Here is a 135,811-nt window from a genome sequence, read left to right as displayed (position 1 = left end):
GTGATACTTTGAGATTAACATATAAATTTAATATTCCCACTGTTAACATACCCTCATATCTTTTCGTTCAGAAATTTAGAAAGGTATTTTATTTTCAAAAAACACTTGTTTAAGAAATCAAAACTATGAAAAGCGGTTATATCCTAATAGGTCTCGAAAAGTCTCGAGCTCCAAATTAAGTACTTTTAAGAACCGTTACTTTCATGGTAAGCGGGAGTCACGTTATACAACCGATTAGGTCCCGAAATCAATAACATCAAAAGTCGATATTTTCATGATATAATGAATGATTGCATTCTAATAGATACCGAAAATCTTCGGGATACCGAAATCAAAATCGAAATCAAAAATGGCATAGTACCTAATAAGGTCCGAGATCCCGCAATTTTTCATTTCAATGTTTCGACAAATCGATATTTCCATAGGACATACACAGTTATCATGTGCCTTATAAAAATAAAAATTATTGAATAGCTTTGAATGATAAATTTCGATTTCCAATAGGAACTGTTGAAAACCAATATTTTATACCATATACATACATAGATATTCCCTCTCTAGTGTACAATACTTTTCTGAAAGCAGTAAGAATAGATACTTTTAAAATTCATATTTAATCCCCTTTAAGTTATATTTGTACCTGGTATCGGTATGTATGAAGGCATAATTTCATTTTTCCTTAAGCCATAAATACATTAGGCGACGAGCCTAAGATAATGTTTAATTAAAAAGTTCATTCAAAAACTGTAAGTAAAAAGTGTGCGTTTCTAATAAAAATAAAGCAACAACAAGTGATGTAACCATTTTATAAATATGTCTGAAGGATACGTTTGTCTGCAGGCATTTACATAGAGCCACACCATATTCGCCGCAACATCAGCACTATATATAATATTTACACAAGCACTTTTGGGCAAGCAGGCGACCACTTTTGTTGGCGAAACCCAAAAAGTTTTGTCAAATCGTCTTTGCTTCTAACATGAATATTTACTCGACCACATCTAAATGCCTCGGCATGTGTATATACACATACAGCAGTATGTGTGTATGTGTTGGAAAGCGGATTATGAGCTTTTCGGGTTGGCTCTGCATAAAAAGGGTTCAACGGCAATATGTGGCGTGTTGCAGTTGTTGAATGTTTATTATTTTATGCGCATATAAAAACATGCACACACACACACACATATTTACATTTATGCATGTCTGTTATTTTAGTATGCAAATGTGTGTTCATACATTGTGTGAGAGCTTATGTTTGAATATGAACAGTAGAAAACACTAAAAGATTTGGTCCATACTACTGATTGTGCAAACGTTTCAATTATGAAGTGTCAAGCCCATTTATGCGGCAAAAACACATACACATTCACAACGCATACAACAATATCTGCTGTCGCTAGTGTGTTGTAGCACTTCAGTGCAGACAGTGCAAGAGTTGTCACACACACACACGCACATACATATAAAGTTAGAGTTTCATATGAAAGTGTTTATTATTTTGGCTAGTCTAGTTGATAAATGAAACCACTGCATGTGTGTAAGTATTACCGTTATAATTATACAGATATATATTATTATAAATATTAGTATGTATAGGGTTTATTTAAATATTGCATTCGTATGTCTGCCTCAAAATTAAATAAAATTGAAAATTGAATTACAGCTCTGGTAGTTGTAGTGTGAAGAGGACTGTCGTTAAATTGAAATGGGTTGACAGTGTATAAGAAAAATAATGGTATATGTAAATTTAGATACATATGTATATAAAAAATGAACTCGGTGTATGCATAAAGTCAACTTTTATATACTCTTCTCCGTTAAAGTGGCAATTTTCAGATCATTTTCGATTTGCTATTTTTGAGTGGTTTCGATTATAGCCCAAAAATCGATAATTCAACGCTAGTTTGCGGCAACGAAGACAAATTTCGAATGAACTGTCGCAGCAGGAATATAGTACATATTCTACACCCATTATATGGAATATTGTGTAATATTGATTTCACACAAAAACAAAACGTTGACTTCAGCTGCACAAAAACTAAAATACCCTTCTCAAGTGCATTTCTTATAACATAAAATGATATAAATGATTTTCTTGATTCCTGTTGGTCATCCACGTCATCACACTGCGCCACAATTCAGATAACTGCACATAAATCAAGAATAAACATTTAATTTAAATTACAAATAGTCATGCGATTTTCAACTCACACATCTCTACATTCATACATTTATATAAAAGTGTATATATGGTATTTGCCCTCATGCTAGTCATGGCGTATGAGCAACCTCGGCGAATTTCTCTATATCTGTATATTTCCAGGCTACCTTACTAACTACCCAATTTTATTGCTGACCATTGTGTTGCAACACAGAGAAGTCTGAACCATCACCGTTGGCCAAGAGCAATTGTCGAATCTGTAACACCGCATAACGATTTAAACCGGAAAAGAAAAGCGAAAATATTATATTGGCGCAAAAACGAAAAATATTCAGGTGGCACGAAAATTGACAGCGGTTTACTCCGTTTTACAAGCAAACATCCACAGAAAGATGAGTGAATGTATTTTTAAAGATTTCTCTTTTATCGTTTTCTTGTTACTTTCACCAACTTTTGTTGTGTTCTGGTATCTTTATAAGTTTACATTTTTGAAAGCACTTCTAAGTGAACTTTGCCTTAATTTTTTTAAATAAAAGAGGCACAGTCCAACGTCGCTTCTTCTCTATAATACTTCAAAACCATAATCAGTCAGTTCATATTTGCGTTAAGGACAAATATTTAATTTTAAAAAAGGCTACGAGCAACATGTTTATAAAGCATGCAAAGTGATATAGTGTCATTCGATGATATGCACGCTTCAAATTTGGAAAGGTTCGCTTTTCTATAGCCTTCATAACTTGAATTGTCTATCGTTCTGAGCCCACAATACTACACATGTATGGAATACAAAATAAATTTGTAAAAATGCTGGTACAAGATCGATGCTAAGCGAAATTAGTGAGCAGTGGCTTTGAAATATCATATTTTAAGTGAGCAAAAATAAAGTTGTCAGCAACTTTGGTTTGAGCACTGACTGAGATATTAACAGTTTTTCGCAGAAAGTTAACCCAACAATTCACTACTTAAAAGTATTGCAATTAAAACTTATTATATATGTTAGTAATAACTAGAATATAGTTAATAGTTAGTATAAAAATATATATTATATAAACATAAATATATATAATATAAAATATTAAGAATTAAACCCATGAATTAGGTAACGTATTTTTATTAAAAGAGGACGTCAACACAAGCTAATATAAAGTTTTATATGTAATCTTAGTCCTTGAAATATCCTTTCTAACTCAAATTCTATTTTAAGCTGCAGCAAATCATTTGAGTCTTGAAATCCATATATTTGTTACTGTATAACCGCTAATTGTGGGTTCCTGAAATATCTACCATCTGCTGAAATGTTTCTCAATATTCACCACTCAAATGTAAGCGTCACACGCCTACCTGCCTGTTGTTCTTAGCCATCAAAGAAAAGGTCACTTAGTACGCTAACGATTTTTACTCAGCGTCGCTCTTTTACCTGAGATGACATTACTAAATTTCTCTACAATAATTTTTTGTAAGGACTAGGTTAGATAGTCTATCTTCTATTGTTTTCGATCTCCATTATTTTTGCGTTACTAAACTTTAGAACAAAAGCCTTTTTGACATTATTATATATCGGTTATGTCAGTTATTATACTTTTCCCGACCTTGATTTTGTAACCGCACTTTTGACATTAGTTTAATTTAGTGAAAGTTATAACAACAGAAAAATACCTTTGGGTATAAATACGAGAAACTTTAAAGCAAAAGTCATCAGTCATCTTTTGGCTTCCAAATAGAATATCACTAGAGAATTTAATTTACCTCGCAACCACTCAGCTCTTTAAAAATTTATACACAATGGCCCAACACTTGGAATCCAACTTCTCAATTCGTAGTTTGTTAGCGACCAATGACGGTACCAACACAGCGCTGACACCACCACCATCTGACGACGATTCGATGTCGTCTAACGAAGACAACTGTGTAAGTCGACCTAACTACACTTACAGTGCGTTGGTGACCATGGCGATACGTAGCAGTCCTGAGGGCAAACTGACGTTGAGTTCTATACAAAACTGGATCAGTGAAAACTTCCCTTACTACAGGAAAAATGAGCAGGGTTGGCAGAATCAGATACGGCAGACGCTGAGCACGAACTCCTGCTTCTGTAAAATTCCACGACCTATGAGCGATCCTGGGCGTGGAAATTATTGGGCCATTAGTCCAGAGGTAGGAGCACTTCATGCTCAGCAAAAGATTGTTGGCAGTGGGACCGGGGTCGGGGTGTTGCTGAATGGTGTGCCACATCCGCAGGCACCAAATGCTGTGTATTTCCCCACGCCGCACGAGATACAGGGTGTCCAACAGTCTATGTTGGCTCAGGCAATGCAGGAACAACATGGCTGGTACCAATACCACCTGCAACAATCGCAACTTCTACAGCAACAACTCACAGTACTGCAACAACAGCAGTATCAGGAAGTCTATCAAAGATATGTTTTCCACCAACAACAAATCGCTTTTCTAAGCACTCAGCAAATATCAGCCTAAGTAAAATGTCGGAACAGTGTTTTTGTATTACAAGCGGTTATATTACAATAGCAACTGCAGCAGCAACATGCTCAACAGTGGTACGCAGAAGTATATCAGAAAGAAAGTGCTATTTGACTTATACACTCTAATAGTTTGTGATATTAGTTTAAGAATTATAGTAGATATAATAATATTATAAGTTAATAAAATGTGAAATAAAAGACAAAAGATATAATAATTTTATTTTTCTTATTAAAATTAGCCGTGTTGGTAGAAGTCAGGTAATATTTTGAATTCCTTAAGTTTGCCTTTTCTATTATTGTATATTCTGTAATGATTGTTTGAGATGAGAAGGAATTAAATTTATTGACAACTTCATGACTCTCTTCGCATGTGATGTGATTTTTACTCTCTCATATTTAGTTATACGGCATTTGTTGAACTTGCTGCTTTAAATCTTTGCCGTGGTAAAGTCTAAAATTCTTGAGAAGATTTTTAGATAGTCGTTTGACTTTCAAAAATCTGCGTTGCTTTGACAGCTATAAATATTTGTTGGAAGTAGAACCTTCGAGAAAAGTCCGTCATTTTTGAAGTGATGGATGGCTTTATTCAATAACTACTGACCACATATAAAAAATAGGTCACGCAAAAATTTAGTAAGTCTGTTAAACTTCGCATTATTATTCCATTCCAAGCTTTTCAGGCCTGTGAGTTTTAATCTAGTATTGACTGCTTGTTCTCCGTTACTCCTCTACCCTGTCCAATATTTCATCAGTGGTCATACTATGAAGACATCTCGAATATTTAACAACAGTTATGCTCAAAAAATCTGCATCGACCATTAAAGTTTTGGTGATTCTTGATTTTCCAACTCCTTTGCTTCATTTATTTAATTCGCTTAACACTTTGCAACACGCTGCAATATTCAATGGCGCAAAATGTACAAAAGTCAAGCTGCTGTTCGTTCTTTATTTGACGCATCCTGCCACCAAAACGTGCATATATTTACAGATTCATCAGTAAAAAAAAACACACACACACACATATGTACAGCAAACGCGATTCGTCTTGCATTCACGTTGTGCCGCGAATGATTACTGTGATGAATGTTTGCGATATTCGCCGCTTTTGCCGCCTCCCAATTCCCACTGCTATGTTATATTGCATGGAATAATTTCTTGCTCACTGTTTTCTTGCTCTGCTATGGTTCAGTGTTTTTGCGCACATACTACTTGTGTCAGCATTCCATGGAGAATTGAATTATTCGTGCTCCAATGCCTGCGGAGCACATACAGACACGTCCAAATATACACACATGCTGTGTGGAGCTCTCACTTGATGTTGGCACACAGAAGTTACCAGCGGACGACATCACTTCCGCCACCTTATTTCGCGTAAGAAATCGTAAAAAAGGCAGGTTAAATTCAAAATGGATTGTATTGCCGGCATCCTTTCAAAAGTGCATTTGTTTGGTTGCTGGTGCGTTGGGGCAAAGCTTTAAATGTCATGGGTTTATTTCCTACCATGCAATCGTTATATAAAATATTACTAACTAAAATACATCTCTCTCAGCAACTTGATTGGCCTGTTAAAGCAAAGCTTCTCATATAAACAAGAAGGCAGTCGAAGCCGCAACACAATCTATAAGCGCTCTCAAATTGTGCGGGGAACTTGGCCTTAACACTGTTTGTGTCGTACTGTTTGCATATCATCATTATTATTAAACAAAAAAATATTTATTTTTTGTTATATTTATTTTTATTTGCTTGCTCTTGCTTGTGTCTCTGCCGCAGCACACAGTTTAAGTTACACATAACTGCTCATATGAATTCTGTATGATATTGTAAAATAAATGATGCAAATGAAAAATGAACGGAAACCGTATATAAATGTGCAACACTTGCTGCAGTGGCACAAAGCTTTGTTGCAAGAACTTAAGTCCATTAACCTTACGATTTTGTTACAAATAAATACCGTATTTAAGAAGGCCGTACTTAAAACTTGGAAAGAATATTGTTTTAATCAAAACGTTTAATAAAAGTAAGAAGCTATGTTTCCTTAGAATCATATCGATATATGATCAAAAATTACTCGGACTAGTTCATTTACACAAACTAAATCGACAAGAAAATTTAATAGATTGGTACAATTTTTTTTGTTTATGTGCGGTTAAGTAAAAGTAATTTAGATATGCTTACTCATATGTGAGACCATAGAAGTTCACTTTATGTTTATTGAATAATTTAAAACTATATCGTCTATGAGTCTTTAATTACTTTCTTTCTGTTTAATTTCTATAGACTAGTACTTTAAACTTTCCAAGCCCTTAGCATCCTGCTAGCAGAACCCTTATTACTTAATTTTTCAACATATTATATATCAATAATTGTACTATCCAGTTTCGATAGATGACGTTTCAAGACAGGTGGTGGGAATACTAATATCAGCGGCTGGCATGTTCCTAAAACCCTTTGTTGGATCTTTTTCTAAAAACAAAACAAGAACGTAACGCAAATCATGTCCAAACACCTATCCACAGTTTTTTTTTTTTATTTAACTGAGCGAATATTTTCTACCTGAGCCTGCAGTTAAAAAAAATTGTGTTTCAATTAAGCATTGAAATACGTAAGTAGGGAAATATGTATGTAACTATTCACAAACTCCTTGTTCATTAGGCTACAATAATTATACCGTTGCGGCGGATAATACTCTAACGAACAAAAGCTGCTTAACGGCGCTCCTGTCAGAGATGTTTTGACCTTGATTGCATGGTGCTTCAGTGCGGTTTTCTGGTTACTATAATTGACGGCCGCATCAGCTATAATCCTTTTTGACTTTGACTACATAACCATACTTTGACATAAGCATTCGTTACACGAGTATACAGTGATTGTTTAATGTTACTTTGGATCATAAGAAAATTTCTGAAAAGGAGCGAATTTTGGTGCAAAATATTCATATAATTTTGACAAGTGAAGTCATACAATGTATACTTGTATAAGGATTATTGGTTTGGGGTCCACCAATTGATCATTGAAAGCATCCCATGCTATTAAAAGAATAAAAAAAGTAAGCCATATGAGATACGAAAGGCACTTTCCTCATATAAGACATACAAACTGAACGATCGGAGATTGCTTTATTGCTTTAGATAATAACCCATGCTAAACTTCGTGAAGATATCTCTTCAAATGAAAAAGTTTTCCATACATGCACTTGATTTCGATTGTTCAGTTTCTATGGCAGCTATATGCTATAGCGGGCCGATATCGTTCCAACAAATGAGCAGCTTCTTATGGAGAAAAGAACATGGGTCATCGACGGTACCTTTTGGGTGTTATAAACTTCGTGTAAAACTTAATATACCCTGTTCAGTGAATACCAATTCTAAAATGATCTTCTGCACGAAAACTTCAAAAGTCACTTCTGTGTTACAAAACAATCGTTAAAGTAATGGCAACGTCATCAGGGATAAGATGCAATTATAGTAGGAGACTACGCCGGAAGATTTCACCGCCAAGGCCATGATGTGGTTGTGGCTTTACTGAAACATTAAAATAGCGAAGTGCCCTTTGTTCTGAGCTCAAAATGCTTCATAAGTATTATGTAAAGAAAAGTTCTGGAACAATTAAGTTTGACAAAGGCTCATATATTTTATAATATATTATATATATTTGCGAGGCTTGTTGCAGGTACAAAACCAATGCTAAGCGAAATTTAATCTATAGAAAAAGTAACTTGTTACTAATATATAAATAACATATGATAACAAGTACAAAATTGACAGCTGTTTAATTTATGCGTCTACGGTACGGTGGGTTTACTAGCCTTTTGTGAAAATTTAACACAAAACCTTGGGTAAAACTTTGCCGTCGATCACTGTTGTCAAATAATGCAATTACAACTTATTTCAAATAAAGTAAATAGTTGAAATTAGAAACTGAAATCACGACCCATTAATTTTTGGTACATAAGCTTAAATCAGCCCAAGGCTATATAAGATTTTAGATTTGATCTTAGTCCTTGAAATATGAATTTTTTATAACATATACTGGATAACCGCTAATTCGGTTACCTTGAACAATTACTATTTACATGCAGAAAGTCTACTGAACATCGACGACGCAAATGTAAGCGCCATTTCTCTACCTGACTTTTGTTCACGGCACTAACACAAAAGATAACTTAGCACTGTGATATCTGATTTTACCTGTGATGATATTTTAAAATATTTTATAGTAATTTTGTGTAAGGTCAATCTCAGATAATCTATCTTTTATTCTTTTTTAAGGTCCATTGTTCTTGTGTTATTAAACTTCCGAACGTAAGACTTTTAACTTCGGTTTTATAGGTTGTATCAGCTTAAATCTCTTTTCGTGACCTTGATTTTTTGACATTAGTTTTACTTAGACAAGCTCTTTGCCACACAAAACGGGGTTAGAGTATAAATACGATAATTTTTAAAGCAAAATTCATCAGTCATCTCTTGGATTTCACATAGAATACAACAGTTGAATTGAATTCACCTCTCATACACTCAGCTCTCTAAACAGTTATTCACAATGGCCCAACATTTGGAATCAAGCTTCTCAATTCGTAATTTGTTGGCGTGCAATAACGGCAGCAACCCAGCGCTGACACCGCCACCATCTGACGACGATTCGATGTCGTCTAACGAAGACAACTGTGGAAGTCGGCCCAACTATACATATAGCGCGTTGGTGGCCATGGCGATCCGTAGCAGTCCTGAAGGCAAACTGACGTTGAATTCTATACAAAATTGGATCAGTGAAAACTTTCCTTACTACCAGAAAGATGAGCAGGGCTGGCAGAACCAAATAAGGCAAACGCTGAGTACGAACTCATGTTTCATTAAAGTACAACGATCTCTGGGAGACCCTGGACGTGGGAACTATTGGACCATGAATACGGAATTAGCAGCAGGTGGTATTTTTGGTAATGGAAGTGCATTTGGGCCTTTAGCCGGTGGTATACCTCATCCAGAGTTGCCGAACGCAGTCTATTTTCCCACTCCGCAAGAAATAGAGGAAACTCAGCGGACAATGCAGGAGCAGCAGCGGTGGTTTCAGTTCCATCAACAACAAGCACATATATTGCAACAACAACTACTGCAACTGCAACAGCAACAACTTCAGCAGCTGTACGACGAAACTTACCAAAAGCTGATCTTCCACCAGCAGCAGATTGCTTTCTTTACAGTCCAGTAAATTCCTACGTAATTTAAACGTTCTATTTGTAGTCTGTAATGTAATATTAATATTTAATTTAATTTTTAAGCAGTATTTTAAGTTAATAATATGTGATAAAATTAAAAAAGCGGTTTTGAAATTGATAATGTCGTACATATTTTTATTGGTGTGTATGCCTTGGTATTGGTGAATAAATTGTCGGTTTGTAAGATTTCATAAAAAATTTTAATTTCTGAAAATGTGTTTTTTTTTTATAAAAAAAGTTACGGTTTGGATGCCCTCTTAAAGTATCTTTTGGGTTTAGTATTCCGATTACCTGGTTTTGCCTTTAACACAAGACCAATGTAAGTTGGGACTGCGATCATTGGTCTAACTGCTGAGGATGCCGGCTTATTGCGATATCTAAATTCTTCTATACTCTGTTCCAAAAGAACGTTAAGTCTACCGGAAAATTGTGAAATCGCGCAAAATATTTGCTACGGCGTTATTGGCTTGATGGTCGCCACTTTTCTTTTAAAGTCTTTAAACTTGTATTATCATACCAGTAAAGGATGGTTTAATATCTGAAATTAGCCGACTTCATCACTAGCGATACACCACTAAGACTCAGCTACTCAGCATTTGCATTTGCTCAAATTTATGCATTTCTTCAAGCATATTTTTACTAAGATAGTTTCCACTTTCATATTTTCTCAGCAAACACACTTGCCGCTCTACTTAGTCCAATAGGAGACTGCAGAATTTAGCTGGGAAGTGGTTCCACTAAGCGCCGGACTTTTTAAATTGTATATTTACCGGCACTTGTATGTGTGCACGTTTATTGCACGAGCAGTCTACTTGAAATTAATAACTTCCAGAGCAGAGTAATGCATAAAAGTATAGCAATAATGGAAAACAGAAGAAAGGGGGGTGTAAAAGGGAATTGAAAACAAACAACAAGCAACAGTTGCCGACAGCCAACTCAGCTATGCAAATTTGCGCAGTTTCTGCAAATAGCTCAGCCGTCGGACACTTGAAGGCACTGTTGAGCAACAAAGGCGAGTGGAATAGTTTATATGCAACAGACAGTAACTGCAACAACAACAATAACTATAATAACAGCAACAGTAGCGGTGAGCAGCAACAGCTGTTGTTTCAATGCGCTTACAGTGGGTATTGCATATGAAAGTTGCAAGTGCACTAACACATACATACATGTACATATAAATACACAGCATTGCCAACAATTCGCAAGCAATATCGCGTTGCACACAATTTGATCACAGTGCAAATGTCTGCAATAAAAAAATGCACTCATGTAAGTGCTGAGGGGAGTGGTGAAATGTGGTGCGCAACATTGTCGGTGTTTTATTTGAAACTTCACTCGGCTGCGCTTCGATTGAATATTGCCGCAGTTTGCTGTAGTGCAAATGTTTACACGCGTTTGTATGTGTGTGTGTGTTTATATGAGTGTATTTGGAAAATCATTGACTACTCGCAAAGTTTAGTAGTCCGCACTTTCATATGGTCATTCACCGCAAGGTATCTGCTTACAAAAAGCTCAAAATACATATGCCTTTGTTGCTTTATCGCGAACTTTTCCAATCAATGCGAGCGTAACGTGCAACAAGAACTAAAAGACTGAAAAATAATTGCGCTTTTTTGTTATTACGCCACTATTATGATTCTTACTCTATGAAATATGAATTGTTTTTATTAATTAATATACTTTGACACGTAGCAACCGCTACCGGAACTGTTTAGCTTTAAAGAAGGCAAGCGCGTTCTATATTCACTCATTCGGAGAGCGAGACTGAGATTAAAACAAATTCTCTTTTGAAATAGGTATATATACATTTTTATACTGTAAGCCTGTATTCAGGCTACTTGATTATACTTTGAACCGCCTGGTTAACATTTTTTATATGAAGGTTTCATCAGTGCATTGTTTACAAAGCAATTTTTTTTTATTAGCATACTATGCAAATCAGTGAGAGCCAGTGTTGTGTCTAGCATACTGAGGTATGATCAGATCTATAAATGCAACACAAATTTCATAACATAATTTATATTGGATTTTTTGATATGCCGCCCACTCGGTTTATGCTGGAATTAATAATGAAATTTCATAACATAGAGTTTTAGAAAAGCTTCTCTCGCATAATCCAACAAATTTAAGTACGCTTTTCCAATGATTATGCGGGACAGGGTCAATAACATATTTAAACTGGCAGCAGAAGTCAAGAAAGAATGATAAACACCAGATCGTCTTCGTCGACAGCTTCTGCTAGATTGTAAGTATTATTAAGCGGCGTTTGGACGAAGCGAAGCGAAAAATATCAAAAACTTATAATTTCATGGTATAAATATTTTTTCTTCAATATCACAGTAGGCTGACACTATATAAACAATAGAAATGTATACTCCTTAAATAAGAGCACACAACGCTGTCAGAAAGACGATCTGCAGCTGAAGGAAAACTAATTTATCTTAGATTTACTGATACTACTGGACTAGAAGAGTTGCTGCTCTTGCAGCGCCTGACCATCCCCGCTTCTTCAGGTGTCGGGAAGTAAACCGCATTCGATAACTCAGGAAGCCATGCACCCTTAATCATCACTCTGCATTAGCCTTGTCACCATTAAATGGATGTTGAGTTCCAATTACTTCAGCTTCTGAACTAAGGGTACGCTATTTTCCACGTCCGGAAACTAGAGGTGGTGGAGACCGCTCTGATTTGGAGTTGGATTCTGTAGGTTTGAATCCAAATGTTCGGCTATAGCCGATAACTGTTTAGAGAGGTTAATCTTTGCGAGGATGATATAATTCTCCAAAAGTGTTGTATTTTGTGTGAAAGCCAAACATTTACTGCTGACTTTTCCTTTGTAGTTTTTCTGTGTTGCAAAGTGTTAAGCTTAGTCGAACAAGCGTCTAAGTGTGGTCGTAAAATAAAGGGTGACATCATACTTGTAGAAGAAGTTTGAGTCTAAACCAAGGTCGCAATTTTCGGCCACATCGCAATCGAAAAGTGCCCTTTGTTCTAAACTCATAAGCCGCCACCAGTATGGATTAAAGAATATATCAGAAAACAAAAGAGTTCGAAAGCCAAAGAAAGAGTATAGGAAATATGACGCGGCTTTTAAATCAGGTATACGATCGATGCTACCTGAAATTAGTCTCATTGAAAAATATAGTATGTTACCTACGAATTAAAACTCTTTTTGTTCGCTACCACATGACAGTCAAGGTCATTAAGCGGTGATTTTAAGAAAGACAATAAAAGGAACGGTTTAATAGCTTTTTTGAAACTTAAAGCCAATAAAAGAACTAAAATTTTCCCACTCTCTGAAATACTTCTGTATATTCACTATTCAAATGTAAGCATAATTCGTCTACCTGGTTTTTATTCAAAGACATTAAAGAAAATGTTATTTAGTACTCTGATGATTTTTACTCAGCGTCGCTCTTTTACCTGAGGGGATATTTCTAAATTTTTCTATAGCTATATTTTGTAAGATTCATGCTAGAGCTTCATGCCATAATGTTTTTAAACTCTATTGTTCTGGCGATACTAGTCGTTAAAACCAAAGATTTTTGACATTATTTCATAGCGGTTAAGTCAGTTGTAATCCCTTTTATTGACCTTGATTTAATCACCGCACAGTAGACATTAGTTTGAACTAATCAAACTCTTTGCAGCACAGGTTGTTTGCCATAGATTTTTAATACGAAAATTTTTGAAGCAAAAGTCATTAGTCATCTTTTGACTGCAACGCAGAATATCACTGGAAGATATAGTTTATCTCATATACTCACAGTTTACTCAAAATTTAATCACAGTGGAACAATATTTGGAACACAGCTACTCGATTCGTAATTTATTAACGAATAATGATGGTAAATTTCCATCGCCAGCGCCCTTCACCTTGACTTATAACATTCAATTTTAAGGGACATTTAATACTAAAAGAATGTCTAGGATTTGCGATATTTTACCAACATTTTCTGCACGGTTTAAGCCATGCTGTCCTGCATCTTTATATTAAAGCTAATAACGTAGTTCCGACCACCTCGGAGCCCAACCCCTATTTATTTGACGTTCAGCGAAAGCGTGTCTATGTAAATAAGCGCGGTTGGCAGCTCATTCACTGTGGTCCTCTAAGATCTTACCCATTGGTCTAATGCTGCAGGCTTTTAATTGCGAGCAACACAGGGGCTTGGCGAGTACTTTTCACATTCAACTTTTGCAACTTAATTAAATTTTATAAAAGGTTTATTATGCACAGATTGAACATATTTGTTTTTGTTGTGTTATCAGAGCAGTTTGTAAGAGTGAACGGCAACAAATATAATTTTTTTTTATACTTTAATTAAAACTTTAAGTTGTTATTTACAAAGATTACGTAAATGTGTTGCACTTCATATAAATCTATAAGTATTTTGACGCCACTCATACACATGGTGTACCCGCGGTGAATTGCGGTTAGGGATTTACAACTTGAAGTTTCGATTTGTAAGAATGTTACAAATCATATTTTGTATCCAGTATATAGCTACAGGTATTTGTATATACCTGTATTATCTTATTTGAAGAAACTAAATCATCTTGCTACCTAAGTAATATAAATGATTTAAATTGCATAGTCGAATTATATTACAGAACGAGTGTTATATAAAATTACCAGCTAAGTACTAAATAGATTATTAAGCTGAGGCTTCTAGAGCTAGAGATAAAATAGCAGTGGTGGGAGCTGGAGAACTGTTTCAGACAATTTTTATTTGTGGCGGTGTTATGATCAAAAATTCTTGTAATACTCTGGGTTTTAGCCATACATAATCTTTAGAAGATGGCTTAGGCTATAGGCAAGTACCAATAATATCAACCTGCTTTTCGACATATATAAGGAATCCAAAATTTAGTGGTCAACACTGTACGAAATAGTTATCGTTAATTATAATATTATCGTTCAAGGGAAAAAACTCAGAAATAAATTGCGTTGATGGATATGGTTATCCGTAGAATGAATTAACCTTTTGCATACTTGTATTATTTAAGATGACAGACACAAAGATTTAATTGAATAAATTGAGCATCGTGCAATGAGCCTTGTTTAGCTTAGCAGCAAGTTTATGAAATTAAAATCCTCAAAATAAGAATAATTAAACCTAAGTATTAAATTAGGTCTAAAAAATTTTGGAAAGAAAATGCATCATAAATATCAATAATAATAGTTGTTCACTACAGGAGAGGTTATGCAGTGCAGCAAACTTGCTAAATGAAATTACCAACACCAGACTTAGGTCAATATTTTTAAGAACTATCGAACATTGTTGCAGATGATATTGGTACCAGGCATTCTTTTCCTGCCAGGCCTGAACCCACATAAACTGATGAACTCCCTGAACCTCGGACGGTGTGGGGATATACACAGCATTTGGAGGCTGAGGATGCGGTACACCATTCACTATCACTTCTCACTGCAAACAATTGACTACTAAGCACAAAGTGCTATTACTTCTGCGCTAATGGTTAGTTTCCACGCCCTGGGTCATTCATAGATCGAGGAATTTCGCAGAAGCACGAGTTCGTGCTCAGTGTCTGTCTTTATGTTTCTGCCAACCCTGTTCATCCTTCCGGTAGTAAGGGAAAATTTTAGTCAGCGGAGTGTATACGAGTAATCTAAAATTTCCCGTAAAGATGAATGATGACTTTTGCTTTATAAATTTTCGTAAATATTTAAAATCTAACGCATTTTTGTGTTGCAAAGAATTTGACTATATAAAAAAGCGGTCAGGAAATAATGGTCAGAAGCAAGGATTATAACTGACATAACCAATATAAAAGAATATCAAAACGCCTTATGTTTTATAGTCTGGAACGAAAGAACAGAAGTTTGGAAATAATAGAAAATATAAGTTGTAGGTATTACAAAAAATAACTATAGAAAGGTTTGAAAATGTCATCGCAGGTAAATGAGCCCACGCTGAGTAAACAAAGAGTACTATGTAACCTTTTCTTCAACGGCTATGAATAACAGTTAGGTAGACAAATGACGCTTGCATTTCCGTAGAGAATACTAAGTTGTATTTAAGCGTGTGGTATAGTTTCCAGGCAACTTAATTTTTGTGGTTATCTAGTTACTTATAGTTTTCAAAGTTTCAATAGTTTATAAAAGACTAATGATAAATTTTATATTTCAAGGGCTAGGCGAACATGTAGGCTTATGCTTATATATTTTATAATATTTATTAGCTTATAATTACAGAAAATTTCTTAAATCCGCAGTAAAGTCTGGCTTCGGTTTACCTGTCCACTTTATCTCTTTTAAAATAACCGCTTTATTGACCTTGGCTGTCTTTTAGTAGAGCACAAAAGGAGTTTGAAAGCATGGGCAATATAATAGATACCTCAATAGTATAGATATCAGGTTGTTACAAAAGCCGCTTCATGTGCTTTATACTCTTATTTTAGCTTTTGAACTTTTCTGTAATTATCTAGTCTTCACCCCCACTTGCGGCGATTTGTGGGCTTAGAGTCAAACACACTTCGAGGTGCTAATGCGACCGAAAAGCCACATACATACATATATAGTGTGACTTTGAAGAGCTAGTTTTTGTAAACTGTTTCTATCTTTTCTGTTGACCTTGATTATATTACAACTTTTTGCAACTACCTATTCGCAGTAAAAGCTGACTGATGAATTTGGCTTTCCAGCAGAATATCGCTGGTGAATTAAATTTGCTTTGTACATTTTCAGCTCTCTGCACAATTGTCCATAGTGGCCCAAATTTGGAAACCACCACTATCTGATAGATCTATACGAATGAATGATTCCATCACGTCTAACGAATCGCACAAATGAAGTCGTCCCAACCATACAAAAATAAAAAGAAATTTAAAGCGCCGTCGTTTTACAAGCATATATGATATTAAAAGCGTGTCCATGAAAAAATCATCACAAAAATCGAGTTTGAGAAATGTTTCGACGATTGGAAGAAGCGCTGGCATAAGTGGATAATATCGAATACGAACTATTTTAAAGGCGACAACATTTATGTAGATGAGTACATACATTTTTTTAAAGAACTTATTTTTTGAACACACCTCATATTGTAGAGGGCAGTAGCGTAGTGTTTTCATACGTTAACTTAAATTCTTTTATGGAAAATGTCTACTCCTTACTGCTTAATTAAACTTACCTCAAAGAATTATTATTAGATTATTTGCTGCTACAAATTATTTTTAATCAGAAATTTTTTTTGCATTTTATGTCAGAAAAAAATATTTAATTAATAAAATTGTATAAATACGTACGATATTTCTGCATTTTCTTTGTGAAAAAGTTTCGCAATTCCATTTCATTTATAAACTTGCGCATAACCTACAAATGATGTGAAATATATACATACTCTACTTGGAAAGATATTTTAAAACATAAATTGCGCTAATTATGAAGCATCTCTTTCATTTACTTTGCAGCTTGTTGCATTCTTAAAAAAAAAAAAAAAAACCTTCCAATTACATTACAGCATATTCCTCTCCGTAACCTACAAATGCATTTAACTCGCACAACTTATTATTCCACGAATAAGCCAACACATACACACAAGCATATATGAATGCCGTTGCCACAAAATCCTCTTCGAGTTAAGCCAACCTTCGCCTTCAACGGTTTTTCTGTTTTGCCACTCACACGCTTTTCTGCCACATTTGTTGCTGCATTTGTTTTCGCTGTGACCGCAAAACACGCATTCATTTGCATGCATGCGCGTATGTGTGTGTATGTTAATGCGAGCGAGCAGTTTTCGTTTTTTATTTCCCAGCCATATGCTTGCCGCTGTCGCCGCTCAACATTCACCGTTAACCGCTTTCTGCGCTGCCACACTCCCCAGAATGTGGAGTGCGTTGTCGTGCGCCTGAATGTATGCTTCCATGCGGAAGTCTTTCCACTTCCAAGTGTGCATGCATAAATGAATAAGTTTACTAGTGTTTGTTTGCCCGGTAATGTGCCATTTTTATATGCCCAACGCTTTACTCTCGTTCTTACCAGCCGCCATATGATCCCTTGTCGCGCTGCACTGCCCTTTTTTACCGTTTTCGCATGACAACTACCATTTTAATATGCGCGCCGCTCCATTTTTCAGCCGCCAGTTTGCTTTTCTTTTATTTTTCTGTGTATTTGTAAGGCGTACATTTGTACTTTTGTATGTGTGTGTGTGTTTGTGTTTGTGTTCATGGCATTTCCTTGACTTGGCTCAACTTACAACAAACAGTGGCACTGCTTGCCGCTTTATATTCGCCCACGCATTTATTTGCGCTCGTATGCGTTGCTGTTTGCATTTGTTTTTGTGATTGTATTACATGCCGCAAACATACATAGCGCACATGGTGACATTCCCTTTTAAGTCTATTGACACAATGTTAAATGGCTATAAATTTGTTGTAGCCGTATTCAGGTTTCCTTTAGCGCGCTCCTTTTATATTTCTTACAATTTTTTTTTTATTATTTTGATTTTTTACTGCTTTGTTTTCAATATTTAAATGCCGTTTATGTTGCAAGCGTCAGCGTGTGAAAATTTAAAAATTTGTTATGAAAAAGAGAAAAAACTTAAGTTTAAACTGGAAACTGGGTTGCTTGTGTCAAAATAAATTTTAAAATTAAGGCGTCAATCATTTCGGGCGTCACATAGCCCAACAGAAAATAGAATAGTGGTGTAAAATCGCACGATCTTAGAGTCCACGCCACAGGTCCACGATGCGAGATAATGCGTTTACCAAATATTGCCTTCAATAAATTGATTGTTTGGTTAGCTGTATGACATGTAGCGCCATCTGGTTGAAACCAAAGGCCGTCCACATCAATATATACCAATGCAGGCACGACAAAGTCAATAATCATGACTCTATAGATTCATCACTGACTGTTACATTAAGACCGGCTTATATTATATTTTGCAGAAATATAGACCAATGATTTCCTCTGCCCATAGAGCATACTAAACAGTGACTTTTTGAGAATGTAACGGCGTCTCAACAATGGCCTCTGGCTTATCTTTCCTCCAAACGCAACCATTTTATTTATTAAAATACCCATTCAACCTGAGTTTCATCGCTGAAAAAAAACTTTTTATGTGAAAGTCGTAATCGGTGGCCACCTCGTTTTGAGCCTTATCACAGAAAGTGCATAGCGCTTATTTGTCCTTCGGCTCTAATCCTTGCACGAGTGGAATTTTTTTAGACCGCAAGCTAAGATACTTCCACAAAATCTTTCATAAAGTGAACGGACACAGCTCATCCGATAGATAAAGAATTTCAAAAAAAAACGTAACTTAAATTTTTAGAGAATTCTTTGCTATTTTCCAATATAGGTCTTAAACTGCTGCCTTTTCCGTGCTTGGAAAAAACGAAATAAAAGCAAGACAAAAGTTACTTTTGGTTGCGCTGTTGCACCAAAGCTAAAATACCATTGACAAATATGGTAATGATATGATATAAAGTTTCTTATAAAAACTTGATTCCTATATATAATACCTTGCTATAGTCCTAAGTACTAAGCAACTAAATCTCGTATACAGAGACAGACAAGCGAAAATTGGCTAAATCGACTCGACATTGACTAAACTCGAAAGGTTGATTACTTAATACTCAAAATATTTGAAATACTCATTAAAAATTTTAGTATGTTATTTCTGAAATATCTTGCAACTAGTGGGCGGTGCTATTTTCTTTAAACAAATTTATTTGTGAATATTTTTTGATATATGTAAAACTTAACATAAATGAGCACACTTAAGTTCGAGTTTCTTTCTCTTTTTTTATATTTTATTTCAAATATGGCAACTCTATTTTTAAAGGTCTTTAGATTGAAATATTCCCTAATAGTTTTCGCAGGGTTTAAATAAGCATATTTGGCACTTTTAGTAGTTTTAGTAATAATATTTTAATAGAGGTGGCAACTCTTTTATAAATAAGCAATTACATCATTTTAAATTGAAGGATCACTAAATACTTTTCGTTATACTTTCTTAACGCATTAAGTTTGTTAGATGCAAATATTTTTTTCTCGATAATTGGCAAGGCTATAAGTCCAAAAACTTTCCGCTTGATACATATTTTATATCGTTTTTCTCCATTATTCTTATATAAAGAAATTTTAAAAAATCGAGTTCATCTCGAAAATATCCACATCTATGATGCGAAAAAAATTTCCTCATATTTCATTTTCTCTTAGTAAACTATAGCTTTGTATAACAAGTTGCCTGCCGCCGGTGAAAATTTCCACATCAACTCCAATCTGAGATTAACAAACGATTCACGTGCAAAATAATTTTTCCACAAGACTTGCTAAAATGCACGCTGCAGATAAGCATATCAAAATTACATTTATACAACTATATAAATACATATAGACATATCATACACATATGTGAGCGCATGTGTACGGTAAAGCGAGTCTGCGAGCATTTGAATCACTTCCTTTTTAACGCAGCGAAAGAACGTGTTCACTAAACCAACACATATGCATATATGCATACGCTTACTGCAAGACATCCATCATAAATATACACATGCATACATATGTGCATATGCGTACATATGTATATATATAACAGATATGGCTAATGCTACTTAGAATATTACTGCTGTTGGCAGCTGAAGACTGCAACGTGCTGGAGGCATTTCCTACGTGTGTGAATTGCGCGATGTTGCGCTGCCGAAAAGCTGTTTTCCGCGCTTGTATGCGTTAGAACAGGAACTTGTGCGTTAAAACAAAAGCTTTAAGAATTATGAAGGAGAGTTTTTTATAGACTGAGATTCAGTGTATCAAGGAGTTGTTCTTGAAGAACGTTTTGAAAACTTATGATAACTTTCAAAGTATTATTCTGAGAGGAATATCATGTATATACGAGTATATAGCTTTATCATATACTAAAAAATTAAAAAAAGGTAAGAGACTAAGGTATTTCATATAATTGAAGCAACTTCTCAACCGTCTTCTAGTCTATCTGTATATACGGGAACTAGTCCCTCAGTTTTTGGGATATCAATCTGAAATATTGCACACGTTCATTTATTCCGAAGAAGCTACTCTACACCAACGCATATACTAGCTGTCATACAAACTGAACGTTCAAAATCATTTTCTTATATGGAAACTTTTTTTTAGTTGACGAGATACCTTGAAAAAATTTAGCATAGATTATTCTCCAAAGCAACGCTTTAATCTCCGAACACAGTGTTCAGATCGGATCACTATAACATATAGCTACCATATACGGTGAGTGTAGAGAAAGCCTTTTATTTCCGAAGGATATTCGCTAGCACCGAAGCAAATGTTTTTTCTTGTTTAATATTTCTTTGTCCAGATTTCGTTGTTCGATTTTTTCTTATTTTTATATAGAACTGCGAATGATTTTAGCTCAAAACTATACTAATAAAATTAAAATAACTATTTTCCTTTGACTTTTATTTTTGATATAATTCTAAAAGTGATAAACGCCCCACTTCACTTTTGCTCTACCCGGTTCGTTGTAAAATCCTTCCTGTAATATTAGACAGGGTTAGATATGTATCATCGCTTTTGTTCTACACTATACTTAAATATAATACAGGGTTAGAACTACCACGCAGTTAATTCTCAGATTTCTAGGACATTTCAGAATATCATAGATAAAGATTTTTCAAATAAAAAAAATAAACTTTATTGATCTTTATTTTTTTGCTTTCAAAATTTTAAATTATTATACTTTTATCATTTTTCTTTCTAAAAATTTATATATATTTTTTCTCACCTAACTATTTCATTGCAAAATTAAAGTTGTTTAAAGACTTCTTATATTAATTAAATTTTAACCTTAACTACAACACATCTACGTTGTCTGGCCCACCGTCTCAATAACTTAATTAAAGCTTTGCGCCCTCATTTATTATTCCTGCGTTCACCCACAGCCAACTTAACTTCAGCCGTCGCATCGTTTATATTTTTTTTTATTTTATCTGACTGTGTATCTAATGTGTTTCTTTTCTTGTTGTTTATCTTCGTGCGTTTGCCAGCTCGTCGAAATGCAACTCAAGTACATCGCCGCTCTATCAAAATTACAAATACAACAGAAACAGAAACAGCAAGCAACGCACGCGTTCTGCATTAATTAATTTCGCATATCCCTTTTGGCTTCGTACTCTCACAAATTTTACTTCACTCTGCTCCCCCCCCCCTCTTCACTCTTTCGTTCATTCATTTGCGTGTTGGCGCTGTATTGCTGTTGGTGGCTGTAAGCGTCTTCGCTACAATAAACATAATTTCCGTAATAAATTAGAGATTTTTACTTACGCTCCATTTTCGTTGGAACAAATATTTGCCTCCAACCATTCCGACTATGTGCGAGCGTGTGAGTTTTGCTATATATTATACATACTCGAACTTTATAGAGGATGCCTGGCTGGCAAAGGTGGGAAAAGTTCATCCAAATGAAAATTATGGAAAGTGAGTAAATTAGTGTGTATATGGTATATGAATGTATGTATGGAAACAAAGAAATTTCTCTTCCTCTTTAGAGTAGCGGTGCTTAAGTGACTTATTAAAACACTCATATAACTTGTATGATAATATTGTGATAGGTGAAGCATACAGCATACACATGTATGATATATGTTATATACTTGTATGTATATATTTTCCATCCTGTGTGATTAATTTAGTTTTCCTCATACCCAAAACTTTAACCAAAATGTATAAAGTCGATCGATAAAAGATGTTGCGATCCTCTGCCATCTACCTGAGGCCAACACAAAAATTTTCAAACACAATTTCTTTAAGTTTTTCGATCTTATCGTCATTAACAGAGATGAATAGACGACTCGCATGAGATAAAAGTCGATTCCATAGGCAAGATTCCATTAAAAATCGGATCATTTAGTTACTGCTGTTGCTGGTTTCAGCAGTCATAACACTTTTTCACGACCCTGCTGTTAAGATCATACTTTGTTTGGCATTTGTAGAACTCTTTGCGACACAGAAGTGTCTTTTGACACGTAAATCTCTAAAGATTCATAGGACCGTGGAACTCGGCCAAACTGCGAATGGAGAAGTGGGTATTTCCCCAAGCCGCACAAAGTGCTGGCAGACCCATAAACAACAACAATGCAGGTATATAGTTATATCATTATTTATCTTGATTTTGATTGATTAATTTGTATGGCAGCTATATGCTAAGGCGGTCCGATATCGGCAGTTTTGCCAAATGAGCAACTTCTTGGGAAGAAAATAACTTGTGCAAAATTTCAGGTCGTTATCTCAAAAACTGAGGGGACTAGTTCGTGTATACACAGACGGATATACTCAGCTCATTACGATGATTCGTTGTTTCGTTGAGCGGTTCTAACTTAACACTGTATAACAACTCATTGGATTGGATACAAAAATTTAATTTCCCTTTCCTTCTTTTAAATTTGAATTGCAGGAACGGCGAAGGATATTCCAACTCAACCGGCTTAAAGCTGAATGTTCGCCAAATGAGTGCTCTAACGTTTTATTAACCTAAGCGCATGCTCTGCATTCGACCTACTCCATCTTTACTAGTTTCTGAAATCCTCAATTCGTCGTCAAAACTATTCTTACATTTAGCCCTACAAGCTTATTTATTTGCAAGCAAAAATAACTTTAATGCTCTAACTGTTATTTATAACCTTAACTTTAACTGGAAACTTCAATTAAACAATAAATTTCAGTTAGTTCTATATAAAAGTTGGCTTCAGTGCCAAAGTAAATAAAATATTATCTTCAAATCTTTTCAAAGATATATATCGTTTTAGCTTATCTTGGCCATATTCCTCTCATGGGCTATTAGTCACTTAAGCTTAAAAGCTATTTGTAAATTTCAAGCTGCGTCGGAAATCATGGAAACTCAGTTGCTACTTTAACTCTAGAAACTTCCATTATATTTATGTTTACGTATAAAGGCTAAAACAAAACCATTTTTATATTCTCCACCATGTTCTACAAGCATTACCAGGCCACAAAGTGAATACACCATTACCTTTGATTAAACATATAAAAAGCAAAAACTGTGATAATTACTTTGTGAAGTGCTACTCATTATTACTAAAGCATGGCTACTGCTGCGCTCCGGTTGTTGTTGGTGCCTGTTTGGCTTTTTTCTGCGCTGTTATGTATATTACAGTTATATTTATATATATATGCGTCTTATCTTCTGCAATATGCAAATGTTGTTTATTCTTTGTGCTTATTTGTATACCAAACATATATAATTTTGTATATGTAGATATGTATTTATATAGACATTACATAAGAAGTGTGTGCACTGGAATCCTTTTCTGTCGCTTGTTTTGTCACTTTAGCATGGCACAGCACAGCACGTTGGACGACAGCATAATTTCGTTTTGCGTCCAGCACTTATGCCATTAACACAAGAAACTTCATCTGCTGCACGTAATTGCCGCAGCAAGAGCAAATACGCAGAGATCTATATATATGAAGGTATATATGTCGGTATGTGTGTGTTTTCATATATAATTATTTGCATGGCATCGCAGTAGCGGAACAGTAGGAAAAAGAGGTTTAGTGTTGATGTTTTTTTACCAATAGTCTGAAAGAATTTTAGTAGAAGATTACATTGACTCTGAAAATACTTTTCTTTCTTAAAATTCTTTGCTGCAGTTGAGGAAGCGTCGATAAGCTTAACTTAAAAATTATTAATCCGAGCATCCACTTCAGATATTGAACTAGAGAGGAGTAAAAAAGTTCATCCGAAATTAAGATTGCATGGTCAGATAATGCTTCTCCGAGATGTGTAAGCCTTAGTTCCATTATCCACGAGCCGATTTGTTGTGTTACCCAAAACTCTCATATAATAGATGATAAGACCCTTACAAATCAACAAAGCGCTTTGTGGCTATCACAAATTTGTTGAGATGGCTAATGTCAGATTCGACTATATCTCCTGGTTGTTGAAGGTCGGACTGCCGAAATGTTTTAAACTCAGTCCTGCAAGCGCCGGACAATAGCTTTGAGCGAGCTCAGAGCTAGTATTGCCGCTTTGCTATCGAAGTGAATGCTCAACGTCAACTTTAGGTAAAATTTTGGTTCCTATACTTAACCAAAAAACTTAACTCACCATACATTTCTATCATGTTTGATCTGATCGCATTTTATACTTAAGCTTATATTTAAAATTTATCCATTCAACCAATTTCTGTTCTCAAACCAGCTTTTGGCTTGTTGAATATTATAATATATTGCGTGTACCTTAGTTTCAGATGAAACTTTAATAGAAATTATTTCTTTCTTTGTTTTGCAAAAAAAAAAATATTTTAGGGAATTGGTCCAACAATGTATATTTAAGTTTCTTAATTCTCGGTTTAGAAAGAATTCTCCTTTAATGAAGTACTAATCAAAATATATACAAAGTGTTCACAGGTCCCCTCTTTCGTTTTATGATAATGCGCCCAAATGTAGGCAATGTTTTTTGTGTGATCGCTTTAAAGTCTTACGAAAAAGCTTAAAAGCATTTTAAAATATTTAAAAAAATGTTTATATAAAGAGCGCTATTTATATCCTATAGTTTTTACCTTGTCAGTTTTAGTCTAAACGCACTGAAATGTAGACAACATTTATCATCAAAATTGCTTTCATTTTGTGCATCGAAGGTCTGCATTATTTATTTTTGTCGCTTTTTTTCGAAAATAATGCAGAAAAATCAGCAATGTGTTTTTCAACTTTTTATAGAATTTCAGAGGAGGAAAATACACGCAATTTTTAATTTTCAATTCTGCTTGAGTTATTGACTAAAAATATAGTATAGAGGTTTTCTCCCATTGTTTTCATCTGTTAGAGACTTTTAGTTTTATTTAAGGATTTTTTTCCGAAAACATTTTAAAGTGTGTTTTCATATATTCTATAATCACCTTGGGATATCTTTTAGTCCCCTGCAGCAAGCGTTTACCACCGCCCGTGTACTCATGCAAACAAAAGTGCTTGCAGAGGGATCAGACACAAACGTTGTACGAACATCCTTTGAGATCCTTTCTTTTATGTGCTTTACGCGTTGACACCTCACTTTTTCTGCACAACACTGCAAGCCAACCCGACGACCGGCAATTGTGGTTGACTATTTCATGTTGTTGCGCTTGTTGATGGGGTGTTGCTGAGTTGTTGTAGTACTGCTAAGTGTTGTTGTTGTTACACTGTTTCTTTTTTTTTGGTGCTGTGTAATTTTAGTGGTAGTCGGGGCACAACATCGGGCTTGAGACTACAAAGTTTGTTATATTCCGTAGAGCGTCACCGGTTTGCTTGCATCATTTGCATGTAAATGACACTGTTGATCCGGTGACTGTTGCAACACAACACCACAATAGCGTAATGCCAACGGTATATGTACGTATGACAGCGACTAGTAAGGGAACCTGCAACTATGGTGCGTACTTTGTAGGTTTATAGAGACCGCTGTAAGGCCAACACACACACACACATACACACTTATATATGCATGCTATTTGCCGCGCGAGTAATTGTTGTTTTCTTTGCGTGCAATGTAGTTTTTGCTTTTGTTTTTTGTTTGCACTTTTGTCATCACATTGCCAAATATTGACTTGAATGCGCCCCGAAAAAAAAATGCGAAAAATGCTAAACGAAGAGCCTGAACATCGTGCGACTTTTGTTAAAACGGTTCTCGCGTTCTGGCGACGGCACCGCTCACTGCTCTGCATTTACATAGACGAAAATTGTTTGTGTTGTTTTTGTCAACTTTCTCGGTGTGTTACGCCCCACAATTGTGGGGAATCTGTTACTTGGTTTGGGCGTTCCTCAAGTGAAGTTGCTACATTTCTTGTGGCACTTTGTGCATACCTCCGTCGTGCTTTGCACTAATTGAGTTGTAACGGCGGTCACGAAAATATTTTTATTTACATTTTTTAGTGCTTTTTTTCGTGAATCGCAGAAATGCTGAGACCAAGTAAAAGTACGAATTTTTTATAAGCCAAATAACCGGTGACTCAGGAGACTTAGTGACGCATAAAAGCTGGGCTTTAAGCAGAAATTTTAATCAAATTAACTTATTTTTTTTTATTTGTTATTTCTTGTGTGAAAATTAAGATGCAGTACAGGAATTCAAAGTAAAAAGTGTAGAAATATTGCCTAAATATCATTTTTCCAACTAAACATTATTACTGGGAACTTTCAGATTGTGTCATGTCAAAGGACATGAGAGACATAGAACTTTTATTTAAAATAAAATACAGAAAATTTATTGGTTCTTTCAATTTTATGTTTTCGTATATTTTTGGGAATTTCATACATATATGCACAGAATTTCAGGCAAGTAATAGTATTTGGAAGTAAACTTTTATGTTATAAGACAAACGTATCGGTTTAACTTCGCATCGCCGCTTCTCTCATAGTCATAAATTGTTAATGACAGTACAGAGTTTTAGTGACAGCAAATTCTTTTTTTGATTCACAGAAAGCCTTCATAATATCTTTTGGATACCCCAAATATGTGTCTCGCTGATGTGTGTCAAATTCTCCATAAGTTTTGTCAAGAATAATGACACCTTGTCAAACACGTGTATTTACATTGTCAGCTGATTTGATCAATACCCCTCTAGGAAATTTTATGTATTTAATGAAACTCTCTGTATATTTAACCTAATATAGAGATACAAGTTCTTAAATCATATTCCCCATTTTACTTAATGAAATCAAAGATAATAAATCCCTAGTTTTTCAAAATATTTGCATATAAGATTTGAGTATATATATAATGGTGGAGCGAAAAAATATATATTTTTTTTTGCTTTGCCTGAGGGTAAAATCTGTAGATTATAAAAAAAGAAAATTTTCGGACAAAAAAAAAAAATTGTTTTTAACATTTGGAGACGGCTCACTCACTTTTAAAGTAAATTTCGAGTTAAAATTTTAATTTCATCAAAACTGTTTGATAAGTATTCTAGAAGCTGGAGAGAGATCTTTTTGGCCAATTAAAAGTTATCAAATTAAAAAAAAAAATGTGGAAAACAGTTGGCCTCAAGGGCCATCCCTGCAACTTCCCTCTAATTTCATACGCTAACGTTCAAATTTCGCTTTTTTCACTGCTTTTGAGCTCTTCGAAATTTTTCGTTTTCGATATCTAGCAAGTAAATCAACCGATTTCGACCCGGTTTGCGGCAAACGATGTGTTTTTTCAAGGTTTAGAACTGATTAGTTTTTGGTGTCGATCGGTCAAGTCGTCGAAAAAAACGATTTTTCAAAATTTTTATTTTTGAGATTTCTCAAAATCTACTGGTCCGATTGGGTCCAAACTCACACGAAATTCAAGTGCAATGAAACCTTTTGGAATGCCGTTTAGTTTGTTCAAATCGGTTGAGCCGTTTAAAAGTTATAAGAGGGTCACATACATCCACACACACACACATACATCCACACATACATACAGACATACGGACATCATCGTAGAAATGTTCGGGGAAGCTTCCTCGACCCTCAAAACATCGAGATCTGTTGAGAACTCGATTTTTGCAAAATGGGGTGAAACCAATATCTTCCCGATTTTTAGAAAATTTTCAATTTTCTTAGCGGGAAGTTAAAAATGTGTGGTCATTATTGGAGTCTAAAAAAAGTCTTAAGCGACAACATGCTTTCCTTAAGCGTTAAAATAAATTTTGAATCAAAAACCGTCACATCGGTAATTTTTATATAACTGTAAAGAGTTTAAACCAAAAATACCAAACCATGTATGAAACCTAAAGGAAATTATCTGCTGGAATGTATTGCCCATGCAATGATCTACGGTCGAAAAAAAGCAAAAATTACCAAAGGGCGGCTTAAAAAAAATTATAAATTTTATTCAAGATTTTGGTAATTTTTGGCCTACCCAAATTCGATTTTTGATCAGATCAAAAAACTTGTAAGTCAATGATGGACAACTAAAATATATACAGAACACGTCGAAAATTTGTGTTTTGTGTTTGGCTAATTTGTCTTTACGTAATCACTCAAGCAAATTTTAAAAATGTAGTTCAAAAAACAAAATTCGTTGAAAACTAAACTAATTGGTTTTTTTTTAATTTCACAACATATTTCCGAAGCTTTTCGACTTCAGCGTAACCTAGGATGTTTTTTTAATGTGAGTATTTTACTTTATGTCATACTAAATATTGGATCAAAAGATGAATTCGGGAAAAACATGCTGATTTTGTTTTCGTTTTTTCTTAGATGGGATTTATATGCGGTAATACTGTAGTGACGTATTTGATCATAACTGATGATCTGGTGCTTCTCAGCTGACAAAGAATAAATTTCTGCCGAACACTGTTGCGAGATATACTGAGGTTTCCACATCATTTTATACATATCATATGTTTATTTCTTTATTATATGCATACATAAATATTTAAAATAGATTAAAAATAACTAATTGAAAACAAATAAATTTTTGCGATGCATACACAAGCCACAACTAATACATGCATATATGTATGTAGGTATGGTATATGAAGCATATAGCTCAAATTTAATATTCAACTTTGATGAGCAAACAGTTTTCACTATCATTTCATTTTTCGAACGCCTTCACTTTCGCTTGTTTAACCTAATTTTGTTTGCAGTGCTCGAACGCCAGCCAGTAATTAGTACAGAAAGGATATAAAAGTGCGCACACATACACATATATACATCCATATGTGCATACAAATTTCTGTAAAACTCTTTGAGTATGAGGCAAAGTCGGAGGGTTCAATTTCAGTTTAATATTTTCTTTTTCAAACATTAAATAAATTTTGTTACGAACTGTTGATTGGCAGAGTGAAAGTACAGGCATGGATGTGGTTGTATATGTATGTGTGTATGTGCAGCTGGAATTAAATTTACATGCATGACTTTAAACGCTGCTTTGTTTTTGTTATATGTATAGCAAAAGCTAGAACACAGCATATGCTCGTCTGCTCACACACACACACACACACAAAGAAAGCGGCATACATTCGCATGTACATACATACATGCAAACACTGATTCAAAGTCACTTGAATGACATTAACGATATGCAAGCAAGTCAAAAACACACATACTCATGTGCATACACACACACACATACAACAAAGTGTAGGCAAAATGCAGGGTTGCTATAAATATCATTGGTGTATGTGTGTGTGTGTGCTGCGTCGATTTTTCAGTAATTGCAATGTTTGTATGCCAATGGATTAAATGAATATGGTGGCTAGGGTGTTGTTGTTGTTGTTGTTTTAGATGGTGGTAGTGGCGGGTATAGTTCGTTGACGACGACTCAAATGCAGAGTAGTGAGTCAAGACCACAAGTTGAAGGCTGCCAGCGAGCTGAAGTTGCGAAAGTAGCGGTATGTATGCCTATATATCGGTATATATATATATTTATATATATGGATATATGTATATGTGTGTGTGCTTTATTGAAATGTGCAATGTTTGGCCTGAGTTTATCACATAATGGCACCACTTAACGACGCATCAGCAACATCGAGGATCGAGGAGAATGACAATGACGTTGATTATGGCAAATGCTAAAATACTCACATACCCACACGTACATATATATGGATATCTGTATGATACTTACCAGCGCACACATGCATAAGTAAATGCAATCAGTGTGCGTTGCCATATTGTGAATTTGCTAAATAAGCCAAAGCCAAAGCAATATGCGCTTCGCTGTATGCCGAGTGAGATAGTCAAAATCAAAGCATAAAATGGAATTTGCGAAACAACAATAAAAAGAAATAACAAAAATAAAACCACAACCAAAGCGAAATAATGTCTTTGATGGCAATGCAGTATAGATACCCTACCAGCAATTCATTGTGCCGATGGCTTTTTTTTTTTGAGCTCAGTCTTCGATATACAAAATATTAGTTAATTATCATAAGAGTCTTAAGCATGGATAGCCCACTAGTATTTTTGCTTTTACGAAAATTTGACCTTTGAGTGTTTTCTTTCTAGGTTACAATAAACTTATCAGGACTTAACATAAAAATTTAAATATTTTCAAAAATAAATTTCGTGTGAAACATTTTATGAAATGTAGAGGTTAGGCCACATCATACAATCCTTCAAAAATGCCCAATTTCTACAATTGATTCTAAGAGTAATACAAGAGGTATCGAATTTATCTCTTTTAGCATAAAAAGTCTTTACATTGACATTTGAAGAAAAATGCGACTACTCTTCTGAAATACCTGTCTCAAGAGAACTTCGATTAAAAACGCAACGGTAAATTTTTAACAAAAAAATTTGCAATAACAACAGTAAATCGTACACAGTTTACTAGATAATATTTTTTACTATATTGGTGCAGTTAAAATTTTAAGTTAATCCGAGCGTAATCGCAATCCGCGTTTAAAGTTTTACGTTTTGAAGCTTCCCCTCAAATTCGATGTAACTCGTAATCAAAATTTTTAATGATATACATATGTACGACTTTTTAGAAAATTTTGTGAAGAAATGTATTCATATGTATTAAAATGTTTGAAAAAAGTCAACAAAGTGTTTTTTATACCCTGTATGTTTGAAGAGGAAGGAAGCGTGGGAAATCCAATAAAATTTATACATAACTGATCGTATTATTTGCTCAGTTTTTCAGATATCGATCTGAAATTTTGCACACTTTTTAACAAGAAACTGCCTATTTGCCATACAAACTGAAGGATCAACATAAAATCCTTGTAAGGAAAACTTCTTTATTTCACGAGATATCTTCAAGAAATTTTACACGGATTATTATCCAAGGCAACGCTACAAGTTTCGAACATATTGCTAGATCGGATCACTGTAACAAATAGACAATAGAATATCATACAAACTGACCGATCAAAATCAAGTTTTTGTATGGAAAACTTTTTTAATTGTGTTTTTGCTTAATTTATTGAGCAGTCATTCTAGGAAACAGTGTTTGCTACACAACAGTAGGCCTCTAAAGTTGTTTTTGCAAATTGCGTTATCCGACGAAGTTGGTGAACATTTTCAAATATCAAGTAATCGTGCCCTCACTTGTTATCTGTGGAAGAGTTTAAGAATTCAGATATGCTGAAAAAATATTTTTTTTTTTTATTATATAACTTTAACAATATATAGGTGTTTCAAAAACCTTTACTACTTCTGATCTTCAAGATCAGTGACCAATAAAATTTACTGTTCGGTTACCCGAGGCTGCTGACTTAAACGGTTGGATTGATGAAAAAACGTCTGACTGGAATTCATCAAACCCTTAGCTTGATAGAAGATAGAACTCTTGATTTTTTAAAGAGGTGTCTACTCATTTTTTGTTGGCACGTTTTCAATATCAAAAGGGGTTTTGTAGCATTCCGAGACCATATTTTTCGAACATTATTCTTTGAACTTAAAGATACTTAGTTCCAGCTAATATATCTTAAAATCCGAATTTATGTTGGACACTTTAGTATTTAACATCTAAGTCATGGCAGCTACCCTGCATTTCTTTCCAGTGATTTGGTTACTGATGATGCAGGCACCCTGTTTCAACTTGAACGGTAATTATCTATATGATCTTGATTTTTTGGGTTTCTCTCTTAATTACTATCAGTATATTTTGAACAAGAGATCAAGAGTTAAAACAATGCCTAAAAACTATATATTATATACAAAGCAAGAGTGACTAACAACGAATTTTTATACGACCCTGTATTTTAACTTCGGCAATAAGACAAAATGTTTGAAAAGCACATCACTGATCATTTTCCTCCACGAATTTAATATGCGCCAGTAAAAACGGCATAAATGTGTCAAACTATAAAAGTAGGGTATCAAAACACATGCATGACAGTAATTACCGCTGCCAGCTACAGTGATGATGAATACAAAACGATGCGCAAAAAACACACCAACGACGATGAAAGCAAAAGTAGACAAGGATATAAAATAGTAGTATCTGAATAAATTTGCACTCGATCAAATTAAAAATAAATATTGACAAATCAAACATTAATACTGCTAAGCTGCAGCTTTTCACACACACACACATAGTACACCAACACATTGACAGGCATTTGGTTGCCAGCAAGCACCATGTCACAGCTCTGGCAAAAGCGCTGACTAAACTGACACCGTTAGCGGGCGCACAAATGCAGTCACTCTGCGGCGTGTGTGTGTGTGTGTTGGTGTGTAGAGATGATGTTGCCAGCCATTCGACGTTCGTGAGTGAATACCCGTGCGTCTGTGGCTTTGAAAAAATTACACAGCAGCCATGGCAGCGACAGCGACAGCAGATCAACAGCAGGCGGAACGCAGCTAAGCCGAGTAATGGGCTTGCGAACGTACTTGCTGTTATTGTTGTTGTGATTTTTGTTATTTGCATCATTGACACTCTCAAAGCTAGCAAGCGAGTGGAGCCTGCCAGGCAACCAGCCACACATGCACACAAACCATTACTCCACTAATGATAAGCGCACTCTGAGGCAAGTTAAGTGGTATGTGGCAGCTAGCAATTGCCTGCTGTTGCATGCAACAAAGTGAAGCGTGCTATGTCAGCAGCATGGCAAACTTGCCGAACGCGTGCGTTTATCTCTCGTATAGCAGACAGTTGGCAGAGGGATACTTCCTGTCGTACAAATGGAGTGCCACACGCACACACACACACATTTATGTATACCCACAACCGAGTTACTTGCCTTTGCGTGTGCATATTTTTGTTTGTATGCTTATATTTGTGTATCTGTGTGTGTGTGTGTGTGTATGTGTATGAGTGTTTGTGTTCACTTGCTGGCCTTGCTGCTGGCGTTGCGATTAGTAAGCTTCTTCGCGTTGCATACAAATGACAACTTAAGCAACTCATACTTGGTTAGTTGGCGAATAATGAAGTTAATGTGGCAACGTGTTGAGGTTGTCAAATGCAGTTGCACTGTTGCAGTTGCATGCATGCTGTTTGTTCGCTGTTGCAAGTTTTATTTATTCGGATTTTTTTTATTTTTATTTTCTTATGGCTTCCATCAACATAAATGACAATATGCTTGCAAGTGCTGCGGTTGATAAGTCAACTTGTCGGCGAGTATATAAATAGCTTAGTACGCTTATTCATATGTATGTATGTATGTATGTATATATGTGTGGCAGCATTTAGGTTTAAGCCAGTCAAAAATTATGGCGGGTAAGTGTTTTAGATTTTGGCATAGATTTTTTATCACTATTATTTATGACACAGAAATTTAGAAGTCGATTGGTGCTTTAAAAGTGGATTGTATTGGTTAAGGGGGTGTTCTCGTCGAGAGTAATGAATTTTAGGTAATTTTTAAAGTGCCGTAAAAACAAGGCAATCAATATTTTTATTATAGATTTTTTATGAGCTATTTATTAATGTTACAAGAGTTACTAAAAAAAAATACAAATTAAAAAATCTAGCAGCTGATGAAGTGGGGGGTCTCAAAATGGGTCTCTCATGATTTCAACCCTCTTGTTTGTAAAAAAGATTTTTTTTAGCATTTTTTTATTTTGTCATATTTTTGGAAAAATTGAAGAGTCTTTTTCATACGCGAGAAATTTCTATGTAAGAGATTCTCTGAAAATTTCAAGTAAATCGGTCCTGTAGAACTCGAGAAATCGTGAGTGTCTGAGAAAAAAGGATTTAAGTTTGCAGGCCGATCAGTAAAATGTCTTTAACTCCGAAAATAATTTAAATTTTCGAAAAGCCTCTCGTGGACATATTCTTAAATGGGTAAACTTTAAAAATATGAAAATAAAATCGATTTTTTTGAAATTCTACTCTAGAATACCCCGTTAAGAAACCAAAATAAAATTTATCCGAGAAAACCTAATAAGTAAAATCAGTGACGCTTTCTAAAAATATTACATAAAATTTTTTACGGGTCTGTTCATTTGTCTGTTTTTGAAATATCGCTCCGAAACGCACACGTCCTTTTCTCCGCAAGTAGCTGTTCATTTGTTGGAACCGCAGGTATCAGACCATCACATCATATATGTATGTAGTTGTCATACAAACTAAACAATCAAAATTAAGTTTTTGTATGGAAAACTTCCTTATTTGACAAGGCAAGGTAGGTAAGGCCACATTACCTGATTTTGTGCAGACCGGATCACTATAGCATAATGCTGCCATAAAACTTAACGATGCATAAAAATGCACCAGTGTGGGGTATGATAACTTCGTTGAAATTGACATTTTTTTTCGTTTTTCTATAGTTTTGACTCCATTTTTGCCAGTGTTGCTTAAAAAGTATTCACATAAATTCTCCACAATTAATCACTCTGAAAATCTTACAAATGCACTGAATAATAGTTTTGTAGCTGAAGCTGAACAACATAAATTCAATAACTTCGTCACAAAGTTTGTAACACCCGAAGGAAACGTCGTAGATTCTATAAAGCATACAGGTATGTATATGGTAAAGGTTCTTTTACTCTTTGCATTATATATGCAACTTTTTAAATGGAACGGGCTTAATTATGCTTTGGGTTTTAATTCTGGCTTTACTAGATTGTTTAAATATAGGATATAATTTGAGGGAAAGTGTTTGACCATGCTGTTGATCCAAACTCTGGTTTTACTCCCCAGACAGTAATACCGGACTGCAATTGCTTTAAAAATTATATATTTTTTAAATATTTTATTTATTATTATTTTTTTTATGTATATTTTATAATAAATTTACTAATATTTCCAAAAAAAAATGTGTAAACATATAAAGGAGCCTTTCCAGATCTTTTGATAAATAGTAACACCATCTTTTCCATATTAACCGGCAACTTCTTCTCGAAATTGAATATAACAATGTTATTCGAATTCGAAAATTTTTTATTTCGACTTTCCAACTATGCAATAGCCTTAAAATTTGTAAATATTATTTTCTGCAACCACGTGGAGTTCTAAAGTATGCAACATATCTATATTGACCCACTGCAGTACTACAATTACCACCATTGTAGCAAACCACACCGACCTCAGCACGTTTCAACAATAGTTATTTATATTCACCACTATGGATACATGTACCATATATAAATGCACCCACCCACATATTTGTCATTAAACCATTTACGTAACGGTTTGCAATGCAATTACCAACTACGCTTTAATGGCATTTCACATATTTGCACACACACACAGACCCACATTAATGACCAACCGCATACTTATGTGCATCCTTAAATGTATATAGAGTCATCACAGTGTCATAGTTGCATGCCTGTCTGTCGGCATGCATGCATAATACAACAACAAATAGCCAGAGAAATAGAAACCACAACGAATTGAAATGTATAATATGTTGCAAACCGCATGTGTCACACTGACTGCTGCATGCTGCACGCCAAGCAATACAACTGGCAACGCAGGCTTGCAAGCCATCTTCCAACTGGCCAATCATTCAAACAGTCAAGTGACACGCATGCGGTGACAAGCAAAAGAAAACTCAGCCATGTTTGTTTGTATGTGTGTGTTAGTGCAGACATCAGCTGCAGATATTCATATATATTTGATACTTACGGTAAAAATATCATTTTCCTTAAGCTGGCGGTGAGTGTGACAATTTATCTATTATCAGCTGGTGAAGCTTTTGATAGACAGCTGACAATTTGTAGCAGAATTTAGTTTGCAGAATTGATAAAAGTCTGCAAATGCAATTGATACTGCGTAGCATCAGTTTGAGTAGTTGTGTACTTTGCAAAAATAAAACAGAGTAACTGTAGAATGCTACTTTGCTTAACAATCAAATTATGAAATGTCACGAAAAGATTTTTATCTCGTTTTGTAGTTTATTTTTTTATGTAAATTCTCTTATTTTTGATTGAAATTTTATTTTCCATGTTTAATATCAATATATTTTTTACATTTTATAAACTGGATACTAATACCATGGTCATTCCATGTCAAATCGACAAATAGTTTTACGCGAACCCCACCGATTTGTATGAATTTTTGCAGAGAGTTTTGTCTCATCATAAAACGAAGTTCTGGCAAAGGAAATTTTAAAAAATGTTTCCTAAGAGTTATTCAAAATTGAAATTTTCACTGTTTTTCCGATTTTATAAGTTTATTTATTTAATATTTCAGAAACTAGTGTATATTATGAAAGAAACGCTGGTGCATTCATAGAGGAAACTAAGAGGTATAAGAAAAAAATTTGTTTGAAAAAAAAAAATTTTAAATTACCAAAATTCAAAATTTTTAAATTTTTCAAAATTGTAAAAAGTACGCGTAGCGGGAAAATTTTGGCCTAAAAATTTTTTATATTATACCTCAAATATATCTAATGAAATTCTGAAAATTTCAGAAGTGTGTTCTTTTTCGTTTTAAAGATATAAATTTTTTTAACAAAAATGTTGAAAAAATAGAAAAAAAATATTTCGCCAAAATTTAAAAATTTGCTGAGCCTTTTCTTTAACATCCAGAGGCAAAAAAAAATTTTTTTGGCTTAAACTCTTCACATTTATATAAAAATTACCGAATTTGACGGTTTTCGACTCAAAATTTATTTTAACGCTTAAGGAAAGCATGTTGTCGTTTAAGACATTTTTTTTTTTACTCCTAAATGACCAAAAAAATTTTTTTTAACTTGATAACTTTTAACTGGCCAGAAAGAGCACTCTTCACAGCTTCCAGAACACTTATCAAACATTTTTGATGAAATAAAAATTTTAACTCGAAATTTACCTTAAAAGTAAGCCTCTAGATGTTTAAAAATTTAATATTTTTTCTCCAAAATTTCCTTTTTTATAATCTACAAATTTTACCCTCAGGCTAAGCAAACAAAAAGATTTTTTTTGCACCACCCAAATATTTATATATTTTTTTAGGGTCTTTGACGTGTCGTTCTGTGTGTTTCAAACTTAGTGGCAAACTTAGTATATATCTTTTTATAGATTCAATTATTTCTGTTTTATATATTTACTTTTTATAATTGTCGCTTAGAAGCATTTAACCTCAATACATTATTTCGGTTTGTAAATATAAATACTTTATTTACAAACTTAATAATTAAAATGTTTATTTTTAAATCAGTCTGTTTATAGAAAATTTGTTTATTCATTATGCCGTCTGATCAAATATGACCCGGACTGACTTAAACGAACGCTCCGTAAGTTACCCGAAGCGTATTTTTAAGTTTCAAAAATAGAAAAAGTCAATGTAAGCTAAATCTGGCATGGTGGCTGATCGATGACTCTCGTTTTAAGTTTGACCAAAAATTTAGTCACAACATGCTTATATGTGCGGCGCATTATTTTGGTAAAAAATCCATCCTCAAAGCAGCCAAGTTGTATTCTTTATTGACCATTTGACCCTGTGGAGCGAATTTATTGTGAACCACACCACTATAATCAACGACAGCGATGAGCATCAACTTGATTTTTGCCCATCTTTTACGTGAGTTTTTCGGTTTCGATTAATTTTGCAGTGCCATTCGCTATATCGTCGAACAGTTTATATCCATTAACCCACGCCTTGTCACAATGTTGATGATGCGTTTAATAAATGTAGAATCTTCACCCACGTTGTTAAGCTTCTCTTCTGCGACATGTACTCGATATCGTTTTTGCAAAAGATTCAAAGTTTTCGGTACGATTCTAGCATTGACACGATTCATACCCACCACATTAGTGGGAGTAGGAGAGCAAGCTGTCCTTGTTAAAATTTCATAACGTACACCATGTCGTATGAGTAGTTTTTTGTATTAATTAATGTTTGCTTATCATAAAATAAAAATAAACAATTATTGCTTTCATATATTTCAGCTCGAATGTTTCTATTCAGCTTTGAACATTTCTAATAGAGATATAATATTGTAGTTTTCTTTTTTTTTTCATCAGCAGTACGTGAAAGTTTAAACAATTCAGAGTTTTATGGACTCTACTGATTTCATTCAGAAATATAACCTTTATATTTAAAACTTTGTATAATACGCCTTTAAGAATAATGAACTTTGTTTTTGATTCCAGAAATTACTCAGATCTTCAACATTGGGCGTCGATAGGCGTCATTATTAGAAAAACAAATTAATTGTAACAATTTGCCGTCTATAATTTCAAGCCATGCTGTTAGTTAAGCACTAAACAAATTTCAGTTTTAAGCAATAATTTTACTAAGCAAAACTATCTAGAAGAATTCAACAAAATCAAGAGTTGAATTGAATTCATTTCTACCGAAATCTTACAAAACAGTACCAATTTTCAGTTTATGTAAGTTTTCTCAAATAAATATTATTTCTGAATACTTGTTTCTTTTACTTTCATCTAGCTATTACTCAGCAGCATACCAGCAATTTAGAATTGTGATTAAAAGCTACGTATAGCATGAACGACGTCTCTGAGTGCAAAGCTATTTCTGTATATATGACTTTCTGTCGAAATAAATTGGTCGGAATGTATGGAAGAATATGCGATAACTTACAAAAGCAAAGTCACACATATACATGCATACATGTGTGTATATGCGCATATTCGTGATGTTTGAAGATGTGTATGTATGTGTTGGTGTCGAAAATATGCGCTTGTTACATGAAAATGACACGATGGAGTGCATGTCTAAAAGGATTTATGACTCTCTTCAATGCATTGTAATTGCCAATCGATATCATGTAAAATCCATTCCAAAAGCGATATACATACATATAATATATGCGATTTAGTTACATAGATACATATAAATGTGTGCTAAGTGTTATTCACACCCTGTCGGAATATTTTTTATTGTTTACAGAAACAATTCAATTTTGAGTTGCCGGTTATAAAAACTTTTATAAAATATTGTTAGAGTCACGGAAACATCAATTTATGGTTGACGTAGATCGTTAACTGAATTTAATAAAAGCAAAAACCAAGTGCAAATTAGTGAGAGAGTGGCGAGGTCCTTGTTATTAATAGCTCAACCTTCATTTAAAAAGAAAAAGAGGTTTTCTTAGGGGACATATTCAGCTGTTGATCTGCGTACATTTCCTCCCAAATACTTTTGTAGAATACATTCAAACAGACGTTACAGACTTTGGTAAAAACAATCTTTTTATAATATATAATCTCTAATAGGTTTAATGTGCATATCTCCTAAACCACTAATGCTATAATAACAAAATTCACTGGAAGAAAATGTTTTTAGCGTCTGAAATAGCTAAATGCTATTTTTAGTGATTACAGACATTCTTTAACTAACTTCGAGGACACCGTTAGTGAGCTCAACGCTAATATTGTCGCTCTGTATCTCCAGCTACTTTTTCATAGAAATAAAAAAATTATATAGTAAATATTTTTTATTCAAATAATTTACACTGTTGACAAAACTTTTTGTTTGTCACATGTAAACAATAATAAGTACTTTTTGATACTTCAGGTTTTTTTTGACATCGAAGCATTTATTTTCTTAAAAAATACAAATATCAGCTACATTTAGAGAAATTATTGCCTAATATAGAAAAAATACTTAAGATTTTCGGGAATATTTGGGATTCTGGTAGCTCTTTTTTAAATCTCCAACAATGTTCTGCTAGCATTTCTGCACTCTATTTCCCTTGAAAGCGCTTCTTCATTAAAGAAATGTCCTGATGGAACCTCTTGAATTGTTCAAAGCACCCAAATTTGTCGGAAAGAAATCCAGATAAAAGTACGGCATATATATTTTTAGACACCCCAAAGCTGTATATGAAATTATAAAATTATTTATTAAGTCTTTGTAATTTTACTGAATTTCTACCTTCCGCAGTACAAGTCTGATTTTCTGATCGATTTGAGGACCACTACTATATAAGATGGGTCTGTTGGCCGAACACAAGTTTCAGTAGCCAACTTGTAGACTGCTTGGCGTTAGTTGTAATGCCTTTGGCTTGAGCCAAACGACATATTTGTATGCTGAGTTCTAAAGAGCTCACACTTATTGCTGCATAATTCCAGCACCTTTTTAACATCTCATAGTATATACCATATATATACTATAGGCATATGTAACCTTGCTTAGTCAATTAATAACTTCCACGAATATCTTAATAATTCATACTTAAACTAATTGCCACTAAGTGCATATGTGGTTGTAATTATAAAAGTATAAAACCCTAAATATTTTCGTATAATGGACTTAATGAACTTCCATCTTGTTCGAAAATTGCCACAAATACTTTACATATGGACTAATCACTCGAGTTAAGTTAGAAAAACTATTTGTACATATATAGAATATACATTTGTAAACATGTGCGTGTATGGGCAGATTTATTTTCCCTTAAGCATGTCATTGAAATAATTATGGATAAAACTGCAATTAAGGCATAAATGCTTGCATTACCAATTTCACTAGAACTTTACTGCAAGTCGACTGCTTTCAACGTTAATGGAAAAATACATATATAGATTTATACCAACACAAGTACATATATACATACAATATACATATACAAGCACATTTTTGTCGATTTCCAATACATATTCGCATTTAATCGCCTCTGCCTGTGCTGGCAATTACATTTGCTATTAAATCCACATTTGCCAAGCACTTGCTACCAAAAACACACACATATATATATATTGTATATATACATCTGTATAAATATCATAGTTATATATATAGAATGCACAAATGAAAGCCAAAGTGCAGCTGCAACAGTAACAACGACAATAACAATTTAGGGCATTTGTTGTATTCCAGTTTGCCCAGCTTGGCTGGTCACAATAGAAAGCGCCACCAAAGCCGGTTGCACAATTTATGCATTCTTCCTTTGCAATCCATTTAATGCTGAATCATAATAATTTATGCAAGCTTTTATAGCACCAAAATATACTGTGAACCACATTTTTGGGAATTTCTCTTAGTATTTGCCGATGGAAGGCAATTTAAATGCTTAAAGGTTGGTCAGCATGATAATTTGCGAAGAAAGTTTGATAACTGCTTTAATTTGCCAAGTACCAAGTGCTAAATTGCGTTGAGGTTGACTTGTAAAGCTTCAGTTTTCTCTTAATTAGTAAGGATAATAGATACAGGCTGAAGTTTAAAGGTAAATTTACGGAAACAGCTAGCGTGAAATTAAAAATAAACGATTTTTTTCATAGTATTTCGATATGTTATACCCATAAAATACCCATAATTAATATTATTAATTTAATTTATTACGTCAAATAGTTATTGAGTTACAGCCTTTTACAGTGGGCTTATCTTTAAACGTATATTTCTCAGAACTACACTCTTTGAATTCGGAAAGATAAATGATCCGATTAGTAACGAATTTTTGCAGACCAAGAACGACCAAAATTTCTAGTAAAGTTCAACGAAACATGTATAAGTATTGAGCATATTTGTAAGCAATTTTAATTTAGTGCAATGCGCTCTCAAACTTTAAACGCGGTTTTCTCGAAACTCCGTTTTCAGAGTCAGTGTGGACAACTTATTAGAAAGGGCTGCACCGATCGCCTAGAAATTTTCACACGACCTTATAAGATCTATTTGTCTGATAATGAGGGAGGAATAGCATTTTGATAACAATTTTGATTTTTTAAGCCACTCTGAAGTGTATATTTTTGCAAAATAAAAAACGTTTTTTAGAAAACCCCCATATTGGTAAAAGTCAAAATTATAACAAGTTCTTCGATCATAACCTATATTTATCTATAGTTATAATTTTCTTTAAATTTTAAATTTAAATCTTATAAATAATGTACATTAATTATCAGCATGATGAGCTGAGTTAATTTAGCAATGTCCGTCTGCCCGTCTGTATATACGCCAACTAGTCTCTCAGTTTTTGAGATATCGATCTTAAATTTAACATATCATCGTTTCTCAAAAACAAGTTGCTTTGTTGTCGGAATGGCCGATATCCGACCACTATAGATTATAGCTGCCATACAAACTGAACAATCGGCATCAATTTCGTGCAAGGAAAACCTTTTCATTTGACGAGATAAATGAATTTAATCCCGTAAACTTATACTATCTTATAGATATAAGAAACTTTCTTCCTTTGACACATTCTTGTGATACATATTTTAATCATAATCTCTTTCTTTCCTCCCTGTCTGATCTTAGGTAATACGTATACATGCCATTATTATTTAACGGCTATTCTACATTCTAGCTGCTTTCATATCCTAAAGTAATTTTCTTTTTTCGCAACCTTCAACAGATTAGCACAATACCAATAACTTATAGAAATGAATATTCTCGATAATTAAAGTTACTGAAAGACAACTTTGCGTGATAAAATAACTTTGAATATTTCTGTAAAACCCTACATAAGGACAACTTTCTGACAACTCAAACCTTTTCAATTGGTTTGAGATAATACGAACCAATGCTGAACTGGTGTTTGTCTCCACTAAATTGTGTTATACAAAAACCTCACATTTCGAGCCAAAGTTATTATTCACTTAGTATTTCTTGCTTCTTGCTCTTACAGGACCTCGTGAAGTTAGTGTAATTATTTTTCAATTTTTGAAGAACATATAGAGTATCCTATAAGATGCTGTGGGTTATACGCATGTATATAAATTATTCCTCAAAATTAACGAGCACAATCAAAAGTATTTGCGAAGTTAAGTGAGTATTTAGTTGTGGTATTTGAATTGTTTAGCTATATGTATGTAGTAGTTAGTAACTAATAAATACACAAGTGCCGTTTCTTCTCTCCGAATTACACAAAGGAATCAATGTAAGGAATTAAGGGCATATTTACTCAGAGTAATTCCGGAATGCAGTCAGCCACATCAATATTATTTTGCTACGGCCAATAAGAATGAATGCAAAATTAACTGCAACAGTGTGTGGAATTAAACAGTCATGCCTTAAGATACACATACACACTTTTATACTTGCATACTTGTAAGGTGCTCTAAAGGAAATATTTCTGAAGAAACTATTTGCTTTGCTTGGAGTATGTATATATGTGGTGTAATTTTAATGGAAAGGAATGCATGTGCATACACAAACACACAAGTATATACAATATTACCAATAACATGTGCACCAATCAATAATAATTTATTTCCGATAATTAAAATTTGTATAAGGAATTAAATGAAATTGCAATTGACCACCACGTTTGAAGCATTTGTTGTTGGTTTGTGCAAGTAGAATTGCTCGGAATGTGTTGGAGTAGCAAACGAAGCCGAATAAGTGAAATTTAATTCAATATAATGGGTTATATTGCATTTCTTTGCACTTAGTAATGCATTTGCATATCTTTAATTGCTTGTGCAAGCAGTTCGCAATGAATTGAAGTGCTTAACACATATGCTTGTGTTGACTTTGGGCACATACACAAGACCATAGTTTGAGGTGAAGGCCTTGAAAACAATTATAAGTACTGTAAATGCATTCGATTACGTTATCATTATATAATGAATTGTATAATTGAGTGCGTAATTGGAATAAAGTATGTTTGCGTGTGTATGTGCGGCGTAAAGTCACTCAAATAATTAAGAAGGAATTTACAGATATATTAAGGATACACTTACGCAATAAAAATATAGAAAATGTGGAAGTGGCATATTTTTAAAAAAAATAAATAAAATTAAGTTGCTGTGAATTGATTGTACTTTAATATTCTGCGTTTCATTTAGAAAATTGTTTGATTCCCTTGATCCCCTAACTGATCTACAAAGAGACCACCATCTTGTGTCTGGTGGTGAGGAAAATATTTTTGCTTAAAAATAAGTGACTTTGCATAACTAAAAATCAAAGAAAATTATATTTATTATACACGAACATCGTAAATGACCGAAGTAGTTGTGAAAAATTTAGATTTTTGACAAAATGGCAGCTTCCCAAAGCAACTCCTTATTATTTGTGAAAAAAATTACACTTCAGGGTGGCTTAAAAAATCGAATTTATTAGAAAAGTCTTATTGCTTCCATCATTACCAGACAAATATCATGTATCTAAGAAGGTCGTAGGAAAATTTTGAGTCCATCGGCTTACAGTTTTGAGAATTAAAACTAAATTAAACATTTAAATAAACAATTATTATTCCCCCTCTCTTACCTTACATACAAATATGTTTATATCTCCAAAACTGTTTGACGGATCAACTTTCAACTTTCGAAGAATATTTTCAAATATATACATTTATACAAAAACAAAATTAAATAACCTCTTAAAGGAAAAACTCAGCTTGATTACTTGGTGACCACTGTTCTCCTTCATAGATTATTACTCTTACTTTCCTATAAACAACACAAATCAATAATAATATAACTGCGTCTTTAAATTTTCATAAGCTGCTTTTAGTGCACACTTTTCGCGTATACACCTCTTAATTTAGAAGCTATGCTGTTACGTCTACCCTTTGTTCCCTCTACTCACTCTTTACTCAACAATTTCACCCCAAACTGTGGTCAAATTGATATCTTGACATTTGGAGTTGATATGTGGTTAATCAATTAGTGTTGCAATCTCTCTGAAGACCATATTTATACATAGCTATATACGAGATATGCAAATATACTTGTATATCCATAAATTCATATGAATAATAAAATGTGTTTGCTTGCATTTCAGATTGGTGGCTCTGTCCGCAAATGCCTATAAGGCTGTATTGTCAAAATATATGTTATTTGAAAGCTTTAGAATAATTAGTGAGAAATTTGTTAAGATAGTTGAGGACTCTTATCTACATAAATAATTAATAAACAAAATATTCAAAGTTAAGGTTACATGTACACACAAAAAACAAGAGTGCTCTGTACTACACCGGAGATTTTCGCCCAACTTAGATCCTCTCCCTCTTAAGCAATGATCATAGCGAATCGCATTAATAGCCTTTAAGTTACGTGTAGAATGAGTTGAGAAATGTTTTTGACAAAATAATTTGTAAGTAGTGATTCAAAAACTTTAGACTATATATCAGTTGGGGAGATAGAGACAAATTTTTTATATTTCGTTTTGTGGAAATATTATAATTTATTATAAACCGTTTTAACTTTTTGATACGTGACATACGTCTTTCCGTAAACATTCATCGTTTATCTTTTATTTTTAAAAAAATAGTTTTTTTCTGCATTTTTCGAATGTACATGCTTTTGAGAATATTCTCCGAAAATTTTGATCCGAAAAAAAGTTTTAGAGATATAAACGTATTTGTAGAAATTTTTTAACTCAGTGTAATGGGCTCCCAAAACGCAACTCTTTCTCAGCAACTTTGTTTCCAAAAATATTTGACGGTGCCATCGAATTTTTTCCGGAACAAATTTATACAAATGGGCTTTTCCAAAAAAAGTTTAAATTAAATAAAAATTTGTAAATGAATCAAAAATTACAATAAAATTAAGCTCATTTTATAATGTATATGGTCAACTATTTGATTTGCTCATTTTCATCTACAACGGTCGATGGCAACTCTATTCAAAAGATATACCTATACTAAGGGCTCAATAAATAGTTTGCTCACGACTTCTTTATTTTTTGAAAATTGTGTAATATTTTCAGTGTTTTTTTTTTTGATCGGCAGTTTGCAACCCTGTTCCAAAATTAACGCGAGTTTAGGAGTAATATAATATTATATTTAAATCTGATACATATATTGCATTGCGTTTCGTTTGCTTTATTCGAATGCCTTTGACACCGATGTAAGTTCCAAAAAAAGATATAGGCGCTAAAATTAACATTTTAAGGGTATTTATTGAGTCCCTTTGAATTTTTAGATGGGTTACAAGTTTACGCAGGATTATAACTTCGGGTATTCTTTACATAAACTATTATTATTATTTTTTTTAATTCTTGCCTAAGTCTATTTGAAGCCCTCCTAATATTCCTCTTAGAAATATCAAAAACAAAAAAAAAGTGGTGCAGATTTACTCGAGTTTCGCAAGTACAAATTTCCTCTAAGCACATTTTTGCCCATAATTCAACTTATAAGTTATTATTGAACACATAGATATGTATATGTATGTGTCATATGGAAAAGTAGTCCGATTATTGTATTTTCACAAATTATATTTTGCAATGAGTTCAACTTTCAGCTAAAATTGTTTTAATGCAGCCAATTACCTTGAAATTTAAACGAACTATATATAGTGTATATTTTCCAACTGTCAATTTCCACAGAAGCTAATCTCTCATATACATGAGTATCCAAACACGTACATTTGTAAGCATATTCAGTTAGACGAGCAAAAGTCATTCGCAAAATGCTTTTAAACTATTTGCATTAGTCAGACGTTTAAAAAGAGTTGTCAGAAGGAAAGTGGATTTGCTCTTTCAAACACACACAAGCACACATAAGTCTATATCAGGTCTATATGTTTGAATGAGTATTTCATTCGGCGTGTCGATTCACTAGCAGTCACATAATAATTCATTGCATCCACTCAGTTCTTCTAGCCAAAAATTCTGGCAGTCAAGTTTGTTTACTTGTGCGTATATATATGAATATCTGTGACTGTATGCAAGTAATTTCGTTGATTGCAAAATTGCAGTGCTGATCTGATCTTATCATATTTCAGTTTACACAGCTTTGCAGCTGAGTCACTGCTCGAAGTGCTTGAATCTTAATTTAATTGGCTTTCGCAAATCAACACAATACTTTTTAGTTGGCTAAATACATATGTGTGTGTGTATTTACTTTGGTAGACTTTATTACTGCTTGCCAGTCGGATTTGTAGTTTTAAGGTCTATGTCGGTACTCAATGCAAGGGAAGATAAGCTTGAAGAGCTGCACACATAATATAACGCATATTTCTATGCGTTGCTACTGAGAAGTTACTCATACGCCATCGCTTACAAAAACTTGTCATAATAGAATTTCTCGGCAACATTCTTGACTAAATCGGTCTAGTAAGAAATAATTCACTAAAAATAATGAAAAAATTTGGTATGTTCAAACAACTGGAAATTATATTATTTTTTTGCTCGGTACTGAAACGCTTTTGCTGCCATAAAGGAACTAAGGACATCCCAGTTATGCTTTTGAAGAATGCAAAGGAAAACTAAATTTTCTTCGAATTGCCTTATGATTTTCAGTTTTGCTAAGAAGCGGTAATTTTTTAAGATAAACTAAGAACTTCTGGAAATAAAAGACATTCCCTGCCTTATCCTTAGGCATCCACAAAATCAGTGAAATCAAGCACAAGCAAGCGCGCAAACAATTTAGCAGCAGCTTTAAAAAAAAAATACTATTTATAACAATTTTGAGTAATATCCAATTAGAAACTAAGCCTCCGATTTAATCTATTTAAAATATTTTATCTCTACACCCATACTAAGTTTCTCTATATATCAAAGCTGGTTGCCATTGCTCACTTTTCTAATCCCACATAACAATAGCTTTTAATTGTTTCACTTTAAAATAAATGAATAATTCATGGCCAAAAAATGTTTGCGTGCACAATTTGAGTGAACTAAAATATTTAAGAAAAAAATCACCTAAAAAGTTGTTTCCGCAAAACAAATTCCAATGCAAACAGAAACAAATTGTAAATACATATTTTTAATACCCAAATGCTGGCCTAGCAATGACCACAAGTAAACTTCAGCAAAATTTATTTTGATTTTTATTACAAAAAGCTTGAACGCACATGCATATGTAAAAGACTCATATAAAGCAATAACAATGCATTTCATTAGTATGATTAAAGCATGTGCAATTCAATTTCTCTTTACCGCACATTTAAATTCAATCAATAAATCAATGTTTATTAAGACTTCGTGCTTATCTCAATTACTTCTTTTTTTATTAATATAATATTATATTTACTAAAATTCTATTTCGTTTTCTACCTTGTATATCGGTTAGTAATATATAAAAGCTATAACTTATTTTCAGGAAATTAAGTGGGAAGGATATTCTTAAACTTAGTGATGTGGGTTGTACCAAACGATATCTGACATCATTGCATTTGTTCAGTGATGCTTTCTATACCTATACTGCTTTGGATTAACTTTATGCTTCATATATCGTCTAAAGTGTAATATATATTTATGAAATCATATGCGCAAGTGTTTTAGAGTATATTTTGTTTTTAGTGCAATAAAAACAAATTTTTCTCAGATACGCAGATGCAATTTGAATATTCCGAGCATCTTTCAAATTTAATTAAAATGTGTTCTGCTTTTTTTTTGTTTTTTGCTAAGCAGATAATTCTATGCCATTTATGAGTTGAACAAACGGCCAGCACGTCTCCGTTTGCATATCTCCACCTGTTCACATCAATTTTCGATGACTCGGTGCAGCATCCTTATTTTCTGGCCAAAACAAAAGTGAACAAATATGTTCTAGTCACTTTTTTAAAATACACACATTTATTAATATAAGCCTGCAACCACAGAAATGAATGCGTTAAGTAGAGGATCTCTTTTGAAATTTTATTTTTCAAAAATTATATTTCTGTTTTAGTAAAGACCTATATTATAAATAAATAAGCTGAATTTTTCTTTCATGCTTTAAAAATAAATCATGAAATTCGATGCAAATAGTTTTGTTAAAAATAAATTATATATAAATACAGCAAAGTAAATTGATATTAAAAATGCATAATGTTTCTATAAACGAATAAGTCATAAATACACTAAATGAACCTATATTTTTTATCTCCAAGTGATTATGCATATACGTTTAAATATATATGTAATTGATGAAGACTTTTTAATATGATAATTTTTATTTTTTTTTTTGCCCTAGTATTTAATTACATTTTTATAACAAACATTAAAATTAATTATCGGAAATCCTTTCGAATTTTTATGCACGCAAATACTTAAAAATGCTGCTCGTAAGTACCCATTTTCCAGAGATCAAGTAGCTACTTTTTAACTAGTCTATATTCCATACAAGAAAAAAGTATTTATATACTCTCGTGAAATGTTTAAACAGAGTAACATAGCTTTGTTTACCTAACGGTTGTTTGCAATACCTGAAATTCAACGAGTTATATGTAGAGTTATATAGAGTTGAATTCGGCTAACGGTTTGTCCGTCCGTCTGATTGAACCATGTGAGCGACAGCGCCTACCCGTAGGTAAAGTCCTATATCTCCAGCACGCCTCAACCAATTTCAACAAAAAACTTCCCATAAAACACAATTTTAAATTCCATCTAATTTTTTTACTTTGCAGAATTTTTTAAAATCAAGGCCAATTGAGGCACAACTAGTGTCCTTGAACTATGCCATCTCACGTCTAAAAACTGTCGAAATCTGTTCATAATTTATTAAGCCCCTTAATACCGAATTTATGCACTTCCGTGCATATGGCTGACTTTTTGCTGAAAATATTGGATAGTCTGCAAAATAAACCAATGAAAAGAAGAAAACTTCGTTTCCTAATAATATTATATACGAGCATCTCCTGGTGACAAAAAATTTTAAAATCGGGTCTTTGGTTCCCACAGCTCGTATATACTTAAGATAAATATTTTTAAAATTTCGTTTGACTTTGTGTCATATATATCGGTCAATAAGTTGGTTATCTTAATGAAACTTAGGGAGCATCCTTTTCTGGTAATAATATGTCTTCTTGCCAAAAAGGGTAAAATCATGTCAGTACTTCCCATGGCGCCTATATCACTAATATTCAAAATTTTAAACTTCCTGCTCTGGTTTAAAACAGATCTTAGCAAGCAGTCTAGTTTTATTTACTTTATCGAGAACAATTTTAGTTTTGTTTAGATGCTCCTGGATTTTATTTAAGAATGACTAGCTCACCGAGTGACCGCCCGACCGACGTTGCTAAGCTCCCTGTCTAAGCTAGCCTTCTGAAATATTTTTTTAAGTTTGTTTCTCCACTATTTTAATTTGTATATCCTAAACAGCGTATATTAAATTTTCCACGATGTTTGTTACTACCAACAGAAAATGTCATAGAAATTTTACATGTGTCTTTTTTCAACAAGAAGCTGCTTATTTATCGAAACGGCCGATATCGGACTGCTATAACACACAGCTGCCATAGAAACTAATCGATCAAAGTTCTTGTAACGAATCTTTTGTACTCTTCTCTCATTTCTCTGCTGGGTATATGTAAGCATTGTATAAAATATTATATATAGGTATGTTCATATAAAGATATAAAAACTGAGATTTATTTACTGCACATTCTCCCGAATCGATTACCATATTTTATCGCAACAGTGTTTAAAAAAAGTCACTTGCGGAAAAAAATGCAAGCGAATAATTGCAAAATTTATTACTTAAATTTGCACACTTCCCACACCTGCAGCACCGCCATGCAGCTATAGGCAATTCATATTTACACTTGAAGCATAAATTTGAACGTTTTGTTTAAATAAAATATTTAACTGTTGATTTCAACAAATTAATTTATTAAAACGCATTTCTCATCAGCCTAATGCTTTTTCATGTTATTTATCATAAATTTTGTGTATTTTTTCAGTTTGCCGCACAGATTGCTTTGCTTGCTTAATAGCCTAACACACACACACACACAAGCACACACATATTCAATTTTCGCCGCTATAAAACATTAAAAATATAAAATTGCTGCAATGATAAAAATTGCAGAGGAAAATAGCGGTATCAGACATAGCGAATCACTTGCACTTGATTATACATCTGACTATGTACATATATATATGGGTGTGTAGTTTTAAATGCATGTGTGTGTGTGTGTGTTTTTAGTTGTGCGCTGTGGTATTTGCATATAAAACGATCGCTTAATGTGCTTAACATTTATTTATTTATTTATGCATTTTTATTTTTAGTTGCTTGTTTAATCCGCAAATATTTTGCGTTTAAACACACACAGCCACACACACTCATATTTCTGATTGTCTGCATGACAGGAGTTCAAAATTCTACTAAATTCATACAAAAATATGTGTTTTGCTGCTGATATTTGCCTGCTGTGCCCCAATTCGCTCGACAGTTGACGGCTTAGGTGGAAAATAGTTGGCAAAAAATTAATATTTTGCATTTAAAAGTTTTCTTTGTTTGTATTCATGCCGCATTGTGGTAATATTTTGCGCTTATTTTGAAAGTATGCAGCCAATGTTATTGCAGTGCACAAAAGACAATACAGTATTCAACAAAAAAAAACAAAAAAAAGAGAGTGAAAAAATTGAACTTGCCTCTCAATAATGTGCAACTTGATACGCTTTTCACTATTTAGCAGCCTGGTTTTGCGTACACATTTTTCATTACAATAGTGGGTAATTTTTTTGAGACTAGGACCATCGATTTATACTCTCACAACATTATGTGTGTAAACTGTCATAGTTAGAGCGTTAAATATATTAAACATATAATATATGTATGCAAACATTTTAACATGCCGAAATATTTCAATCTATTTCAAAAAGTACCAATCCCACGCTCGAAAATCGACGCCATTTCAAAATTTCAAAATACATAAAATGTTAAAGCTATATATACTGTAATTATTTTCAAAATTTAGCGCGATCTATCTTTATTTTTTTAAATCCTCATATACACCATAAAAAAATGTTTTTATATGGTGCTCGCATATAATTTGTAATTTTAAATTTTGACAAAATGGTGGCTTCCCAAAAAACTCGATTTTATTTATGAAAAAATTAACACTGCAGAGTAGTTCAAATTGAATTATTATCAAAAATTTTAGTTCTTTTGCCATTCACATGATAAATATACATACATAGCTAAGAAGACATTGTAAAACTTAAAGCAAATCGGTCCAGCTGAGAACCACCAGAGAAATTTTCCTCTCTCTGAAAACGGCGTTTCGAAAAAAAAGCTTTTAAAGTTTAGGGAGTCGATTACGCTAACTTAAGAGATGCTTACATATACGATTCTATCTAAAACATATTTGCTAGATCAACTTAAAAATTTCAGAAAATATTCCCGAATATACGATTATTTACATTTGATATGGGTATATGCAATAAGCAACATTAATTTTATGAGATTCGCATGTGGACATGTTAAAAAAATGTAATTGATATTAAGAATTGTCAAAATGCTGCTGAACTCGTCATAGACCATATTCACAAACAGGACAAAGAAGTACAGACTGAACAGTAATGTGACAGTCGTTAGCATTAATCCGACGATCAACAATCCTAAGATTTTAGGCGTTACATTTCACAGCAACATCTACTCACATAGGCTAGAACTTATGATCTGAACTTTATCCATGAAAGCTCTCTTTTATCAATACGATTTAATTTTGAAAAGGCAAATCTTCTTATTAGATTTCAAAGGTTATCCTCAAAGCTGAGCGACTTTATTTTCGGGAAATGCGAGCCTATACCTATAATGATGTAATTGGAGTTTCTACTTTTTGAACAACATATACCTATATTATAAATATATTTATTAGGGTGGAGCGAAAAAAATTTTTTTTTTGCATAGCCTGAGGGTAAAATTTGCATATTATAATAAAAGAAAATTTTAGGAAAAAAAAAATTTTTTTACATCTACTTATACAAGTAAAGTAAATTTCGAGCTAAAACTAAAACCAAAAAAAATTTTAAATCGAAATTTACTTTAAAAGTAAGTGGGCCGCCTCTAGATTTAAAAAAAAAATAGTATTATGTTATTAAAATTATTTTTTTTTTTACAAAAATTTTTTTTATTTTATTATACTATTTTGAATTATTTTTTTTACAAAAAAAAAAATTTTTTTTTAATCTACAAATTTTACACAAATTTTACCCTCAGGCTAAGAAAAAACAAAAAAAAAAAGTTTTTCGCTCCACCCTAATATATCTATATGTATTTATAAATATATGAAAAATTCAATATCTTTCAGGAACCTATCTAAAACCATACACCTAAAAGGTCTATACAAATTATTTTGACAAGAAAAATTACTGTACGTGAACGTATCACGTTAAAAACCGCCTCTTCACTACTTTAAACAAGCGCAAAATGAAATTTAAGTGCCAACACAAATAACAACGACTAAAAAATGTGAATAAAATAAAAAGTATGTTGCAACATTGGAGTGTTTAGGTTCATAAAATATTCAGTTCATTGCCACAGGATGCATGCGAAATGCAACAATTTATGTAAACTCGTGCCAGCGGAAGTTCACTGCAAACACACACACATATGCACACTCGTACACATATATTTGCAAACGTTCACCTGGCTGCCACATGCACATATACATATTTATAGTTGTTTGGGCGTACTGCCGACACTTGATAACTTTTTTTTCTAAGTACTCAAAATATCCAAACCTTCTCGCGCATATAATATGAATACAGCAAGCATATGTATGTACATATATACGTATGTATGCATGTATGCATATAAATATTTATACAGCATGTGGTAGAGCCTTTTAAAAGCTCTCGCCGAAGGCCGCTGTTCAAATTGATTGGTTTTAGCTTACTTCACACTGTTTTCTTTGCTTTTTTTGTTTCTTTCTTTTTTCTTTAACTTGAATGGTCATTTATTTGTTCATCTTTACACTAACTTTTGCTTACAATTGCCTTGCACTTTACGAAAATTTTGCTTTGAGTGCACTTCTTGAAGTTATTTATACTGTTGTAGAGGCTTCTGAGATGTGGACTTAAATTGCATGCAATTTATTTATAATTTTCGTAAAGATGTACCTTTTTGCACGGCTTTAGTGAATCACACTTCAAAAGACTTTTTGTGCTATTCGAACTAATATTTACATATTTTTAATTTTGAATGGCAACAATACTGGTTAATTTTTAATTTTAATATGAGTGGAAAATAAATTAAAACCTCAAGGACTAACGCTATGATTTTGGCAAATTTTATCGCATGACGCTTTCAAATTGGTAAAAGAAAAGTTACTTGAACTAAAAAACCATATATCATCAATAAACATATCCAGGGAATTTTTTAATAAAATTGTAATGGTACTTGTAGTAAAACCCAAGCAATTATACGTGAAGATTTTCCAAAATTTTTCAAAGTAAAAAAGTATTTTGATTTTTTAAGAAGTCGAGTGGATATCAAGAACGTCTAAAACTATCTTCTACTACTAAAATTTTCACCTAAAAGTATGATAAATATCTTCACCGTACCCACGAGTATATCTAATCGAAATTGACACGAAATTGACCCGTCTTACCAAAGGTTCTTAGCTCAACAGCATCATTCGAAATCATTTACGAATGTTTTTTGCCGTTACAACTTTCGCCATGCACCTTTTACTTTCCAATTTGCGCTATCAAATATCAGCCGAATAAAAACTAAAAAAGAAGTTGAATTTACATAAGGATGGAAGTTTTCTCCCCTCGGAGTATGATATTATAAGATCATTCATTAAATCATAAGATGATAACGATATCGATTATAATATCTCTATAATCTGCATTACTCAAATTTTAGTGGTTAGATCGGTTTGTGAATTTAAAAAAATCGAATTGTGCATTTGAAGTTGTTTCGGCAAACAGTTTCGGAGATATGAGCATATTTGTAAGAATTTTTTAACTTTGTTGCAGTTTCCAAATCTTTAAACGCATTTTTCTCGAAACACTGTTTACAGAGTCGGTAAGGAAAATTACTCTCATCGATTTGAAATTTTCATACGTCCCTCTTAGATATATTTGTGAGGTATAGATCGAAGGAATAAACTTTTTGATAATAATTTCTGATTTAATAATTTTTTAAGCCGCTAGGAAGTGTGAATTTATCGACTTTTTTGAAATGCACCATTTTATCAAAAATATAAATTTTGACTAGTCCTTCAATCATTACTTATATGCAACTATCGTTACTTGAAATTTTTTTTCCTTTTTTTAGTTTAGGTAATTTTTTTTCATAGTTGCAAGTATATATAATCACTCAAAGTCAAGGGTGTTCACTTATCTAAATGGGAGTATAATAAACCTTAAACTTTAATAGGAATAATGTGTATCTAATATTTTTTTCAGCCTTTGATTTTTGTATAATTTTATATCGTTTGCAAAATTTTATGTATAGTATACAATCTAGGAAACAGGATGTTTCTAAAGATTTGAAACATGGAATATTACTTATCAAAAAAGGTGAAAATTTTTAAAAAGCCAATAATTTGTTAACACGATCCGCATAATAAAATCTCTGAAAAGTTCTTAAATATCTAAAAGAATTGGTGAGCTTACAAAATACTTTGCATTTGTGGATGGGAATGTGTGCGTTCCATATTTATAGACTTACTTGTAAGTGTAATCAGAAAAATCTGGATTTTTAACCAATGAAAAAAAAAAACAAATACTTACCAGCATGCATAAAATAATGTTTTTTTTCAGTGAAAAATTAAAAATTTAGTATTTCTTTTCTTAATCATTTTTATTAGCCTTCATTTACAATAGTTTAATTTTATTGATTTACTTTCTTTGCAATTTAACATATTTAATCTAAGTTTAAATTAATTTTTATATCAATCTTATTATTCAGTTTACATATTTATAATATTTTCATTATACTCTATATGTATGCATATAAATCACTAGTTTTATTTAGTAATTTTATCCGGCTGTAGCACGCGAATATATTGTAGTTTGGTTACATATACGAGTACATATGTATATACTTAAGATTAATACTTATTATGATATACTTTGATTTTGTAACAGTTTAGTTTTCAGTTCGTTTATGATGATTTTTACAAATATTGATTTTTGCATTTGCTTTTTTATAACTCATTTGATATATATTTTTAACAGCAAAAAAAGAAAGAAGCAAAAATGCTGGCGCTCTTTAATATCCGTAATTTAACTGCCACCGATTACATTGTTGCAACATAGGAACATATGAAAATCCCGCGGTAACTCACACAACAAAATATATATAATTCCCCTCAAAAAAAATAAATTTTTTTCAATATTTAGATATATCGTTTTTTTACTGTCGACATAATATTTAAACTATTTATTTTTAATGATACATCACTTTTTTTTTATCAATACTCAGTGGTGAAGCATTATTTAAGTAATTTAATGCTGATTCACATAAAAATAGTTTCAAATTAAAATATTTTTCATAGCATCAAATATAGTTTTTTACCATTCAAACTTATTCCGTCCATAATTACATGGTTTCATAGCTTTTTATACGCATACATTAGTTTAAAATAAATTTTTGTAACTTAATATAAGTAAAATGCAGTTATTAGTAACGCATTAAATGCAAATGATCGATGTATTCCAAAAAACTAAACTCAATAGCACGTATACACAGATAACTGTGAATTTATTAATACTACAGTAAATTCTCGTATATACGAGCCTTGTTCCAAAGTAAGCAAAATGTTTACCCAAATGTAATAAAATCAAAGTGAGATTACGCGTGAGCTCTCAATCAAAAAAAAAAAATCAAACCTTATTAAAAATCAAACATTATTATTAATTCACCCTCAAGCTCTAGCAATTGTTTTCCGGTAAAGGTTTTCACCAAACACTCTGTAGTACAAATAATGCGCTCATTGGAGGCATATATCCTCGTAATATAGACTTGTCGAAGTTCGACTGTGGTGTATTCTAAACATTGGGATACTTTCTGATCCAACTAAATTTTTCAAATCACATCGAAAACCGCTGTTATATTGAATAACACGGGAAAAAAATGCTTTTGAACTGAAACGTCTCTTGCAAAGTGAAGGTTCTCAGAATTATCAAAATTGAACGTGATAAAAATAGCTGGGCAAAACTGTTTAATATTTGTAGGCACTTTTATGAGAACAAGCAGATTATATGACTATTGAAAAACGGGTCTAAATAATAAGCCATATTCATATCGATGACATGATAATGACTTTGCAAAGGATTATAGCAGTGCTCTACTATTTCGCCCTCAACTACCACACGCAAAAAGCTCCAGTTGAAGAATACTCTCAATAATTTAGTATGCATTAATTGACTACTGTGCTCATGTCAGCCAATGGAGGGTTGCATTTTATATTTCCAAATGAGAGAACAAAGACAAATATTAATCATCGAAAATTGTTTGTCAAAATAATTAAATTCTATACAATTTTGCATACGTTTAGACCAATAGCAGTCATCTTCAACGCCTTCTAAGGAGTCGAAAAATGTTAAATGGAATCAAAAAAGGCAGTTCTCGCCCAATCGACAGCAGCCTTTTTTTAAGCGATTAACAAATTATGTGGGATCCAACGTGAACATTTTTTTTTTACAATCAAACGTTCATGCAATATCGAACGTGTGCTGGTCCCACTAATTTCTATAGTTGTCTCAATCTCACGATAGGTCTTACGATAATCTCGCAATATCAGTTTGCGCACAGCTTCAGTACTTTCCAGGAACAACCACTGATTTTGGTCGACCTTCACGAAATTCGTCTTGGAGTGATATACGACCTCGACGGTATGGTGGTCGATAAACAATGATCCTTAATGGAACTTCAACGTCAAAAATTCTATTAAGCTCATCGATGCACCGTATCTGGTTTAATACACATCGAAAGTTGTTAAAAATAATCGCGCCAAAATATTCGCGATTCAATTCCATTTTTTTGGGCGAAATGAATATTTTAAGTCACTGTGAACAAAAGAAAACAAACTCGCTTTTATGTTAAAACGTTTTGAGTATTTATAACATCAAAAATGTCGAACTTTGCAAAAATCGCGAGAAAGAAACGGCAAACTACGTACTACTGTGATCAAAAAGTAAGTTAAGGATCTTAGCAACTTTTTTGCCATAAACTCAGCTCATATTGTCCCACAAGCACCGTATTCATCTGATTTAGCTCGGCGCGATTTCAGGCTATTCAATAAACTCATAAAGCCAATGCGGCGACGACGTTTTGACGAAGAATTTACAAATTAGAAGGTGTGGAAGGATATACTGGAAAAAGACTATTCCGACTATTTCAAGGACTGAAAAAAGCGTTTTATCGGACCAGAATTTCTTTGAAATGGATGAAACTGATTTTGGAAAAATAAATAATGTATTTACATTTTATAAATAAATTAAGATCAGTATAAAATTTCCTTTTGGTACGGCTGTCAAAGTTAACATATGGTTTTGAAATTTGTGTTCATTAAACTTTGAAAAATTGCTATAAAAAGTCTTTAACTGAAGCAAGTCTGGAATGTTTGAAACTTACTTTCTAATCTGATGTTCCATGTGGGAAATTTACAAGCCCGACTTAAACTGTTCAGACTTTCCAGGTTCTATTATTTACAGAAAAAATCAGTTACCTTTCTTGATGATCCCTACAAGCAAATTATTCTCAACTTTTAGTTATCTGCTTCATTATCGATAAACTCAGGGTGAACAGGGCGGTGACAAAACCTGAAGGCTCGGACAATCAGCACATTATTGGGACTTCAGACATGTAATATGACTCCATCGATATGATTTGTATTAGCGTAAATTAAACCAATATGCTACGCGAATAAACCAGCAAAGAGTTGGAAGCCAACATGCTGGAAAACGTGATGCTTTATTGAACATACAGGGTGCTCTTCGTAAGACCCGATCGCGGTGGCCATATTTTAGATCTAAACCAAACTCAATGAGATAATATTTGGTTTTGCAGACAATCTGCCGATTTCAAACATTTGTCAAAAAATTAAAAATGTATGGATATTACAAAAAAGAAACAACAAAAAAAAATTAAGCAAAATTTATAAAATTTCGTAAGCACAATTATATGTGTCTTTAAAGCTTTTGTTGTATATAATGCCGAGATATATATTTCAACGTTCAGTATATCATAACGTAAATATACACAAATAAATTCAACTTTGTCTTCGTTTTGCTTACTTTTGGTTAATCGCCTAGATGTTCGATTTTCGATAAATATTTACTAAACGAAAACAAAAAAATAATATTTAATAATGCATCAAAAATTTTTCTATGTTTTTATTATGAACTCAGCTAAAAAAAAAATAATAATAAATTACATAAACTTACTGTATGAATAATTTTTTTATCGTTAAATGCATAAAACACAATTTTATTTTTAGTTCTCTTGCGCACACACTCATGTGTATATCAACATGCATAAGTATTTAGTTAGGTTCCAATTACCAACGCTGCGTGTTGAAGCAAGTTTCTGCACAATTACACGCTGCTATTTCATTGCGCCGCTTTTTATAGTTAAACAGCTAATTTTATTACTTTTAATATATATTTTTTTTTTTTGCTTATACTTATTTATAAGTTTCACACATTTTGCCATTGTTTTTATTGTTCGTGCTTTTATCTACATTGCATATCTGATTTATCGCTTAAATAACATTTGCATATACATAACTTATTATCCTCAATTTGTTTAATTAATCTTCCGTTATTTTTGCATTTATCATTTTCTATTTTTTTTTTTTGCTTAGCATTTGCTCTTAATACGCTAATATATTAACGAAACTTTTTTACATTTTTTGCTTCCTCAAATGCAGTATTTAATTTATTGTACACCTGCTAATTGCTATAAATGCTTCATTTTATATTATTGATGATTGCAGCGTTGCGAATTTAGTTTCATTTATTTATCTTAACGATATAATTATTTACAGTAGTTATCTCTAAAAATATTTACATGTCTGTTTAAGGTGTCAAGTATGATTTTGGTAAAACTTAAAATAAATTAAAACATTATTCAAAAAACTGAGCGCCCAGAATTAATTAGCATTAAAGGGCGACAGCTGAAATGCAATCGAAAGATAACGATTTTTCCGATATCATATTCTCTGCGCTGTGAGCGCAAATAGTCGTATTAAGTGCTGTTCTTAGAGCGGCTGTATTAATGCTAATCGTGATGGTAATCAATGGCTTGTATTGACATGAAAAAAAAAAAAATTATAATAATTTAATTTAATTAATAGCAGAATAAAAGTTAAAGTACTGTGAGGCATTAAAAAAAAAACGTTTGACATTTATATAACCCTGGGTGGTGTAATTATCAGCTAACTATGAAATGAAAATTTACTGAATTTCTTCTTCTTAGAGCTTATACTGCACCTACTGCTTAGACTGATCTACTAAAGACCTTATTCACATCCAATTTTCAACTGCACCCAGTTTGTCCATTTGTTGAGTAGCTAGAGGCTCCATCCCCGTTTTTAGTTAACATCAAGAACCATCAGAGAAAAGGCTATGAAAATCTTTCAATGTTCAATGGCAATCACAAAAGCCAATAGTTGCTAGTGTTAAAATTTCGTAGTTGTGTAAAAAAATATGTAATTTGTAGAAAGTTCAATATAAGCAGATAGCTTTCCGGAGGAGAACGGCAGAGTCTTGCGCCGAAACTTTTTTCCCCATTACACATTTTTGGCAGAAGATATAAGTGATAACTTTAGTAAGAAATATGTAATGATAATTGAAGACATTTTTTATAGAGCTTTCACTTCAAAAAAAAAAGTCAAAAAATTGTCAATTTTCGGAAGCGAAAATTTTCAAATATATTTCCATTTTATGTGGTCTTTTATTAAAAATATTCTTATATACAGTGCCGGATTGCTATAATCCAAATAACATACCTCATTACACAAAGTTGTACATATTCTCAAACGGGAGTTGCTGTTCATGCGCTTAAAGAGAGGCCTATCTAGTGACCTGAATTTCCAGCATTTTCTGCCAATTGTTAAAAAAGCAATTGCTATTTTTACCATCCATTTTTATGTTAAGACTAAACCGCCCGAGTCGCCATGACTATAAAGTTGCTATACCTTTGAAAATAATTTTCGGGAAATATTATTGAGTATCTAACCATCGAAATAATTTAAATTTCTAGACTACTTAAAATTATGGTTTAGTCTCTGATAAACGCAAACAAATTAGTTCTAAAGTTGCGAAAACTTCTTTAAAGCTACAATTAAGCATTGAGCAATGTCTACCTCTTATGTGCTCAATATGGTATCGGGAAGTTGTAACAAGAGTTGATCAAAAAATTATACTTTCACAACGATTAATAAGATTATTAAAGCCTCTGTGCTCTATAAAAAATGATAAAACAAAAAATATATAATTTTTAACTTTCCTATTAAAAAATTATCAATCTATAAAGAATCCAATGAACTAAGCTCTATATTAAAACAAAAAAAGTTTAATTGTAATATATATGTACATATCTAACAATCTTACCTACATAAGTCTCGCATATAATTGCCAAAACAAAGTTTGCCTAACTTGCTGCTTGCATTATTGAGTTTTCCGTCTAAGGAAAACTGTTTCCACCATACACCTATGCATGTATGTATTTCAAATGCTTACGTAAAGTATTTGCTTATCTTTTAGTTAATTCTATATGATATAGCTTACATATTGAATTACACCCATACGTACATATCGTTGCTTTATAAATACATATATGCTATAAATTTAACAGATAAGCTTTGCTTACATACCTACATACATATATATACTATTATATTTATATGTACTTGTATATGCTTATAACATTTATGCGTTTTCAAAGTCTATATACAGAGTCTGTCATTAATTTGATGTATGTTTAAACTATTTATGAAATTAAGCAGCTTATGATTATAATTTTGCTTAACATTTTCAAATACTGAGCAAACGAGTTATTGCCACGCCTTGTGTTCACGTGGTGTGAGTGAGTTGGATAGAGCGAAATTCATCAGAGCGTATAGCTCATTTAGAGATATTAATGAAGGCTTGAATTAGTTTAGTCAGACTTTTTTTTTGGAATTTATTGAAATACATTTTTAACTGTTATGGGTTAAAGTGTAAAATCACTTCGACACTGTATATTTTATCATAGAATTTAAGGTCGCAACTGACACTATTCTTCATAAAGTTTTTTACTGAAAATCATATAAACGGCTTAATTAGTATAAAGTTTTAGAATAAGTACTTAAAGTTAAATAAAATAAATTGAATTTTTAATTCAAAAATGTTGAGTCGTTCTAATTGTTCAGGTAGTTAAGCTTTAGCTGATGAGTGAAATAATTAGCTGAAATCAACGTTAAATAGAAAAATTATTTTGAAACAAAAAACATTTTAAAACCTAATAGATTGAACGTGATATAATTTCACATTACTAAAGCCTGCCGAAAAAATATCAAATTTGAACCGGATTGGTCAATTTAAATTGTTGGTCGCAAGCCGAATCGAAAACATTTTTTATGTTTGTGTGAAGTTTGTTCTATATGTGTCAATTTGTGTGTGCTTGGTAGCGGTTTGTGAACGACATAAAAAGCTTGACTGAGGATTTTTAAAGTGGAAAAAATTTAACAACGAAATTGCAATTTTATATTTTCAATCACGGCTACGGCATCGTTGAAATTGTTGCAGAAATTTTTGGGGAGTCTACTTTATCCCGAACTGAGTTATTTGAGTGGCATAAAGCATTTTCTCATGCGAATGGTCCATCTACCTCTGTTTAAGACAATAACATCAAAAAAGTTAAAGAAACAGTGCTTGAAACTCATCAAGATGGCATCAGAGAGATATCAGAACATCTAAATACCTCGCATGGCTCGACTCAGACATTTTGGTTAATGTTTCGGGCATTAAGCGTTTCAATGCTTAGGTTTAACTATTTATCGAAAACTGCGTTCACAAAAAAATATAATTATACATATTTTATGTTTTTAATTAAATTATATCATAGCCAACTCTTTAACTTGATTTTAGTTTTTTATATCAATAGTAAATATTTAATATATCATATTTTACAATTATTTTACATCTAATTTTTTCAAATGTTTATTCGTTATATTTTGTTAATTATTTGAATACCCAAAACACCATAAATTTTATGATTGATTTCTTAACAATAAGAATATTAACGCAAATCTACACAAATAGAAGTTGCTTGGTGATTTGTGTAAGGTGCCAGCTGTAAAGTTTTAAAAGACAAATAGAAAATTCGTAAAAATTAAATATTTTTATGGAAACTATTATATTATTGTATATAAAAAAAATTTATATAGATTGATATATTTTTTTATTTAATTTATAAAGTATTCCACACTTTGTGCCTCTATCTATGAGTTACACTGAAACAAATACTCCTTCAATTAAGCAATTTTCTTTATTAACTACTCACCCGCTGATCCATCCAACTGCTTCGGTGGCTGCTCTGTGTAGTACATGCTTTTGCCGATAGCCAGCGTACCCTTTCGATCGATGGCATTTATACCGGAACCCCCCAGCGCCGACAGACTATTTCCATTTCCTCCCGAAATAGATGCAGTGGCGGAATGTGAGGAGGAAGCCGATGATGCGCCACTACCCAGCAAATCCGCTTTCATCAAGGATATATCCTTTTGTATGGCGTTTATGGAGTCATTGCGTGTGGGTATGATATTGTCTGAGAGCATTGATTAATGAAAAATAATAGAAGAAAAAAATATTATTATGTGTGATTTTTAACTAAATTGAAATATATAAGTTTTTTTTCGTTAGGTATGTTCATATTTTTCTTGTAATAAAATATTTAATTCAGTTATACTCACTTTCTCTGGTCTCAATTGTGGTGTGTGTGACTTGCTTTGAAGGCGTCGATGGTAGGGGAATTTCTGAAATAATTAATACAAAATGTATCGTTATCGTATTATGATATGTATATTCTTTAACACTGTAGCAGAATATATCATTAATGCATTCAAAGACTTAACCTAGCTGCATGTCAAATTATTAAATACTACAACGATCCGCTAGATGGCGATGTGATAGAAAATGGTGTAACGTTTTTAAAAACAAAAAACTTAGACTGAAACGAAGCTATAAATCCCTTCACAGGTGCATTTCTTAAAGCACAAAAGGGTATAAAAAATACTTGTCTTGTTTGCATCGATCAGTTTGTATGGCAGCTATATGCTATAAATTTTTGATCTAAACAATATTCACGCTGATTGGGGTACTTTTTTGGTTGACAGGTTATGCATAATCTCGTGAAGATATCTTGTCTTATAAAAAAGTTTTCCATACAAGGACTTGATTTGAATCGTTCAGTTTGTATGGCAGCTACATCACATAGTGGTACGATATCGACGGTGCCGATATATATAAGCAGCTCTTTCGAGAGATGTGTGTGACATTTCAGATTACTATTTCTTAGCTTGTTAAGAAACTATTTCGCATATATACAGACCGAACTTAAGTAGACTATCCGCTCATTCTTATTTTGCATCACTTTTTTTTTGCAACGCCAGTCTTTTATCACTTATGCAACAGGTAATTAACTCAACGTCACGTGACCGAGACTATCATTTGACCCATTTTTCGAAGAATCTCTACATGATTGACTAATACGCTCCTCGATAAATATAAGTTTTTAAATACAATACATAAATATGAAACTTCAGAAATCCCACCACGGACTGGTAACATATCAAAAAGTTACCATTCAGTACCATTTAAATAGTGTAACGGTTTATCTATCACACATACAATATTTTGTTGCTACCAACAATATCTCATAAAACTTGCAACAATGCAACTGTGTCTCTCAATACATATGATATTGTGATTGTGCACTTTCTGCTGCTGCTACTCATTTTGTATGTAAATAAATGTGCATGCATTTCATTTTACTTACCGTAAACACGTATAGATCCTTCCGTTTCACCGAGCGAGTTCTTAGATATGCACCGATAGTTGCCAAAGTCACCATATTGTAAATTTCTTATTGTCAGTTTCATGTGAGCGCTGTGATGCAGTTATTGTTATTGTTGTTCCGTATTTGTTGCATGTTGCATTAATGAATGTAAGCGTAACGGAAAACAGAATAAAGCAATAATAATAAATAGTTTAGGGTTGCTGCGTGGGAAGGATACGGCAAAGAGCATTGTTTCGAAATGAAATGTCTACAAATTCTCAATACAATAATATTTATATTTTTATAGTATTTGTAAGAGACAATCTGTTAAAAACAAGAAAAATATTTTTGTGTTTCGCAAATATATACAATACTTATAGAATTGCAGTAATTATGTAGACTTCTATTATAGCAATAGTTTTCAAAAACTAATTCATTACTCAGAGAAGAAAAAATTTCACAAAATAAATATTTAAAATAAAATAGATAATTTATACTGCCAGGTGACCGATGGTAATAATTTCTAATCATCATTTATATTTAATTTAGTATTTTAAACTATTTTTTGAAGATGCTGAACTTACCGGTAGGAATTTTCCGTGTAGTCCGTTTTATACTTTTTGCTTGGCAGCACCATGACTGAGTTGTATACCCAATAAATTATTGCTCTGTAAAGAAGTATCAAATATAAACAATATATAGCTAAAATAAAATTTTTTTCAGTGGTAAATTAAATACAACTTAAAAATTTGCTAAGACATTTTTAAAAGTATATTTATTAAGGCCACATAGTATAGTAGCCTAAAAAAAATTTTTTGGGATTTTTGATGAAACCAAACCAAGAATTCTATACTAGAAGATATTGATCATTACAATGACATAATCGCGAAAAAATTCAAAAATTGGCAAAATAACGGAGTTTTAAGAAAAATTTGAATGTTACTCAAAATGTTGGTAATTTTTGGCCGGCTAAATTTCGATTTTAATTCAGATTATTATCCTTGTATGCAGAACTATACACAGAACATGCAGAAAAATTTTGATTCGAGAAAAATGCGTTTAAAGAAAAATTTATTGCGCTGATTGAACTCAGCGGCTATTATTTAAAAGGCTTTAACTCCAAAAATATTTGTTACATTAGTTAAGAAATTTAGTGTGTTATTTTTAAATCGACTTAGTCGACATAAATAAGTTAATTTATTTTTAACTCCAAATAGATTTGTCCCTTAACGATTGCGGAAATATAAAATCAAATTGATACTGCTTTAATTAATTTCTGAGCTCAAAATACAGACAGCGAACTGTTGAATAACTATAGTAAAAAAAAGTAAAAGAAAGGAGTGGTAAAGACATGGAGAAGAAAATAAAATGGAAAATTGGATATCTCTTAAAGAAAGATATTTATAAGGTATGTCCTAGGGCACAATAGACCATAGGTCGCGGTGCATACCTCATAATTAATCTATTCTAAGGTGTCTTCTACTCAAAAAGTTTATGAAAATATTATAATGTTAATTTTACAAAATAATTTCATAACGACTGGTTTTTATTAAGCCCTAATAAATAGCAGAGTAATTAAATATTAATTTTTCTCTTGGTTATTCATTAACATTACATGAATATAGGGAAAAATCAAAAATTAATAAAGTTAAAAATAAAAATAATGATAAAACGGGGGTCTCAAAACAAAAAGGCTAGCCGTCTAAAACTATAAAAGAAAAAAAAATTATGTAGAATAATGTGCCAATGCCTGGAACTAAGAACAAGTTTGAAAAAAATGTTCAGGATATAGCGACTGCTTGAAAAAACAAACCATTTTCGTTCCACTTTTTTTGACCATTTCGAATTTTTTGAGAATAGTAAAAATCAAGGAGAGGTCTCGAGAGGTCTAGGAAAAATACTCTCTAAAAATTTCAGTTGACACGATCCATTAGAACCCAGAAATCGTGGGTATTATTTTGAAAAAGACAGTTTTGAGAAAAACGCGTTTAAACTTTCAGTTCCAGTCGAACCAGTTTGGATGCTCAGTCAGCAAAATTACCTACATAAATCTCCGAAAATAATTTGAATTTTGAAAAAGTATCTAATAAACACATTCTTGAATAGCTAAGTTTTAAAAATATAGAAAAAATGGATTATTTTATACACAATTAGCAGTGCTAAAATATATTACGATATTAAATAACAGTTTTAAAATACTCCGATTAACCCAAACTTGTCTAATATCGCTTCCCAAGTTTTGGTAGATATATAAAATACTTTTTTGAAATCTCATGAAAACCGAGGCATTTCATATTATTTATATTATATGATTTAGTAAAATATAACTTTTGTTATATAATGATGCAAGAAAATCGTTACAACTTCTATAAGATCCTTCTACTTACATAAAATATTTTCTAGATTTTTATTGCTCAGAATGAAACGGAAAATTATGATATTTATTCTTCATTTAAACTTTTTTCAACAACCTTCAGTAATAATTCAAATCCCATTTTGTCACTTATACTGAAATATTTACAAATACTTGCAAATAATTGTACACAATGTAAGCTTATTCTATTAACGAAAATATATATATTAAAACAATTATTTTGGCAGCTATTTTGAAGGCCATTAAAAATTTTATATTTTTGATTGCAAAATTTAAAAATATAATTAATAAATTATTAACTACCGAATAAATTTCCTAAAATTTATCAGATAATTTATAAATATAAATAGAGAGTATATTTAAACAACCTTTTTGACAATATTCGATTCTTCATTAGGTTCCGCCCATTACTTAAAAAATTCTTAAACTCACTTTGGATGTGCCTCCGTATGACAATCAATTGTGACATCGGTGCCAGCTGGTGCGCCAACAAGCTGATTTGGTACCCAAATCATAGGAGAAACTTTAATGAACAAATAAATGAAAATCAGAAGCACATAAAAATTGTTAGAATATATATATATCTTTATATGGATGGGCAGATATGTTGTTTAAAGTATTTTGAATAATAATTTCAATATTTAGTTATTATTATTTTTCGATAGAACCGCCATGTATGTTTAGTTACATATAGGACAAAAACAAATATTGTGGAGTAATTTAAAATATTAAATGAATTTGTAGTTACTAATCAACATTTCATCACAATAAGATATAGTTTACATATTATGCATTAAATGAAGGCACATATGTACACTCACATTCAACATCCAGTATAATCCGTTTAGACACCGAGGGCGGTACACCATTGGTGGCAATACATAGATACGCGCCCATTTCATTACGGCTAACTTTCGTCAAGGGCAAAACTTCGCCATCGTAGACCAAAACTAAGCAGCAGAGATAAAGTGAAGAAAAGTAATAATATAAAATAATAAGATATCATTTATATATATATATTTTTTTTTTTATGAAAAAATTGCTGTTTAACCTGTGTGAGACTCACCTTTCTTCTTCTTTTCGACAGCAATTTCTTCGCCATCTTCGCGACGCCAAATAATTTTCGGTGTAGGAAAGCCGTCAGCACGGCAAGTCATATTAATATTTTGATTTTCACGCACAGCCACGGATGAGGGTGTGCTTTCGATGTCTAAGATATTCGGTGGTACTGAAAATGGAAACAAATATATGTATGAATAAAATTATTACAAAATTTAAAATATGAGAAATAAATATATTATAAGACAAAATAAGAAAGCAAATTTAAGCTAGTTATTAATAAATGTTATAAGCAGAATTGTTATAAAACTTAAAATATAAGAAATGATGATTAACTAAATAAGTAAATATGAAGCAATTTTATGGTATAATAATTTTATATTGGAGCAGTAATTATTAATAATACTTAGATAAAGTTAATTGTACCCACCCACAACCTGCAGGTAGCCCACTTGGCTTATCATAGGATTCGTATTTACTTGGCACATATAATAGCCACGATCATCTTGATGCGCTTGATTCACATGCAACAACCACGTGTTGGCATTATCGTAGGTAATAGTATAGCGTGGTATGCGCGAGATGACGTGTTTGTGTATTGTAAGTATCATTTGGCGATCAATGTGGATCCAGGCGACCTAAAAATATAAATAAAAATTAGAAATTACAGAGAGGAAGTAAAAAAACACTGACAGCTGAAAAGTTGCAAACCTTATTTGAAATATTAGTTAAATATAATAATATATTTGTAGAAATTTTAAAAAATTTCAACTGACCTTGTAACCACCCAAGTGCTCAACAACACATGGCAGATTGGCGTCTCGTCCAACAGCAACTGTAACATTTGGTATCGGTTGCGCGAAGCGTGGCTCATCCATCATCACTGCAGGAAATTTCATTTTGTAATTCAAATATTTTCAATATATGCTCATATATATTATGCTTGGCAAAAAGTATATGCATCTACTGAGTAAATGAGTAGTAAGGTAAATTACTAAGACACCATGTGATATAAATAATATTATAAGTAATTTATATACTTCTGCATAATTTTTAATTTATTTGAATATATATTGTGTAATATTATTTTAAATTGTGTAGAAAAACTTCCTAGCTAGAACATATTCAAGAAAGCTTACGTGTGGTTTAGATTATTTTTATATTGTTTTTTTTTTTTATATTTTAGGGCGAGTTTGGTAATCGCTGGTCAGCTACTAGCAACAGTCGCTAGGTCGTTCTGGCTCAGGGTAAGGCGTATGAAATCTTGGGACTTATTCGTCCTCAGCAAAGGTTATCTTTCAAAAGTTGTAGGAGGACACTAAAATATCTTACACCTTTAGACTATCCATATTCTAGTAATAAACAGTTTTTATCTAATTTATTATATTTTGATTTATTTTTTTATTATTAAAATACCAAATCCGAAACCGAAAATTATTGCCGCGCATTAAATCTGTTCATTGTTAGCAGCATAAGTAAGTCAAGGAGTGCTCTATATAAAGGCCTTTATAGTCCACGCACATTTAAATATTCTTAATAGAAAACAGTTACATGTAGTTAAATATGGTGAATAAGAGCGCGACCTTTATTTGAGTTTTGTTCGCTATGAACTCTCTAGCGATCTCTGCACGATATTTTCCGTTGTTCTCAATTGATTAATACTAATGTCGGGACTACTCAAATGCAGATTTTACTAAGCACAGGTTTTTTTTTGAGCTTAAAGAAAAAGCTTTCGCAAATACTCTCACAGCAGCTTTTGAAGGACTTTTATTAATTTTTTCGGCTTCTACAAAAACCTTTCACAGAAGCTTTCACAAATTTTTTTTTTATTTTTGGCTTTCACAAAAAGCTTTCACTGGAGCTTTCCCAAGACATTTGTTTTTATTTTGGGCTTCGACAAAAAGCTTTCGCAAGACTTTCATTTTGAGCTTCTACAAAATGCTTTCAAAGGAGCTTTCGTTAGACTGTTAACTTTATTATTTGGTTTTGACAAAAGCTGTACGAAAACGCAGCAAAACCACTATTCAACATCCTTTTTAAGTACTTTGCTGAAATTTTCAGTTTTGTGATATTAATGATATTTATAAATATTATCTAAAGAAATCCGAAACCAATTCTTTTGTAATAAAAAATGGGTATTGGTTTCCTTTTTCTTTCATGGCTTCCTTTTTCCTCAATGAGTTGCAATAATAGTTTTAGTTTAAAATAATTTTTTTGGGAAATAATCTAATATAAAGAATAATAAGATATAAAATGTTTAATTAATGACATTAGCAAACATCTTTTTGATATCCCACTTTCGAAATAAAATTTAGTCACTAATTAATTAATGTTTCTAGGAGATATGAAACGGGTTAATTTCTCTAAAATATCCTCTATTAGCACTTAGCGACAATTTCGATTTCTTTCTTTTTATTCATCAAGAATTTTATTTTCCATTTGTTTTGGTTCAAAACTGATTTGAAATTTCAATGTTGCAATTACGTAAATTTTATTAATATTCCACTCAAGTTTTAAAAGAAATGTGGGAAATTTAATCACTCAAGCAATTAGCGCGTCAATATAAAACAAAGCAAAACATTTTGCGTTTGATGCAAAGTAAAATAAAAAACAAAGCGCATTTCCAAAAAAAAGATTGATTACTAATTTGACATGAAATTTCGCACTACTCACCATGTGTCACCAGATTTGTGAGATAGATGAGGAACATCACTTTCCGATTTGTCCAGCGGCTGGGAAAGAGGTTCAGCGCAATTAGCAGCAACTTAATGACCGTAATTATGAACATTTTAACAGCTGGGCGTCGTCGCGTTGCGTTGCCTCCAAATGCAATATTAGCCAACTAATTTCAGGCTAAGCTCTTATTATATCTTGTTTTTCTAATTTTGGTAAATTTTTTGTTACTTGAGCAGATTTTGTTTAGGTCGCTTGCTGCTGATAATGTCGTTTTGATATGTGTTGGAAGTGGTTGATATTACTAACGAGCATGATTTTTTTTTTTAAACTTTTTTTCATTTCATTATGTTTTGTTGCAGATAACTAATAGTGATTATTGCAATTTAGCTGGCGATTTTTCGAAATAACTCATAATGAGTGGCTTGCAATTTGATATATGCAGCTGAAAAAATTCAAATTTTTTTTAATATGGCATACAATTAATAGATATTTCTTTTCATAAATTTCACTTGAGTGCATTCCGCTTTTTATTGCGGCCTTAGCATAATCTCGTTTTAAAAAACTTCACTGCATTTTCGGTTTTTATTTTTCCTATTGTAACGTGATATATTTACGGTTTTAATTATTTCGAAATAATTTTGTACTTTATTTTACTAATTTGCATATTTCTACTCATCTCTAGCACAACACTTTTTAGCTAAAATAAAATTTTTGCTGGTTAGAGATTTTTGCTGGTTACAGCTTTTTTGCTATATTTTGTCCATTCAACATTTTGTTATTTATTATTATTTATATTTTTTGTTTCTTACCCGCTACATAGAAATTAAAAGGTTTTTCCATTAGCAAAATTTTTCCAGATTTATTTTGCAAAAAAAAGTCATGAAAAAATATATATCAGCTTTCCAAATTTCACTAAAATATTTGAATAATTTTTTTTATTGCTAAACAAACAGTTTCGGTTAGTTATTTCGGTTAGTTAAAAAACTTAAATTAAAACAATTTTAACGCAAAAACTTTTAGCTAAATCAATATATGTTTCTGTTTTGGTGCATCTTTACATATAGTCCATATGGTAAATAAATGTAATTAAATAAAAATATTTTGTTTAGAAAAATAGCTCATGCTGAAATGATGATACGGTTGTTTTTTTTTACTGTGAACAAGTTTTAGAGTTTTTCTTTCACTTTCTCAATTATGTTTAAAAGAAGTTATCACAGAACAAGTAAGGAAGTGCTTCGGGTTTTGGCAAAACTTTATATTAAAAACCTATTAACTTAACTAACTCTGTAGCAACATGTTGCGAGAGTATAAAAATGTTGCGAAAGGATTAAACATCCATTATTTAATGAAATGGGGAACAAATTACAGTCGAATTTTGTATAATCTTGACATACCATAAGCTTAGACTGCGTTTAATTGCTATATTTTAGTTCGCGTCAGCTAAAATTATATTAAAAACATTATTTATATTTAGGATCGCCGCTAGTATTTTAGATAGTAAAACAGCTGTAAGAGTAATCAAACAACAAGCATGAAAAAAATTATTACGAAACCACAATGATCGAAAAACGTTTTTCTAAAACCTTTCGAAAGTTATTACTAATTATCCTTTGGGTGCTTAATTCATAAATTGAAAAAATTTATGACAATTGTAAGCTTTTGGCCTGTCAAATTAGTACAAGTCAAGGCACAATCGTTAACTAAGCTAACTACCGCGTTCGAATCTTTATAGTTCTCTGAAATTAATATATAGCCAAAGAAGCTTTTTTTAGCATCCCAATTGTCTGTAAGTTATTTAAATGATAAATATGAGTTAGAACGTGGAGGGTCTGCTGTATATACTATGTATATGTTTCCCAACAAAAAAAAATACGCCCGATCAGATTTATATTGCCAATTAATCTATAGTTTGTCGCTTAAGAGAAGAGCTTCAAAATATTTATCTACTAGCTTTGAGCTAAAGGTCATCTAGCAAGGAGCCTTAATGTGTTCTTTCCTACTAAAATATTAATGAGCACCGTTTTAACTTCAGGTAAGGATGTGTTAGGTTGAATGAATGGAAGCATAACTCTTATGGATTGCTTACTTTAAATAAATCACACAATAACTATAAACTGTGCATAAAATGAAAATCTACATTTTAAATTGCAAAAGACCGAATAAATTTGGACATGCATTTGGTGTTTTTGTCTTTGTCTGTGCCAATAAAATATCGGTCCGTCGAAATCTCCGTGTGCATTGGAAAACAAAGTAAATAATCAAGAAGGAGAAGCACTAACTAGATATTTGTATCAATACAGCAGTATTGAAAATTCTTCACAATTTGCCAATGACAAACGATTGAAACAACAAAATCGATTTGTGACAAAGTGAACCACAAAATTGAGACAACAATGAACCGAAAATAATGTTTAATAGTAAACAAGAATTTACGAGGGTTTGCTTTGTCTGCACAGGAGAGCGCTGACCGCAAACATAAGCTCACTGTAACTGTAACTAAGCACACAAGCAAACGCACTTAATCGTTGCTGTGCTTATGTGTATGTGTCTTTGTGGCAACGAATTGTCAACCCAGCTCATGTAGGACACGTGAATTTAAAAAGGGATACAGATTATGGAATTTTAGGTCGTCGTCGGAGGAAAAAAGGTTAACAGACAATACGTGTGTATGCTCGGTTTTGAAATGTTTTGTTTTCAGGAATTCATGCAATGGTGCGCAAAGTCAAACACATGTGAATGGAGGCTGTGCAGTTAACTGTTTGTAGTCTTGTGTAAATATGTTAAGATATGCGAGGATTTTATTTCGGTTAGATGAGAGCATGTCTGCTATGCAGACAACATTATGCAAACACAGGCGAAGAATTTCAATTACCAAGTGTTGGATTTGATTCGCTCATAAGACATTAAGACACACGTATTAAGTGAATATATTGGGCTGACATTTGAAATATTTGCATAGTCGATGAGTAAAAAAGATTAGTGAAAAGAGGGGAGAGACATCTATGCAAATTGTAGAGGTAATTCAAATGCGAAGTAATGTTTTTTCGAATCATTTTACGGTGAAATATGTTTTCCGAATCTATTTCATATATGTATATAATAATAATTTATAAGGTAGATATAAAACCGCAAGCAAAACTTGTACGATATATACCAACATTGTCGAAATATAGTTATATATGTATATATATATCTCCCGATGATTGATGGTGAGCAACAAGTTCTGATTATTTTAAAATAATCATTTTCATTGCAAAAATATGCTCTAAGTTTTATCAGTGACTGGTAATTAGACACCACAGGCAGTCAAGACTCTTGTGTCCTGACTATCTAAGATACTAGGAAGCGCAGAATGTAGTGTAACTCATCTCGCTTTCAATGTAGACCCACTCAGGTACAATTTATTTGTGGGCTTTGGTGTAACCATTAATTCTTCCAGCAATGCAGTATACATAACTTCGATCTTCATATTTCACTATCGATTTATGGTTGAAAAATTTTTAGCAAGCTATAGTGGGTTGTTATGACGTCTCATGTTCAAACTAAAAAACTACATAGCAAGTACTAAGAGTAGCCTTCGAGCGCTGGGTAACCATTAGTACGTAAAAATCATTTAGCTCTACTTGCCAACATTGCCTACTTGAAAGTCGCGCCTTTGCAAGATGCGGCTTAAACACCTTGGAGCTTACACCTTCAGACATCCTGCGTGAGCTGATGGAAATAGAAATAAAAGTCTTAGGCAAATCAGCGATTGGCTCAGAAAATAATATTTTTCCAACTTTACAAAGAAGTGTTATGAAACCCTTCCTTCAATTTAATAAAAAAAATTTATTTTTTATTCTCATAAATATAAAGAATGTTTTTTTAGACATGTTAAATCGCACGATCTTGGAGTTTCTTCCAATAAATTGATTCTTTAGTTGGCTGTATGGCACTTAGCGCCGTCTTGATGGAAACATCCACATCAACATCCTCCAATTCAAGACAGAAAAAGTTATGTTGAGCAACAAGAAACATAGCTCTATAGCGTTACCCATTGATTGTCACATTATGGTCGGCTTCAGTTTTGCTCATCCCAAAGAGCACAAGAGCACACCAAACAATGATTTTTTTAAGAATGTAGCAACGTCTCAACAATAACTTGTAGATTATCATGACTCCAAATTGATCAATTTCGTTTACTAACGCATCCAATAAACCAAAAGTTAGCTTCATCGCTGGAAAAACTGCAAAATTGCCTCGCGATTACCGAACTATTGCTTTGGTGATAAATTTGCATTTGTAAACGATGTTTCCGTCAAACAGACTAACATCGAAATAAGGTATTGCCTCACTGAAAACCATACGTGAAAGAAGTGATCTGAAATATATTGACAAATTAAGGAAAAACCAGAACAAACCTATTTTGCTTTAGGCCCATCGACTTAAGAGTTTTATGAATTACTCTGAAGGGTTTCTGTAACGTTAACTTTCAGCTTTCTTTTATACATATATTTCTATATTTAAATCAGAAAACAATATAATCTTATAAGCCAATAGAATTACAGCATTCTAATAATGCTTAAATCTAAATTTGTCGACAAAACACAGTATAAACAATACATACGTGCAAAATATTTATATATTATGCTAGAAAAAAGTTCTAAAACACGAGCCACCTATTAACAGCTTAATTCTGTGACAGTGAGTAAGCGCCTCTGCCTTCGTAACAACTCTATATTACCGACAAAATTATGTGACACTTATGCTTAATTATTATGTCTACAGCAACGACGAAAAGCGCAATAATTTGCGTGTATTTAAAACAGGCTTTAAGCGCCTACAAGTATGCCACGAGCACATAAGTATAGCTAAGTATGCAAATTGCCGCAAACATATATACGCGCCTGTGTCGAATAGCACACGCATACAAATACATAGATGAAAATATATGTATATGCCAGTGTGTAAGTAGCGGTGCTCGAATTGTAAGTAAAAGCAGCAACAAGTCGGTTAAGTACCCCTGTTGACTTTGACTTTTGCGCTGCGAGCACAAGTAAGCACTCACAATCACTTCAGCTGTCATAATATGCCTAGCTCATGCAGATACATATGTATTTCCTAGGCGCAGCGTTTTTTGTGCATTTCGTTTGCACAGTGGTTTCGTCAGTTAAGTTGGATGCAAATACAGAGGGGGCGTTGGAAAAATTAGACAATACAGCCGAAACAAAAGATCGTTACCACGACAGTGGAGTCTATGCAGACTGTACGATTTGCTTTAAAAACTCCACTACTATATACAAGTACATAAATAGATAAGGTTCTTCATTCTGCTTAATATAATGCGAGTTGTAATCAAATAAGAACCAGAAAAAAGTTAAACTTCGGCCAAAGCTCTAAGACCATTCAAAAATATAAAAGATTCCTTACAAGAGCTTGATTTTGATCGTACAGTTTGTATGGCAGCTTTATGCTATAGTAACGCTAACAATATTTTGGAGGTTGCACACTGGCCTTGGATAATAAGCCGCGCCAATTGCGGTGAAGATATCTCGTTAACTGAAAAAGTTTTCCATACAAGCACTTAATCCCGATTGGTTCGTTTGTTATTTATGCAAAATCGCGTGAAGATATATAGCCAAATAAAAAAGTTGACCCTTGAAAATGACAGCTACATGCTACGGCGCTTACGACAAGTAAGCAGTTTCCAGGTGAGATAAGAACATGTAAGAAATTTCAGTTTGATATCTCAAAACTAAGGATTCTTCGAAGTAATAATTTTCGTGCTGGTTCAATTATTAAACTTCTGAAATGACTTCAGAGAGGCAACTGGTGACATAATTTCGTTTTTTCAACACTTTGTATTACTTATTTTTTTGTTCAAATATTTACCGACAACAATGCACTGTGCGAAATCCGTCAATATGCAAAAGTCAACAACATAATGTATGCAACATGCATCACCTCTTATGAGACATATTTTTCACATTTTTTTCGATTTCGCCCTTACTTCTGCTTTTCTTTACCGTCCCTTAACGCCTCAGAGTTCTTTCGCTTGTGTGTTTCTACGGCTTGTGGTTGTGGTGCTGTCAACAACATAACAGCACACAGTCAACAGCTAACGGCAATAAGAGCAACAACAACGAATTTTAAGGATGAACGGTACATTTGCCACAAAACGCTCACAGCTGTTGCACACAAAGCATGTCGTCGTCACCGCTCACTTATGTAAATATGTACGCTGGTGTGTAAATATGTTTAATTGTACGCAATATATGCATGTGTGTGTAGAAGTCGTGCACGTAGAAGTCGTTGTTGTTGTTAGCGCTTGCCACTGCTGTTATGAATTGTTGTGCATATTTGCATTTCTTTTGTGTTTCCTTCACTTCAGTCATTTTCATTGCAAACACACACACACACACACAGCGCAATCTACTCATGTGTTTGCACAGAAATATATATATACTTGTATTAGTGCACATGTTGCAAAGTTTGTTTGTATGCATTAGCGTGATTTGCATTGCATTGTGTGTGTGTGGCTGTGTGTGTGTGTTAGTGTTGTTGTCATAAATAGGCAGGTTAGCTGTGTGTTGCCCTTATTGTCCTCATTTTATTGCGCCTGCATCGTAAAATGCACTAATTGTTGTTTTTACCCGTCATTACAGTGGCTTTGTTGTTGTTGTTATTATTGTTTGTTCTGTTCTGTTGATTTTGTGGTTTCCATTTTGTTTTACTTTCGTTTTTTTTTTTTGTTTTTTTTTTTTGTTTGCTTAATTTGCTTTTTTCTTCTTCCATATTTACCTGCAATTTAGCTCTTCACCTAATGTTTATACTGTTCTGCTCATATGTGTATGTGTGCATGTGTTTGAATATGCAAATGCTTTGCAGTTATTAGCGAAAGTACAATCTAACCGGTAATTTGCGGTGAAGCTTTTAATTGTTGTAAAAGGAGCAACTTTGATTTTTTCATGTTAAAATTTATTTATTGTTTTAAACTATTTTCACTCATATATAAATCAATGTATTTTAATTTTGCATGATAAAAATATTATATAATTTATCATCACTATTTGATAAAGCACACAAATGATTTCAAGTTCGTTGTATTGTTTTCGTTGAAAATTTCCTAGAAAGCGTTAAATTCATCTGAAATTACTAGTTGAATATTTCAACCCCTGGTGTTCTAAAATTACTGTCGTTGAAACCGGACTTTGTCTGAGCTTCACTGTCCTCTTGGGTTACATTGAGAAACTAGGCCTTTTTGGAGCTTGATAAGTGCTGGGAAACTGTCAGTGCTTGTGCAGTTGCAACATCTTTCTTGCCACATATAAATCGTAAGAGAACCTGCGAAATTTTCTAACTCAGCAAGAGAGGAGCCAGTCATTACCTTATTGGTGTCCATGTAGTAAGGTAAAAAATCTTACCAGTTGACAGTTTAAGAAGTTTACTGGAAGGAGATGGGGTTGAAAAAGCGCAACACCTTTTTAAAACATCTTAGATCTCACATCTTTAGACATCCACGTGATTTGGCAAGAATAGGTTCAATATTAAAATATTCAAAACCTTTTACAAACTACTTTTTATTAATGACTATTCGTTAACACAAACAGTTTATGTTGTTTCTGACCAAAAAAACCTTTTTACATGGATATTTACATAACTTACTTTACACATCTAATGTTTAATACTTTCAAACGATAGGTAAAAGGTTTTTAAGGTCCATTATCAACAATTTCAAATATACATCTTCAAAAATTTGAGAGTATTAAGTAAAATATTAATTTAGTGAAGATCTGTTCATTTATAAAGTTTTCATTACAATAATTTGTCTTTTTATTATTACTTGAACTTTGCCAAGCTCAAGTTTAACTAGTGATATTTTCTAAAACGAAACGTTCATAAATAGTCTTTTCAAATTTATAACTATCGCTAGTTGGTGTACCCTTGACTGTGAAGTATAACTTTCAAAAAAGAAAAAAAAAAAAGATCCAAATTGCAAATCAAACTTTCCAAATTTTTCAGTTTAATACGACAACTTTTGCTATTATTTTCGTAACAATATTAATTCCAACATTAAATTTGCCTCAATTTCTTGCTTTTGAATAATGACCAATTTTATATTTGACGGCAATTTTTTTATTTTATCTAGTATAAAGAAAAAATTATCTCTTTAATGTTGCCTACATTTTGGCGGAAACACAATTTAAATATGTACGAGTACTAATTTCCTGAAAGCAGTGATAATTTTACTCATAAAATAGTACCTACTTTTCGGCACATGGCTAAAAAGAAAATTTTTACATATAGTCAAATTTAAAAAAAAATTTACCATATATTAAAGTATTTTATAAGACACAAGAACCTATATTTTAATTAATTGAAAAACTTAGATTCGATTAAAGAAAAGCGCTCATTTAAATTACTTTTGTGAAGACTGAAAGGTTTATTATAACAATATGTTTTTTTTTGCTAGAAATCATGACAACTAGACAATATCATATCTACTTTAAATGAAAGAAATGATCGGAACATAAAATATTTTTACTTGGATGACTATCGAAAATTATTGAGAAAACTTCCAAACCAGGGAAAAGTTCAATATAAAATGACATATTTACAAGCTTTTCGCGAAATATACTGTTGAAAAAATCGTTTCGTTCGGGGTGTACACTACAGCAACAAGCGATCTTTTGAGCTTGAAACTCGAAAATTGTTTTAGCAATCATCTGAGTGCTCTATAAAGGGTGCTCTCTATAGGGTGCTTTGAAGTCATGAAATTATACGAACAATTTCACTCAGTTCCTAAAGTAATATCAAAGAAATTTTACGTCTTATGAGGAATAATCTTGGAAACATGAGTCACGCCATTCACTCCAATAAACTTGTATCCCCAAAAATTAAAAAAAAAGTAGCGCTGCCGAAGAGAATTTGGTTTACAGAACATCTTGTAGTGATATGGTTTATACATACGCAACCTGATGACAAGAAATCTTCCGAAAAGAATTCTTAAAATTTTATTAAGTTAGCTAATAGTAATACTTTTCCGAGACTTACTGACGCGTACAGCGTACCTCCAGTGTCTTCTGACGCGTTTCATGCTCTTCATCTGCAGAACCATCAAACTGCTAACGGCTTATTTTTAAGTTTATATACAAATAGATTCAAAATCTGCTTAACTCAGCAATTTAACAGTGAGCGTGTCGCTAACCTCGATTTAAAATAGTATTCAGACGAATAAACGAGGTTACACAAGTCCACATGTGCTTACGTAAAGCACTTTAAGCTAGCTTCTACATACCCCACTAATGTTGTTTTTGCATGAATTTCAAATCACTTTCACATTACCGCTAAGCGTTACTTTGCATATTCATGTGCAAAAATTTTCATACCTACATTAATGCTTCAGTGTGTGTGTGTGCGGATGTGTGTTTAATGGTACGAATGTGCGTGACAAAGGGTAATTAAAAGTACGTGTGTGTGTGTTCGAGCGTTTTAGATAAATTTTAATAGACGTTTATTATTTGATTAGGTTGTGTGAAATGTTAAACACATGTAAAGTTTATATTCACATTTGGTTAACGGATATTTTGTTATTAATATAAACGAGGTTAATCTACACACATGACTAAACAGAAACAATAATTCCACTATTTTGATTTCAAATATAGCAGGATTATGTTGTTTAATGTTTTATATAAATATTGATTCATTTTTTTTTACGATTTTAGTGTAAATATTTTTTTAAAAAAATAAACAAAAAGGCTAATTACAAAATTTAAATAAAAATAGTATAAATTAAGGAAATTTTTTTGTGTTTATACAGTTATTAGAATATCACCAATCAAATTTTTTGTTTCATTTCAAATGAAACCATAAAAAATTAAGAGAAACTATTAATACGCTAGCTTTATTGGTATGCATTTTATAGCATTTTGAGTTTGAGAAGTAGTCATAAAATCAAAACTTATAGTTATCGAGACTTTGTCTTACTAGGATCAGCTTGTCATCCAATTTTACACCACATTTTCCAGGATAAGAGTCTTTTTAAATGACTTACGGAATGTTGGTTTAACGAATTCGGGTCTCATATCACATTTCTTTATGGTATATAATACGATCAACACGAATTCGTTTCAATAAAAAGAAAGCATATAGCAAGTACAGCTGCTGTAAGGGCCTGCGCTTATTTTAACCATTTAAAGCCTAAACTACTGAAATTTAGAACATGAATACTAAAATTACAAGAGAATCGTTGCCTTATCATTTGCAGTAATATTCAGTTAGCACTGCAGTAAGTATCTATCATGTGTTCACTTTGACAGCTGCTCTGAGAGTTATGCTAGTACATAATTATATTCGTCTAAAAACACACGTTTTAGGGAGTATACCCGAAACAGGATATATTTAGTTTACCAAGAAGCTTGTAACACCAAGTAGGAAACGTTGAAGCGCCTATAAAGTATACATATAAATAATCAGCGTAACGAGCTGAATCAATTTAGTACATATCCTGTTATCTGTCTGTCTGTCCGTTCCCCGGTATAAACGCGAACCAGTCCCTCAGTTTTTGAGAATTCTATCTGGAATTTTGCACATACAAGCTAATCGATCAAAGTTAAGTGGTTGCATGGAAAATTGTATTATTTGACAAACTATCTTTACGAAATTTGGCATAGATAATTGTCCAAGGTAAAGCTGCAATCCTCGAACGGATTGTTCAGATTGAACCAATGTATCGTAGTATATAGCTGGCATACAAATCGGTTAGAGCAAAATCGAGAGAAATATCTTCATAAAAGGTATTCTGTGTTTATAAAGGGTTACATGGGTTTTACGGCTTCAAAAACAAATTTTTTTTATCGCTTTGTATAATTCTATGTAAACTCTGGAATATTGTCCTAAGTTTACAAGTTGATCCGAGTAATACTTTTGGAGATACAGATACAGTTGCAGATTTAGAAAAGTTGCACGCTTCAGGCCAGCTGTCACTTAAAATTTTAAACGCGTTTTTCTCGAAACTGTGTTTTCAAAGTCGATTGTCAAGATTTCTTGCGAACTACTTAACTGATCTCAATAAAATTTTACAGGTCTTCGAGATATAATTTACAAGGCCTTGAAAGAAGTTTTTATTTGTTCAGTTACAACAACCAAAAATATTAAAAACAAACAAACCGTCGACGAATTTTCTCCAGAATTTGTATTTTATTGTAAAACCGTTAAAAAATTAAAAATTTTTTTTGATGTTACAACAACCAAAAATATTAAAAACAAACAAACCGAAAATAAAATTTTTAATTTTTTAATTTTTTGTACGTCCAATACCTAGTCTATGGTCTCAACCAAAGCACCTATTTTTTTTTTACCTTTGGTAATCCTATAAGTAATTCTGCTGTCAACGCGGATGCAGCTGTTTTCCGAGGGGCTACCGGGAATGACATCGTAAGGGCCGAGTTTTGAATATATTCCTTTGAAAATTTCACAATATCTTTGCAAAAAATTTGTATCTTTGTAATAATAAAAAGTTTGAATAAAATATATTTTTTTTTTATATGAAAAAAATAATTATTAACAATAGACCGTTTTTTGCTCAACGAAACTCATGTAGCCGCTTAGGTAAAATTAATTCGATTTTACGTTTCATATTTAGTTATACTTGTAATTATGTAATCCAATATAATCAAATACCTTTAAATTACTAAAATAACTTTCAAAATTCATAAGAGATTTTAGAATATGCATATATGTAAACAGTGAATTACAGAATTTTCTTGTGGAGGACAACTTGCTCAACAGGTGGCATTGGTATTCGAATATTTTTGCACCAATTGAAGTTATATTTACAACTTGTTAAAATATTTAAAACTTATGTAAACTGGATGAAAAGGAATGTGGCCGTTATGCCCATACCATTTCTTTTCATTATCCGTAATATTTTAGGCAGACTTTGCACTGATATGGAAAAATATTTTTTCGCAGTAATATCTAGCGTGTATCAATGCACAGAAATCGCAAACTTATTCAATGATTTTTCACAGTGTTTTGCGAAAAATCGTAATGCTGGAACTTAAACTATATCGACTCTTATACTCTTATTTACTTTATAAAAAATAAATTTATGACATCAATTTCATATATCCCTCTAAAGAAATACTTTTAAGTTTTTTTCTTAAGCCCACTAGGCGTAATATTTGACTTTAATGTTAAAGTGTCTCCTTATAACAAGAGCATTTTTTAATTTAGTGGAATTTCAACATTAATTAAAGGTCCAACTTAAAATTAGATTAAAACGGCAAATAGAAGCAATCTTCCTTATGAATAAATCCTACCCTTTGTAATACTCTTGCAAATGTTTTTCAAAGCCAAACGCTGAAGAAGAAGAAAAGTTAAGAAAGAAAAATCTTTATGATTCTATTATTTTATGACCGAAATAAACGCAACTTCTACATATAATGAAAACAGATTAAACAACTCTCTATCACTAAACAAGATGCCAACTTACTTAGCTATAATAAAATACTTCAACTGTTTTTTGTGTATATTTTTGGATAATGTAATTGATTTGCTACGATATTTCGAAGTTTTTAAATAAGGCTTCTAAAAATCAAGAGCACCTTACTAAATTATATATAATATATAAATCAATTTTTTACCACACTATACATATATTTATTGATTAAGGTGTTAGGTCAAACTGGGTAGGTGGGTAGTTAGAAATTCTGGGAGTAAGCAGAAAGGAATCGAATTTTTGCTGTCAGGCTTTTATAAATCCGTATTCAAGTGTATAAAAAAAATTGTATTGAAATTTTTATACAAAAAGCCTCCACAGGCGACGTTGATTCTATTTTTGATATCTGAAACAAAAAAAAAAAACGGGGTCTTCATCTACTATATAAGACTTACAACATAGTAGACACCAAAGATTTTAATCTTTACGTAAATTTTTCCAAGAATGGCGTACTTGTAAAAAAGTTTCAAATTTTTTACTAAAAAAATTAGGTACTACTACTCACACTTCTGTAAAAAAAAACATTTGCTATAATAACAAAAATGGTACGCTGTTTTTCAGATAATGTCACTATAAAGCTATTGTTAAAATTTCAATGGAATGGATGCCAAAGACTTTGTGTACCATCTGCACATGATTTCAAAAATGCAGTTGCGAAAAAAACGCGTTTAATGTTTAACAAGCAAACAGGTTGGTTTAGACAAAACGCTTCGACACTATAGTGGGCCCTCCATACAACAGTTGTGTCTGCGTAACCGGAACGTACCCGAATTTTTATCCAGACAAAGGTTGTCAACTCGTAACATTCTTTCAAATTATTTCAGGGATGCTTTTTGCAGCTACAATACAATAACACTATACTAAATTAGACAACACATGTTATCTTCCACTATTTGACCAATTGAGTATTTTTTTTAGAACTCTGACGTGCACTTTAAGCCAATAAAAAATGTTGTTCTTTTTTCTGAAAATCCTTGACAGTCATAACCCTTTGAGATATCCAAGAGGCATTATCATTGGGAAAAGGTAGATAAAAAATTGTCAGCATGGTCACTTAGCATCGCTATCTATGCTATACCCTCTAAGTAATTTTAAGCCATTAGTAACAGTGTTAAAATTTTTCTATGATTTTCCAACCATCTCTGAACGTAAAAGAAATTAACTTGTATACGTATGACTTATGCGACTTTGAAACACACATACATTTAAGTATATGTATATTTCTCATGCATATATGTTTCATGTACAAAAATAACCTACTGAGTGTTCTTTTTTTACATGTTTTTGCCACGTTTTCTTTCTTTAATTTTTTTTTCCCCCTGCTTTAAAATCAGCAGCAAATTTTAAGACTTTTCTTTTTTTTAAGACTATTCCTTTTTTATCTTCAATTTCTTCTCTTTTCATGTGTTGCCAGCAAATGTTGTTATTTACTACCGGCTGCTGTTATTCTCCCATTATACTTGCCCGCCTTTCCCCCGCTCCCCACCGTTTGCCGTTTTATGGCCTTGTTATTCTCGCTCGCTTGTCGTGTCAATCTTCAAGCGATCGTTGCTTGCTTGCTTATGGTGAAGTTGAGGTTTTTGTTTACAATTATGTTAGAGTATTCACTTTTTTTTATGACATGCCCCTAACTCCTATTAGCCACAGTAAGAAAGCAAACAAGGAAGCTGAGAGTTAAGAGCTGGGGTGTTGTTATTGTTGGTACATATAGTATAAAAAAGGCTGACGGCAACATGCGAAGGCTCAATAGGCAGCTTGCCACCTTTGCTGCCACCTTTGTTGCCATTTGTTGATGTAATGTGTGCATTTAAGTGTAATTTATGTTGCAATTAAATAAGCATGACACAACGAAAAGAAAACAAGAAAAGCAAAAATGGAAACAACAAATGTTGTGACATGCCTGGCAATAAGTTAACATTATTTTTATACACACACGTTTCATCGCTCCACTAGCATGTGTGCGCTTTCACTTTTTGGCAATATATATATTATATATATACTCGTACATATAACGGTCTCTGTGTGGCATCATACACGCATTTCAGACATCAACGTTGGCACAGACCCATAACCGTAGTTATGCGGTTTTCATTTTCCTTCGCACTAAACTCACTTCTTCCTTGCCCATAAAGCGTTACACTGCCGGCAGCGAGCGAGCTAGCGAGTTGTTGGCAGCTGGCGCATAAAATTAAGTGCACCGTTAGACCGACTAACTGCACTTTACTGCTTCACGTTGCAACGCGCTACCCACACACACACATAAAACCTGGGTATTTGGCGAGCACGACCATTACTGGGGCAGCTGTGCATTTCGAAGCAGTAAACTCGTCTTTATTTGATTGCCGTTCGGCTTTTGCAGTCGCCGCGATATGCACTTTCCACACAGCTGCACCTCAGCAACACATTAACGACATTTCGTATGGCTTTTAGTTTTTAACTTTTACAATTTTATCACACACAGATGGGAAATATCGCTATATATTGTAAAAACACAAACAAACGCACACACCCAACCGCATCGCTTTACAAAACAGCGTACGCGAAGGCAATCAAACTGCCAATTGCAGCGAAATGTCTCGCACCGCACCGCTACACCGTAATACCGTAATACAGCGGCACTTGAGCACTTGAGCACTTCGTTAACTTACACGTCTACTTCCGGCGCTAGTTGAATTTGAACTGAATTTGTCTTTTGCCGAGCCACGAAGCTGTAGCATCGTATACATGTTGTGCACCAATGCGACTGTTGCTGCTGGCACGAGGCCGTCAAGGAGTAGCCCTCGTTCTCCAATTGGTTTAATTCGTTGCGAGAGTGGAAACTTCGTCGTTTCGAAGTTGGGAGTAAATGTAATGTGCTCCTGTGAATGGAATTACTCGGTGTAGTATTGAGCAGCAGTGAGCGCTCAGAAATTTATTGTAACGGTAGTTAATATATGTAATTGCTCCTTTCGAAAATCACTTTTCGAAAATCATATTTCGAAAATTCAATTTATTAATTTATGTCCTCGAAAATGACAACTTGATAGCTCTATTCAACACTATTCGACTTGAAGAGCGGGAGGGAATTTGTTGCTGATTTTTAATCGTACTGATATACTATTTTCAGTATGGAATATATTTTTGAAAAGAAAAAATTATAGTAAAATATATTCTGACTGCTCAAAGCGTGAATCGGGAGAAATTCAAATGCATTTATCACTTTTTGTTAGTTTGTATTTATATTTTTGACTTAATGAGTATACGTCTGTATCAAAAAGGAGCTATTATTAAGACTTATATAAGTGCTAAGTCATAGTGGAATGGCTCATGAACTTACAAGAAAAGCGTGCTTCTACTATTACTGCTTATTTTAGGTGGTCTAGGAAGTTTTTGATACCCAGCAACATTAATCTCTTTTTATTGGTTCTGACTGGTACACTAACCCAATAGCGCTTACTGTTTCGGCTTTATTCGAAACATATTGTAATGTCAATGTTTGCAGCAATATAAAACATGGCTCACGTCTATGCTCCTTGTTGAAGATTTCTTCTTGAATCCAGAGCAATTTTTTGGTATTCTACTTGTCTGTCTCTCCGAGTATTATCTTCGATAGTGTATTTGAATTTTTCCTAATGTGCTCATTTAATTTGTGCTGTGTTGTAACTTTTCAGTATAAGCAGCTTTATATAGGATCTAGTTATCCCACAGGACAGATTATATTTTCCCAAATATTATTCTGACTGTTCAAAAAACCATCTTGTCAGATCTAGAATTTTTCTTTCTCTGTATAGAAATTCAGCTGTGAGTTGCTAAAGGCGCACAATGAATTTAGAGTTTCATACAGCATTTCTGTCCATAGAAATCATCTATTTTAAAATTAAACTTTTTTCCTCTATGCTCCAAACTACAAAGATTTCGATAATTTATCGACAATGAAATTTCAGTAATTTTTCGAATAAATTTTAAATCATTGCCATAAAATAGATACTCCCACCAAGTTATTTTTTGCTATAAAAGACGAATTATAACCATAAATTAGTACTAAACTCTCGCTGATAATCACAAGCAAACACTTCTTATAACTCTCGAGTGGAACGCAACTCAAATACTCAGTTTTATTCTACACTCTTTGCGTATGCGCCATATTTCGATATCGAAAATGCATTTTTAGTCAAACGGCACGTGCTTTGCCACTAGCATTGGCATTCAATAAACAAAAGCAGATCTCGAAGATAAACAATTTGTAATGCATACTTAGAGTATACACATTTCTTACATACATACATACACACATACGCAAATACATTTGCATATATGCACCTATGTATGAATGTGTGTATGTAAGACAAGTGTCAACAATGTGCGCACAGTGCAGCGGCAACTGATAGTTGAAAATTGAAGGTGGTAAAAAAAGTTACTTTAACCGGCAGACAAATATAACGGTTAAATACAACAAATACTTTCGGATATATTAATAAGTCATGCAAATGTTTACAAGGTTATGCACATTTAGTTTTGTAAACTTAATGAATATCAAAGACATGTGCTTTATTTAAAATCTCAATATTTGACTTTATTATAGTAATCTTTACCTAACGATTGTTTGTATCATCTAACACTAATCGAGATAGATATAAAGTTATATACATACTATTTAATTATCGGGATAACACATTTAGTTGAGTTCCGGGTAACTGCCAATCGGTTCATCCATTTGTTTAGGCAAGCTATTACTTAAGTAAAAATTGGGATATCTTGTTGAAACTTAGTAATCGTCCTTTTTTAGTATTGTAGATGGGCGTAATCGGAACACTGATATGCCCACAAAAACGCTATTAATAAAAAACGTATGAAATACTAAAAAATTAGATACATGTTAAGCTTCAAAACTGTAATTAGTTACAGAGAATCACAGTAGGGTGTTGCATCTGCAGTTCAAAAGGTTTAAAAAGTGGGTATGACCCATTCCCTAAATAAGTATAAAATACATATCTTAGAAATTACTAAAGCTATATCAACCTAAGCTACATAAGACAAGTGTTATCGATAGTGAAAGCACTCTTCATATAACGGTTAAGTTGAAATTAACATTAAAGGTGCATTAACTCAATAATAAAAAAAAATTAAAACACTAAGACACCCAAGATGGTACAAAATCAGACCATAACTTTTCAAGCCAACATAAACCGAATATGTGGACCTCAGTGCCTCTGACTGACCTCTTACTAAAAATAGCGGTTAATCTGTGAGGCCTAAATATTGAAATTTGAAGATAATCTTTTTTATGATAACAGTATTCCTTTTTGTCAAAAAGGGGTGAAATAGCGGTGAATGCTAGTTTTAGCCCCCCACTTCTTCTACTATAAAGAATTTCGACTTTCTATCCTGTAAATATATTGGTAAATATGCAAGTTTAACTACTTTGTGAATCTAGAATATTGGATTTACTACAGTTTCATGCCGAAAATGTGTGAAATCAGTACACGTTTCACCCCAGCTTCCATATTCCACATAACGTTATTTTTTCGTTATTTTAGCAGACTTTATGAAGAATATGTCAGTCAGTGTGTGAGTTATATTTATAAAATTGAGTAGAAATATGTTACCGAGTATACTAGAGTAAGGACAAAAGGTAATGTAATCAGTCTAGATCTTTCTCTAGCTCCAATATACATATATAGATACAGTGACATTCAAAAATACACCAATTTTAACAAAATGGTTTTTGTAAAAATATAATATTAGTAATTTTGCTCATTCAAATGAAGTATTATATTTTATTTGTAATAAAGGGTCTCAGTCACCTGGAAATATTTTAGTCACCTTCATAAAACTTTAATTAAAATTTTTCAAAGAGCTTGAATAAAAATATCTTAAAACAATATACAATATAGTGTATTTTAGGACCACTCTCTTAATTCAATTTCAAATGTTAACGATTTATATTTTAGTACTAAAATCACTTTAAAAATAATGTAATTTGGTAGATATCAAACCATTAACTTTTAAACTGAAAAATGTTGATTGGAGTGCATATATTTCATTTGCCAATAAAAGTTACACTTGCTTGCATATATGGTATTAGAGAAAAGTTATATTTATCAATCACTTACATATATAAGTATATGTTAATAAATAACTGCTCAAATAATTGCAACAAAAAAGTAGATTTATACAAATAGTGCTATTGTTTAAGTTAACGCTTAATTGCTAACACTTAATTGCTGAAATTGCGAACAATTGCGAAGCACGTACGATTCATTAGTTGTTGTTATTTACGGTACGTGTGTGTCAGTGTGTATGTGTGTGTGCGTTCGCACGCCGCAAACTATGCCATGATTAATTATAGTTATTGGCCCAATTTGCCAACGCGTTAACCTGCTACACCACAAAATGCATTATTATTATTATTTAAAATTAATGAATGCCGGTGAAAAGAGCGGTAATGAAATATGGCATTTGTAAATAAAATAGAGTGAATTTTCAGTTTTTTGTGCAAATACAAATGCGCGCACATACATATATATTTATTGCCACACATTTAATCATTTATATTTGCGTGGATGTGAAAACAGAGGCGCTGAATGCACGAAGAAATATCGCTAGTTACTTACTACTTTGGTTTGGGGCTTTATAGAACTTAAAACAGGTTTTCTATGATCACTTATGATTAATTAAATTTTTGTTAATTTTTCAAAACTTTAAACTTTTTACGAACCATGCTAAGAGAAATAAATTTACCGAAAATGTTGTTATAGCTGAAAGAACTGCAAGCAAAGCTTTATATAAATTAAAACTTTTCAAAATTTTAATAACGGTTTATTACAGTTAATGAAAACAATACATATTTTTTAAAAATATTGCGGCGTCGATTATTGCCGTGAATCCGCTCCTGTATACCACGTTATGCACCCATTGTAAAAACCAACTCCAATTTAACTTGTTATTTACAGTTACTTCCTGTCATTTGTATTGATTTGCTGCGGTAAATTGCATAATTAAATTTTGGTAATTTTAAGCAACGGAAATTGTATTTAATAACAATTACTGACTTTTTCTGTAATGTAAACCGCTTACTAATGCGGCGAGTGTACCTAATTTCAGAGAGAAAAATCATTGTAAAATATTCATGCACGTTACTTAGTAAACTGCTTATGGGATAATGTACAGTTGAAACGGTCGATTAGTGTAGTACAAGAGCTAATAAATAATTTTCTGTTATTTAAAAATTATTGCAACGTTTTTTTTTAATAAGCTGGCGTTTACAAAGATTGAATTTGGTAATACTACTAACACTACAAGTTGGATAAGCTGTATATAATTAAAAAGATACAAAAGTGGTAGAAATTTTATTCAAAATATATAACAATGCTTACACTTTGAAATGAAAATTACAAACAAGTAAGGAAGCGCTAAGTTTGTATGCAACCGAACATTTTATACTCTTGCAACTTGCAAGGATCAAAGCAGAAAAAATACCTTCATGTGTTAGGAAAGCTTTACATTAAAAAAAGTTAAGAAACAATTCAACATTCATTATTCGATAAAATGGTAAATGAATTGCAATCAAATTTCACACGACGATTTTCCAACACAATTTTCTTTACTTTTTCGACGTTTTCTTCGTTTATTGACGTTGCTGGACGACGATCATGGGGCAAGTTCTCCAGCGATGTACGGCCGTCCTTGAACGACTTATACCAATCAAAAATACGTGCACGTGATAGGCAAGACTCCCCATATGCCTTCTGCAACATTTTCATTGCGTCCGTCGCACTTATTCCATTGGAATAACAAAATTTCAAACAAACACTTTTTGCTCACTTACTATTTCCATAGTAAAATTCGAAAAACACACTCGAGGTTGACTTGTTTATAGTGCCTTAAAAAAAAAAAACTATGTGACAGATCGCGCTCAAATTTGACATGTAAACATATAACAGTCCTGCCAACCTAAGCAAAAAAAGTATGGCCATATGTCATGTCCTTGTCGAGTTATGGATAAAGTCTCGTTTTGCGTTGAGCAGAAGGTATGTTCAGTTAATAAAATGCACCATTATAAGAAAATTACATCCACTTTATTTTAATAAGATAGCTCACTTATTGATCGCTATATGCGGTATGAAGTAAACCAGAAGATCGATATTATTTATAATAAGTATGTGGCGGCCAAGAAGCATTGACACGATTCAGTCCATTTCTGCCATTCAGACTTGCTATTAGTAGGAAAGCATTATCTCCACACTTCAATTATCTTATTACTCAATTATAAATCTTACACTTTGACCCATATTTTCGGTAAAAAGTCAACTATATGTACTGGGGTCCACATATTCAATACCTAGGGGCTTGAACAGTTTTAGTTCGATTTGGACAATTTTTGGTTGTTGAGTTGCATACTTTAAAGGCGCAATTCGTTTGAACAGTTTTAGTTCGATTTGGACAATTTTTGGTTGTTGAGTGGCATACTTTAAAGGCGCGATTCGTGCAAAGTTTTATACCGTTATAATAATTGGTACTTTATTTGTATACTGGAGTGTGAACGAATTAGATGGAATTTGAAATTATGTTATATGGGAAATAGGCATGGTTGTGATCCGATGTCCTCTTTTCACACTATAATATGGGAATATTGTAGAAATGTTATGTAATGAATTTGATTGAAAGCGGTCCAACAGGTCCCGCGAAACGTGATTTTACCTAAAAGTAGACGGTGCCGTGACCACCGTCCCATTTTGATACCGGCTACAAAACCGTTATATGGGAAGTGGGTGGAGTTATCATCTGATTTTACCTATTTTCCCACTATTGCAAAATTTAAAATATTTGTTGTGTGAAAATTTGGGTGATATAGCTTTATTGGTTTGGGAGATATATATATATTAAACTTATTAAGGGGCGGGGCCACGCCCAATCATTCAAGATTTTCAAACTACAGGTCTACAACTACAAACTTCTACCTTTCTTAGTTAGATTCGTTATGCCAAATTTGAGTTCTTTAACTTAATTTACGGCTTTATAGTACTTTATACTTTTTCGATTAATGGCGTTTTGTGTTCGTGGCAGTGGTCCAATTACGCCCATCTACAAAATTATTCTTGCTATTTTGCCAAGGAACATGTGTACCAACTTTCATTAAGATATCCTAATTTTTACTCAAGTTACAGCTAACTCAGACAGACGAACGGACAGACAGTCACCCGGATTTCAACACATTTCTTCATCCTGATCATTTACATATACATAACCCTATATATATATATATATATCGATTAGTTTTAGATGATATAAACAACCGTTAAGGGAACAACACTTTTATTCTCTGTAGCAACATGTTGCAAGTATATAAAAACTTGTCGAAAAGTCACACAAGCAAGTTTGGCTCTTAATTATATATATACTCGTACCTATACACCTTTATAATTAGTCTGAAAGGTTTTGGCGTATTGCAATGAGTTTGCACACATACATAGAACATTAAATGCATAAACAACAATTGTTTTTTTTTCTATTTGATATGCCTTTAAACTCCATTAATTACCTTTGATGGCAAGAAACGCAAGATTTGAAAATGGCAGTTGAGGTTAGAAGTGATTAATGTGAATGAGAAGTGATTAATGTAAATGCAAAGTAAAAGATTTTCTCACGTTATGTAATTGAATTTGGTTAGATAAAAAATTTGCGATGTGTTACGTTCTTACTTTAGACTGTTGATTTGTAACTCTGTGTGAAAGAAAATCATATTTGTTACATACGTCGATATTTTTTTTTAAATTTAATATTTTAAAAAAAAAAAGTTTTCTATTTCAAAGTTTAATTTTTGTTTTCAAATTGTACAAAATTTTTTTTTTTTCGGCAACAAGAATAATTTAAAATTTTACACCTACGACATGTAGCGTATATTTACTTTAGTTTAAAGAAATTAAATTTAATTTCAAGTTTACTGTCAAATTCTTATACCATTTACTTAATAATAATCAACAAAATTCGAGCTTTTTTGTATGATTTTGTGTTTAACTTTGCAAAAGATAACTTTGAAAAATTGAATAGGAAACTTTCTAATTTACCTTGAGCGGTATACATATTATAGAAATATTGAACTTTGTGCCCCAGCTTTCGATAAAACTTATACCTTTATTTGATATTGATTGAAAAATAGAAACACTCAAGCTCAAAACTGCTTTTCTTTTAAACTATACAAATTATTCAGTATTGCTTTGACAGTATTCGGACCTAAAAAAAATGTGTTAAAATAATTACATCAATTAGGTAAAAATAATATTGTACGTAATCCGAAATTGTTTTATAGTTTCGTTAACGACAAACTCAGAATTTCCAAAATTCTATTCGCGATGGCAAATTCTTCAAATTACTCTACCAATTTTCCTTAAAAATGATACTCTCAGCACGTGTTCTATCTGAATACTTCAATTAACGCTCCAACTATTTCTGAAGATGACCTTTTACTTCATTTTAATAAATTAAAACCATCTTATACTTACGGTTCAGATATGGTACGCTCATGCTTTCTCAAATATAGTGCCAAATCACAGATCAAACAACTTCATTATAGATTTCGTTACTTTAAAAAACCGCTTGCATTTCATGACTGATTGGGTAATTATTTATTGCTAAATTAAAATTTTTTTGCAATATTTGGGAGTCAAAAAATTATACAGTTTTTTTTTTCAAATAGATTCAATAAATACCAACTTGATATGCCTGTATTGAAGCAAACCATATTTTAAAATATATCTATAAATTATTTATTTAATTAACTTACTGCAGAAATGAAGCTCTCACCACCAATTTCATTTTAAATACTCATAATTTATTTTATTGCTCTCACACTTATTCTCACATTTATATGCTTATGATGTACGGAACAAAAAAATTCTTGCTGAATGCAAAACTTTGACTAAGTGCATATTACTCAAAATACAAAATGAAATTGAAATTTATGTCTCAACTCTTGCTCTGATGAAATTTAAGTGAAAGTGCATTCTACTTAGCATCTCTCAAGCTAAACTGCAATTTTTGGTATAATCTTAAAAATTTTGAAGTACATCTTCAGAAGGCACGCAATTAGGGCAAGTCCAAATGCAGATTTGAGTAGCTGATGCAAGACTTGTAGCCTGTGAAAAAAGAAATAAGAGTATTAAGTACAAGTGAGCTTTTTCAAGCACTTTCATTTCTAATTGAAGTAAAATATGTTATTTAAGTAAATTTAATAAGGAATGCTTGAAAGAATTTTTTCAGCAAGGTAAATTTATAGTTTATAGCAGATGCAACAAATAAAATAATAATAAAGTTACCTTGTGACAAACTCTAAAATCTGTTCTCAATCATTAAAGTACAAAAAAAATTACTCAAATTTAAAATTAATTAAAAATAAAAAAAGTTAAAAAAAACTGCTCATATTTAAAATCAAATACCACAATAATATATATTGCTTTACCACATCTTACTTTACTTCAGGCTAAAAGCCAATGTGGGCAGCAATGCTTATAAAGTAATTAAAAACTACTTAAGGTGAAGAAAAATAAAATCTCTTTCTCTCATACACAAACACATAACCAACGTACAAATAACCATTTTTATATGCTAGCACACCAACATGCACATAGCCACACCTACGCTTAAATGAGCAAAGTTATAGTTAGAGTAGTACTGGTCGTACCTGCGATAAAATGCACGCCGTTTCTGCAATTTATTATCATTATCCTTGAAGCAATAGCGCCGTATACCACTCAGATATGAGCGAAAATATTCCTTCCAATTAATCGTGGCCGTATTGAATTGCAATAAATTCCTTTCTTGCGTCTTGCAAAGCATCGCATCCAATTCATCAATATTATTGTGGGCGAAATGCCAGTCTTTCAGACCAAACCAAGACATCATATAAATGACGCGCGAGATTTTACGATAAGCTTTTATATAGCTGTGCAATAGCGCGCAGCAGTCGCAGTAAATAATAGTCGAAGACAATAGAATGTGTAGTAGATGAGTTGTAATGTTTGAAAGTAATTATGGTATTTATAGATATAAAAAAATTATATGTGGGTGTATATATAAAATTTTAAGTGGTTTTAAGAGAATAGGATTAAATAATATATTAAATGATATATTAATGATACTTATGATTGCAATATAGAGATATAGGTACCTAACATATATTATATTATATATACTTAATTATATATTACTTAGGTATGTGTAAATTTTCTTATTGTTAAGCTTCTTCATATAATTCTATAGTATTGATATCCTTAATATTTTTATATTACTCTTGTTTGATATTAGAAATAATGCGAATTCATAATTTGTAATAATGGTGTGATCTTCAAATTATCAATAAAATATGCCATAGCCTTTAAAAACAAATATATATAGCTCCAGTGGCCTTAAAATTGTATATAAGGACTTAAGTCAATCATAAAAGAGTTGTCCTTAACAAATGTTGTATGAATACAGCAACTGGAAGCCATAAATTATGTACGACATTAGCATCCTACAGATATTTTAACTAAAAGTGATATCTGCCACATCAGTTCTTTCTCCAAAATATACATTTTGCCATGGTTCTAACTTATTTAAAATATATTCCAGTAGTTTATGTACCCTTTTGAAAATTAATGAAAAATTAAAACTACGATAATAATTATTTCACAGTTGTGTGGACGTGACACTTCGTAAATAGACGATAAATGGTTAGATTAGGTTCAATAGCTGATCCTGAAAATGAGGAACGCACTTGAACTTCTACAAGTATATACAATCTTTTGTGAATCCATATAATAGAACTCCCGTAGTCTGATCTTATAAGTTGACAAAGCGTTTTGAAGCAATTAGAACCGCTACAACTAAAGAAACTTCCTGTGATTCACATGAGCCAGAAGGATACTGCTACAGCACAAAAAATAATTGTAGCCCGGCATGCCTTTGACAGCATGGACTCTTGAGCTGAAGGCTAATATCGCTGTCCTGCTAACAGAGTGTCACTTCTGTGCTGCATTCCGGAACAGCAGAGATACCTTAATGCCAGCAAACTCAGCTTCAAAAACACTGCAATTGTCAGGATGCCTGAAACTGGAGTTGATATACAGTGATAGTATTATTCGAACCTATTTCAAAAGTGTTGCAAGCATTTTCGAAACTTTCGAGGTTACAACATTCATTCCGAGATAATTGTACAGTGTTCATTCAGTTCTAAGCTCATTTATTTACTTAAATAACCACTCGATTCTTTAACCGAATGTGTGAATGTCTTCAATGCAAAACATATATATTTCATATATAACATCAACATGTATGCACATATAAGATGTATAAATAATAAACAAAACCTAGTATTAACAAAAGCAAATAAATCGGAAAATATTTATATTTTTTACCGCAAAATAAAAAATATTTGAAAGCAGGTAAAATAAGTATAATAAATATAGGCCTAAATTCCAGTAAAATACAAATAAATAAATGCAAATACAAACACTTTACCACACTTTATAATAAACCTCAGCGAACACTTCCACACAACGCCTTCATACTTACATGCGTTTTCGTCCCGTTACCAAAGCAATGAAATCTAATATATAAGCCGGTATATTGTGTAGGAAAAATGCAATGGCATAATGTAGTGGCTTTGATGGAATTATAACGTAAGAGAAACACCTGTGACAACAATAAAATTTGAACAAAGCCAAATGAACGGTCATTGCACGTAGTGACCATATGGATGCCAGTTGAATGGTTCGAATGCGGTCAAGTCAATTTAAATGGCAGAAATACCCGTACAATCGTTGTAAACACAAGTGTGCACACAAACACACGCACACAGCCATATATATATATTATTGTAGCGTAGTCGCATAGGTAAGTGCATAGAAGATAGATGGCAATGCGGTGTGTGGGTTAAATGTTGTTCATACGCCATGGCCACCGCATAAAAGTGGTATTTGTTGAATTGTTTTTGTTTTAGTATTTGTATTTGTATTTGTATTGTGTCGTTGTTTCGGCATTGTTTTTGAGTCATTTTTGCGTTTTTCGTTGTGTTTTTTCACCAACAGCAGCATTGCAGATAAAATGCATATACCGTTATTTAGGTTATTTTTAGCAGCAGTTAAACAAAGCCATAAATGCAGCAGCGTCCAAATGGGAATGCATGAAAAATATTTGAGGTATTAAAATTGAATTAAATATGGGCTTTTGTTTAAGAGTGTTAGAAGTGAAATGCATAAATAAGTGTGCACAAATGTTTTTTTTCGAATTTCAACGCTGAATTGTAAAATAAGTACATACATATATGTGAGTGTGCGATAGAAAGTTTGTGTTTGAATACATAAATAGTGTATTTATTATAAATAATTAGTATATTTAGTGCTCTCCAAAGAAAAACTTTCACAAAAGGACCGAAACTGAGACCGTTTTTGAGGTTATTCCTCCTTGTGCTGCTACAATTTCTTACAGGTTGGTTCAGCCTTCACAAATGCATTTTTTATAACGTTAAATGGTATACAAAGATCTTTATCAAGATTTTAAGCTATCAATTTGTATAGCAGCTATATACTATATTACCGTCCGATCTGAGCAATTTGTTCGTAGATCGTAACTTTGCTTTGGGCAATAATGTGTGCCGAATTTCGTGAAGATATTTCGGCAAATATAAAGTTTCTACGTAAGAACTTGATCTAATCTCTGTAGCTTTCTTGCAGATTGTAGTACTCTTTGAAGCAGTAATTTTTGCCGCCGCCTTTTGAAAATAAACAAATTTTCTTTACAAAAACTTGACTTTGTTCGGTCAGTTTGTATGGCAGCCATATGCTATAATGATCCGATATCGACGATTCTGGCAAATGAGCAGCTTCTTAGAACGAAAAGGACATTCACGCGGACACATTCTTATAAATAAAATTCATAACATATAATCTTATATAGTATTTAAACTTAAAAATATCTATTTTGGCGTTTTAATCAATGAAAAAGTTGTATTGTTCCAAAAACTATATTTTCTAAGTTTCGAATAAAAATTTATTATTTATTTTTATTAAATTATTATTATTATTTTTTTTTTTTTTTGAAAATTTCCAATTTTAAATATCTTTAAAGTGCTATTTTTTTTGCAAGCCTTGACTTCCTAAACATTTATTTACCTTAATTATAGTGCGCAACTAAGTTCCCGCTGTTTGCCAATGGATGGCTCCAGCAGATATTAACGTCCGTCTGCTTGAAGGAAGACCAAAAATAATTGTCTCTAATTTAAAATCTCAAATTAAGAGACGTGTGCCTGAATTCCGATAAAAATATCAACAAATTTCTCCCCAGAAAACCTCTATGCCAGATAGAAATCTTCACACCACTATTAGACTTTTCAGCATAAAAATATCAACGCCATTTGTCCTGCCAGCTTACGTACTTGCAGTTGACTTGGCAGACAGCTCACAATGGACAGAGCAAAAGACTACCGTTAAACTCTACCACTAATACAGAGAGGGCTAACATGTCACTACTCAAATAAGAAATGCACCGCCAATGCGCAAGTAATTCTATACACACACACATATATATGTACATAATACATCTTTAACTGTATTTACAACAAACTATGCATACACTTTGTTTCTGTTTTTGTTTTTGTTATTTTACTGTTTTTGGTTCGTATGCTTCTTATTGTGTGCAATCAAACTCACCACAATGCCTTGTCAAATGGCTCGTGAAATCCCTCACGCGACATGCGCATATATTGGCCCCATGTTAAATTGTTCCGATCGAAAATGTAATTGTAGACAGGTAATTCCTCCTTGGATTGTGTATCACTTTTGCGCAATAAAAATCTGTCCCAACAAACGAGAAGATAGAGTAAATAGTGAAGTAAAGTAGAGAAATGTTGCAAAGGTTAAACACTGACAATGGCGTTGCGAAATTACTCGAGGGTAAATGTCCAATTGTCGTAAGTAAATGCGGCTGTAAGTGTGTGCATATATTTGTGTGAGTGCGAATGGATGTGTGTGTGTGTGTGGACCAACTTGGCAGTTGTAGCAATAAATTTCACTAACTGATAGCAGACGTTGCAGCTTAATTTGTTGCATGTTACATGCTGTAAATGCACATAAGACAATTTGTTTGTGTTCATATGTATGAACTCTATGTGTCCGTAAGCAACTGGTAACTGAGCTTATTACGAGCTTACATATATATGAACTCAAGAGTAATGTACATTCATGTTTGTAATTGACTGTGTGGCACAGTCTCCTTTTTGGTATTTAACTTTAAAACTTGAAACTCAAAAAATATCGGGTTGCTCTCAGATTTATAATCTAACGATTATCGAAAGTTGAGCCAAAACTATACTTATATGTTGTATGTTGTAAATTGGATTAGATTTTGAGTACTTTCTGGAAGCTTAATGCTCTTAAACGTCACAGAGCGCGAGTTTCTGATACAACGCCAAAAGCCCTCTTCGATTCACCATACCGCTCATTATATTTCAGTTCTGCTATCTTGCTAACAACTTTACATGTGAAAGCAATAGCAAAGCCAACTAGTTGCATAATATGCAAGAGAATGTATGGACACTTCTTAAAACTACTATAACCGTTTGCTATTCTATCTCTAATTGTCTTAGCGAGTTGTTTGTTCGATTCACCAATTTTCAAAAGTCGTCATATTATCGAAGCTAGACTTTTAGAATAATTTTTTTGAAGACTTATTTCAAACTAATACAATGTACGATATACATTCGAAAGAAATCACCTTATTCATAAAGAATACGATATTTTCTCTACTCTCATAAGTTAATATATGAGTATCTCAACAATCTCGAATCTGTCTTCTATAATTTTGTAAGTAGTCACGTCTCAGCTGATATAAAATACCGTAGTAGTTGAATAAATGGTTGTTTATTCTGCACTTCGTACTAAATGAACGTCAATTCCATATGTTTAACTCTCTCGCTTTCTCTTTCCCTCTATCTTTCCCTCTCTCTCCCCCTCGCCCGATTTTTTCGATATGAATATTGCATATTCTTACGTTCAGAATAATTAACATGCTGCGGCCACATCTGTCAAATTTTGGGCCTCCGTGTGTATTTCTAAGCAATTACCTCTTCATATTTATTTTTATTTTTTTTTGTGTCTGGAAGTTTTGCTGAGAAAATTATTTTTGAATTTATTGATCAGAAATTTCGAAAAATATTTAGTTTAGTTTAAAAATCTGTTTCGCCTAGTGCACAGTTTCTCTTTGAACTTTCTTGATTATGAACACATTTTATATAATATATCTTACTATATATTACTAAATTTCTTGTGATTACAATATCAAACTCATTCCGCTGTAAGTCCAATAAATACCAGATTAAACGCATCCATCCCATTCTAGTTCTACCGCCGTTCAACTCCACCACTCAAGGTTATTGTAAATATTTCTATTTTATATACAAACTCTCCGTAAAGTAACTCTTGCTACTATGGAAATACGCTCGTCTCCGCTTCGTCTACGTTTGCCCAAAACATTACACTCACATAAACTAATGAATACAAATGAGTCTCAAATGTGTGCATATAAGCCTCGTTGCGCTCACACTATTATTTACAGTTAATGCAACGGAAAATGCCCACTAGTTCACATACACTTTTGACTAAAACTTCTTATCAGTTTTTGCAGAGTTTTTGTCATTTAACTACATCGTATCTTCATTTCACACTTTTCTTATTTTCTTGAAAAACTTCGGCACAGACAATCAAGAATACGAAGCCAATTTGTTGGCACACACACACACACACGTACTAGGTCTTACATATAATGTACGCAAACACGTGTATGTGTGTACAAGTATGTGGCATACGGCAACCCACAATCCACTATTTGCTCTTCAACTCGAAAGCGCCAAACTCTTTAGCAGAAACTTGGCCCTTTTCGCTTACTCACCTTCTGGCTATATCCCATGCACTGGCAATCATTGCATTGACACAGTAATCTGCCGGCACCATATTGGCCTTGCAATTCGCCCGACCGTAGATGCAGCGCACTAGACCGCGTGCCGTCCAAGTGCACAAACCTGATGGCCCATACAAATTATCAGTCCAGCCGGGAAATGGATCCTTGTAGGTTGACATAACTGAAAATAAATGAGAATTAATGTGTTGCTAAGAGTTTGCAAATAGTTGTATGCATAACATATATGTTTGTATAATACGTGTGTGTGTGTGTGTTTAAGTACTACATACAAAAAAAAAAGTGATATTGATATATATAGAGTCATTTCAAGCTTGCAAGGGTGTTCCCTTTCTTCATTACATATAATAAGCTGTTGGAAATCTCTGTTAGCATGGCAGCTTTTTTAGCTATTAAATATAAAATGTTTCTTAAGATTCCAATAAATAATTTTTTTTTTAAATATTGCCAAGTGGTTTTTTAAACTTGGGAGATTTAATGGAAGATATTTTGTACTATTTGTCAAAACATTACGAAAGTTAAGTCGTTACAAAAAAAAAACGTGGTAGTCGAAAAAATTAGATGTTTTAAAAAATTGTTTTTTTATATGGCTACATTCGCAACTATATGTAATAGCCGACAGTAAATATTGCACAAAAATTTAGGAATATGTTGCCAAATACTTTAGACAACATTATTCAAAAATAAAAATTCCTGGATTTTGCCTGCGTTTTCAAGTACACTGAGATCAGTGGCCATACGTAATAATAAAGGTTTATATAGTAGTGAATTATTAACGAGTTGCCTTATAGAATAGGCAGTTAGAAGTAAACGTCTGCAATCATGAAGGAGAATTAAATAATATTATACTATTTATCTCATCTGATCTCTCCACCTCAGACTGATCCAAGTGATTGAAACTTCATACAAATAATCTCAACGTTTCAAGCGAACACCCTAACGTATGCATGTTTATCTCTGTTTTCTATAAAAGTTTCAGCTAACAACAAGAGTGTAGTAAACAATAGTGATAGTCAAAACCAGACTTTGCCAGCACAAGCACAGTGCAGTTGATCGTTTATATTTTTTCCGCAGTTCGTTTTTTCTCTCTACTTTTAACCATCTATTTTTTATGCGATTTAAATATTTTCTTTCTTTATCTATTGATATTCTTTGTCATTTAGTAGTATAAACTAGTTTAACAACGCTCTGGGGAAGCCACTTGTGGCAGTATGAGACGAACTGCAAAGCAAAATGGAGTTCATTGCACGCTCCCGGCCGCACCATTTGCTCTCTGCCGTGCTATTTAAGCATCACTGATTTCTGTTACTACAAATATACACATTTATAAACTGAATTTTGCACCTCCGCCGCCTTCACTCACTTAGTCTTCCTCGGCGCTCAAAATTTGGCGCTTTGTTTGTCTGTTTGGAATTTTGCAACTTTGAATATGTTTATCTCTGTTTATGTTTGAAGAAGTTTGTTCTGCATTACCTTGTCGATTTGCTGTGTAGATACAACTATTTTCAGATAAAGCCAAACTCTGTCCTTATTGCGCCAAATATCCGTGTGCTCGAGCATTACTTGCCTTTTGTGCAGTTTTGCATTTGCGCATTTGTGCACTTTGCGATTTCGTATCTCTAACAAATGTGTCCTCAGGGACATTTATGCCATTGAAGTGTAAATGTACGAGTGTTTTCGAATGGATTTCGGTTCGTACGTTTATTAGCGGCTACAAAAAATTGTGTTGCAATCAAAGCAAAGGGTTCAGTATTAAATAGTTTCCTTTAAAAATGTGTATCAAAGTTATATTTCTAACATGACAGATGTTATAAGATATTTTTTACTTCTTGAAGATTAAAAACTGTAGAGCTTAAGTTAGTAATAGCTTATGGTGGTGAACAAAATTAGCCGAGATGTAATTATTGGTCCAAATTATGGACCGGCTAAGCCGCTGCTTTCCATTGAGGTACCCTTTGGTAAATTCATAAACGATAGCCTATATTAAAATTCATAAGTGGCGGTCTAACTAAAAAGTGCAATACATGCTGCATAAATATCAAATTCCACCAAAGTTGATATGAAAACTTAGAAAAAATGAATAAGAATAAAACTTATAACAAATATGCTATTAAACCCACCTATGGGTGGACGAAAAATACCCGCTGGCATATAAAAAGCTCGATGATTAACTAAATTCTCAGCACACTTTTTAGTCATCGTGTATGTGTTGGGCATATCGCCGATCAGGCAATGACGAAATTTTTCCAACGTCTCATCGTCGAAGATGCGAAAGATCTATAATAGAAGATATTTGATAGAATGAAATGAACGTATTGTCAGAAGTCAGAAGTTGTAATTTTTTTAATCAAATATTATCAAGATATTATTATTGTTATAATTTTTTTCGAGTGTTAAGTTTCCTCTAAAATAAATCATTAGTATGTTATAGTATGTTCATGCTATTTTATATTACAAAAAAAAGTTAACAATCCTAGTATCTGTAATAGTACGCAAGTAATAAAAAAAGACCGCGAAATTGATTATAAATAATATTTAGTATGGTGCGCGAGAAGTATTATAAAAATAGTAATCGAATTTTGAACAAAACAACAAATCTCTATTATACCAATAACATTTAAAATATTTCAATTAAAATTAGTCACGTGTCACACAATTTTTGATCGCACTCTTTCCGCATTCGAGTGTTTTTTATAATTTGTGTTGAAATGTGATTTGATTTTTAACAAATTCAATTAAAATTATTCAATTCCCTCATTCGCTTGCGTTTTTTAATCATTTTTCTATTTGCCGTAATAGTGTATATGGTAAAGTGTGCATTCCCATGACAATTACCTGCATGATTTTTTCATAACCAATATCATTTTCATATACCCGCTCCTTGATGTATTTTCGATTGCAATTGCAGTAGAGCGTTGAAATGTGCACGAGTGACTGAAATGAAAATAAATATAATATTTATCAGATATACTTGTATTATATAAATGCTAGTACATCAGCATATTGGATATTATTTTTGGGGCATTCTCGTCAATAGAAAGGTCATCGACTATTAAAAATTGTTGTACGTTTTGATTTTAATCGGTTCCATAGTGCAAGGCAAAGGTACTCTTGTACTTTTTTGTGTCCATACACAGTTATTCAATCAAATATAGAAGTACTAAAATAAGACAGAAGTACTAAAATAAAACAAAGACAGCAGTCTGTTTTTAGGTTAACAAGCAACTCACGCCAGAGGTTACTGCAAGTTTTAGAATTTACTTACTTCGGAGTATAACGATGGTAACGTCAATTCAGTGAGACAAGATTTATTGATACCCAATCTCAACTACCCACCTTTAGTTTCTTTATTTCCATGGATAAATCGAGTATCTTTTTTATACCCAAAACGTTTATGTCAATTGCATCGCTGAGTTTTTCATTGAACTTTACTGAAGCGACAACGTTGAAAATGATCTGAAATAAAATATAAGAAGAATGAGTATCAGAAAATACCATATATTGTGAAGTTTTATACCCTTATAGGGGTATACTAAGTTTGCAACCTAGTTTGTAACATATATACAAATATATAATATGTGATCAGCATGACGAGCTGAGTCGATTTGATAACTGCCATACAAATTGAAAGATTGAAAATTTTTTAATTCGACCAGACATTTTCATGAAATTTGGTTTGGATTGTTGTTCAAGGCATCAGCGCAATCTCGGAAGAAATTGTTCTGATCGGATTAGTATCGCCTCCATACAAACTAAGCGCTCAAAATCAAGTCTTTAAGTGGTTAGGAGTAGTCAGAGGCACGAACAAATGAGAATTTTCATTAATTTGTTTTTGCTATTAAGTCATGTTATTTTACAAAAGTAGTAATATGGTATTATTATACAATGTTTTGACTTAAAGTCAAGAAAATTTCAAAAAAAAATGTTTGAATTTCCAAAGTTATAGCTGTCTGTCATAAGTCCTTGGAAATTCATCTCAAATCAATAGGATAAAAAAAATTGTTTTATAAATAGATAATCCTGGGATCTGATCAATACTTTTTTTCAAAAATTAACAAAATTGCGGCCTCAGGAATTTTTTTTCCAGATTTTTGGGAAAAAATCAACAGTCAATTGATCTTAAAAAACCGAAATTTTAAAAAAAAAAAAATTCCGGATCAACTTGAAATTTTCAGAGAATATTTTCAAGATATTACACTTAACGAAAATTAAAAAAAAAAATTTTATTTGAAAGTTCTGGCTATCCCTAACCCCTTAAAGAATCCTTTGCATTTGTTAAAGGTATTATAGCTTCAGTGTCAACGATATTAACGTTTTTTTTTTTTCGTTTACATCTTACTTTAAAATCAAAATATATTGCATCACTCTAATATTTGATTTTTCTGATGATTTATTTGAATCTTCTTTCATATTCATTAAAAAATACAGCCGTTTAGAGTAATCATGTTTATTAACTAAGTGTACAATCTTCCTAAAACTTTTGGAAGTAAGTTTGACAGGCTGATACACTTGGTTAATCTGTTTGGAATCTACACCTTGCTCGAACTCTTCTTGTTTAAAGTAGCAAAAACTATTTTTTCAAATTCGCCTGTTTGACCTCATTGCTACCATCATAAATATGTACAGAAATTAACTTTTGATTCAGATCGCAATCGAAACTGTCAATAAATTTAGAAAATTTGTATGCCATGAAATTTTTGAAAATATCAGCTCTCAAAAAGCTAGGAACAAATAACTAACCAACTTTTTCCTTATACTTAGCTGAAAAAGTGCAAATTTCTTTATTGTACGTTTAAAGGCGTTCATCATATATGTCATCTGGATTTAACAGGTTGAGAGCTTCGAGCTATTAGCTCACATGTAGCTATACTCTTCACTTCATGTACGTAATTGAGATTAACCAACAAACCAAAATAAGTGAGCGGTAAAATTCTGAGTGTCAAAATTCGAGAACTTGCTTCGAACATTATGAACAAACTCTGAGAAGATTAAATTAATTTTTTGTCAAGTTTAATTTTGGAAAATATCATTTTTAAATATATGAAAATTTCACTCTAAATTAACTATTAAATATACTTGTACTGTATCTTTCTTTTTTGTACGAACAATTAGCTGATTTTGAAAAAAAAAAATTTTTGTATTGCTAAAAAAGAATTATAACTATATATCATACCAATAGGCAAAATCCTTACCTCAACCTCATCGCATAAAATCTCCCGGTCCTCTGCTGAAATGCCCAAATCAATGGCACTGTAGTCCACACAAACGGCGTGCACCTTCCGAAACAGCTCCGGCTGTTCGTTGCGTATTGTATCAAAAATCTGCAAAGATATATATTTTACAATCACCAAATATAAAATTATTTGTTTCTTGTTGCAACTACCGATTCTTTGAAGAAATTCTCCAGTCGCTTCTCCACGCACATATTGTCCTTGCAACGGATTAGCATATAAACCCGGCGCAACTCGAAAGCGCGCAACAACTTCTGTGTAAGCACCTTGCCAACGAAACCAGTGCCGCCGGTGATAAGAACGGTGGCATTTTGATAAAAGTCACTAATTGGTGTTGGTGCTAAAGTGGCGCTTGCCTCTGCGGTTGTTGCTGTTGCTGTTGCTGTCGCCTCACTTGGTGTTGTTGCGCTTAATGCAGCTAATGATTCACTGCAATGTGGTATTGGTTGGCTGTTGTTGTGTGTGTGGCACATGCTAGTCATTGTTGTTGTTTTTATCATTGCAGCGCTTTTATTAGCATCACATGATGTGGCTGCAACGCTGCTCTCCAAATTGTTTTCGGTTTCTTTGTGTGGATGTGTAGTTTTATTGGTGGTTTGTTCAGTGCTATTGGTTGTGGTTATTGCACTTGTTTTCGTATTGAATTCACTATTAGTAATACAACCGTTGGTGTGTGTATTTGCATCGGTAACAAGGCTATTGTGCGAGTCGGTTAATGAGGTTGCTGAGTTGATATGGTTTTCCAAGTCGAGTAATTCTGAGATAAGAAAATGTATTCAATGATTATTTAAGAAAAATAAATTAAAAGCAACAACAGTTTAATTTTCAAATGATATTAGACCGTCTAGGCTATTACAGTATATACATATATACATTATATAAAAGTATACTAATTTAATTTGACAGCTTATGGAAGTCCAATCATCAAAAATTTCTCAAAATGAAAGTTAAAAGAGTAACCAAAATGTGTTCTTATTTTTTAGTAAAAGTTGTAAAAAATAAAAGTCCTCGTTGTATGTGAAACTTGTTTGAAAAGTTTAATGTTTAATGAGACCAAATTTTAATTAAAAAAGAACAACTTCTTTGGATGTCCACTGCGTTTACTGTCTTAATTTGTTCGGAACTTAATAAGCCACTTAAAAATTCTTATTTCAAAGTAGAATTATATCCGAAGATCTCGAATAGCACGCATCAACTCATTTCTGTGGTCAATAGCCTTATCTTCCATAAAAAAATACTGTTTTCATATTTTTATACGTTTTTATTATACTCTCGTAACATGTCTCTGGGGACTGGAAAGAGTATGATAGTTTGGTTCGCCTAACGATTGTTTGTCTAACCTAAAACTAATCGAGTTAGATATAGGGTTATATATTTTATATATAAATCATGAAGATGGCGAGACGAGTTTGATTTCGAATGAGCATCTGTCTTTCCGTCTGTGCAAGCAATAGCTTGCGTAAAAATTGAGATATCTCTCTCCAACTTGGTACACATGTTCCGTGGCACCCAAGGTATTGCAGATAGGCGTAATCGGATCATTACCACTCTGAGCGCCATTAAACGAAAACCAATAAAGTATCATAACTTAGCAATAAATTAAGATACGAAACTGTTGTTTGGTTCAGGAGAACGCAGTAGCTAGGGGCACCTATGGGATAAAGCTTTTTTAAATTTCACAACCAAGATAGTATGGAAGGGCTCTATAGGACAATGAGACAATACATAGGCGTGGTATCGCCCACCATCAGGTGAAATCCTATATCTCAGGAACTTCTTCCCAATTTCAACCAAATATTGTGTGTAACATTACCCTAAGATTTCTGATTGAAGTAACAGTGCGAAAATGGACGAAATCTAACCACAACTACGCCCACTTTGTATATAAAAAACTTTTAAATTCTATTTGAATCTTTCACTTACAGAATATTGATCAAACACCAATTAAATAATAGGAATAAAGCCTTGAGCCAATACTGCTTTTGTGGTATATCGGTAAAACTCTAAGGAATCTTATGGAAATTCAGAGAGAATTCCTGAGTCCCTTGAGTCCAAACAGGCTAAAATCGGGTCAATACTTACATTAGCCGCCACATGCCTAACATAAAAATTTTCGAACTTTCGGTTTACTTTATATCTTTATCTTTGTTAACATATGATATTTTTTAAGAAAATTTAGAAAGTATTTCTCTCTAATACTACCGCTAACCCCTATATACCTTATATGCGAATTTCAAACATTGATTGAGTTTATTGCATATAGTTATATATATATGTGTATATATCAGTCAATATATTAGCTGTTATAGCAAAATTATTGTAACGCATAGTATTGGATATAACGCAGCTTAATTCTGAAGATGTCTGAAATCGGTCGACGAATTACCAAAACTTCCATATAAAATTCGTAAAGACTGTCGTTATTTTAGCAGACTTTGTGTCGAACATGTCGCTCAGTTCTCGAGTATACTTAGTAAATGTAAAACCTTAATATCTTACCTTAAAATGTAGTTATGAGCTAAATTTTGTAACACCTGAAAGTATTTCCCCACTTTTTGTGAATTTTGAAGTTTAAATCTAAAATATGGATTAACTCTAGTGGCGATTATTTTCAAGTAAACGGAGGAAAAGGACTTTTCGACCTCGTTTTGGCTTCTGAAAAGCAGATAATATGTAAGTGTATTATCTTTTCTGTTTCCAATTTGATAATAATTCGAGTCCCTCGCTATCTATGAACATTTCATTATACTATGTGCCAAGTTGCCTCAAGTGCAAATTTATAACTATATTCGTATATATGCTATACCGCCAGCAAAATCTCAGCTCAAAACTGATTGATGATTAAATTTAAACTAATCCATTATAACTGTTTAAGTTTATTTTAATTGCTGCTTCTATACCTTTAAAATTATTCACACTACACATTCTTGAAACACTTTAAAGCGAGGAACACTTTTTTGTAAAATTTAAATTTAATACATCCACCGTGTAGTATGACCGTTTTGTAACTAAAGGTATTTAATAATATTTTTCTCATAACCGAGTTCAAGTGGCGGCAATTGCCACACATTTAACTTTTCATTCGACCACTGAAATCAATAACTGGCAATGGATGTGTTTTTAAAATTTTCCCACCATTACAAAAGTTACTCGTATTTATTTTAAGTTTTCCTACCAACCCTCGATACCACCATATATTTTGGTGCTCGTATGTATAATTACACGTTCATATGTACTTGAATATAATATTGCATGTGTGTTGGAAATTATGTGGGTGAATGAATAAATGAAAGTGATACCCTTATGCCTGAATTTGGAATGCTTGATGAGCTTGATGTCGAACAGGAATACTTAATTATGTACATCAAATATATATGTATGTGTATGGAGATTACGCTGCTACCTCCCCTGCGGTACTACAAATAAAATTAATACTCACTCATTGATAAGAATAAATATGATTTTGATTTGTGTTTTTTGTATGTAAAATAATATTTATAGAATTTAGTTTTTCTCTTATACATATGTATGTGTATCTACATAAAGCATTATTAAATATGTGTATTTTTCTTGATGAAAATTAAATAATATATGGTGTAGATAACTGAATTATATACCTCATTTACTTTTTAAGAGTTTTCTAGGATTGCATTGACCACCAGTAATATTCTAAAAGTCGGTTAACATGTTCTTTCTATTTGAGATTTCTCTGTAACTCAAAAACTATTTGAGATAGCGATTAGAAATTTTAGTATGTTATTTTTAACAGTATAATCTATTGAGAATCGATTTTTTCCATAAATTTCCTAATTGTTATGGAACCCTGCCAATTCAATTCAATGCATTTCGGTTGTATATAGAATATTGGCCATATAAATTAGTTAACAAAATATTTTCAAAACTCACCTGTGACTGAAAGTCACTTAAACATGGGTGGAGCCAAAAAATTTGTTCTTTTTGTTTTTTTTTTTGTTTGTTTTTGTTTTGAATAAAATCACTAACCAAATCCCCATATGATGACTAAACCACGACCACGAACATTTCTTAAATTTACTTTCAAAACATTTGTCTACGCTCATAGCCGTCTCGTTAGTTGGAAATTTTAAGAAAAAATATTAATATATTTAAACTTTTTGGTCGTACAAAGATTGCCATGAGGTCAAATAAATTCAAGACCTCTAAATATCATACGTAATATCAGTGAAATTAAAAAACAAAGCAAGAAGGTGATAAAAATAATTAACTAAAATTTTTCTTAATGTAAACATAAATAAAACTTATCTTAGTTAGTTAGTTTATGAAAAAAAAAAAAATTGTTTTTGAAGTAAGCGAACAAAATTGTTCAGCAGCTAGAAAAAGCACAATTCATCTGGTTCACCCTATCTAAGGCAAAATATTACAATATTTGTATGCATATCTGCAATATTACTATATTCACCAACCAAACAACTGTAAAACGTGTTACTCTTTTAACAATAATTAAAGCTATCATTTAAAGTTCAGCTAAGAATCTGAAAGCTTTTTAATTTGCTTTCAACTCGCTGCTAATACTTGTTAGAGAAAAGCTTTACGTATTTAACCTGAATATATATTTGCCATACTATAACAACATAGGTATGTGTATAACTTACCTTTTTCCGGTTATTGTACTTGCATGAACGTTGAAAGCAGATTGCCGAAAAGCTTTTCAACCAACTTTGGCTTTCATCTTTGCTTAAACTTTAGCTGAGAGCTTTTTTATAGTAAGTTATTGATGCTTATCTATATATATAGATATAAGGTAAAGGTATAAGCATCAATAACTTACTATAAGCTAAAGTTTCAGCAAAGATGAAAGAATATATATATATATATATATTTGTATAAAGTTATAGCGTTTGTCTTCTTACAAGCATATCTAGTAAAACTATTAGATTTGCATAGCAATAAAAAGAGAACAATTGATTGATTTAAGCATGCTAACACTTCTTGTACATTCAAACAAAGAGCTGAAAACTTTCTAAGCAGAAATAGAAAGATATATTTTCTTAAATGTCTTTTCAAGCGACAGATAATCGAATAAGTCTCATGCCCTATATTACGGCTTGAAATATATTATTTTGTTCATGAGTTAAGCCAGACCAAATAATGTAAAATTCATTTTTAGGTTTAAAGAAAACTGTATCATCTCATAGACATTATAGCGAAATTATTTTGTTTCCCTGTCCAATCCACTTCACAGGGTCGTAGAGTTCAGGTCAGTACGTAAAATTTAAACGAGTTTTTTTGTCGAGTCTGCAAGTTATTGAAACGGCCTACGCTGGTACTCGCAGTATATAGTACGTATCTATTAACTTGAAATTTTAACTAGTAAACTTCATAAATTTTTTTTTGGTTATGATATAGTAACTGATAGTTTTTATAAACATCTAATTATTAATACTTTCAGTTAGATATTTAAATTTTCTTTTTAAGCCAGCTATTTTAAGAAAACTTGATGTAAAGTCTCTCTCTTAAAATTTTTTTGCTATTCATTGCCATTTCATGAGGCATGATTGAATGAATTTTGATTTTATTTTCCTTGCATCCTTGTCAAAGTTACGACCAATTTAGAACTCTACCTTTAAATGTTGCTTTCCTTTTTAAATATAGCTTCTACGCCATTTGATTTCACTGAATTTTATTTTGCCTGATTTGTTATTTTTAGCGTGCTTTCCGGTCGCGCAATTTTACATTTTTTGGTATTAAAGGGGTATCTGTGTACTTAACTTGTTAGCACAGCCTTCTCTTTGAGCTGTTTTCGTTTTCCATTTTAATTTTAGCTAGTGGACTGATATCTTGTAGTGCTGTTACTGTAATTAAATTACCAAACATTCACTTAACCTTAACCACTCCATTAACCACAGAGCTAAAAGTGTTTCTTACCTGCTTACATATCTCCATATATATTATATCATATATCTGATAAAAATAGATGTGAAGTGTATACTATATATTTATATATAGATATATACATATCTTAATAGATGTATATATACTTACATACACTAAAGCACGTATTTCCGTACAACATCAAGGAAGTACCAAAAACTGGCACATTAACAACCTTCACATCTATTTTTACTTGCTTACTTATGTATCTTTTCGCACGTATGTATCTTCAATAATAACTTCTATTTAGCTAAATTATTATTAGTGAGTGGCATATGATTTGCACGTGTCCCAAGAAATCATGAATTAAAGGGGAATTTCACACGACGCACAGGTAGACAGTTAGCTATTTAGAGCATGCCATATGTGTGTGTGTATGTGCATATGTATATGTGCCGCATACTATTTATGATACATACTTATATGCTTGCAATTAGACTTTGGCAGTGAAGTCTGCTTGTGGCTTGTATTACGGCGAATGGCTGCGCTACCAGCTAATATTGCCACTTTTTGTTGCTTGTGGCAGGTTTCACAGTAACACATTAAAATACATATTATCTGTGTATGTGTTTGGATACACTTGCGCATTTTTACTCATGACGCGCTCTTGTGACCACATTGGTTAATTAGAGCCAAACTTAGCCGCCTTATCAACGTTTATTAACTGTAATAAAGCCACAATGGTTTGATAACTTTGACACACCAACCTGCACCATTCGCGGTGTGTATGTGGGTGTAAGAGAAAATAATAAGTTTTTATAAATATATGTATGTACATATTTACAATGCTGTTATACGCATATGGTTATGTTTACCAGTTTAATAGACCGTGAGTGCGTTGAACGCAAGCAAAACAAGCGGATCATATATTATTTTCATAGAATTTAGTTTGCCTAATATTTACTGTTGTCAGGTGGCAAATTATTTATGTGATATTTTTTTCCCCAAACGTTTATTTCAATTTGAGTTTGATCTGAAGCGACATTATTTATGTATGTATATATAAATTGTTTATAATTCCTAATTCTTACCGAAGTGGCAGCACTAACCAATCATTTTGCTACAAAATATAGATGAAGGAGAAATTTCGCGGCAGAATAAATAATTTGTTATTAGGTGAGATATAGTATATATAGATATATATAGAGTATCATAGTGCAATATTTGCTCTATCTCTATCTCTCACTCTCACATACTCTTGACAAAAATTTCCACACAGTATTATGCGTTTTACCCCACCAATAAATACAGGTAAAACTAACTTAATTAGCCGATATTATTGTATATTTTAATCATATGTAGAGACCAGAAGAAAATATTAGCAGGATACTATTTATGCTAACATCAATTAACCTCTCGTGTTTGAGCTAACTATTGCTTAGTCAACTAAGTTAGTGGAAAGTTATTATGCTATTTCGAAACTGAAGGGAATCAAAGAAGACATAAGCCTGAAACACTTATATATCATCTCAGACATTACTTCCTAACGTAGTGATTTTACCAAATCTATAAGTTTGCGGAATATTAGCCTTAATGTGGCATAAACTGAAAACTAAGCCAAAAACTACAAAATGAATGGCAAATGTTGAAGGCTTAGATTGGAAGTACTGTACTTGAATAGGATTAACACCAAGTAAAAAGATAAAACTGAAAATAATACAAAATGTTTCAAAAGGAGTCTAAGAAAGGTTTACTGAAAACCAATATATATTTAATGCAATAAAACCATACAAAATACAAACAAAAATCTTAAAAAAACATTGACCGCATATATAATACCCTTCACAAATACAAAATATTCCATATAAGAACTTGACTTCGATCGGTCAGTTTGTATGGCATCTGTATGTTAGAGTACCCTGATTTGTATAATTTGTTCGGAGATTTACCGTTGTGTTTGACCATAATCCTTGTCAAATTTTGTAAAGCCATCTCGTCACATGCATACAAGGACATGAATTTGATCGTTCATTTTGTATGATAGGTATATGCTATAGTGGTCCGATATCGGCGGTTCTGACAAATAAGCAGCTTCTTGCAGATAAAAGGACGCGTGTAAAATTTAACATCGATATCTCAAACAGACGTGATGCCAGACGGACTTGACGAAATCGCATCACACACAGCTCATCATGCTGATCATAATTTAAGTTTCCATTAAATCATCAAATGTGTTATTCAGCTCATTCATCAAAATTAAACACTCGGATATGTAACTTTTAATCTCAAATTAAAGTGAAGAAGCAATAAAAACTGCTTGGAAAAACATTCACTCTAACACTCACGATTGGCGGAAAATTCGGCGAAAGCTTTTACATTTCAAATTGAGTGTTGAAACACAGCATATTTGACGTAAAAAAACACACGCTTTTTCTAGCCGTTGTTTTATTTTTAACCAAGTACTAATAGTATGAAACCGTTTTTTCTCATTTGCTACACATACATATATATAAAAAATGAAATTTTTGTAATGCAACCACTCGTGTACATTGTTAACAATCGCTTTTGCGTATTAAAACTTACTGTAAAGGAATCGCAGAAAAAAAATTAAAACTGTTTCAATTCGAACAAAAATCCATTCAATGTATTTAAGCTGAGATTAACTACTCACCTCATACCACCTTACTTATTCTTGCACTCTAGCAACATATATAGAGTTGTTTTAGTTTTTTTCTTAAAATTGCATATTTTATTTTTTGCATTATTAAACATTTTATTTAAAATTAAACATCACCTAAATGGAAAAAAAACTTTTTAAATTTTCTTTGCTACTTCTATCAATATGCGGGAATAAATATACGAAGCACAAACATGCACTCATTTGTGTTGTCTACTGTATAGCGAAATGGATAGGATGTCGAGACGAATCGAATTTCTGATCTGGTGGTAAGCCCACGCAAGCGATCACTTGAGTATAAATTGAGATATTTTGATGAGATTTGCGAATATTTCCTGATGTTCAAAAGAAGTCAGGAGTGCAGCTTAGAGAAATCGAATCATTATCACGCTCATAAAACGCCTTTTGACGAAAAACCTAAAGTACTATAAGTCATTAATTTTTTTTAAATCGAAAAGGTCACAGTAGAAAGGGGCTGCTGCCGTTATTAAAACTTCAAGAAAGTGAATGTGACTCCGTCCAACATATTTTATGTACATAGCTCAAAAACAACTAAAGCTAAGTTAACCAAATTTGGTGGTAACACTGCCTATCACCACTTCATGGTATAGCTTAAAAAATGAGGATTACTCCCTGTCCATATTTCATATAAGTGTATGTATTTCGAGCTAGCAACAAATGTACATTTCTTCAAATAATAACAACAAAAATGTGAATAGTTTTGTAGTTTCTTTATTAGGAAGATAGCGCAAGATACTTCAATTTGATAAAAGTTGGCATGACCTCACATTTGCTCTTGCCTTCTGTTCTAAAACTTATATTTGTAATATATTTGTAATCGCCAACGCAAGAAAGATTTCTCAACAACATATTCCAGCATTGTTGAGTTTTCCTCTCAAGTTACAGCAAGGAGCTCAGCACTGCTTCGTACAATGCGTAACAACAAATAATTTTGCTAAAGATGTGGATTGCAGAAAGTTAATCTATTTTCAAAGCGCGCAAAGTAAATAGAAAACAAGAAGGAAAGGGCTAAGTGCGGATGTAACTTAACATTTTATGCAACTTGCAAGAATAAAAGGAGGAAATTCCTTCAAGTGTTAGGAAACTTTATATTACAAAATATTGCGAAACAATTAAGCATGCATTATTCGTTGAAATCGTGAATAAATTACACTCTAATTTGTTATCTTCTTGACTTATGTTGAAGGCCGTAAACCTATTTTATTGCTATATTTTACTTCGCGTCAGCTAAAATTATATTACAATCATCTTCAAACGAGATATATGGGATATACGGTAAAATCAACTAAAGAAGCTAAATTTAATATAAAGAGTTGATGTGAAAACAATTTAATTCATATTCCCACACAATTTTAAAAAAGACTGTTCATTTAATTTTATTAAAGTATCACACATTTTGTCCAGTGAAAAGTCAAAAATTTTTATACTGGCTATATTGGGGATAGAGAAAGGGTTAGGCCGATTGAATTAGTTTGACGTTATTGAGGTATACTTGAGATAATATTTTCGAGAAATTTTTTAAATATATAACTCATACATTGTACGAGATGTTCGGCATAAGGTTTGTTAGAATAACGAAAATCAATATAGGTTGTATTTGGGAGTTTGGGTAATTCGTAGAAGAAATTCACATATTTTCGGCATTTTACTATAGTATATATAACGTATGTTATGTTCAGTTAATAAAATGCACCATTATTAGAAAATTACATCCACTTTATTTTAATAAGATAGCTCACATATTGATCGAAAATAATTATATTAAGTATTTGGGGGCTAAGGGAAGTATTGACCCATTTCAGCCCATTTATGACATTCAGACCTACTGTAATCAGGAAAGCATCTCCACACTTCAATTATAAATCTTACACATTGACCCATATTTTCGGTAAAAAATCAACTATATGTACTGGGGTCCATATATTCGGTACCTAGGGGCTTGGACAGTTTTAGTTCGATTTGGACAATTTTTGGTTGTTGACTGGCATACTTTAAAGGCGTTATTCGTGCAAAGTTTTATTTCGTTATATTAACCGCTTCTTGATTTGTATATCGGAAAGTGAAGGTATCAGATGTAATTTAAAATTATGTTATGTGAGAAGTAGACGTGGTCGTAGTCTTATTTGTCTCATTTTCGCACTGTGTTATAGGAATATCAGAAGAATGTTATATCCTGAATTTATTTAAAATTGGTGTAACAAATCCCGAGATACTAAAAGTGGGCAGCGATACACCCATCCTCTAATTTTGATACCGGCTCCTATAAACCCTTCTCGTTTCATCCTGAATATAAAGCTTAATGTTTTTGACGCATTTAGTTATTGCTTTACGCACTTTTAGTAGTTTTTAACACAAATGGTAAAATGGGAGTGGGCGGGGTTACTATCTGATTTGACCTGGTTGAAAAAAAAAGTCCTGTGCAAATTTAGGTGTATTGCTTTATTGGTTTGAAACATATATATATTAAACTTATTTGAGGGCGGAGCGACGCCCACTTTTTAAAGATTTTCAAATTTAAGTTTTCTATCTTAATTTTGGACTTTATTATGGCGCTTTATACGTTAAACTAATAGCATTTTATGGGCTTGGTAGTGGTCCGATTACGCTTATCTACGACCTCGTCTTTAACTTTTTGCCAAGGAACATGTGTACCATGTGTTTCGTCAAGATATCCTAATTTTTACTTAAGTTATTGCTTGCACAGACGAACGGACGGACCCGGAATTCAACTCGTCTCATCATCCTGATCATTTTTATATACATATATAACCCTATATCTTAGTCGATTATTTTTAGGTGATACAAACAACAGTTAGGTGAACAAAATTTTTATACTCCATAGCAAAGATTATAAAAATCCAACTAAGCGCTTCCCCTTCCTTTTCCTGACCACAAATCAACGGTAAATAATTTTTCCCTTAATGTTTGTTATTTTGTCTTTCGTTTCCGATAGGTTACATCCTACTAGTATTTTTTTGCCTTCTAAACTGAACTGCCCTGATCTAATATGCTTTAAAATTTTTCAGTTTTCATTTAATCAACTTGCCGAATTTGATATACAAATATGCGGAAAGTCCTTACATTATACATACATACATACATAATATATATAATGCTGAATATCACAGCTGCGTTGCAACGAACACGTAAAATTTTCAAAAAATTGCAAAGTTGTTTTTAGTGTGCGCCAAACTCACACATGATACTCGAAAGCTAACGTTGTGCCATTGAAAATAACGAGCGAAATGTGTTTGTGTATGTAAGTTGTGACTTTGTGGATGCTTACACTAAGAGCATAAACAAAAAACAGATCCTTTTTTGTGCTTGTGCCGAAAATGCTTGTACACTTTAGTAAGCCAATATCGTTTGTTACTATTTGAAACTACTTCAGCAGCAGAGAGAACATAGTATAGAATAAATGCATTTGAAATTTTGAATTTTTTCAACATACCGAATTTGGTATTTGCGCACACTTTAAAAATAAAAAATTTTTTTGAAAAGTTGTTTAGAATGTGGAACGATTCGAGTTTCTGATTAAGAAAATAAAACTTTAATAGTAATTATTTATCCTATTTGGCAATTATCATGGATAACTTCATTTGCTAATACCCAGCATATTGTGTTGTTAAAAAAAATTTTTGCTGTTTTTGCTGCAGTCGCAAAATAATATTTAATTTTCTCAGTTAAATTGCTCAACATTTTGAAAACTTCCTGTTGTGATTATAAATTTTTTAACACTTTCAATATCTATGCTTCCAGTTCCTTATCTTCAAATTTTTTTTTGGTCGCGCCGTACGTTCTTATTGTAATAAAATATTACACCTTTTTTAATTTTTCATATGCAACTATTGTATTTTACTTTGTACTCTTCTCTTGGTCCGAAAATTATGCGTATACATTTTTGAACCATTTATTTCTCGATAGAGTATTTATTATCTTAGGAAAATTTTCGAGTTTAGCTCTCACTAATGACATCATTGTAATATAGTATGTAGTATGTAATTTTTAAAAAGTAAAGTTAAAGCTTAAAAGCAACAACTTTCCTTACTTTCAACCGAATGGTTAATATGGAAGCACCACTGAATTCAATATAGCACCTGCTCCTATTTATTTTAAGCGCCGCTGTATACTTTATCTTCCATAACACTAATTGTATCATTCACGTTTTTCTCTTATTTCATTGCTATATAAAATTTTTCGGTGAAGTCAAATATGAAAAATTTTGAAATATTATGAAGCAAAAGAAAAACTATTGTATCTAAAATAGCAATACAATCATAAAAGCGTGTTCATTTTTATTGACAACTCACAAAAAAATAGAAAGTACAAAAAATCAAACTAAATTCCAAATTCAAGTATTTTTATTGAGTCATTAAATTCCTGCTGCTAGAATAACATAATCGAACATTTCCCTATTTAAATTGAAATGCCTTAAATTTATTATAATTCACTGTCGGTCATAAATTAGTCCGCGAACTACGAAAACGAATGCATAATATAAATTCAGCAAAAACAAAAAAAAATTATTGTTTATCATTTTGATAATGCCATTAAGTTTGCGAAAATTAAGATTTTTATACTCTTGCAACATTTTGGCACAGAGTATTACAGTTTTGTTCACATAACAGTTGTTTGTATCACCCAAAACAAATCGAGTTAGCTCTAAATATATATATTTATAAATGATCAGGATGAAGAGACGAGTTGAAGTCCGCGAGACTGTCTGTCCGTCCGTCTTTGCACATTGTAACTTGAGTAAAAATTGAGATATCTTGTTGAAACTTGCTATGGTTGATGGTCGTAATCGGAACATTGCCTTTAAATAATGCCTTTAATATATACCATCTTATGACCAGAAATTGTCCAAATCGAACTAAAATGGTTCAAACAACTTAGTCTGAATATGTGGACCCCAGTACATATAGTTGATTATAGTTGAGAATTGAAATTCAAAGAGGATCCTTTTCTGTTAATAGTTTTCTTGTATGTCAAAAATGGCTTGATTCACAGAGCTAATAAAAAAATTTTCAAAAATTCGGGTGACTTTATACCGCATATATCGGCCAATAACAATAAGAATTAGAGAGCTTGTTTTAATCATAACAGTGCATTTTTAGTCTAAAATTGAAAAACTTTACCTAGCCCTCATATAACTAACATCAGGATTTTCGAACATCCGGCTGACTTTACTCCTTATGATTAGTAATGGTATGTGAGTTATCTTAATGAAACCCCGGAAGCATTATTTTCGTAATTCTAACAAGTTTTATGTCGGTCAGTGAGTATTATTTATATATTATTCTTCAAAATGCTTCAAAATAATGCAATCTTTCGCTATCGCCAATATATCCCGTAAAATGATTTCCGACTTTCCACCTGACTTTCAGTCATAAAATTAAATTGGACTAGTTTTTTTTAAATTATGTGGTTTAGCGATGAACTATATCGGAATTGGTCTATAACTTAGTCTAAACCTCATATTCCTAATATAATGAATTTTGATCCTCTGGTTGACGCTTTTTACATCAACTCAATATAATAAATTTAACCGTTTCAGTTGAGTTGATATTAATTAATATTATTTTAAAGTAATACAATATATAGCAATAAAACTAATTCTAAGTTTATGGCATTCAATATAAGTCAAGAAGATACCAAATTTGATTATAATTTATTTGATTGAATTCATGCGCAACGTTTTTTAATATAAAATTGTGCTATCACCTGAAGAAATTTCGCGAGCTTTAATTCTTTTAAATTGAAAGAGTATAAAATGTTCGGTTCCACCCGTACTTAGCCCTTCCTGTACTCAATGCAAATTTTGAATATTTGTGCGCACATACTTGTACATATACAAAGCGAGAGACGCGAAATCCGCCGCTGAAAGTCCAGAGCGCATATGTGCTAAAACATCTGGCCAACAATTTTACAGACAATTTCAGCAGTTGACGTTGGTAAATTTGTCCAATGCTAATACGCTTATCGTATTAGCGCCAATGGCTATAGCAGCAGCCACCCGAACACCAGCAGCGCTGAGCCAAAAGCGTAAGCTGCACAGATATATTAGTCGTTAAGGCGCTTTCACGTTGAGTGGGTTCCGAGTGAAACTGCTGTCGCAAATTTGTCTATCACTAAAAAAAACTTTCGAGTCAAACAAAAGTGGAAAAACTTTAGTGCAAGCGTGGTTTATAAAGGTGAAAACTGATCGCAATTTCAACGTATGACATGGCGTATGAGTAACTTTACAACATGTAATTAACTAATGAATATGCTGCAGGTTTTAACTATTGTCAAAAAAAAAACAAGTGATCGCTAAATTTGTGTGTTTGCTTTTCATTCGCGAATTTTAATTTAACAGCTGCACTGAATTAATTTCCATAGCCTAAAGTTTGCTTTTGCTATATGTGCATAATTAGCCACAAGCATGGCAGATGATAGAACTTTTTAACCGCGCGAATTCGAGTAGTGTGGTTGATTGCAAGGAAATATGTGCTTGTGTGCGATAATGTGGCGGTTTTGCAAATTATTGAATTTTTTTGTTTCGTTAAAATAGTGACTAAATTCATTTGTTTAAAATTTTGGCTTTAAAGTAAATTAGTGATTTGAATATCATAATAATAATTATTAAATATAATAGAGTAATGTGGTAATGGTAATCCATAATAATAATAATGATACTATTTATAATAATAACAGTAATAATAGTGATTATATAACAAAAATATTAACAACAATAATACAGAATGGCACAGCATCAATATATAAAATTTAAAACAAATGGATATAATTTTAATTTAGTTAAAATTTTCTAAATTTTGTGAAATCTGATATTTATTACTGATTCTACAATACATATACAGATATTATTTTAGACCGAATAGTTAATATGCATGCATTATTCTGCTTAATACTGATTGTTCACCAAAACAGAATTTAAATGAAACTCTGTTTAAGGCGAAAATTTACAATAGCACCGACGTATATGCTCTTTTTAAACAGTAGAAACTTTTACCAAGAATGTTCAACTTTCACGTGAAAAAACTTAATAGCCTGTAGTTAGCGTTGGATCGCATGTTGAAATATTCCCAGAAATACCTATACTTCTATTCCTGCTACAACTTAGTGGCTTCAGGCACAAATAAAGCTCTGTGGGCGTTTGTATATTTTATTTGTGAATTTTAATACTCCCTACAATGAAAAATGGCATATGAGGGTAACATTTGCAGTAATAGGCTTCTATGCACTGGAAAAAAATACAAACTAATACTTTTTGCATGGGTTAGCCAAAAAATTTCGTACAGCAAACATAATTAATCTAGATATATTGGTTGCTTAACTCAATGGCTGCAACATTTTTTGAGTAGTACAAAATATGGCTGACAATATGCCTGTCATAATCCGCATGAAAGAGCTAATATGTTGTAAAAATTAGCATAGCCGTTCCATTCTGGGCTTCACTCTCAGTAAAACAGTATAATAAGAAGTTGGTATATGTGATCAAATATGACTCAGACTGCACAAAAAAAAGACGAAAAAAAAACATTTTCAGTTTTGATTTTTGACCGACTTTGACGTGGTTATTTCAGTAGCGGCGATTGGAGAGTGTCAACTTCATACTCATAAACCCACCTCTCGTCACTAGTAATAATGCGTTTGATGAATGTGGAGTACTCAGCTACGTGATGACGCATCTCTTTTGCCGTTTTTTACCACTATTCGATGTCGTCTTTGCAAAAAGTTTCAGATATTTTGGTCCGAGCCTACCTTCATACCCAAAACATTAACCAAAATATGTTAGGTCGATCAATATGAGATGTTGAGATTCTCTGCTATCTCTCTGATGTCAACATGATGATTTTAAATCACAGTTTCCTTAACTTTTTCGATGTTATCGGCATTAACAGGATGCTCGACTAGCTAGACCTGCACTAAATGCCTTCTGCCACTCAAATAATTGTGCTCGTTGTTAAATTTTTTTCTCATGGGGGATATCGTCAAACATTGTGTTGGTGCCTTGAACAATCAGCTGCCAAACACACACTTGTTGACATATGGAGATACAACTTGACAAGAACTTAAAAAATCAGTCAGACCGAGTTAAATTTGATCAAGTGCTATTTCCACATCAAGTTCCACTTTTCCACACTTTTGATGTAACAGTTTTTTTATATTTTTGTCCAAATTTTATACCCATTTTTCTATGTTTTATTTGAAATAAAAGTTTATAGCGTCTACAAAACCATTTACCGATTTCCAACCATGTATTTGTTAATTAAACTTTTAAAATAAAACATAAAATATTAAATTCGCTTTTATGAATTCATTTTTCTATGCATTCATTTTTTGAGTGCATTAAAGTTCGTTCCCGCTTTTCTATCGTTGTGCGCGCAATGTCCGGTACTTACTGTACACAGAACTGCAATTATATTTTTCAACGGCAAATTATATATGAAATGTGAAAAAGTTTAATTGGAATTTAGTCGATTTAAAGTTAACGGCACAAAATTGTAAGGTTTGAGTACTAACAAATAACTTCGCAGCCAACAAATGAAATGCTGTTTTCTCTGTCAATTAACGCTACAAACATGACAAATAGTTTAAAGCATTTGTAGTAACTGCGGAAAACAGCAAATATATTTAATTTGTAGTCTCTTTGCATAGTCGCATATGGTAGAATTCGAAAAGCCAAACCTTGAAAAACTTTACACACCATAATTTCACTAATACATACAGACACACATATATTTACTACACACAAACTGCATTTTTAAATTGAAAATATTTTTACAAAGAGTACATAATTCATACCAATTGAATTTACCGCTAATTGATTTTGCAAACAGTCTGATTAATTTTAGCATACACATTAACATATCTACTGTATTCGCAAATGTCGCATCAATTAGCGTGTTATCAGCCTCCGATAGCCGTATATGATGTAAATATAAATTGCAAAAATAACAACGCGAGCAGAAAATTATATTTGCAAACATTTAATAACACTTATATAGCGGTATGGGCATATGTAATGCGAAAAATTTTATGGAAAATATTTTTGTGTTATTAATGCATCGTTGAGTATGCAAAATATGCGCTTAAAGGTGTAAAAAAAATCATTTATGTTTCTCTCGGCTTGCTAATAGCATTCCTGTCATTCACTTGCATTCTAAAGCAAATTATAATAGTAATAAAATATTGTAACGAATTTCTCGATGAATCCTCTACTTTGTAACTTACTCTTGAGTACGATCACTGGATTATTAAATAAAAGTCCCAATTTAATGGCTTAACATTTACCTGTACTTCTAATACAAACAACTTAACGCTTTACTCGTTATTCGAGTTTACAAGTTATTGCTTATAACTCCATTGCTCTATGTCTGCTGCATAATTCGGCAGCCCTTATATTGTAGATTATGCCACAGGATTTTGAGCTCCAGATTAAATTTTTACAATCTTCTCTTGCGCTATGCATAAATGGTATTCACAAATCCCTTCTGCACTCATTTTGCCCTTCATTATAAAAATGGCTACACAAGAAAATACTGAAATTAAAGAAACATGAGTAGATTATATATTTACATGTACTAGTCATCGCAAAACGGGTCAATTTTGTAAAAATCTGTCTCAAAGCTAAAAAATCATGTCCAAAAATAACACAATATTAAACATTGTCGCGAACAAAAAAAAAAAAAAAAAACAAAACATTTCCAAAATTCCTTGAATAAAATCACCTTTAACTTATCTTTCTTCCTTGCAAAAATTGCTCGGAATAAAACCCAATTTAATGGTCACATGCTCTCTAGGTACTTACGCACATAACTGTTAACAACGAAATAACTATTTCTACAGTCACACAAAGGAAATAGTATGTATGTATGTGTGCTTGTAATAAAGATTGCAGATAAAAAGTTTGTAGAACTGTCACCTTGACCTTTAAGAAGCTAAAACCTGCACTGTATTCTTATATTGAAAATATGTACATACAAACAGACACATATAAACACACACTCGCGCACATGCATACATATCTGCCGTTGCAGAGATAAATTACTTTTAAAGTCAGTTCATTTCCGTAGCGGCCCTTTTGATAGTATTTGTATATAAACAACATTGCGCACAAATAGATCGCTTTTATTGACAAAACACGCTTGCGGTTAAATAGAGCTGCTGCGGCGTTTTTATTTATTTAATTTTTTATGCAAAAACAAATGTGTGAATTATATTTGCTTAAGATTCGCTAACCTTTCCATGTGTTTACGTGTGTATGCCTGTGTGTGAAAGTGTGTGTTGGTGGAATCCTACAAGCTACTGGCCAAGTTGGTTCGTTAAGTACAGTCTAATTAATAAATAAACCAAAAGTCAACAGATTTTCGAAATGATTTGTAAATTCGTAGTACGAATTAAATAAATATTTGCCTGTGGTATTTGTCTATTTCGATTTGTTGTTTTGCTTGCAATATATAAATGTTTGTTAACGTAAAAACCTTTTTGGCAAGTAAAGAAGTTATAAGTTCGTTCACAACTGAAGATTTGATATTTGAGCAACTTAAAGTTAATAAAAACGTGTGAAATTTTTCAAAAAACTTAAAAAAAAGAACTAATAAAAGCATTTTATTATTCATTTGACTTATTTTAACCCTCGGCTAGGATGGCCTTCCGTGCCTTTAGCGAATTTTGCTTTTTGCGGCTTAGGTCCAATTTTTGTGCGCCCTTACATAGATTCTTGTACAGTTTCGACGTCATATCCATAAACTCATGTCTTGATACAACTAATGATGCATTTGATGAATGTAGCGTTCTCAGCTACGTTGTCAAGCATCTCTTCAGGTATTTTCTTCGTACCCAAAACATTAACCAAAATGTGTTGAGTCGATCCATAAGATACGTTGAGATCCGCTGCTATCTATCAATGTTATAACAATATCATTCAGGTGTACGGAAATCATTGTTTAGGAAGTTTAAAAAAAATATGATCCGATTTCATCAAGCTCCAAAACACAATAAGTTAGATAAAGATGATAAGAGTTATCATATCGATTCGCCAGTTCTTAAACTAGTCTATTATATTGTCTTTGACCCATCCTGTTATCCTGATAAAGTTCATCAATACAAACAGTGCAACTTTCGAGATATCGTCCAGAAACCCTCGATCGATGGTAGCGATCCTTTTTCTATACAGCGGATTGCATTCGCCTAGAAGGTGTTCTATAGTCTCTTCTTCGTCTACCTTTATATACAAGTATCTTCTACTATAGTCATTCCATGGTGTTCCAAGTTTGTTGGCATGTTTGCAAATTGTGCTGTGACCTGTTGTCCCTCTACTAGAGTTTTTATGTTATTCCTTTGGTATTTAAATAGTCGGTATGTGCAACCCATATTCCATTGATCAAGTGACGGATTGAGTTCATCGAGACTCAGCAGTAGCTATAACTCGTTTGTCGATTAAATATCTTCAAGCTAGAGCCAAGCTAGAACAATATAAATTCCCGCTTTTTCGGAGTTTAATTGTAGGGTCGTACCTGCTCTGACTAGTTCATTTGCATTACAGTTACTAATAATATATCTATGTATAAGATGCTAGATCTACCACCTGTTGAAGGCATTATATGACTATCTTTAATGAAACCCTAAAATACTTTAATGATTACAAATACACATGACTATTTGCACACACTTTGTCAGAAAAAGATAGCTTTCTTTTATTGCTACAATCTTCGCTTGAAAAACACTGCAGTGGTCTGGTAGTTGGGAGGCGATTTGGCTATCTTCTTTTGCTGAAAAGACACCACCTCCCACTCGATTATTCAGCTTAAACCCTTTCGTATGGATACCTATCGCAGTGTTCCGGTTGATCTCATCCCTATCCCATTCTTCTCTGGAAGGGGAGCCAATATTGGGGACCAAATGTAAGTTTAATTCTTTAGGCTTTGGGTAGTAACGGAAACATACTAAGTATCTAAAAACAGCCCTTTTTACGGATGACTTATAGGGAGAATAATTAGGATAATATGATTAAAAAAAATTTTCGAAACAATCGAGCAGTTTGGCATCGACACCAACACAATTACAAACTACCGAGGAAAGCCTTATACTCATCTCCGAATTTTCTATTATTCGTTACGAGCTTTATATGCAAAATAGGCGTTGTTATTAACCAACACAATTAGTATAGGTGTTGCAATCAACCGCTATGTGTAAAAGAACATTACTCTCTGTGCAACATGATGCAAAAGTATCAAAATTATTGCTTGAACTTTCTTAGGATCTGGACTTTGAAATAAAGCTTACATGGTAATGTGTTTTTAGTGAGAGAAACTGTGTTTTTATGAACAGTCAAATCAACAGAATTAATGTAACCGCTGGTAAAAATTATTTATAGAAGAATGCTACATCGAATTTCTATAATTTATGCACATACATTTTGTTCGATATCATATTTACGTACTTAAAATTTGTCTTAAAAATAAAGTCATTAAAAAAATTTTGTGAAAATTTGCTGAAAATACTTCATTGTCTCCAACCGTCTTTTTATAGCAATTTAACATATATCATTACTGTAGCAATATAAAATCACAAATGTAATACATGCATATGCATGTATTATATACATAATCAAGTGTGTGCATGTGACAACCGACAAACATAACTTAAAACACCTGCAGTATTGGTGCGGAGCTTAGCTGCATTAGCTGCTCTCAGCATGGATGAGTACCCAGTGGTTCAAGTGCCAGTCGACGAAGTTCTCGAGGAAGCAGAATTTGGTAAGACCAATTGCTGTTAGAAATAAAGCACATACATAAAAGATAAGCCAATCAATTTAAAAAATCTCTCATGTATGAATTCTCTCGTAGAGCGACTGTATTCAGCACCCACTGGAATCGTGGTGTTATTGTCCATTTTCTATGGCACTATAAGTATTTTGGCAATTATCGGCAACTCGCTAGTTATTTGGGTGGTAGTGACAACACGCCAAATGCGTACAGTTACAAATATGTACATTGCCAATTTGGCCTTTGCGGATGTCGTTATCGGTTTATTTTGCATACCATTTCAGGTAAAATACTTTTGTGTATATCTCAAAATGATTTTATCGCAAATTAATATTATGTTGGTAGTTAAGAATTTATCATAAAACCTAATGTAAATATATGTATTGAGATTATACTCCTTTAATTAATTCAATTTTACCCTGAACAGGGTATATTAAGTTTGCCACAAAGCTTATAGCACCCAAAAAGGAAACGTCGGAGAGCCTATGAAGTATACTTGTATATGTATATATTATACATATAAATGTAAATGCTAAGCGTGGCGAGCTGAATCGATTTAGCCATGTCCGTTCGTCTGTCTGCATATACGCGAACTAACCCCTCAGTTTTTGAGATATCGATCTGAAATTTTGTAATCGTCCTTTTCTCCCCGAAGAAGCTGCTCATTTGTCGGAATTGCCGATTTCGAACTGCTACAACATTTAACGGCCATACGAAACTGAACCATTAAAATAAATTTTTTGTATGCAAAACATTTTTATTGGACAAGGTATCCTCACGAAAGTAATTTTATAAGCTCCAAACAAATTTTCAGATCGGACCACTATAGCATACAGCTGTCATACAAAATGAACAATCAAAGTCAAGCTCTTGTATAGATACTTTTTTCCATGTGAAGGGTATTATGGATTTAGTTCAACTTGCTTGTTTGTGGTATAATTTCGATTTATTTTCATTTTGTTTGGTTCAATTTAATTGAATTTAATTTAAATTAATTTTATTTTATTTTATATTATTTTATTTTATTATTTTTTATTTTATTTTATATTATTTTATATTATTTTATTTTATTTAATTTTATTTTATTTTATTTTATTTTATTTAATTTAATTTTATTTCATTTAATTTAATTTTATTTTATTTTATTTTATTTTATTTTATTTTATTTCATTTAATTTAATTTTTTTTTACTTTATTTTTTACTTTATTTTAATTTAACTTAGATTGACTTAATTTAACTGAATTTTAATAAATTTCAATTTTCTTCACATAAGCTAATTTTTTCTTTTTGTTTTCAGTTTCAAGCCGCTTTATTACAGCGCTGGAATTTGCCATGGTTTATGTGTGGCTTTTGCCCTTTTATACAGGCACTAACTGTTAATGTGTCAGTTTTCACACTCACGGCAATCGCAATCGATAGGCATCGAGCTATTATAAATCCACTCAGGTGAGTTTAAGATAAATCCAGCCGACGTATTTTGAGTGTGAAAAGAAAGATAATGTGGTTGCTCATCGATAGCAAGAATTTAATGTAAACTATTTTGTGGAATATTAGAAGTTATTTTCGCAAGCAAAATACTCAATAGCTCCACATTCGTTTGTCCATCATTTATCTCATATGTTATATTGAATAATAAGTATTTTTATTGCACTATTCCCCAGGGCTCGACCTACAAAATGGGTGTCCAAATTAATACTCATCGGCATTTGGCTGACGGCATTTCTATTCGCTACACCTTGTGCCATAGCATTTCGTGTTGAATTGGAGCATGAGCGCTACAGAGGTGCGTAGGCGTTTACATATATTGAGTTTTTTATGCAATACATACTTATACAGGGTTGCCTATGTAAGGCTTGCTTTTTAAGGAATTCTAAAATAATTAATTTACGGGTTTCTCTCGACACCACATTGTAGATGTAGCTGATACAAACGGAAGCGGAAACATTTCGGCTTTTAAGCGATTTTATTCACGTGGTAGCCGCAGTTAACTAAGTACTTAAGTTTTGTCACTCTGTCATTAAGCAAAAGTTCTTGCTCGCTATTCTGCTTGAGGGTCTCTATCGTTAATGGCATGTTTGCTTAACATTGTTTGTCAACAATGCTCTCGGCTAATCGTCAGCACGACAGTAGCTGATTATCACATTAGACAGCCAAACAGCCATATTAGCAAGTGTTCTAAGCATGTGCACGTTATGCTGTTGAAACCGCTGACTACACCAATCCCTGCCGGCAATTTCCGTTTACGAAAAATTTTTTATTTGGTTTACACTGTGCCTACCGTTGAACTAACGTCTTTTGAGGGATTATAAGCATTTTCAAGTAAAAAAAAACACTTTTTTCCTAATTTTATTTTTATTATACCCAGAAATAGCTATATTAAGTTTGCCACGAAGTTTTTAATAGCCAAAAGGAAACGTCGAAAACCTTATAAAATATATGCATACATGATCTGCATGATAAGCTGAGTTGATTGAGCCATGTCCGTCTGTATGTCTATATACGAACAGCTCCTCAGTTTTTAAGCTATCAATCTGAAATTTTGCACCTGTCCTTTCCTCTTTAAGAAGCTACTCATTTGTCAGAACGGCCGATATCGGACCACTATAGCGTATAGCTGCCATACAAACTGAGCATTCGGAATGAAGTACTTGTATGGGAAACTTTTTTTATTTGACGAGGTATCTTCACAAAATTTGGCATGAGTTATTATTTTCCATTTGACGAGTATCTTCATGAAAGGATTACTGTGGTTTTAGTCACAAAAATTACATTTCAGTATGGTTAAAAAACCGAAATTACTACGAACCTTTTCCTTAAATTATTACTTCACAAATATATCTAAGGAAATTGGGTGAAAATTTCAAGTCTTTGGTCCAGCTGTTTCTGCGAAATTTATCTCACCAACTCTGAAAACATCGCTTCAACAAAAACGCTTTAGCTTTTAGGAACTTTTACAAATACACCAGCTTAATTTGCAAATTTTGGAGTATAGCATATGTAATCCCAAATATATGTGCATTCGATACATAAGTAAAACAAAAAATCGATTTGTGAAATACACAAGTGTATAAAATCTTTCGCAGCAACAATTTTCGGCATTCTAGCGGCAAAGAGCATTCAGATTCAACCTAAAAAATTCTTCACCATTTGAAGGTATCACCCTGTCTACAGTAGTATAAATGTAACGGTTATTTCAAATTTTTATTATCGCTTGCTACTATCTGCTTGTTGTGTTTTTACAGAAAACGGCATTATTTTCAATGTGACCCGACCATTTTGCTTGAACAAAAACCTTTCCGAGGAACAATTACAAACATACCGTTACACTTTGGTCTTCATGCAGTACTTTGTGCCGTTTTGCGTCATCAGTTTTGTTTACATACAAATGGCGGTGAAATTGTGGGGTACACGAGCGCCTGGTAATGCGCAAGATACGCGGGACATAACACTACTGCGAAATAAGAAGAAAGTAAGTAGGCGGAACAGCCCACATACTTGTATGGATTTCATTTTTATAAATGCATGCGTATAAAAGTTGTGTATGTGTGTGGAAGCGCGTATGTAGAGCAAAAGGCTTTCCGGTAGCTTAAGGCCACCAACGAGTGTTAATATCAATATTTGCTTTCGCTATTTCAACTGTTATATACTTATACCCTGAACAGGATGTATTAAGTTTGTAACACCCAAAAAGAAACGTCGAAGTTCATATACAAGTAAAGTATATCTGTATGTACATACATAAATGTTCAACGTAATGAGCCGAGTCGATATCCGTCTATTCTTATGTCTGTCCGTCGATCTACCTGTTAATCTTTATATATAATATATAAACCTATATTTGAAGTGCGCATTTGAAGGGTATAACAGCTTCAATTAACTTTTTTACATGCTTGTATTTCTTTTCTTTTTTTTTCTTCTTTCATTTTCTTCTTCTCGTTATTTATTTTCACGCCTAATCTAGTTAAAATCTAATTTCTGTTGTTTTGTTATTTTCTTTTGTTTTGTTCGTCTGCTGACAGGTCATAAAAATGCTTATTATTGTTGTAGTCGTGTTCGGGCTGTGCTGGTTGCCGCTGCAATTGTATAATATTTTGTATGTGACCTTTCCCGAAATTAATGAATACCATTTCATCAGCATAATATGGTTTTGCTGCGATTGGCTGGCGATGAGCAACAGCTGTTACAATCCCTTCATTTACGGAATTTACAATGTGAGTAAATTAAGATTAATTATTAAAATGCATGTGCTTATGTTGGTGTTATAAATTTACGTGCTTGCGTTTGCGAGTACTTGTTATTTAACAGGATATGAAATAAGAGATAATGCTTATTTCGTGTTTAACAATTTTTTTGGAATGACAGCCAATGATTATTCTGATTAAATCATATATTATATTCAAAATCATAATTAAAGTTATATAATATTTAAAATGCCTTTGCTGAAAAGACTCATTTATTACTTTAGGCAAACTTTTGATATTTAAATACGATAATAGAGGGGATAATTAGATAGAAATATGTGCAGTTCATTTTACATGGAAAAATTTTTATTTTCGCAAAACCACTTTCCAATTACAACAAAAGTATATAAGAGCTAATATACTTAATAATTAATTTTGGCGTAAATTATGTTACAAAGTTTATGGTACAACGCATACAATGTGAGCAAATTCATATATACATATAAAATCAGTTCAGTGTTTACTTTCTCTTACTAACATTGAAGTTGGGAGAAGAAAATCGTATTGCGGTGATTGTTTTACAAAAGTATGGAAAACCGGTAAATTTTGAGCTTCTCTAACAATCTAATATTTATAGACTGGTCATCCTTGCGCGGCTAAAACCAATTTAAATATAAAATATAAAATTAAAAATATTAAAAGGATTCTCGCATTCGTTTTTAGGATATCCTTTAGCTCTTTCTGCGATTTTGAAAATATGAAAGAGTCACACGGAGCCACAGAATCTGGCAAATATCGAGGCTGTGGCATCGTTACAGTATTGTTTGTGGCCAACTTTAGCGGCTGATACAGACAAAGTAAGCAATTAAACAGCTGAAAATTGCATCGTACCTCAGGTTCATGTATGTACATAAACATAATAAAAAAAATTTTTACAATTGGATTTTTACAAACCTTCTTCACACATATGATAAGTACGAAGGTTGAAAATGGTTATGGCTGGAAAATGGATCTATATTTGTGGTAAATAACTTCATTTTGAAGATTTTGTTCACCTGATATTTGTTTTAATATTTGACGAAAGCACAATGCTTTGATTGAGAATCCTATTTAGAAACTAATAATACTGCAAGATTAATTTTAAAGTTAAATTATTGCCCGAAACCTTTGTTGATTGGTATCTGAGTGACAAACCTTCATGGCGAATTCTGATATTAAATTATATCTTTGTCTTAACTTTAAATCATTTCTCAGCAGTGATTCAGCAGACCGATTTGATGTGTTTGGCATCCGTTGAACTACAATAGATAGGCTTTCAAAAAAATTCTACTGTGGCATCACCTAGCAAGGATTTTTCGCAGGATCATTTTCTTTGATGTTGTACGTATGTATATAGATCACGAGTATGATTGAAATCCGACCATGATAATAATTTAACTCTGGCGCCATCTATAGTGATTTATTGTGTTGATAAGCTTGTCAACCAACAACACAAACACTTCGAACTGTATTTAAATAATTTTTGCTCAAAAATTTTGCGATTTCCTGGTTTTTTGCAACAGTACAGAATGGATTAAAGATAATTAAGTCATCAAGAAAAAATTCTTGTACAGTTATGTAATGGAAAATATATTAAATTTACACTATAATATTAACTTGCTCTTTATACTAAAATAAAAATAACACTTTTCAATATAACAGAATTAATCCCGTTTATCGATAAATCGCATGTGTGAAATTTTAAATTCTTAAATAATTCACGCTCTTGCACAATTTACATTTAACAGGAGAAATTCAAGCGTGAATTCAATAAACGCATTGCCACATGCTTCTGCAAGACACACAAGCTTCTGGATATGCCGGAGCGGACGCAGTCCATGCACACACGCGTCAGTTCCATACGCTCCAGCAGTGCGCCCAACTCATCCATGCGTATACGCGGCAATTTATACGGAGGTGTGAATGGCAATGGAGGCAGCGCAGCAGCAACAAAAACGCAGACAACAACAACAAATACCAATACGATTACATACGAAATCGGTTGCAATGATAATGCCATGTCATTAGAACTAACTAACCTCAATACAAAAAACGCAATTGGTATTGAAAGTAATAACAACAACAGCAACTATACTACAAATACTTACAGCAGCAATGTTAATAGCATGCAATTGCAAGAAGTTGAAGTTATCGCAGGCGAGCACATATGTGTGGACGAATCGGACGCATTAATCGAGCTTAAAGCATTGCCACACAACACGAACAATGCGAGTACAAGCACATAGTGCAGCAAAAGTGGCCATTGAGCACTCTAGCGCTAAGCTAGTACTGTCAAGTATTATGTGTATTTGTATGTGTGCGTGCGTTGTGTGAGCGGGAATGTTGTCAGCAAAGTGCTTGCGTGCTTACGTTAAGATTTTAAGCCATTGAATGGGAATTATGAACTTTTCTCTACATTTAAGTATTATTGTTGCGTTTTTTGATAGTTGTAACATAAAAATATATATGTTTTTGTTTAAGTAATGTAGTTAAGTTGTAGCTTATAACTCATTGAAGAACTTATTAATGAAATAATGGTAATTTTTTTCATGTCAACAAAAACTTGTAAAACAATAATTATTGAACTGTGATCAAAATAAAATCTTTTATAAAAGCATAAATATAGTGTGTAATAAAAACGGGAAGAACAACCAAGCGTATTATGTGACAACACTGTAACTTTCCACTAAATTGGAAAAATCGGTCCATATCTTTCTCTACATTCTAGAAAAGCAAATTTATTAACGCCATTGCGTATGAGTAACTTTTTATTTATTAGTAACGACAAAATACTTTTCCATGCATATTTCTAATTTATAATAAGAAACAAAGACAAACCAGCGAACATTAAAAAATCGTTAAATATGGATAAGATTATGTGGATCCGGCTGACCGAGATATATGGTAAAAAGTGGACCTGAAGAACGGAGGCAATAAAATTCGGTAAACGAAGGTAAGGTAATGTAAGGTAATGTAAGGTTATATACCGATTTCGGTTATTCTTGGCTGGTAGTTGCCACCCATTTGTTATATGTGCTGATTTTAATTTGAACGCCTGTTTGCGTCGAGTGAATAACCATATAAACAGATACACCAAATTTAATATTATAAAAATCAAGATTAAATTTTTCTCAAGCAATTGTACTCTATTTAAAATGTTTAATTTTATCTTCACTTTCTCAAATCTTATCAAATTTAAATGGGTTTCTCATAACTTTCTTTGTTGCCTTTATTTTATTTAAAAATAAAATATCTGCTGTCAACAGTTTTTTCGCCTCAAATTTAATTTTAAATTGAAATTAACATTATTTTCACACAAATAAATCAATTTATTATGGCTTCAGTAACTATTAAAATAT

General features: G+C 32.5%; 5 protein-coding genes across 10 annotated transcripts; 3 read left to right on the top strand and 2 right to left on the bottom strand.

Moving 5' to 3' along the window:
• Window positions 1–3,873: 3,873 nt before the first annotated feature.
• LOC106624605 (forkhead box protein I3-like) lies at window positions 3,874–4,822 on the top strand. Its single transcript, XM_014244353.3, has one exon. The coding sequence runs from the start codon at window positions 3,944–3,946 to the stop codon at window positions 4,634–4,636; it is 693 nt and encodes a 230-aa protein (XP_014099828.1). The 5' UTR covers window positions 3,874–3,943; the 3' UTR covers window positions 4,637–4,822.
• Window positions 4,823–9,180: 4,358 nt separating this feature from the next.
• LOC106624604 (forkhead box protein I3-like) lies at window positions 9,181–9,846 on the top strand. Its single transcript, XM_014244352.3, has one exon. The coding sequence runs from the start codon at window positions 9,181–9,183 to the stop codon at window positions 9,844–9,846; it is 666 nt and encodes a 221-aa protein (XP_014099827.2).
• A 53,385-nt stretch (window positions 9,847–63,231) lies between these two features.
• Window positions 63,232–86,262, bottom strand: DIP-delta (Dpr-interacting protein delta). Its single transcript, XM_036364483.2, has 12 exons — window positions 85,865–86,262; window positions 71,265–71,709; window positions 69,368–69,474; window positions 69,022–69,229; window positions 68,599–68,760; window positions 68,354–68,482; window positions 67,965–68,055; window positions 65,743–65,826; window positions 65,159–65,268; window positions 64,074–64,136; window positions 63,665–63,928; window positions 63,232–63,454 (listed from the first exon to the last, which is right to left on the bottom strand). The coding sequence occupies exons 2-12, from the start codon at window positions 71,377–71,379 to the stop codon at window positions 63,372–63,374; spliced, it is 1,416 nt and encodes a 471-aa protein (XP_036220376.2). The 5' UTR covers window positions 71,380–71,709; window positions 85,865–86,262; the 3' UTR covers window positions 63,232–63,371.
• An 8,277-nt stretch (window positions 86,263–94,539) lies between these two features.
• On the bottom strand, window positions 94,540–109,902 carry LOC106627340 (fatty acyl-CoA reductase wat). Its single transcript, XM_036364407.2, has 11 exons — window positions 109,811–109,902; window positions 107,063–107,667; window positions 106,872–107,000; window positions 105,016–105,135; window positions 104,515–104,613; window positions 103,800–103,956; window positions 101,653–101,842; window positions 99,417–99,560; window positions 97,282–97,401; window positions 95,411–95,671; window positions 94,540–94,865 (listed from the first exon to the last, which is right to left on the bottom strand). The coding sequence occupies exons 1-11, from the start codon at window positions 109,833–109,835 to the stop codon at window positions 94,754–94,756; spliced, it is 1,962 nt and encodes a 653-aa protein (XP_036220300.2). The 5' UTR covers window positions 109,836–109,902; the 3' UTR covers window positions 94,540–94,753.
• An 11,621-nt stretch (window positions 109,903–121,523) lies between these two features.
• Window positions 121,524–134,993, top strand: LOC106627405 (RYamide receptor). Of its 6 annotated transcripts, none has more exons than XM_070111364.1 (8): window positions 121,524–121,688; window positions 127,996–128,222; window positions 128,313–128,515; window positions 129,530–129,678; window positions 129,894–130,015; window positions 131,475–131,701; window positions 132,252–132,443; window positions 134,201–134,993. In XM_070111364.1, the coding sequence occupies exons 2-8, from the start codon at window positions 128,162–128,164 to the stop codon at window positions 134,696–134,698; spliced, it is 1,452 nt and encodes a 483-aa protein (XP_069967465.1). In that variant the 5' UTR covers window positions 121,524–121,688; window positions 127,996–128,161; the 3' UTR covers window positions 134,699–134,993. The 6 variants fall into 6 exon arrangements, with proteins under 6 accessions (XP_069967465.1, XP_069967466.1, XP_014102975.3 ...); XM_070111365.1 differs by having other exon boundaries at window positions 121,524–121,709; window positions 128,022–128,222; XM_014247500.3 differs by having other exon boundaries at window positions 121,524–121,709.
• Window positions 134,994–135,811: the final 818 nt, after the last annotated feature.

This window comes from Bactrocera oleae, chromosome 6 (assembly GCF_042242935.1).
Source record: "Bactrocera oleae isolate idBacOlea1 chromosome 6, idBacOlea1, whole genome shotgun sequence".
Lineage (NCBI taxonomy): Eukaryota > Metazoa > Arthropoda > Insecta > Diptera > Tephritidae > Bactrocera > Bactrocera oleae.
The sequence above is the reverse complement of the archived record's forward strand: the minus strand, read 5'-3'. Positions and strand labels throughout refer to the sequence as shown.

What these genes read in the sequence shown, in the direction of transcription:
- LOC106624605 (XM_014244353.3), top strand. Translation starts at nt 3,944, where the DNA reads ATGGCCCAACACTTGGAATCCAACTTCTCAATTCGTAGTTTGTTAGCG.
- LOC106624604 (XM_014244352.3), top strand. Translation starts at nt 9,181, where the DNA reads ATGGCCCAACATTTGGAATCAAGCTTCTCAATTCGTAATTTGTTGGCG.
- DIP-delta (XM_036364483.2), bottom strand. Translation starts at nt 71,379, where the DNA reads ATGTTCATAATTACGGTCATTAAGTTGCTGCTAATTGCGCTGAACCTC. An exon ending in GATTATACTGGATGTTGAAT is followed by an intron (nt 68,056 to 68,353) that starts GTGAGTGTACAT and finishes TGTTCATTAAAG; the next exon opens with TTTCTCCTATGATTTGGGTA. An exon ending in CATACGGAGGCACATCCAAA is followed by an intron (nt 65,827 to 67,964) that starts GTGAGTTTAAGA and finishes ACTTCTTTACAG; the next exon opens with AGCAATAATTTATTGGGTAT.
- LOC106627340 (XM_036364407.2), bottom strand. Translation starts at nt 109,835, where the DNA reads ATGTGTAGTGTGAATAATTTTAAAG. An exon ending in AGAATTTCTTCAAAGAATCG is followed by an intron (nt 107,001 to 107,062) that starts GTAGTTGCAACA and finishes ATATCTTTGCAG; the next exon opens with ATTTTTGATACAATACGCAA. An exon ending in GCATGGGATATAGCCAGAAG is followed by an intron (nt 99,561 to 101,652) that starts GTGAGTAAGCGA and finishes TTGTTGGGACAG; the next exon opens with ATTTTTATTGCGCAAAAGTG.
- LOC106627405 (XM_070111364.1), top strand. Translation starts at nt 128,162, where the DNA reads ATGGATGAGTACCCAGTGGTTCAAGTGCCAGTCGACGAAGTTCTCGAG. An exon ending in GCTATTATAAATCCACTCAG is followed by an intron (nt 129,679 to 129,893) that starts GTGAGTTTAAGA and finishes ACTATTCCCCAG; the next exon opens with GGCTCGACCTACAAAATGGG. An exon ending in TACTGCGAAATAAGAAGAAA is followed by an intron (nt 131,702 to 132,251) that starts GTAAGTAGGCGG and finishes GTCTGCTGACAG; the next exon opens with GTCATAAAAATGCTTATTAT.